Here is a 119,123-nt window from a genome sequence, read left to right on the forward strand (position 1 = left end):
GTGCGTGTGCAAGACACAAACCATCATTGGATTAGAAACAGCAGATGGTGGACAGGCTGGCAGAAACACATCAGCTGTCATGATCCTTGCCTTAGCTTGTACAGAACAGTACACTTGAGGCATGTTGTTCACAGACCAACTGTCTCTCACAGGTATTTCCTGATTGGATTGTATGAATGATGGCTCAAAACCACATCTCTCTCTCACACACACACACTTTATAAATAGCATTATAAACTGGGTGGTTCGAGCCCTGAATGCTGATTGGCTGAAAGTCATGGTCTATCAGACCGTTTACTACAGGTATGAGGTATGACAAAACATTTATTTGTACTGCTCTAATTACTTTGGTAACCAGTTTCTAAAAGCAATAAGGCACTTCAGGTGTTTGTGGTGTATCCTCCTGAAAAGTGTGTATTTTTATTTTATTTTTTACAGACATAAGTGTTTGGGTTGAAAGAAAACATGTTACCAAGATGTTTTATTATTGTTATTGACCTGTTATTGTAAGTACAAAATTGCCCTCTGTAGTGGTCATTAGGAAGTAAATATGAAAAAAATGTACATTACAGTAGGTGAAAAACATAGTTGTGGCATCCGGGTGTCCACTACAGAGGACATTCCTTGATAAACTCTACTTTTGCCTATTTATTAATCTGAACAAATTATTACACAGTTCTGATAACTCACTTAACTATTCCTGAGCTATTCACTTTCTACAAACAATTTGAATATCAAACTTACAAAAATTATAATGAATATTTACACACACACATTTTAAAGAATGTGATATCATTGAAAAGCCCAGAATGTCCTCTCAGAAGGACAACGGGATTTAATACAGTGGCTTGTATGACCAAGAACTTTAATGGACCACGAACTGATGTCCACTAGGCACTCTGCGTTGAGTCATGCAAAGAACAGCCCTTGGTCGTGGTATATTAGCCATATATCACACCTCCGCGGGCCTTATTGTTTAAATACAACATTATAATAACACAAAACTATATAACCTCTTGATTGGGTATTATTGCTTAAATACAACATTAGAATAACACAATTATAAAAATAAAAAACTTGGGATCTTGGGCCTGTTTCTAGAGCTCCGACTTCCCGACCTGAAATTCATCGACGTCATGATTTTACCTCGCATTTTCCCGAGTTCCCAGTTGTTTTGAACGCGGCATAAGATACAATCCCTTTATTTGACAGGAGCTGGGGAACCAATCCAAACGAGGAACGGTGTCAGTAAGGAAGTGACGACGGCGCACGAGGGCAGTGGAAGTTCTTGCCATTACACCTCGAGCCCTTGCGCGCGTTCAGCGACTTGTAAAAGCATCCGTGTATTCGAAAAGTGTCTCATAATCTATCCACATACTTTAAAGTGTGCGCAATCTGCGTAGTTGCAACTTGGAATACGGCGATTTATTGAATAACCGTTCGGTTCTTCCGACCGACATAAACAGAAAACAAATGGGTATTTACGTTTAGGCTACTTTAGTTTTGTGGACCTCGTTTTAGCTTACTATGGCTCAGCCGGCAGAGAAAGGTATGGGGCCCAGGGTATTCTGTTAATTTTTTTCATGTGGATAAAGAGAGATCATTAAATTCAGAGATCCATTGCCAAGAAACCCCTCTTGAATTGTGCAAGATCACAAATTCTTCTCGTAATTGCTTAGTTGGCAAACTTGGCTCACTTCACAAACGTCTTCTGTTTATATGTATTATGGTTATTTATAACATTTAGTTAGTTATTGAATATTCATTATGTTGGTCAAATCTATAAAGTGCAGTGGTCGTGTTGTTGGTCCTGTATAGCTCACACTTTGTGCAAGCTCTTGTTTCCCAGCATTAACTCAAATGATTCAACAAATGAACTGCTCATCAAAACCCTCATTTAACTGACTGAAGTGTGTGTGATATAGTGCAGGGCTGAAACAAGAAGCCTGCCTACACATCCTGTAGGTTTCCAGGACCAGGGTTGCTGACGACCACTGGCATTTAGCAGCAACGTTTTGTGACATGGCTGTTCGTCACGTGTCATGCATCACACTGTCTTCTCACAGCATACTACCGCTTTCTGGTACTGTTCTTCAACTGTCTGCTCACGTTTGGCTCCTACTTCTGCTTCGACATCCCTAGTGTCCTCCAGGACCAGTTCCAAGGGGTGAGTCGCAGGAGTAGCCTATATAGGCCTTTGCACAATGATAGTAAAGTAGCCTCGTCACTCCCACTGAATGCACTCATTTCACCACAGAGCTTAACTAATAGTTCCACACATTGACCCTCATTAATGACACACTTTGTGATGGAATCGTGAATTACACCACGTCTTAACGCACCAGGCAGAATCGGGTTGATAACAAAACACTGTTCATTTCCCTCCCCCCGGCACACAGAATTTGACGTGTGCCAATACAACCGTGATCAATGGGACAGTGGACTGTGTGGAGGGACTGGGGATGACCCCTCAGGAGTATAATCTGCTCTATGCCATCTATGCCTGGACGTAAGTGTAAACAACCCCTATATATATTCATGAAATGATTAACTATAGGCCCGATGTCTCACTCTTTTCTCTCTGTCAACAGTAATGCAGTGGTGGTTATAATGGCTGGGTTCCTTATTGACAAACTAGGCAACCGATGTAAGTTGATATTTTCTACTCCACTGCACTAAACTGAGATTCAAAACTCTTTACATTTTTAATCATTGAACTCACATTGATTGATATGCTGGAACAACCCATGTTTCTATTCTCTGGTGTATGGCGCTGAATGTTCTGTTGGTTCTCCTAATGTTCTCTCTCTCTGTCTCTCTCTGTGTGTGTAGTTGGTGTGTTCCTCTTCTCCTTCCTGTGTGTGCTGGGGTCAGCCATCTTTGCTCTGGGTTCTCACTTCAAAGGAACAGCCTACCTGCTCCCTCTCATGCTCACCGGCCGTTTGCTGTTTGGCTCTGGCAATGGATCCCTCACCAGTAAGGCCACCTTATTATCTGATTCACACGATAGGCTGTCCTGGTTTCCGCATCCACCATAGTTTCTGGAACCGTGCTGGAAAGAATAATGTGAAAAGAAAATGCACGACCCAGGTCAAGCACAGTACAGAGTGAGGCAATATACTGCCACGGGCCGAGTTCCAATACTTTCAAAGTCATCCTTCCTGCATTTGAGAACTAAGCACCCTATCCCTCCCCCTTAGTTGTCCAGAACCGGATTACAGCGTTCTGGTTCCGGGGGAAGGAGCTGGCCCTGGCGTTTGGCCTGACCCTGGCCTTCTCCCGCCTGGGCTCCGTCCTCAACTTCTTCCTCACCCAGCGGTTCCAGGCCCAGTACGGCATGCAATGGACCCTATGGGGAGGTAGGACATACAACGGCTGCACTTTTTTTTACGGCACATAAAGGACCTGCTGTTTATGTCGAAGTGACATGGCAAAACAGTAGTGGCACAATAATAACCTATGAGACCATTCAATAACCTAAGGATCCATTCAAACAGGCAACGCAAGGCACTTTTTGGTATAAATTTTGGAAATTGTGTTGAAATGGGTGCAAGAGAGGACCCATTGATACCACAATTTCTTAGTAAATACTAGTGGAAACAATAGTACTACTGGAATACCAGGTAAATATACTGGTGGAAAAGTACAGTAAATGAAAAGTGCTCAAATATAACTGTATAATAAAGCAGTAAAGCCAGAAGAGGCTGTGATCAATCCTGCATTGTTCACGTCTAAGGTGTGTGTGTGTGTGTGCAGGTGCCTTCCTGTGTGTGCTGGGCTTCATGTCTGCCATCACGGTCAGTGCCCTGGACAAGGTGGGCATGAAGCAGCTGGGACTGGATGGGGCCATTCAGGAAGAGTCACGCAAAGTGGTGAGTTGAATGGGCTTGGGTGGTATTCACAAGACGCCAAACGGGAAGAAACCCGACTGAAACAGGGAGGGACTACCTGAACTTGTCCAATAAGAAATGCTAAAGATATCCTTCGGGGTTGCAAAACATTTAAAAGCATTTTCCATTGTAATACAATCCTGTTGACTTGCCTTTGTACCTATTGACAGGATAGATATGTCTATGTGTCTGTGTAGAGGTTTCAGGACGTGAAGCTGCTCTCTCTCAGATACTGGTTGTTGGTTCTCACCATCATGTTCTTCTACAACGGCATCTTTCCCTTCATAGCTGACGCCAGGTATTGATTTACATATGCACGCACAGTCGCACACACACACAGCCTACATTTTCACACTTTACCCTCGGAGACTAAGGTTGCAAAATTCCAGTAACTTTCCTAAAATTCCCCGGTTTTTCCAGAAATCCTGGTTGGACGATTCTGGATCTTCTTTCTTCCTGACTCCAGGAATCTTTCAACCGGGGATATCTGGACAACCTGAGATTTTTGGGGAAAGTTAGCAGCATTTTGCAACCCTATAACTAGCACAGTTGAATATTTAAACAGTATGTGAGTCCTCTTGTCTCCCTTTCCAGTAAGTTCATACAAGACAAGTACAGCGACTACAGCCAGAAAGAGGCAGCCTACATCGCTGGTGCTGTATATGACAGCTCCCTTATCCTCTCTGCCACTGTTGGAATTCTCATCGTAAGCCACCGTTACTGTACCTTATGCTGCGTACAACAGCTGTGTTATGGCAACCTTACCTGAACCAGTGAGAACCTCATTCATAAATCCTGCTTTCTGGTATCTGAGGTAGTCACAACAACCGTCAAATTCTAAACTGTGACAAAGTGCTTTTCAGTAATTGGCTTAGACCCCAAACAGAGAGCAGAAGTTAGAAGCAGCACAGTGGCCAGGAAAAACAGGCCTTTGACCACCAGATCTGATGTACTGTATATATCTGACTCTCTCTCATTGGTGTGCCTGTGTCTCTGTTGTTGCAATTGTTGACACTTGTGTGTTTTGTGTTGCAGGACAACGTGGGTTTGCGTGGGGTCTTTGCCGTGTCCTGTGCTGTCCTCACGCTGCCTGTCTTTGGCCTCCTGGCCTTCACTTTCGTCCCCCCTCTGGTATCCACCATCTGGCTGGGGGTCACCTACTCCTTCGCTGCTGTGAGTAGCCCTATCAAAGAGTTACATTGAATATTGTATTGTACTGTGCGGCGTGGCTGTTGGTTGAGGATAGCGCTTGCGACAGCAGGATTGTGAGTTTGATTCCCACAGGGGGACCGGCATGAAAATGTTTAAACTCACTACTGTAAGTCTCTCTGGATAAGAGTGTCTGCTAAATGACTAAGATGTAAATGTATACATTGTGTGAGCCCTATACTTTGACTATACTAAGCCTGCTCTCAAGTAGCTCTGTAATCCATTGCACATTCCACCTATTTTTGTACACTTCGGCTAGTATCCTTCTGATTTAGGATAAACACCCTGGGAAGATCTCAGTTGCATACTCCTCGCGTCCTCTCTCCTCGTCTCCGTCTCAAAACCCATTGGAGGAGAAGGTCAGAGGGGAGGGACCTCTGGCTTTCTCATTCAATGGGATTTGGGAAGGGGACGAGGAGAGGGGGCGGGAGGAGTATGCAATTGATCTTCCCCCTGTTGTGTTTGGTAGTGTATAAAACTGCTCTTTCGGGTGCACATTTGCTGTTAAGTTGCATATTGTATCCGGGTTGGAGAGGAGTCACATACAGTAGGTGACTCAATTGGTCTATCGGCAGTCGGAAAGGGATGGTCTTGTACTTCACTGTGCATTTTCATTGAAGCACACTACAAATACACTTGCAATGACACACGTGCTCTTTCTTAGATGTATTCGTGTTGTTTTTCAGGCAAGCATGTGGCCCTCTATTCCCCTGGTGGTCCCTCAGGCAACTCTGGGGACAGCTATGGGCCTTGCCACCTCAGTACAGATGGTAGGAATTGGCATATCCAACCTCGTCGTCGGCCAGATCTTGGGAACCAAGTCAAGGTAGAGCTCACTGCAGCACAATGATGATGTGGTGTTAACAAATTGACGTATTATTTTTTTCTCTCGGCGTAGTGTTATGGCATGTCTGTATGTAAACTGTGCGCGTCTCCTGTGCGGGTAGTGACTCTAAGATCCCACTGTGGCGCTGGCAGCAGATGATGATCTTCATGTTGGCCAACACCGTCGCCTGCATCGTCACCTCTGTGGTGCTCAACATCGTGGACCACCGCCAGGTCAGACCAGGCTCACTTTCTTTCTGTCTCCCTCCTCCATTTCCTGTTTCACTGCCACGACACGTGTCCGCTCTATAATGAAACTCGCCCGTCTAAAATAATGTGTTCCGATTGTCCGAAGTAATTCTAGCACTTGAAATCAGCCCATTGAGCTGAAATGGTTTGCTTTCATGTCAAATGGCTTGTTTTATTAGATGCCTAGAGCAACATGTTTGTGTGTCTGTGTCACCTCCTGAGGAGATCCTTTAGTCAATGTAATAATGAAGTTGTATCATTTTCTACATTTGTTACATCAGTAAATCTTCTATTGTCTTGTATCCTCAAGGGTGGGATTCTGAATAAGACGACCAAGAGATCTGGCTCCCCGCCCCCCAGCGGACCTGCAGACAGAGAACCTCTCGTGGAGGGAGAGGGGCAGAATGACGAAGGGGCTGTTCGCTCTCCCTCCAACAGTTCCTAATCACCTCACTCTTCTCTTAGAAGAGTCTGCCTCAGATAGTTGAACTGAAATTTGTACATAATCGGATTGAATTGTTTTCTTTCTCAATCTATAGCTCTTGAGCCTTTTGGGGGAGGGGGGGTTTGTACAGGATTTGTCAAGGGAAAACACTTCAGGACTCTGCCTATAATCTGAAAATGGAGGTGGTCGGATCCCCCCTCCCCTCATGGTTCACTAATCTTGTAGATTATACTACACTTATCAGACAGACACTAAATATTGCCTTTTTTAATCATGGTTTGTGTCAATGGAGCCTTTGCCCAAGTACAAGGCTCATGTTATTGAGTGCTACGGCAACAAACGGTGAACAGTATTGAAGTCGGCAAAATCACGTCTTCACACTAAAACAATCGGAAGCTAACTAATGCATGTTTTTGGTTTTGGTCCTTATTTCAGTGATCCAAAAGTTCTCCTTCTTTTATAAGGTTAAACATGTAGGTTGGTTACTAATTGAACCACTATTAATAAGGAGTCAACAGTAACCTGTTGCGTAACTGTTTTATATCATTCTTTCAGTGATATTTCTGCACACGTTTCTGTGACGCCAATAATGACATCTTTAATTTCAGAAAGCAACAACAATCGCTTCGGATTACATGAGCTCTCTTTTAAATGTATTTGTATTTTTACATGTGGTTGTGACGTTTGGTGTTAGCAGTGGTCCAAAATGCTCAAGTTGATGTAACATGCAGCAATTTGTTCTGGGAATTACTGCCTTTCCAATCAAACACACTATTGCTTTTACTACAGGTTTCAGTCAATAGTGACTATGCATGCAGCGGTTCAAGGTCCGCCAGTGTGAACCTTCTATAAGGGAATGGGACCGATTTGCTTTATACTGACAAGCTAGCACAAATAAAAAGGTGTTGCTACAGTAACGACTGGTGTTGTTGTCATAGCTGTATTTTCACCCATTTCAAGGGCTTTTTGTACAACTGGCTGACGAAAAGAAACAATCAACTGTTGCATGGTGGTTTCCCTCATTTACTGTACACCAAATTAGCACATCCCGCATAATGATTAGTGGAAGAACAATAAAACCATTCTAGTAGGCCTTCAGCAGATTAAACGGGGGGTTATATGATGTCATTAAAGATGTTGACTCCGGGCATATTTAAATCATATACGCGACCGTTCAAAAGTTTGGGGTCACTTAAATGTCCTTGTTTTTGAAAGAAAATCGTTTTTTTTTGTCCATTTTAAAATAACATCAAATTGATCAGAATTACAGTGTAGACATTGTTAATGTTGTAAATGACTATCGTAGCTGGAAACTGCAGATTTTTATGGAATGTCTACATAGGTGTACAGAGGCCTATTATCAGCAACCAACACTCCTGTGTTCCAATGGCACATTGTGTTAGCTAATCCAAGTTTATCATTAAGAGGCTAATTGATCATTAGAAAACCCTTTTGCAATTAAAGTTAGCACAGCTGAAAACTGTTGTCCTGATTAAAGAAGCAATAAAACTGGGCTTCTTTAGACTAGTTGAGTATCTGGAGCATCAGCATTTGTGGACTTGATTACAGGCTCAAAATGGCAAACAAAGACTTTCTTCTGAAACTCGTCAGTCTATTCTTGTTCTGAGACATGAAGGCTATGCCATGTGAGAAAATGACAAACTGAATATGGTTGCTGATAATGGGCCTCTGTATGCCTATGTAGATATTCCATTCAAAATCAGCCATTTCCAGCTATAAGTCATTAACAACATTAACAATGTCTACACTGTATTTCTGATCAATTTGATGTTATTTTAATGGACAAAATTATTTTCTTTTCTTTAAAAAAACAAGTACATTTCTAAGTGATCCCAAACTTTTGAACGGTAGTGTACATTTAAAATGAATTAAGAAAATAAATGATAAATTTACGGTGTACAGTAGTTATTCTCTGTATAGCCTACCATGCTTGAGCAGTCTCAGCCATTGGCCAGGGAGCCAGAGAAAAATCCCTGGGCGGACCTCTACTCTGTGGGACTGGCTGAAGACCACAGCGCCCTCTGTTGGCAGATAACAGATGCTGCACCTGCAGACACAGCGATGTCCTGCAGCAGCGAGATTCAGACACCAGTGTGTATTATTGTTAATTATGTCATTTAACCTAGATCTATACTGGTTTGTCTCATTGAAATAAACATCTATTTTATGACAGGGATCTTATGTTTGGCTGGGAATGGTTCTCTATGTTGTGTGAACACAAACTCAATGGTTCACTGTCACTATCAGGTTAGAGTCACAGTTGTTCTGTGGAGTTTAAAGTGCGTTTATATTATAGATCCAGGCAGACGAGTTCCTCATGACGCTGTCATTAACCATCATAACTGTCATCGACCATCAGCAGAAGAAGCTGGATGGAGCGCTTGCTGAAGATCTCGTTGAAGGTCTCTCCACCAACCAGGGATGCTCAGAAGTCACACAGCAGTCAAAAGGAGGTCAGGTGCAAAGATAGTTGACAGACAAATTACATTTGACCAATCACAATCAATGATTTCATGTTCCATGACCAATAACTTGACACTATTGTATTTTCTCAATTGTTATTTTGTAGTTGGGTAATTTTAGCGACCCGATAGACTGTACTGACCAAACACGTGGAGGCGCTGTCTGGGAAAGTGGAGCGTCTCCGCAAAGCCAAACAGGGAGAACCTCAAAATGGGGTAGTTTTTTAAATTTTAAACTAGGCAGGTCAGTTAAGAGCAAATTCTTATTTACAATGACGACCTATCAAGGAACAGTGGGTTTACTGCCTTGTTCAGGGGCAGAATTATCGATTTTTACCTTGTCAGCTTGGGGATTCTATCCAGCAACCTTTCGGTTACTGGCTCAACACGCTCTAACCACTAGCCTACCTTCCTTCAGTGCTGGTAAAGTCACTCAACATGTTTTTCTAAACTATTGTCACTTGAAAATCTAACCATGTTAAAGAGAACTTGTTTAAGCAGGTGTAGGCAGGAGGTCTCAGGTATACAGTGATTTCCAGAGGTCATACCTAGAGCTGTCAACGATGAAAATGTAGTCAAACAATGCACTATATATTTCTCAATAAAGATGAATTCCATATAATTAGGAATTAGAATACAATTACATCCTATATGATGAATAATACTATGTATTCTCAAGCTCCTTTTGATTGTGATACACTTTCATTTAACTATTTTAATACCACAGGAGGGCGTTACATAGCTACATATGATTGCACATGCCAGGTAAATTCAGTCTTAATTGATTCAAAGTGGAATACAGAGCCTGCTTTCATTTAATTCCCAAATCAGAAAATGTAATGTGTAATATCCAATTGACAATTCCCTGCTACAGAACACTGTTAAAAACACTTACAATAATACAAACATGGAATACTCCAACTGAAGCCAAAGACCTTGAGAGCCCACCTAACTTGATCCGTGTTGTTCCATAAAATTGGCAAGTGTTTCTAATATTTTCTATTGGACACACATCAATTGAAGTCTTAGTAGTGGGCGTGTTTCTTTTTCTCATTGGTACGTTTTGCTGACAGTCAACAGCTCATTCGTTTTCAGCACCTCCTCTTCTCTCCGCTGACTGGCTCCCCGTGACTTTGCTAGAGAGTGCGTTTACAGTTTTCAGCGCAAGCTACGTTCCTATGTTGCTACCACGACCACAGACCAAAATGCGTTGGACATGGCTACAAACTACAATTCCTGACGAAAGTTGGATCATTTTGATAATGGAGAATCAATTTGAGGGGAACAACAAGCGTTAGTCACCTGGATATAGCTGCAATGCATTCCGTTGGCTACTTATTTGAGAGATAGGGGAAAACTGCAACTCCTGTTGTGGTGTTCATGGAGGCTCACAGGACCATTTCAGTGAGCGAGAGGACCGGTGAAATGTCACCTGTGTAGTGTTGTTGTACACCTTGTAGTAAAGTATTTACAAAGACGAGAGTGCGGAGTACAAAAGCCTGGATCCCCATATTCTGCGTCAATTTATAAATTGGCCTGTTCAAATGTGAGCAAAAAAAGTTATCACGACAGCAGCTGCGCTGTGGGAGGTACCTCGCGAGCAACAAGATGATAAGATCATTGATATGACCTACTCCTTTATCCCGTTTAGTAAGCATTAGTCGATTATAATGAGCTTGTAGGTATCAAAGTAAAAGGTGGACGTCGCTGTGGTTTCAAAGCACCTTCAATTATGTGCCGGACTAGCTTCTTGATCTATCTAGGCTACTAAGACATTCAGACAGTTTTTCCATTAAGTAGTTTTCAGAATTTTGAATGAACTCTCATATCGTGTTGTGGAATTTGGAATGACTTTATGTCATTGCCGCACACACCTTGGACCAGCGTCTAGAGCTCCAACGCTATTGACTGCAACCCACCCGGGATAGTAGGCTACACAGGAAGAATTGCGCAGTTTTCAGGTTTTTGTTTGTGTAGTCTTTTTACGGGTTCAATTGGCACCCATTTAAGCTCAGCTGGGTATTTCAACCATGTCCTCGAAAGACAATCCATGTCGGAAATTCCAAGCCAACATTTTCAACAAAAGTAAATGCCAGAATTGCTTTAAACCAAGAGAATCTCATTTATTGAGCGACGAAGATTTAAATCAGGTAAGCAAGTGTTGCCATATGTTTCACAGTCATGGGGTCATGCTCATTGGCGTAGCGCAGCTCCCGCTAGGCGTGGGGGGCCACAAGCTTTGGGGGTACACACGGAGGTCGGGCCCCAGCCCCCCAGATAGCATATGAACACGTCATAAGCCATGAACAAACAATTTAGACAGACAGGAAATTGGCTTTAAAGCTGCAACATTTTCTCTCTCATGGCAAAATCTGTAGAATCACAGGAAGTTGGCTCAGGGATTCTTTAAAGTCGGGACGATCCTTGTCCAGCAGGAAAACTATTTTAATACTAGCAACAAAATAGTTTTATTCAGCCTTAAATTTACCTTTAGTATAATTTTATAAGGGAATATATTTGACTTAGGAATTTTGAAAGTACTTGAAATATTATTGAATATTACAGCCTGGTCTCAGACTAGACTAACCACAGTAAATGTAAATCCGGGACACATTTGTATGATATGTTACATTTGGTATGGTTACTTAAGGAATAAACAAAAGTAGGGTTGCGAGTTCGAACCTCATCACTGACAACATTTTAGCAACTTTAACTACTCAACTTTTTTGTTACTTTGCAAATACTTAGCATGTTAGGTTAAAGGGTTGAGGTTATGGTTAGCTAACTCCTAAACCTAACCCTATCCCCTAAACTCTAGCCTAGTTAATGTTCACTACCTAGCTTGAATTCGTAACATACGGTTGTCTTCGGAAAGAATTGACTGCTTGACCTTTTCCACATTGTTACATCCTTATTCTAAAATTGATTGAAATTGTTTCCCCCCTCAATCTAAACACAATACCCCATAATGATGAGGTTTAGAAAGTTTTGCAAATGTAATAAACTGAAATCACATTTACATAAGTATTCAGACCTATTACTCAGTACTTTGTTGAAGCACCTTTGGCAGCGATTACAGCCTCGAGTCTTCTTTGGTATGACGCTATAAGCTTGGCGCACCTGTTTTTAGGGAGTTTCTCACATTCTTCTCAAGCTCTGTCAGGTTGCATGGGGAGCGTTGCTGCACAGATATTTTCAGGTCTCCAGAGATGTTTGATTGGGTTCAAGTCCGGGCTCTGGCTGGGCCACATTCAGAAACTTGTCCTGAAGCCACTCCTGCGTTGTCTTGGCTGTGTTCTTAGGGTTGTTGTCCTGTTGGAAGGTGAACACATGCCCCAGTCTGAGGGCCTGAGCGCTCTGGGGCAGGTTTTCATCAAGGATATCTCTGTACTTTGCTCCATTCATCTTTGCCTCGATCCAGACTAATCTCACAGTCCCTCCCTGCCACTGAAAAACATCCCCACAGCATGTTGCTGCCACCATGCTTCACCGTTGAGATGGTGCCAGTTTTCCTCCATGTGACGCTTGGCATTCGGGCCAAAGAGTTACATTTTGGTTTCATCAGACCAGAGAATCTTGTTTCTCATGGTATGAGAATCTTTAGGTGCCTTTTGGCAACTCCAAGCAGGCTGTCATGTGCCTTTAACTGAGGAATGGCTTCCAACTGGCCACTACTATAAAGGCCTGATTGGTGGAGTGCTGCAGATATGGTGGTCCTTCTGGAATGTTCTCCCATCTGTACAGTGGAATTCTAGAGCTCTGTCAGAGTGACCATCAGGTTCTTGGTCACCTCCCTGACCAAGGCCCTTCTCCGATTGCTCAGTTTGGCTGGGCGGCCAACTCTAGGAAGAGTCTTGGTGCTTTCAAACATCTTCCATTTCAAAATGATGGAGGCCGCTGTGTTCTTGTGGACCTTCAATGCTGCAGAATTTTTTTGGGTACCCATCCACAGATCTGTGCCTCACCTCAATCCTATCTCGAAGAGTTCTATGGACAATTCCTTCGACCTCATTGCTTGGTTTTTGCTCTGACATGTACTGTGGGACCCTATATATTGACAGGTGTGTGCCTTTCCAAATCATGTCCAATTAATTGAATTTACCTCAGGTGGACTCCAATCAAGTTGTAGAAAAATCTCAAGGATGATCAATGGAAACCAGATGCACCTGAGCTCAATTTCGAGCCTCAGACCAAAGGGTCTGAATACTTACGTAAATAAGGTGTTCATGATTTTGATTGGCAATTGGAAATTTCAGCAAAGTTCCAGTTTCCCAATACAGAAAGTGTACATTGTGCAGTAGAGTTTCCTGTGAGTTCGCCATCTGTCAAATAGGCATAGTACAAAGGTTTAGTTTAATTGGATGTAATTAGTTGTTAGCCCCAGGGTATAGGCTATCATCCTTAAACTAATCTGTGCACGAATTAACTCCCTGACATGAAAGAGCATAATGCATGAAATGGCACTGACAGTTTTAAAAGAAGTCAACGAGGAGATGCATGCAGGATACATTTTGTTAGGCTTGTCAAACACATCGTGGTTGAATGAAAAGCGTTTTGAATCAAATCAAATGCATTTATAATGCCCACAAAGTGCTATACAGAAACCCAGCCTAAAACCCCAAACAGCAAGCAATGCAGATGTTGAAACCCCAACTTAGTACTTTTCCTATGGTGAGAATAGAATCATTGCTTACCTTGCACATTTTACATTGTTGCCATCACCTTGACATAAGAGAGCTGGCTAAGAATGGCCTTGGTATAGAATTAAGTTGTTATATTGGTGAGAAGTGCCTGCTCTTTAACAGGGGAGACACCCAAAAAGCCATGTCATTTTGATCAGAAGACTACAGGAATAGCTACGCAGTGACAGTGCTGATTTTCTCAACGCTGTACACCATTGGTTCTAGACATATGAGAGGTTGTTAGGTCAAATCTAGATATTAGCCTTACAGCGTGTACAGCCATGGCATTTGGAAAGCTCTTAGAAGCAGGTGGTCCTGACTCAACACTGAAACACGTCATATTATGACTAAATATGTGATTGACTCACACACGTTGCATCCACGGACACACACACACACACACACACACACACACACACACACTCATTCACTCTGTCTGGGTCTGCTTGACTTTAGGAGTAGTTTGTCTCTTGACTGGACATACATCTTCAACTGTACACAGCGCCACATCTATTCCATGACATTGACACTAGAGACTGACACCTTTAGCTAGACACAACATTACATCTATTCCATGATATTCACAACCGACTGTCGTCCTTGCACAGATGAAAATAGCTCTGTGGCAGACTTACCTAGTGGAATTCCTGACCCAAAAGGCTATCAAAAGACCTCATTGTGCTACTAACTTGCAAACTCTAGTCTCGTTAGCCAGGCGTCTCATTATCATCAACACCAAAGGCCCAGCACACATTACATACGAGAGTTTTTCTTCGTGAATCTCAGAGAGCTTTGGTCATTCCTTTAGTATTTGACCCCCCTCCCACTCATCCCATCTAGCCCACATTCTCTCAGTGCGGTATTACATAGTCATTATGATGGGGGGTTGTGTGATGAACGCACCACACAAATGACTGCGTTTAACCATTGAATGGTAAAAGCTGACCTAAATCCGTCTTGCTCGTCCCTTCTCAGGGGAATTCAGCATAGGCCCCCTGTCTGGTCATGTGAAGAGAGATTGCTCTTTTTCTCTCTCTAAAGCGCTGCTCTCTTTTTCTCTTGTTTTTTTTTTACCTCTTCTCATTTTCTAGGGGCAGGGGGGTAACATTCTGTAACATTTCTACATTGTCTTTTTCCATCTGTAATATAGTCAGATATCGGCTTAATCGGAATGAACAGCCATTATCCCAGAAATGCCACAATGGATTCCCTGCTCAGCCCTAAGATGGTGACTTATCAATATTTTAAGCATATAGACCACACACTTAAGTGGCTATCTGAACTCAGATGTTGTTAGTGTAAAGAGACTCATAAGTTCCTTTTTGTATGCTTGACCTGTACTATACAGGTAACTGCCAAAATAATGGAAACACTTGAGTAAGTGAGGGATGCGAAGTATATTGAAAGCTGGCACTTCCACACCAATGACTGTGTATATAAATGGACCAAGCCATTGATCACGTGACACCATTCATTCATTTATTTTAACCACTTTTTTGTGACATCCAATTGGTAGTTACAGTCTTGTCCCATCGCTGCAACTCCTGTATGGACTCGGGAGAGGCGAAGGTCGAGAGCCATGCGTCCTCCGGAACACAACCCTGCCACGTTGCACTGCTTCTTGACACACTATTATTTGTACCCCTTTTTTGTGATAATGTAGAAAGTACGGGTGACCATTTGATTATTTGTTCAGCTGTCTTTTATAGTTTGGGGGTAGAAGCTGTTAAGGAGCCATTTGGACCTAGACTTGGCGCTCCGGTTGCACCTGCTGTGCGGTAGCAGAGAGAACAGTCTGTGACTTGAGTGACTGGAGTCTTTGGCAATTTTTTGGGCCTTCCTCTGACACTGCCTAGCATAAAGGTCCTGGATAGCAGGAAACTTGGCCTCCGTGATGTTTTAGCGCCTTACGGTCGGATGCCGAGAAGTTGCCATACCAGGCGGTGATGCAACCGTTCAGGATGCTCTCGATATGCAAGCTGTAAAACATTTTGAGGATCTGGGGACCAATGCCAAAACTTTTCAGTCTCCTGAGGGGGAAAAGGTGTTTTGCCCTCTTCACGACTGTCTTTGTGTGCTTGGACCATGATAGTTTGTTGGTGATGTGGACACCAAGGAACTTAACTCTCAAACTGCACCACTACAGCCACGTCGATGTTAATGGGGGCCTGTTTGGCCCTCCTTTTCCTGTATTCCACGATCATCTCCTTTGTCTTGTTCACATTGAGGGAGAGGTTGTTGTCCTGGCACCACACTGCCAGGTCTCTGACCTCCTCCCTATAGGTTGTCTTGTCAATGATCAGGCCTACCACTGCTGTGTCGTCAGCAAACTTAATGATGGTGTTGGAGTCGTGCTTGGCCACGCAGTCGTGGGTGAACAGGGAGTACAGAAGGGGACTGAGGACGCACCTCTGAAGAGCCCCGGTGAAGAGGATCAGCGTGGCGGTTGTAGTTGCCTGGGGGGGGGGCAACAGGAAGTGCAGGATCCAGTTGCAGAGGGAGGTGTTTAGTTTAGCTGTTCTGGCTCATGGCGGTCCAACCCCATGTTAAGAGAGTTTATGTTGCTGTTTCCTTTAAGTTGGCAGTGACCTGTAGCTATCACTGTTTTGGCATTATCTTGCCTTTCATCGTGCCAAGCAGAGAAACATCCAACATTGTAATCAAAGATAAAGGAGCTTTACATTGGATTAGAAATAACATTTAGCGGGGGGGAACTTTTGACCTTGATCAGAGTATATTAAAGTGGGACATTTAGCTCTCTCATTGTCACACTCAACATTGTCCCCTTTTTATACTTTCCCATAGCGACATGATGGATTTATGGAGTTATAACTGAGCACTTTCCATAAGCCAATTTGATTGTTTAGGTTTAATGGGAGTAGGTAAGCATAAATCCTTTTTAAACATGCTCAACAAAACTCCAGCAATGGCTATATACACAGCGAGACCAATCCAATCCCTTCAGATCAAGTTGGAGCTCAACAGGCTTTAGTAGTGTTGTTGCGTACATAGCCAAAATCTGATTTCACTAGGCTAACTGCTGCCTGTGTACGAGTTAACTGCATTTAAAAAAATTAACGCAGTGAATGAGAGTCCTGAGTCTTTTTGTGTTTTTTTTTGTGTTGAAGAGAACAGATTTTTGTCTCAATGCTTCTCCCTTCCTTTTCTGCTTCGCTCCTCACTTTCTTGCCCGCCCACTTAGGGGGATCACAGGGAAAATCACGTGTTAGAGGCTATTTCCCCCTTTAAAAAAAGAAGAAAAAAGGCAGTACTGGTGCTCTGGAATGCAGCCAGTTAGTGTGTGCAGCCTGAACACCGCTCACACAGCTGGTCCAAACAGCCAGCCAAAGCGTGCAATTTGTACACAATCTATTGAAACAGACAGCCGGTGTGTCGTCAGATTATTCTGGGACATACTTGAGTAATCATCCAGGGCTCGTAATCATGGCCGAATACCAACCAGGCCCCTGACCTCCAGGGGGCCCACATTTGATTTTGTTAGTCATTCTCACTTGTATCATATTATGATGGCACAGGTCATTACAAAATGTGTAGAATTTTTGTAAAAAAATTTAAAATATTTTTTTTACAAAGGTGAGGGAGTGCCAAGATGGAGGTGCTTCAAAACCCCCTGTCAGTCATTTAGTGTGTGTGTGATAGATATAGATATCATATATATCTCATTGGCTGTGATGGTCATGGAATTTTGGATGATGGTTATTGGTCAGCCAAGTGATTCCGGTCACCATAATAACCTTTCGAATAGCAAAAAAAAAACTTTTCATTTTTTTAGATACACATTTTCTTCCCTCCTCTGCTCCTTACTGCATGTGCTGCTGCAGGGAATGGGTGTGTTGGCTAAGCAACCGAAGACTCTCATTTGCTACGTCTTGCTTGTTTCAGCAAGGAGCAGCAGTTTCGTGACATAGAGTCCATGTTGCAGCAGAAACGGACTCAACCGCACGAATGCCCGGCCGTCCCGTCTTCAGTCAGCTGTTTTGTTCCACAAAAAAATTAATTTATTTATTTTACGGTTATTGTTTTATGGTGGTGTTCATCCACAACCATCGGTTATACAGTAATTACGCCAGCCCTAATGTGTTGTGTGTATGTATATACACAAAAGTATGTAGACACCCCTTCAAACTAGTGTGTTCGGCTAGTTTAGCCACATGCGTTGCTGACAGGCGTATAAAATCGAGCATCTGGCCATGTAATCTCCATAGACAAACATTGTCAGTAGAATGGCCTTACTTGAAGAGCTCAGTGACTTTCAACGTGGCACCGTCATGGGATGCCACCTTTCCAACAAGTCAGTTTTTAAAAATGTCTGCTCTGCCAGAGCTGCCCCGGTCAACTGTAAGTGGTGTTATTGTGAAGTGAAAATATCTAGGAGCAAACATGGCTCAGCCGCGAAGTGGTAACGGGACCGCTGAGTGCTGAAGCGCGTAGCACTTAAAAATAGTCTGCCCTCGGGTTGCGGCACTCCCCACCGAGTTCCAAACTGCCTCTGGTAGCAACGTCAGCACAAGAACTGTTCATCGGGAGCTTCATGAAATGGGCTTCCATGGCCGAGCATTGAATGGAGTGGTGTAAAGCTCGCCGCCTTTGGACTCTGGAGCAGTGGAAACGCGTTCTCTGGAGTGATGAATCACGCTTCACCGTCTGGCAGTCCGATGAACAAATCTGGGTTTAACGGATGCCAGGGGAACACTACCTGCCCCAATAGTGCCAACTGTAAAGTTTGGTGGATGAGGAATAATGGTCTGTTGCTGTTTTTCATGGTTCATGCTAGGCCCCTTAGTTCCAGTGAATGGAAAAACACTACAGCATACAATGACATTCTAGATAATTCTGTGCTTCCAATTTTTTGGCAACTGTTTGGGGAAGCCCCTTTCCTATTTCAGCATAACAATGACCCTGTGCACAAAGCGAGGTCCATACAGAAATGTTTTGTTGATCAGTGTGGGAGATCTTGACTGGCCTGCACAGAGCCCTGACCTCAACCCAAGCGAACACTTTTGGGAGGATTTGGAACGCTGACTATGAGCAAGGCCTAAAGGACCAACATCAGTGCCCGACCTCACTAATGCTCTTGCGGCTGAATGGGAAGCAAATCCCCGCAGCAATGTTCCAACATCTAGTGGAAAGCCTTCGCAGAAGAGTGGAGCCTGTAATGGCAGCAAAGAGGGCACCAACTCCATATTAATGCCTATGATTTTGGAATGAGATGTTTGACGATCAGGTGTCCACATACTCTTGGTCATGTAGTGTACATTGGTAATAAACGGCTATAACGCAAGGCTATTTCAATGTTATGTGGTCTGACATTACTCTTACTGGAGGTTACGCAAGAGTCCCTAGATAAGAGCATCTGCTTGGTGAGTCTTATTAAATCATTATTTCGCCAATTTAATTATTTTGTTAACACTTTCTTTAATCCATACATTTTTTTTCTTCCCCATTAGGCAAAACCTATATATGGAGGATGGTTGCTCCTGGCTCCAGAAGGAACCAATTTTGGCAATCCCTTGCACAGATCTCGGGTAAGTTAGTTAACCTCTGGTTGGTTTTGACAAATATATTCTTACCCAGTTGTAAACTTGTTGTCAAGTGCATTCAATTGAGATGTCAAAATGTATTGTAGAAGTCCTTCTAGATTCACTCATTTGGTACGGTTATGCAGAAGAAGAAAGGGGACACTTTATCAAAGCACAGGCCTACAGCAATTGATTTTTATGTCACCTCTAAAGTTCTGAGTTCACAGCAAGCTATTCTTGCGACGTCGGTCTCTGTAGTCTTGTCTCTGTTCTGCCACAAACAAACAGAAATGAATAAAACTGGAGTTGCGGTTTGCAGAAAGTTAACAATTGTTAGCTTAGCAGATGGAAAAGTAACTGCAATAGTCTTGAATCAGGATGTTTTGACTCGCCTGCGAGTCTTGTATGAGCTTGATCAAGTTACCTCTTTAAGGCTGCGCTCGACTGAGGTTTGGAGCCAGAGTGTGACCGTTTAGTCACAATTTGCAACCCTTTTGACTTGGCTGTGCGAGTAAGAACACAGTGAGTGGGCGGCTCCCTGTGGGTGGCATGGTGCGCCTTCTAAAAAAAGGGGCTAATGAGCATAATATTGACTCCATCTCTCTGCTGCCGGTGCCCTGGGGTAGTTTGTAACACTTACTTTCCGTGTTCGCTCCGATATGATGTTGGAGCGTCCTAAAAGAGGAAGATTGAGGGGGAGTGGGAAAAGTCCCGGTTCTCACAGCCCCTGATGGCTTCCATATGGAGGGGGAGCATCTCTGGAGCCATCGGCCTCAGCCCTGTCAACAGTTCCCACCTCGTGATATCATTCACAGGCACTTTTTTTTCTTTTCTTCAGGAGTGTAAACAAACACACATGCTGAATTGGGGGTTGAAATGGTTGGCCCATATGAAAGGTTGACGATGGATGTATGGATCCCTGTTAGATTTGAAGTTGGCAGAGGACTCAACTGTAGGTATGGTCGGTCCCGTATTGGGTAGGGATGGGGGGGGGGATCGCTATTACAGTGCCGTTTTCTCTATTTTTGCATATTATGGACACTGAATGTTGTCAGCTCTCCAACCAAAACATAATATTGCAACTTTTTAAAAAATGTATTTAAGTATTTAATAAACAAAGTTATGTACCTGTGTGGAAAAATTAATTGCCACCACACACTCAACTGGTTGTGCCACCTTTTTAACTGCAATGACTGCATCCAAACACTTCCTGTAGTTGTTGATCAGTCTCGCATCCCCGTGGAGGAATTTTGGCCCGCTCATCCATGCAGAACTGGTTTAACTCGGTGACATTTGTGGGTTTTCGACTATGAACTGATCGTTTCAGGACCTGCCACAACATCTCAATCGGGTTTAGGTCTGCACTTTGACTAGGCCATTCCAGAACTTTTAAATGTGTTGTTTTTGAGCCATTCTGATGTAGCGTTGTTTGTGATTTTTGGATCGCTGTCTTGTTTGCATGACCCAGCTGCACTTCCGCTCACGGATGGATGTGCCTGACATTCTCTGATACAGAGCAGAATTCATGGTTCCTTCAATGATGGCAAAGCATCCCCAAACCATCACACTACCGCCACCGTGCGGTTCTTACTGTGGAATGCGGTGTTTGGTTTTCACCAGTCCCGTTGTCCAAAAAGTTCCACTTTTGACTAGTCTGTTCATAGAACATTCTTCCAAGAGGCTTCACAATCTTCCAGGTGTTTTTTTGGGGGGAGGGGGAGGGCTTGAGTCGACCTTTTGGGGCGACATGGGTCCCGTTATGTCCGGCGAAAGCCAAACACTGCATTCAGTGGTCCCCCTCTGAGCCTTCTATAATGGCCTCTGAATTAGTATGATGTTCCTGTAAGTCAGGCTTCGCTGAGGCCGCCTATCGGCAGCCCTATTCGGGGGGCCCCCGACGCCCCGTAGCTCACAAAGCACTTCCCCGTCTTTTATTGATGGATCTCGGCAGAAAACCAAGGCCAGAAACTTAAACACCCGGACAAAACTGGGCATTAAGAAAGGAGGGGTTGGTGATAGAGGGCTAGTGTAGAGGGTATAAAAGTGTGGAAAACACAGCCTACCACTTATCATATTCACTAAAAAGAGAGTCACTGAGCGCTGGTTTCGCCCTCAGGTTTCTTTGCATACGTTCTAATACCTGGAACTCCACTAGTGCCTTCAAGGGGAAAACGAGGGAATGAGATGGAACAGATTGGGTTTAAGGAATGATTTAGTTTTTTTTGTCTTGTGATGATCCAATCTTCTCCTCAAACAAACATGGACTAACCTGTTTGTAGAATTTACACTTGGAGGACACTTTGGTGTTGGAGGGTTTAGCTACAGTACATAGAGTGTATGCTGGATGTTTCTGTTTTGGCTGTGGTATGTTTTCATCAGATGCTAGCGGAGGTTCCTGTTAGCGCCAGGAATGTATCCTGGTGAACAGTGATCGCTCAGCGATCATATCTAGGTGGTTTGCTTAAGTCAACCTCTCCTCTGTTACAGAGTTGGAGGCATTCTCTCTCTCTCTCTCTCTCTCTCTCTCTCTCTCTCTCTCTCTGTCTCTCTTGGTCTCGGTCTCTCTCTCCCTCTCTCTCTGTATTTAAGTGACACACATGTCCAGTATGTAGTACAACAGTCTGTAATTTTCAAATGTTGCCAAGCCAACACAGTAGATACCGAATGGTTAACTTTACCCGTGTGTGTGTGTGTGCGTGTGCGTGCGCGCGGCGCGTGTCTGTGTGTTGGGGTAATAGTGTTGGCTCAGTCCTGGCTTTGGGATCAAGGACACACTGACTCACTAAATCATCTGCAGCCATGTCCCTGAAAAAAAGAGCTATGAAACCGCAAGGCATGCTGAGGACTTTTCGGTGTTGTTGGGCTTGGGGATTCTTCACAGTGATCCCTGCTTTATAATGTAGCCACTATAGGTTCATAGATTCATAGGCTAACTCCCTACACATACAGTAAGTGTTCTGTGGTCATTAAAAATCCAACCGTGCCTGTATACCACCACTTTCAGAAGCTGCGTTGCGCTTAGCATTTGAGCTACATTGCTTTTACCCAAATCAACAGTTTAAGTCTTATAATAGCATACATATTATGTAGCGTAAGTTGCCCTATCAGATGTCACTATAACTAGCATCTCTAACTCTCTCTCTCTCTCTCTCCAGAAATGGCAGAGGAGGTTCTTCATCCTATACGAACATGGATTACTCCGCTACGCCCTGGACGAGATGGTGAGTCAACTTCCCCGTTAAGCACTAAATTATGTTTTATGATGTCCGTAGTTTATTAGCGAGTTCCTTCTCCACGAAGGCCGTTTTTAAATTTTTTTTTTTTACACAACCGGAGACGTTTACGCCCAGTTTAGACATGAAAACAGTCTAAATGTTGTGCATGTGTTGTCAGTCAAGTTGGACACATGCCTTTTTTGATGTTTTCCGGCATGTGTCAGCCGGAGTGTTGGGATTCTGACACTCTCCTGAGGCGTACCTGTGTGCCTGAGGTGGGCCCGGTGCCACAGGGCTGGGTTGTCAACACTCCAAGCACACCGTCCCTCTGGGGCTAGCATAGCATCACGCTAACATGCTAATTCGTAGAGAACTAGCTCAGTGAGCATGAAAGGAATGCGGGGACACCAGGTGTCACAGATAAGTCTGGTACACAGGTGTGCTTTGTTTTAAGGTGCAAACAAACCTGTGCAACTGACCATGGCAACTTCCCACCTGAGGCATAAAAACGGCCATTTTTAATCAACTTTGACGCCTTTCTGTTTATCAGTGTCACTGTTGGATACTCTGTATCCTACTACCTTCCCTACCAACACATGATGTTCTGACAACTTGTGACAACGTTACATGTTGTTAAGGTTGGTCGTGATGACATTACAACGTGATCATCTGTGCTTCTACACCTGCATTGCTTGCTGTTTGGGGTTTTAGGCTGGGTTTCTGTACAGCACTTTGAGATATCAGCTGATGTACGAAGGGCTATATAAATACATTTGATTTGATTTTGATTTGATTTGACAGCGTTGACGAAGTTGCCACAAAGTTGTAATTGTTTCTCTAAAGTAAATAAAGTTGAGGTACACATATTCAACACTGCCCTCTTAGTGCCAGCAGTTTAGCAATTCATATGAGGAGTGGAGAGAGTGGGCAGGCAGTGTATTGATTGGCCCGTATTCCTCTTATCCAACTGCTTGGAAAGAGAGGCTCTCTAAAAAAATAAAAATAAAAACATTGAACGGGAGGTGAAAACTGCATCGGGAGGAAAGAGCACTTTGCTCATTGCTGTTGACTCATTCTCTCTGCGGTGTTCGTTGGTGAGCGATGCTGAGTGTCTTTATGTAAGCGAGGCAGTGGGAAGAGGCCTTTTCTGGTGTGTGTGTGTGCGTGCACATTGGCTGTGAAGCTATTGGTATGTGGGTGGAAAACGCTTCTCAACTCGACGGGGTCATCACAAAAGAACTGTTGATCTGTGGAGACCTGTTACGTACATACTAATGCACGCATGTATCAGTGTGTAGGAAAGGAACAGGACATGCATGTCACATTGATCATCCTCTCACCGGGTGAAGCATACCTGAGAGTCAGTGAAATGAAATATTTCTGAGGTGTGAGTCCAAAGGAGCGTACGTACGGTCTTAAAGACAGCGAGTCCAAAGGAGCGTAACGTACGATCTTAAAGACAGCGATTTGGATTTGAGCGAGGGGACAAATAAAGAATACGTACGGAGGAAAGGGGGAGGAGGAAAGTGAAAGAAAAAGAGTCTCCCACTCTCCCTCCCTTTCCCTTCCTCCTCGGTTAGTGTCACTTCATCTTTTCATCTGCCGTCTGAAAGGAGGATCAAAATGGGTCAGCAACGGAGGTGGAGAGCTGGAGTGCTCTAAATATAGATCTGTGAAGTGTAGAACAAGCGATGATGAATACATCCTGTTTGAATAATTGTTGGGCCATTTTTAATAAGCGGCTGCAAATTGAGCTAAATAGCTCCTGTATCTGGCACCAGAAGCTAGGCCTTTGGTGAAACAGAGCGCGAATTGCGCAAATATCCTATATTATACTCTCTTGTTGGATTGTAAGCTTTATTTAACTAGGCAAGTCAGTTAACTTCTTATGGCTGCCATCCCGTTAACGGGATAATTGTCATCAACAACCGCTGAATTGCATAGGGTCACATTCAAATAATATTACTAAAAATATTTATATTTATGAAATCACAAGTGCAATATAGCAAAACACAGCTTAGCCTTTTGTTAATCCACCTGTCATATCGATTTTGAAAATATGCTTTACAGCGAAAGCAATCCCAGCGTTTGTAAGTTTAATGATTGCTCAACAAAACAATAAGTACACCTAGCATCAAGTAGCTTGGTCACGAAAATCAGAAAAGGAATCAAATTAATCGTTTACCTTTGATCTTCGGATGTTTTCACTCACGAGACTCCCAGTTACACAATAAATGTTCCTTTTTGTTCCATAAAGATGATTTTTGTATCCAAAATACCTCCATTTGTTTGGCGCGTTATGTTCAGAAATCCACAGGAAAAAGCGGTCACGACAACGCAAACAAATTCCAAATAGTATCCGTAATGTCCACAGAAACATATCAAACTTTTTTTTATAATCAATCCTCAGGTTATTTTTAAAATATATAATCGATAAGATATCAACCGCAACAGTCTTTTTCAGTCGGAGAGGGAAAGGCAATGGCAGCCCAAACTCTGTTACGCATACAAAACGCTGCTGGCACCCGGCCATACAATGACGCGATGTTATCTTTCTCACTCATTTTTCAAAATAAAAGCCTGAAACTATGTCTAAAGACTGACACCTTGAGGAAGCGATAGGAAAAGGAATCTGCTTCATATCCCTTTAAATGGCGTATAGGCAGGCTATGGAACATGGAGTTTTCAAAATAGAAGCCACTTCCTGGTTTTATTTTCCTCAGGGTTTCGCCTGCAATATAAGTTCTGTTATACTCAGACAATATTTTGACAGTTTTGGAAACTTTAGTGTTCTCTATCCAATACTACTATGCATATATTAGCAACTGAGACTGAGGAGCAGGCAGTTTAGTTTGGGCAACTTATTCATCCAAGCTACTCAATACTGCCCCCCCAGCCATAAGAAGTTAAGAATATATTCTTATTTACAATGACGGCCTACCGGGGAACAGTGGGTTGTTCAGGGGCAGAACGACAGATTTTTTTTTTACCTTGTCTGCTCGGGGATTCGATCAGCAACCTTTCGGTTACGGGCCCAACGCTCTAACCACTAGGCTACCTAGCAGTGCTTCTGATCTTGGGGTGTGTGTACCTTCAGGGGTGCTTGGCTTATCCACAGGGTATTTTGGAAGACTCATAAGAACATAGGCCTACTGGTAAAATGCACGAGAGGGTACGTCCGTGGTACTCCAGGCAGAGCATAATGTGATTTTGAGGGTACAGGAACCAAAAAAGGTTGAGAACCACTGGCCTAAAGCACATTACGTATGTGGGAGAGGCGAGTTGTGTACCTTCCCTAAGAATTATTGCACTGTGTAGAATAAGGTGTGTGTGTGTGTGTGTGTGTGTTTCGCATGTGTGTTTCCCTCCCTGATGGAGAGTGCTGTATCCCCAGGACATAATGAGAGGGCAGGGATGGATGAAGGCCTCGGTGGGGCTGCTGAGACCACACTCCTCCTCTTCTCTTCCTCTCCATATCAAATATACCCTTCGTCACCCAGCCTCCTAACACTCAACAACATACATGCACTACGTTAGAAAAACAAGCAGCACTGCGCACGACTATACAACACTAGGCATACACGTCTAACCACAACACAAGGCTATGGGCAATAATATCATACAGCATAAACGCACTCCAAACATAGGACAATGACATGTACAGTAACGCACTTTAACACAAGGAAATACACACACACACACGCACACGCGCACACACACTCCTTTAGACTTTTGAGAAATGGGAACGACAAAAAGCATGACGTCTCCTCGAAACCATGAAACCCAGGGCCTGTAGCCACATCAGAGGCCCACCAGAGAGCACAGGGTTGGGTTTAGGAGATGAGAAGGTTGCCCCTGTGTGTGTGTATTTTTTCCGGGGCCTTTAGTTTTTATGGCTCTGGTGTCCTGCATGGCTCTAAACAGGCCCAGATGGGCTGTGGTCCCAACCCGCAGGATGTGGCATCGCCCTGGGGGGGGGGAGAGATCACACGTTCCCACTGGGCGTTTTTGGGGTCATCCTCCACTCCTCCAGGGGTGAACAGTGAACACCCAGTGAGACTCCACCACCATTTTAGACCAGGAGGGCAGGAGTGGCTTTGAAGAGAGGTTATCAGAGGGAGACTGTGTGTGTGTGGAAGGAGAGGAGGAAGATATACCAAAGAGAGAGAGTGTGTGTGTGTGTGGGAGGAGATAGCAGAGAGAGAGAAAGTGTGGGTGGGTGGATGGAGAATAGGAAGAGTTACTTTCCAGTAGCAGTAGATGGGAAAAAATAGATGGAGGGAGAGAGAATGAGCGGAACGTGTCTGCCTATATCAAACATGTGCATCCGTCCTAGTGTATGGTACAATGGGCTTTGAGCTTTAGTGCTGGGTTTGTCGTAGCATAGACCCCAAAACAAGTAACATTTTCTAAGTACATTTCCAAAAGGAATCTGTAAACTTGGAGCTTTATGTTAAAGATTTCATCCTTGTCACTGATTTTGAAAGATATGAATTCAATTGACATATGAATGAAAGCACCGATTGTGGAACATGCGATATTGACAAGTTTTGCAAGGGCTGTCTGAAGTTGTCGCGTTGCCTTGGCAACGCCTTTCTGTTTCTTTGTTCAACAGCGCGTTAAATGGATGTTTGACCATGGCATGGGTGAATTGTAGGCTACCAGAGGTGACTTTTTTTTTGTTATCTTTTGTTAAAAGAACTAGCTGTTTTTGCAATCCTAAAGCGGCTCAAGAATGTGGTGTGCGAGCCGTGTGTGTGTGTGTGAGCGCTTGTGTAGGACAAAGAGTGCTTGACTGCAGAGTGTGTGTCAGGAACAAGTGTTTCTGGGTCAGAAGTGTTTCAAGGCCTCAGACAGGAGTCACGGTCACCTGCAGGAGTCAAGAGTTGAGTAAGCAGTTCTAGAGGAACATAATGTCATTGCTGAACTTATTTCCACAAATATGGCTTTCACTTTTGCATGGAACATGTTGTGATGTGTATTATGCTTAGACTGCGTGAGAGAAGCGCGAATCACAGACGCACGCTCCACAATGCCTTATCACACCTCGGACAAAGCAGGCGTGGAGATTTTTTGTCTCAGCGGGAGACTCTTGACAACATCACCAGCACACCGCTCGACACCCACTCTCTAATGACCCTCCTGCGACGCTCGACACCCACTCTCTAATGACCCTCCTGCGACGCGGTCTAAAATGGGCCCGGCCACACCTCCTATTGACCACTTCGTTGGCTAGGTTCAAACGCACAGCTCAACACCTACACTCCAACAGCCACTGTGTGACGTGGCTTAAAATAGGTTTGGTGTTCATGTTAGTATTCATGCTAAAGAAAGTTGCACACTCCATCTATAAACTCCCAGCAATTTATTGGGTATACTACTAATTTACCAACGTTTCGGCCTCACTGTGCCTTCCTCAGGGTGCGGAGGAAGGCACAGGGTGCGGAGGAAGGCACAGGGTGCGGAGGAAGGCACAGGGTGCGGAGGAAGGCACAGGGTGCGGAGGAAGGCACAGGGTGCGGAGGAAGGCACAGGGTGCGGAGGAAGGCACAGGGTGCGGAGGAAGGCACAGTGATGCCGAAACATTGGTAAAAACACCCATTAAATTGCTGGGAGTTTATATATGGAGTGTGCGACATTCTTTATTTTTAGAGTTTATTCGCCGTTAGTCAGCACCTCCACACAAACACATTTGTCTGGTTGTGCGCCAGCTCATGTTTTTAATCTAGTATTCATGCTCAACACACCCACTAACTTGTTGGCATGAGGTGGAGAATCCGACTCGGGTGGGATATCGTTTTGTCTTGATGCTGCTGTTTTTTTATTTTCTCCAGACGCTGTAGAATTACATCTATGAATGTTATCATATTAGGTTACTTGTTTCCTGACTGTGTTTCAGCTTTTGTATCCTGTTAGGGTAGGCCAGATTCTGTTGCTGTATCGAAAACCATGAATTAGAGCTAGGATTGATTTTATGTTGATTTTCGCAATCGTTGTTTCTGCTTTGGCAGTGCCTTTTTAAGTTATTATTACATGCTGTCTATTGGGCATGTTGTTATATTGGCGTGTTAGCCTAAGTAACTTTGATCAGTGATTGGATCACCGTTCCCTTGTTCTCACTGGTTCTATCACGGCAGCTCTTTTAAAAGCGTTGCCTTTAGCATCCCGAGGCTAGTAGTCTTATCTAATTCTTCTAGTGTGAATTATGTAAAAGTGGTTGTCGAAGGATAAGGGATTGTGGGGTTGGTCAGAGCCGAAGCAGATCTGATTCTACACGAAGGCCATAGAGGCACCACTAAATGCTGTTCAGTCTTACTTGGACAAACCGAACTGTACTTACTTTTTAATTGCTGGCATTTGGCCTCTTCTTTCCCTCTTTTTACAGCTTGTTTGCTTGAACGCACCGCTACAGGTTTTGTGTAAGACCCCAGTCTGAGTTTGCCTTGGCCAAAGATTTGGCTAAAGATTTGTCTGCTTGCCACACGTGAGATGAGATTGTGACACACTGGAACGTGCAAGGCCCCCCCCCAACCACAACATTAAACTGCAAGCTATTTTTAACTGGCTCCAAAAAGCCTTTTGTCTTTTGCCTGGCCATGTGGATACAGGGGACAGGGAGTGCTGCAGTGTTGTTGCCTCCAGGCGATCTGTGGCGGGACATAACTGGAAGCCCACTCCCCCCCCCCCCCTCAATTAGAGCTGCTCGCTCCCAGAAGGCTTTCGAAACACTGCAGCCAGCCATGGGAAAAGAGGGGAGAGGCGGAGTAGGTAGGGAGGGGGACTGGGTTTATAGGAGAGAGCGCGGGATGGAGTGAAAGAGGTGGTGATGGTGTAGGAATGGGAGTAGATTTGAGAGGGATTTGGGTAGTTAGGGATGTTGGAAAGAGAATTCACAGGGATCGAAGGAGGGGTGTGTGGAAGAGAAAGGAGGGATTTAGAAATAGACTGGAGGGAAAGCGACCGATAAAGAGGAGTTGGGAAGTGGATTACAAGTCAGACCGTCTATAAGACTGTGTAAGTCTAAACCCAAGTGGTGTTCTCTGCTAGTTTGTTTACAGACCGCGTCAAGGCTCGTTTTGGACTGGGAAGATTGGGTGCGTGAGAGTGCTTTTTAACCCCTGCCCTTCCTGCCCTTCCTTCCCCTGGCTCCAGTAGGAACTGATCTTCTGGAATGTAAACAGCCGCGGCTTACAGTGGGGTCACTGTTCCCGACGTACAAAGCCGCAAAACCATGGGAATACCCATTCACTGGGCTTCTAATCGCCTAGGTCCATACAGTTTGCTCCCGAACAACCACACAGCCCTGCTACAGATCCCAAGGCAGAAAGCTATTGTCTCATACAATGGCAAATTATGTTTTGTAAACATGCCATATTTTTCGTTTGAATGCTCCCTTGCGTTTAAGCTCCGCCATTAGTGGAAAGCCAAATCAGTGACATAATATGCAAAAATAAAACCAGAACGAAGTTTGCCGTCTGTTTTCTTGTGATAAAGGTTGTGTGTTTTGAACATTATCCAGAAGTTATTTTGATAACTTAAAAAGTGAGTTATTCAAGGGCTACTCAGCAAACCAATGCGCTAAGGAGGCCTATTGTGCCCTGTCTGCCATGTTTGCAGATAGAAACTGGGAAATGGGTGGGTAAAGAGACCAAGGTTGAGCAGCCTTGAAGAGAGTCATAACGTATGCTGCTAGTTCTAGTGCCCGTTACAGTATAATCCTATATACTGACACACACACACACACACACGGACCTACTTCCTGTGGGTGCTTTCACACTATTTGTCACTCCACTACCCTCTTCCTGTCTCTCTCTTTTTCCATCTGTTTAAACCTCTGCTCTCCAGTCTTTCTGGCCTGGCTTTAGTCAACACACATCCCGGATATGACACAGATAAAGATCTAATCTGTCCCAGTGGTTCACTGTTTGGATACTTTCATCACTTTAGTCAAAGCAGCTCGGTCCAGCCGTGCTTTCTAGACTTACTGCACTGTAGGCCTACTGTCTGTCGGCTAGGCTAACACTGGCTGTCTGCTAAATAACAATGCTAAGGTTCTTGCCGCCAGTCTTTTAGCCCCTAATGGAGAAATTACTGTTCACCCTATATCTCAATGACCCCAGCAGAGGTTTAGAGTAGCTTGTAATGTGACATTGTTATGCTAACGCAATGCAAATATGCTGAAGGTTGCTATGCTAATGCTGTGGCTCATACAGAGACTATTTCTACCAGACGCTTTGAAGAGAGTAGTTACTAAAAGAAATTGACACCCTACCTCCTAAAAAAATAAGGACTTCCCCAATTACAATGTCTTAACATTCCCAGTGGCCAAACTCAAATCCACACACAGTCCTCACAGTTTACAGATTTGCCCAACATAGTTACATGGAACCCAAACTGGCTGCGTGCATAAATATATTTTGTTCCACTACACCAAACGCGATCACGACATGCAGGTTAAAATTTCAAAACAAACTCCGAACCAATTACATTAATTTGGGGACGGGTCGAAAAGCATTAAACATTTCTGGCAATTTAGCTAGTTAGCTTGCACTTGCTAGCTAATTTGTCCTATTTAGCTAGCTTGCTGTTGCTAGCTAATTTGTCCTGGGATATAAACATTGAGTTGTGCATTTCAGGTAAAATAACAAGGTCCTCTACTCCGACAATTAATCCACACATAAAACGGTCAACCGAATCGTTTCTAGTCATCTCTTCTCCTTCCAGGCTTTTTCATCTTTGAACTTATATGGTGATTGGCATCTAAACTTTCATAGTATTACCACGACGACCGGCAAAACAGTTTGTCTTTCAATCACCCACGTGGGTATAACCACTGAGGAGATGGCACGTGGGTACCTGCTTCTATAAACCAATGAGAAGATGGGAGAGGCAGGACTTGCAGCGTGATCTGCGTCAGAAATAGGAATGACTTCTATTTTAGCCATTGGTAACGCGTGAGCAGTGTGGGTGCAATAATTGAATAACATGGATTTCTACATTTATTTTGTGGTCAGCCTGTTACCCATCCTCAGCGTTAGTCACTCCCTCCTCCAAACAAACTGTGTGGTGCCTAAACTGTTGGGATGTGTGTGATCTCTTCCTTCTACTTCATGTGAGAGAACCTATGGAGGCAATGTTGTAGATGTCTTGTTAAGTGGTTCATTGTTTTCACATGATTGTATTCTCTTGCAACATTCCTCAGTCTTTACCTCCAAATAGGCAAGCTGTCAGGCACTGGACAGAATCGCTCAAGGTTGGGGCAGTACATCTCTCAGCACCTCTGGTGTTTTTGTATGAGTTGTAGTAAGATGGCGCTGCAGTGGATAGCAGCCGTTTTACATGCTCCTGACCAATTTGACTATTTTCTTTTTTTACGCTGATCTTTGTTCATAATTTCTCTGCCATAATTTCCTATGAATTAATACAGCTTCTGGACATCAGAAGAGCTACGTTTCCCCCCCTTCCCCACAGTGACAATACGTACATATCATAACGAGAAGCCATGGATTACATGCAACATCCGCACTGAGCTAAAGGCCTGCTTCTTTCAAGGAGCGGGACATTAATCCGGACGCTCATAAGAAATCCCGCTACGACATCCGACGAGCCATCAAACGGGCATAGCATTGTCGTGTCTTTACTATCATTAACTGAAGACTTGATAGTTTTTATCAAAGATTCTCTGTAATTAGTTACTACGCGATCAACTGATTAATCACATAACTAATTAACTAGGAAGTCAGGGCACCAAGGAAACATTCAGATTACAAAGTTATAATTTCCTAAAATAACTTTTCAGATATTTTATCTGATCAATTAGTCTTCGAATTAATGAATTATTTACTTTACCTCATGTTAGTCTCATTCCAAACATCGTAAATTGTTGGTTATCTGCACGAACCCAGTCTTCACTATGAGTCATCCATACATCAATTGTCTTAAATCATTTATTTATTATTAAGTAATTCACAGAAATGCATAAACAAACAAACCAGGTAAATGTAATGATAGGAGAATGTGCCCTAGTGGGCTAAACCGGCATGGCGGCTTGTTAGACAAAAGGGGAAGTGGGGGTCGACTAAGTCACTACAGAGTGATAATTTATAACAATTGAAATGCTAATCCTTTACACATTAACACTCACTCATTCGAGAACAATTGCAATCGATATATATATTTACGCTCAGTGTGTCGTCTTGATCGCTGGTGAAAAGTTTCTTTCGTAGAATTGTCCGTCTCTCTCCCTCTCTCTGTCTTTGTTAGAGGGGATAGTTCAAAGTGATATTCGTTATAGAATGGGTGTTTCGGCGGTTGTCGTTCTTCGCGTTCAATGATACCGAATTCCTAGCACCAGACTAGTAATTAGTATCAAAGACTTGTTCTCATTCTTTCGGTATCGATAGTCTAAGAGTTTAACCACGTGGTATGGTTAAAAGATTCAGCAATGGTCTACAACCTTGGTTCCCCTCCTAATTCAGCAATGGTCTGCAACCTTTAGCCATCTCGTAATTGAGGTAAGCTCGGTCTGCTGATCGAAAACCCGAAAGAGGTTTTATTGGGAATGGCAGAAAAGGCTGTCCCAGGATGTCTGACCCTAACTGGGCTCAGGGGCGGTCCTCTGATTTAGTTCAAATCAAAAGGGAATTGTATTTTTCTTCATTAAACAGTCAAAAATCATATTATACAAACAGTATCATACTCACTCATTCATCTTATACAACAATGAGATGTAAACCTCATATCTGAGGCTATTATATAAACAGCGTTATGGTAATGTGGCCACACCGTCTCCCATGACCTTTCCCAAGTTGTGACAAATGGACCAGTTCGTAGCTGGATTCTTAACCGATCTTTTATACTTTCTCCGGAACATGAAATTTGTTCGTACCTCAAGTTCTGTGAGGTGGAAGAATTTCCTTTGTCCTCTATGAAAGTTTACTCTCTCTCTACTATGTGTCCATGAGGAGATCCTCTGACCACAGCAGCCTAGTTGAAGGAGGCAATGGGGAGGCAGGGAGAGGGGAATGGGGTTGCTATACCCAAAGAGGCCAACGTCTTGACAGCGTCAATACAGAACTAAGATGGAATCCTACTAAACTGGCTCTGACAATCATTGAATGTGTTAGGTCTTGCAAACTATCACGGACTACAAAGGGAACACCAGCCACGGGCTGCCCACTTACATAAGCCTACCAGACGAGTTAAATGCTTGTTTTGAGGCAAGCAACTCTGAACCATGCATAAGAGCACCAGCTGTTCCGTACCTTTCACTCTGTAGCCAATGTAGGACCTTTTTAAACAGGTTAACAGACTGATTACCAGGACTAGGGCTGTTGCAGTGACCATATCACTGCCACACCAGCAGTCATGAGTCATGACCGCAGTAAAATTCTAAGTGACCGTTGAGTCACGGTAATCTCCTTTTATGCACTCTGGACAGGCATTAGTAGTACCCAACTCACCAATGATCATCAGGTCGCTAATAGCATGGTTCTCAGGGCCCTATTGTCCCTCTAACCACAGACATCAATGCAAATTAAATCGAAAATCACAAACACTTATCAAAATAGTATGTGCTTTTAAAATTCATCTCACTCTGATCAATTTGAATAAAATAAATTCAACAGGTTGAATGGAAAACATGATCATTGTGGATGCTTCAAAACCTGAACTAAAATAATGATTGTGCAGCTATACAATACATAACATACTGCATATTACACAAGGCAGAAAAACATGTAAAAAAAGACTGATTTTAAGATATCTTTGGCACATAATTGGTCTAGCCTAAATGAACAAATTCATATTTAGCCTAAAATTATGGTGGATTTGAATTTGAATAGCCTTGTAATGGGATATGTTTTATATTTTCATAATTAATAGGCGGACTCATTACCTTTTTTTTATAAAGAATATCTCACCAGTACAAGTTTCCATCCCATCCCCTCCCCTATCTCCTTCAGTCCTGTCTCCAGCGCGCATTGAGAGGGGCTGTCAACAGTTTAATGAAATTTGTTTTGTTGTGAAAACATGTTACTATCAACGTTCCTGAACAGATTTCACTTGCTTTCCCAAATGAAGCACTGGGTAGCTGCAGGAACAGGGTTGGAGAGCCTAGGGCTGTGGTGGTCACAAAATGTAGTCAGCCGATGATTGTCAAGCAAATAACTGTCAGGCTCATGGTAATTCACCGTTAATTAACATAAACACATTTAGCATCTCCTGGCTTCCACACACAGCCTTCAAGCCATTTTAAAAAGTTGAATAAATCCATGTAATATAGCCTACAACATCACAATAAATCCATTATTTTCGACAGGTCTAAAGAAGCATGATATGAAGAAAATGACTATGCCAAATGGCTGTACATTTACATGTAAAAGATTTGCTTATTCTGTGGCATTATTTTATAGAATGAAGAATACAATTGAACAAAAAGCTGAATAAAATATCATTATTTTCTCAACGATTTGAGGGAGTGCGCACATGCGACTATTCTGTGAGAGGTTAACAAAGAAATAGGTACTCCTATATGCTTAATTTAGAGTTATTAAGACTTTAGTTCTGTAAACTTTGGGCTATATGTTTTGATTTTTAATACATTGTAAGGCTGCATGAGACTAATGATTATTAACTGTGTGCTTCCTTATCCAATTCCGAGGTGCATATTGAAGATAATGGAAGAACTGCCCACATTTACTTTTCGTCAGCCAACAAGTTGAGTAGGCCTAACGAACAGCAAGCGCACTAGCCTATATCGATCTACTATTCCCCCATAGGACAAAAGTCGACCTATTCTGTGCAAGAAATAAATATTCCGAACAGTTGTGGGATGCGATGGATACCAAATTTAATACACGTGCTAGCATCAAAACCTTTTTATGCAATGTGGCTGATGCAACAGATCAGAATGTTTAACTTAAAATGTTGATAGCTTAATAGTTTATTTCTTCCCATTATAGGCGCAGTAATGCGCACACGGCAGTAGGCTATAAGCGCCAATGTTCCGTTAGCGGAAAACACCATTATCAATAGTGACCGGAAATGTGATTATGCATATAAGGCTTTTCTTATAAAGGTGCATTTTTATGGTTAAAATTATCTTCCCCAAACTTGAACTTAACGCACTGTGTATATATATGCCAGTTAGGCTCTACACCCCTTGTAAAGTGGATTGATGTGCTTTAATTTGAAGAAGTTATTTGGCCACTTTAGTTGTGATACAAACCGTATTAAAACATATAGGCCTATGGGCTAGGCTAAATGAGGTGTGCGACTATGATTAAAACATAAAAAAAAAAAAGGCATGGTTTCTTATGCTGGTCCTCATTCACGAGTGATAGGCTAATATTGTCACCCATCAGACTATTCTTGATTTAATCTTGTCTTTCCATATAATATATATGTGTGACATTTTGTTATGATTTAGAATCGACTATTGTCATGCACCTGTATCACCCGGGGCAGCAGGAACAAATACAGTACGTGTCATCTATGCACTTTAAATAGCGAATTGAGGACACTTTTTTCCCCCATGGTTTATTTTCATGCCAGCCAGGTAGGCTATACTTCTGTTGTAAATATAAGCAATGTGCTTAATATTAGGAACGTTGCGAAATAAATATAGTAGGCCTAGCCTATAGAAAGCTGATGGGATCCTCCTCTTTTTATTAGCAGCCATCACTCTATTTTTCTCCCGCAATTACATAGCCTATAGAAATGTTGCGCAACATGAGATCATGGGCCCTCATGAAGTGTTTGATTTAGATTTTCAATACGTTTGCATTGATGTCAGAGTGATTAGAGGGACAATAGAGTGCTGAATACCAGGCAGTTAGCAAGTTTGGTAGGCTACTAATGACCAGCAGCAGCATCAGAACTTGGAGAAGCCTAATTACCGTGACTAAAGCGGTCATGTGGAATTTGACTTCCTTCATGACTCGTGACCGCCGGTAATAGTCACCGCATCAGCCCTTGGAGAGCCCATGGTAGACTTTGGGCGGAATATCACCTGTCTGTCGCGCAGCGAAATTACCGGAGTGGCCACCTGACATGAGTGAAAAACTACCGGCGGGAAAGTGGCCTCCATTCGCTATTCTAGTGTATATGTCATTTAGTCTTACCCCTGTTCATGCCCATTTCATAACGGGCCATTCTAAATTGAAACTAATTTGACATATTAGTAAAGTCAAGATTAAATTGAGAATAGTCTGATGGTTGTTGTAACATTACAGCCTTATTCTAAAATGGATGAAATAAAATGTTTTCCTCATCAATATCCCATAACGACAAAGTGAAAACAGGTTTTTAGAAATGTTTGCAAATTTATTAAAACTAAAAAACGGATACCTTATTTACATACAGTGAGCACCATAATTCATTGGACAGTGACCATTTTTATTTTTATATTGGTTCTGTACTCTAGCACTTTGAGTTTGACAGTGAGGGTGAAGTGCAGACTGTGAGCTTTAATTTGAGGGTATTTTCATACATATCGGATGAACCGTTTAGAAATGACAGCACCTTTTGTACATGGTCCCCCCATTTTAAGGTACTACAAGTATTTGTTGAATTGGCTTCACAGATGTGTGTCGTTAGGCAGGTGTATTCATTCGTGTCGTTAGTGAATGCAGCAGAGCTGTTAATGAATAGTATTGATTCTAGACTTTGCTATTGCCTTTAGAGGTTGTTGTTGGGTGTGACAACATGAGGAAGACAGCAGTGTCAATGCAAATGAAGCTGGCTGTCATAAGGCTCAGAAATTAAAATCAATCAATCAGGAACATTGCAGAAACCATGGGCATGCCCAAGTCAACAGTTTGGTTCATCATTAACAAGAAAAAAAAACTAGTGAACTCAATGTCAAAAGACCCGGTAGACTGAGGAAGACCACTGTAGTGGATGGCTGGAGAATACTTTCTATGATGAAGAAAACCCCCCTGACAACAGCCCAACAGATCAAAAACACTCTCCTGGATGCAGGTGTAGATGTGTCAGTCTACTATACGTAGACAACTACACCAGCAGCACTACAGTGGGTACACTACAAGATGCAAACCACTGATAAGCCTGAAGAACAGAAAGGCCAGATTACAGTTTGCTAAAAAGCACCTAAAAGAGCCCCAAGAGTTCTGGAAAAAAAGTATTGTGGACAGGTGAGACAAAGATTAACATGTACCAGAGTGATGGAAAGTGTGGAGAGGGAAAAAAGACATGCCCATGATCCAAAGCATACCACCTCATCCGTGAAACATGGTGGAGGGGGTGTTATGGCTTGGGCCTGTATGGCTGCCAGTGGAACAGGCTCACTTGTCTTCATTGATGATGTGACTGCAGACAGAAGTAGAACAATACATTCTGAAGTGTACAGAAATATTTGATCTGCTCAGATTAAACCAAATGCCTCAACTCATTGGACGGCGCTTCATCATGCAACAAGACAATGACCCTTAACATACTTCTAGAGCAACGAAGGGGTTTTTGATGGCCAGAAAGTGGAAAATCCTTGACTGGCTGAGTCGATCACCAGATCTGAATCCAATTGAACATGGATTTTACATGCTGAAGAGGAGACTGAAGGCAATAAGTCCCTGAAACAAGCAGGAACTGAAGATGGCTGCAGTACAGGCCTGGCAGAGCATCACCAGGGAAGATACCCAGTGTCTGGTGATGTCGATGCATCGCAGACTTCAAGCAGTCATTGCATGCAAAGGATATGCAACCAAATATGAACAATTATTACTTTATTCTACATTATGTTAAACTGTCCAATGTTTTTTGATGCCTGAAAATGGGAGGGGGGGCGACTATGTACAAAAGCTTCTATAATTTGTAAACTGTTCATCTGATATGTATGAAAATGCCCTCAAATGAATGCTGATAGTCTGCACTTCACCCTCATTGTCATTGTATCCTTTCAAACTCTGTGCTAGAGTACAGAACCAAAATAACAAAAAAATGGTCACTATCCAATGAATTATGGTGCTCACTGTAAGTATTCAGCCCCTTTGCTATGAGACTCGAAATTGAGCTCAGGTACATCCTGTTTCCATTGATCATCCTTGAGATGTTTCTACAACTTGATTTGGAGTCCACCTGTGGTAAATTCAATTGATTGGACATGATTTGGAAAGGCACATACCTGTCTATATATAGGGTCCCACAGTTGACAGTGCATGTCATAGCAAAAACCATTCTTAAATGGAAGAAGTTTAGAACCACCAAGACTCTTCCTAGAGCTGGCAGCCCAGCCAGACTGTGCAATCTGGGGAGAAGGTCACCTCCCTGACCAAAGCCCAAGAACCCGATGGTCACCAATCAGCTCCACCAATCAGGCCTTTATGGTAGAGTGGCCAGACGGAAGCCACTTCTCAGTGAAAGGCACATGACAGCCTGCTTGGAGTTTGCCAAAAGTAAAAAGGACTCTGACCATGAGAAACAAGATACTCTGGTCTGATGAAACCAAGATTGAACTCTTTGGCCTGAATGCCAAGCGTCACGTTTGGAGGAAACCAGGCACCACTCATCCCCTGGCCAACACCATCCCTACGGTGAAGCATGGTGGTGGCAGCATCATGCTGTGGGGATGTTTTTCAGTGGCAGGGACTGGGAGACCAGTCAGGATCAAGGGAAAGATGAACAGAGTGAAGTACAGAGAGATCCTTGATGAAAATCGGCTCAGGACCTCGGATTAGGGCGAAGGTTCACCTTCCAACAGGAGAATGAACCTAAGCACACAGCCAAGACAATGCAGGAGTGGCTTCGGGACAAGTGTCTGAACGTCCTTGAGTGGCCCAGACTTGAACCCAATCGAACATCTCTTGAGAGACCTGAAAATAGCTGTGCAGTGACGCTCCCCATTCAATCTGACAGAGCTTGAGAGGGTCTGCAGAGAAGAATGTGAGAAACTCTCCAAATACAGGTGTGCCAACCTTGTAGCATCATACCCCAGCAGAATCTAGGCTGTTATCACTGCCAAAAGTGCTTCAACAAAGTACTAAGTAAAGGGTCTGCATACTTTTTAATAAAACAATTTTTTTGCACATATCTGAACCTGTTTTTGCTTTGCCATTTTGGGGTGTTGTGTGTAGATTGATGAGAACAAAAAAATTGAATCAATTTTAGAATAATGCTGTAACCTAACAAAATGTGGAAAAAGGGAAGGGATCTGAATACTTTCCGAATGCACTGCATGTACATATCTACCCCAATTTCCTCATACTGCTGCATCGACTCTGTACTGATACCCCGTGTATATAGCCAAGTTAAAGTTACTCATTGTGTATTTATTCCTCGTGTTATTTTCAATTTGTCTCTGCATTGTTGGGAAGGGACCCTTAAGTAAGCATTTCCCTGTTAGTCTACAGATGTTGTTTACGAAGCATGTGACAAATGACATTTCATTTGATGAGTGCCATCCTGGTCATAACACCACAACAGAGGAACAAATCCTTTATACAGCACTTTTTTTCTCCACCCTCTTCCTTTCTCTCACTCTTTCTTTTAACGATTTCCAACCATTCATGGTGCAGAGAAAGCCTGTCTCTGGGAGGCTTTGGCTAGATGAGTGGATACTCTCTCTCACGTATACTCTCTCACTTAATTTTTTACTTTCCCATTACATGCTCTCTCTCTCTCTCTCTCTCTCTCTCTCTCTCTCTGTCCCTTACCCTCCTCGCTCACTGACTTTCACTCTTTGTCTGTCTGTGTCGGTCTGTCTGTTATTCACTCCCTCTCCTCTGTGCCAATAAATCATTTGAGTTTGAGATGGGAGCCAACAGCATTGTTTAACTTCTTTCTCCCCTGAACCCCCTCGTCCGACCCCTATAAAGACAAAAATGGTCTGACTGACTGCTCGCTCAGTTTGCTCCAAACACTAGACCAGGACACCGACAAAAGGTTTCATTTGAAGCCTCAGGGCGAAGAGTTTAGCCAACTCTGAGACAAGCGTCTAATAAAGCGAAAGACTGAGGGAGGGGCTAGCTGGAATGAGAGGGGACGGGACATTTTCCCCTCAGGACTTGTGTGGCGGCGTTCATGAGTGACACACACACACACACGATACTGTATCTCAGTCCCGAGTCTGTTTGTCTAGAGGTCATAGCCCAGCGCTGCCAGTGGCCTGCTGTGAATGACTGCTTCTAGCGCTGCCTCTATTTGGCCACAAACTGCTTCAAAACTTAAGTCGCCATACGAGGAAGCTACTTTCCAACATGTGTGTTGATTTAGCTACAAGGCAGTAGCACGTTCATGCATACAGAAATGGCATACATGGCAACCTGGTGATTGAGGGTTCTACCATCTTTTTTGACGTTATTTGTCTGTATTTTATGCTTCTGAATATAATAGTGATGGGGAAAAATCTATACACTTCCATATTCTAATCTTATTTTGGACAATTTTATATTGTTACTTTGACTCAAACTGTTGATTTGTTAAAAAATCTAAAAAAAACATTTTGTTGTTGCTAGATAGCCTTACCAAATGCTAGTCAGCTCAGCCGTACCTGCGCCAGAACACTGGCATGATTCATCCTTCAGCTTGTTCTCAATCTTCTTTTTAAATAGTAAGCCAATATGTTTTTCACACTTTTTTTTATAACCATGACTGATCAATACTCATGATCTCTCTCAGCTTTCTGTGCGCAATATGTTTTGACGCTCGCAGTATCGAATCTTGGTACCTATAGAATCGCAATAAATATTGTATCAGCGCGTAAGTATCGTGATATGGTTCCTGGCAATTCCCAGCCCTACTGAATAATACAAATTCAAAATAGGTTTTATGAGTAGTGCATGACCCTCGATGGCAACAAATTAATTCTAAGTGGTTTTAAGGGGATGATTTATTTTATATTCAACCGAACATAACTGGGAGGGAAGTATTCCAATTTGTAGAACTTTTCATTTTCTTTAGCACTGTATCGGCATGTCTCTATAGACAATATTGTAGACTGGTATTGACGATATATAAGCCCAGCCGTACTACCCATGGTATTTTATGGGTTGCGTCTCCGAGAGTGACGGGTGCAGGTGTGTTGTCTGACCTCTTGACCTCTCACTTTGGCTTTAACGGGCTGCTAACCCGGTCAGCTGTTAAGGTCACTGCAGAGCCCAGGGTGGAATCTGAAGGCTTTGAAATGAGTTTGGTTTGACCAGGACAGGTCATATAGATATTAATAAGACTGCTGGAGTACAGTAGTTTGAATTGGCTGATAACCTTTAGTAGGCATAGGCCTATATTTTATCCTACGTTAGAATTGATAGCCTAGATAACGATGTTACTTTTGACATCGATTGAGTCATTTTTTTAAGACCAAGTTCCCCGACCACAGCTTTCAAACATTCAACTTATTTTTATAGTTGTTGTTTATATTCTTTCACCCCATTTTTATGCATAGTGCCAAGTAGTAAAAAGCCACACGACCCCATACGCCAGTTCCTTGGCCAACCCGACAGTCTCATTGTTGTTGGGTGAGCCACTCACTCTTTAATAACCCACTCCAGCTTCCTTAGGACCTAGCCCAGCATTCCCACTGCCGACGGCCATGGCTTGGCACCTCTCCAGGGCACAACCTAATCAGCTTACCGCTACCTCCCTCCCTCCCTCTGCTCCGCTCCCTCTCCACTCCCTCCTCTGTTATTTTGTTTTTCAAACTCCTTCATTACCCCCCCCCCCACCCTGCTCCAAACAGCTCACTCTATCCCAAGGGTAGTGCACTGGGAACAACAGGCTGATGGCTAGGCACTGCAGAACACTGTTACAACAGGCTAACAGCTAGGCACAGACCTGAAAAAAAGAACTGTTACAGCAGGCTAATGGCTAACTGCAACGTACAGGGCTGCGTAAAATGAAGGCTAACAGAGCACTGTTGAGGAATGTTTCACCCTAGTACCAGGGTGTCAAACAGAGACCATAGAGTTCCTAGAAGAGCACATGTGGGTGAATGAGTTCACTAGCCTGACTTGTCTTAATTACTTTATCAGCTCGGGTGGTTATTTGAGTCAATAGTTGGACATGTGCCCTGAGATTTCCACTAAAGACTCATTATTTGAGGCCTGACTGCACTTGTTATGTTCTGTTATTGCTTGACTGGGTGTAAAATGGTAGACGTGAGCTAGCAGGGGAAGTATGACGATTGGGATGTTGTACAAACATGAAACTCGTGTAGTAGCAGTGTGTCCTCTGTTTTAAGCAGTGGAAATGAAAGCATGGAAATCAACGTATGGCCCTCTTTACATAATAATAATAATAATAATGTTAAACTTTTAAGGTGCTATTCATTACCTAAAGACTCTCAAAGCGCATTAATAAAGCAACACAAAAAGACCAACCAATTTTGAAAAACATCATCCATGCGATGGAAGGTAATCAAATTGTATTTGTCACATGCGCCGAATACAACAGGTGTAGTAGACCTTACCGTGAAATAGTTACTTACAAGCCCCTGACCAACAATGCAGTTCAAGAAAGAGTAAAAAAAAAAAGATGAACTAAAAAGAGTAAATGTAATTAAAAAGGAGCACAACAAAATGACATAACAATAACGAGGCTATATACAGGGGGTACCGGTACCGAGTCAATGTGCGGGGGTACAGGTTAGTCAAGGTAATTTGTACATGTAGGTAGGGGTAAAGTGACAATGCATAGATAATAAACAGTGATTAGCAGCAGTGTAAAAACAAGGAGGGGTGTGTGTGTGGGTGTCAATGTGAATAGTCCGGGTGGCCATTTGATTTAATTGTACAGCAGTCTTATAGCTTGGGGGTAGACGCTGTTAAGGAGCCTTTGGACCTAGTACCGCTTGCTGTGTGGTGGCAGAGAGAACAGTCTGACTTTTGGGACTGGAGTCTTTGTCAATTTTTTGGCCTTCCTCTCACACTGCCTAGTATATAGGGCGGCAGGGTAGCCTAGTGGTTAGAGCGTTGGACTAGTAACCGGAAGGTTGCAAGTTCAAATCTCCGAGCTGACAAGGTACAAATCTGTCGTTCTGCCCCTGAACAGGCGGTTAACCCACTGGTCCTAGGCCGTCATTGAAAATAAGAATTTGTTCTTAACTGACTTGCCTAGTTAAATAAAGGTAAAATAAATAAATACAATTTTATTGGTCCTGGATGGAAGGAAGCTTGGCCCCAGTAATGTATTGGGCCGTATGCATTACCCTCTATTAGAGGTCAAGCAATTAGGATTTTTTTTTCAAACGCCGATACTGATTATTGGAGGATCAAAAAAAGCCAATACCAATTAATCGGCTGAAAATCACAGAAAATCACATTGTAGGATTTTTAATGAATTTATTAGCAAAATATGGTGGAAAATAAGTTTTTGGTCAATAACAAAGTTTATCTCAATACTTTGTTATATACCCTTTGTTGGCAATGAGAGGTCAAACGTTTTCTGTAAGTCTTCACAAGGTTTTCACACACTGTTGCTGGTATTTTGGCCAATTCCTCCATGCAGATCTCCTCTAGAGCAGTGATGTTTTGGGGCTGTTGCTGGGCAACATGGACTTTCAACTCCCTCCAAAGATTATCTATGGGATTGAGATCTGGAGACTGGCTAGGCCACTCCAGGACCTTGAAATGCTTCTTACGAAGCCACTCCTTCGTTGCCCGGGCGGTGTGTTTGGGATCATTGTCATGCTGAAAGACCCAGCCACGTTTAATCTTCAATGCCCTTGCTGACGGAATGAGGTTTTCACTCAAAATCTCACGATACATGGCCCCATTCATTCTTTCCTTTACATGGATCAGTCGTCCTGGTCCCTTTGCAGAAAAACAGCCCCAAAGCATGATGTTTCCACCCCCATGCTTCACAGTAGGTATGGTGTTCTTTGGATGCAACTCAGCATTCTTTGTCCTCTAAACACGACGAGTTGAGTTTTTACCAAAATTTATATTTTGGTTTCATCTGACTATGACATTCTCCCAATCTTCTTCTGGATCATCCAAATGCTCTCTAGCAAACTTCAGACGGGCCTGGACATGTACTGGCTTAAGCAGGTGGACACGTCTGGCACAGCAGGATTTGAGTCCCTGGCGGCGTAGTGTGTTACTGATGGTAGGCTTTGTTACTTTGGTCCCAGCTCTCTGCAGGTCATACACTAGGTCCCCCTGTGTGGTTCTGGGGTTTTTGCTCACCGTTCTTGTGATCATTTTGACCCCACGGGGTGAGATCTTGCGTGGAGCCCCAGATCTAAGGAGATTATCAGTGGTCTTGTATGTCTTCCATTTCCTAATAATTGCTCCCACAGTTGATTTCTTCAAACCAAGCTGCTTACCTATTGCAGATTCAGTCTTCCCAGCCTGGTGCAGGTCTACAATTTTGTTTCTGGTGTCCTTTGACAGCTCTTTGGTCTTGGCCATAGTGGAGTTTGGAGTGTGACTGTTTGAGGTTGTGGACAGGTCTTTTATACTGATAACAAGTTCAAACAGGTGCCATTAATACAGGTAATGAGTAGAGTACAGAGGAGCCTCTTAAAGAAGAAGTTACAGGTCTGTGAGAGCCAGAAATCGTGCTTGTTTGTAGGTGACCAAATACTTATTTTCCACCATGATTTGCAAATAAATTCATTAAAAATGCTACAATGTGATTTTCTGGATTTTTTTTCTCTCATTTTGTCTATCATAGTTGAAGTGTACATATGATGAAAATTACAGGCCTCTCATCTTTTAAGTGGGAGAACTTGCACAATTGGTGGCTGACTAAATACTTTTTTGCCCCACTGTATTTGTAATAATGACAATTACAACAATACTTAATGAACACTTTATTTTAACTCAATATATTACATAAAATCAATTTAGTCTCAAATAAATAACGAAACATGATCAATTTGAACTAAATTATGCAAAAATGTGTTGGAGAAGAATGTAAAGTGCAATATGTGCCATGTAAAAAAAGCTAATGTTTGAGTTCCTTGCTCAGAACATGACAACATATGAAAGCTAGTGGTTCCTTTTAACATGAGTCTTCAATATTCCCAGTTAAGAAGTTTCAGGTTGTAGTTATTATAGGACTTTTTCTCTCTATACCATTTGTACTTCATATAACTTTTGACTATTGGATGTTCTAATAGGTACTTTAGCATTGCCAGCCTAATCTCGGGAGTTGATAGGCTTGAAGTCATAAACGGCGCTGTGCTTCAAGCATTGCGAAGAGCTGCTGGCAAACGTAGGAAAGTGCTGTTTTGAATTAATGCTTACGAGCCTGCTGCTGCCTACTACCGCTCAGTCAGACTGCTCTATCAAATCATAAACTTAATTATAACATAATAAACACACACATACTAGCCTTAGTTTCCGGATTTTACCATATTTATGACCTATCATTTCGAAAACAAAACGTTTATTCTTTCAGTGAAATATGGAACCGTTACGTATCGAACGGGTGGCAACCCTAAGTCTAAATATTGCTGTTACATTGCACAACCTTCAATGTTATGTCATCATTATGTAAAATTCTGGCAAATGAATTACGGTCTTTGTTAGGAAGAAATGGTCTTCACACAGTTCGCAACGAGCCAGGTGTCCCAAACTGTTGCATACACCCGGACTCTGCTTGCACTGAACACGAGAAGTTGCACCATTTCCCTAGTTAATATTGCCTGCGAACATGAATTTCTTAACTAAATATGCAGGTTTAAAAAAATGTGTTTTTTAAGAAAGGCATTGATGTTTATGGTTAGGTTCATTGGTGCAACGATTGTGCTTTTTTTCACGAATGAGCTCTTGTTAAATCATCACCCGTTTGGTGAAGTAGGCTGTGATTCAATGACAAATTAACAGGCAGCGCATTGATTATATGCAATGCAGGACAAGCTAGTTAAACTAGTAATATCCTCAACCATGTGTAGTTAAATAATGATTTTGTTAAGATTGATTTTGTTTTTCATAAGATAAGTTTAATGCTAGCTAGCAATTTACCTTGGCTCCTTGCTGCACTCGCGAAACAGGTGGTCAGCCTGCCACAGTCTCCTCGTGGATTGCAAAGTAATTGGCCATAATCAGCGTTCAAAAATGATGATTACCGATTTGTTATGAAAACTTGAAATCGGCCCTAATTCATCGACCATACCCTCTAAAATGCCTTACAGTCAGATGCCGAGCAGTTGCCATACCAGGCGGTGATGCAACCAGTCAGCAGGATGCTCTTGATGGTGCAGCTGCAGAACTTTTTGAGGATCTGGGGACCCATGCCAAAGCTTTTCAGTCTCCTGAGGGGGGAAAAGGTGTTGTTGTGCCTTCTTCGTGACTGTCTTGGTGTGTTTGGACCATGATAGTTTGTTGGGGATGTGGACACCAAGGAACATGAAATTCTCAACCCGATCAACTACAGCCACTTCGATGTTTAACGGGGGGCCTAATGAGAAGGTCGGGAACATTCATTGCTTGAGTGGTCATCAGAGGAAGGCGGTCAAAGGGGGATAGCAAGCAAAGATGGTCTTTTGAAGCAAGTCTAGGGGCAGGTAGGCAGCACGGTTTTATCAAGGTGGCTCGCCGTCCCTGCCGTCTGTGTGGCTTCTCCAAAATAGGACTCGGATAAGGTTTGAGCTCAGCTACTGCGGTTCATGGACTCTGTAGTAGGCGGTGTCCATGAAATTAAGCACCCACTTGGCATTCATGTGGCGTCAGAAAGCAGACAATGTTTATCATTCAAGATATAGGGTCTTTGTCTTTTCAGTCGACTTGGTTATTTGTATGATGATTACTATGGTGGTGGTGAAGTGCCCAGTTGTTGCCAGCGAGGCAGTACATTCCCAATAAAGCCGGTCAACCCAAGTGCTGTGTCAGAGGACACTGCAGAGACCCAGACACTGCTGCTTGGCTCCTACCATCTGATCCTGGATCTGTTGCTCAATGTACTGAGGAATCCACTCTTTACAGAATTGTTTTTGATTAGAAATTAAACTGATTAAATGGAATGTGGACATTTTTGTTGGGGAACTTTTCAAAAAAAGAGTTGTCCATCAAACTGGCACTACCATTGTTATTGGATCGTAGTTTTTCTTGGATAGGTTGCCCTGGTGACACAGCAGGTAGCGTCATACATTTTGATTGGCCCGTGTTGTGGAGAGTGGTCAAGTGTCAAAGGCTTCACGCTGGTTATGTGTTTACTCACTGAATATTCCATAAACTAAAGCCAAGCCACCTAGGGGGTTTAGATAAGCCATCCCTTCCTGTTACCATGGGAACAGGATCAACGGCCCTGACCTAGGCAGTCAATAAAATCAAAACGGTCTCTCTCGCCTGTTGCAGATCTCTCTACTCCCTTTTCATCCATCTGCCATATTACATAATACAAAAAAAGGAACATGGACCATTGGACACCAAATGTACACATCTTGTAATATGAATGAATTGCTCAGACTATAAAATCAGCAGCAAAGTGTGAAAAGTGGGGGCTGAATGATGAGAGCAGACGGACACAGCAGATGCGTCGAAGCAGGTGGGCGTCAGAACAGTAGGATGGTGAGAGGCAGAGGGAAACCATACAGACAGAGATGCAGTGTCTTCAAAGTATTCATACCCCTCGACTTATTCCACATTTTGTTGTGTAACAGCCGGAATTCAAAATGTATAACGTTTTTTGGAACTCACCCAGCTGCACAACAAAACCCCACCCATACTGACAAAAGTAAAAATATGTTTTTAGGAATCTTTGCAGCTGTGAGTCTTTCTTGGGTAAGTCTCAAAGCTTTGCACACCTGGATTGTACAACATTTGCACATCTTATTTTTAAAAAGTATTCAAGCTCTGTCAAGTTGGTTGTTGATCATTGCTAGACAGCCATTTTCAATTATTGCCATAGATTTTCAAGCAGATTTAAGTCGAAGCTTGTAACTAGGCCACTCAGGAACATTCAATGCTGTCTTTGTTTTAGGTTCTAGTCCTGCTGAAAGGTGAATTACTCTGTCACTTGGAAAGCAGACTGAACCAGGTTCTCTAGGACTTTACCTGAGCCTAGCTCCAATCCTGTTTCTTTTTAGCCTGACGAGCATACCCATAACATGATGCAGCCATCACCATGCTTGAAAATATGAAGAGTGGTATTCAAGGTTGTTGGCTTTGCCCCAAACATAACGCTTTGTGTTCAGGACATAACATTTATTATTTTCCACAATTTTTTGCAGATGTACTTTAGTGCATTATTACAAACAGGATGCATGTAATGGAATATTTTGTACATGCTTCCTCCTTTTCACTCGGTCATTTAGGTTAGTATTGTGGAGTAACTTCAATGTTGATCCCACTTGGTTTTCTCCTATCAGAGCCATTACACATGAACTGTTTTAAATCCACCATTGGCCTCATGGTGAAATCCCAGAGCGGTTTCCCTCCTCTCTGGCAACTAAGTTAGGAAGGACGCCTGTATCTTTGCAGTGATTGGGTGTGTTGATACACCATCCAAAGTGTAATTAGTAACTTCTCGATGGTCAAAGGGAAATTTAGTGTCAGCTTTTTTTAACCCTCTACCTTTCTGAGGCATTGGAAAACCTCCCTGGTCTTTGTGGTTGAATCTGTGTTTGAAATTCACTGCACAACTGAGGGACCTCTGTGGGGTACAGAGTTGAGGTAGGCATTCAAATCATGTTATTGCACACAGTCTATGCAAATTGTGACTTGTTAAGCACATTTTGACTCCTGAACTTATTTAGGCTTGTCATAACAGATGGGTTGAGTACTTACTGACTCAATGGAAAGATTTCTATATGCACTGATTTATCCCAGACATGCTGAGGAAGTAAAATAAGAGGTTAAGAGATGAGCAAGTGAAATGGGGAAAGTGAGGCACCTCTGTCTCGGGCAGGTCTGAACAAAAGTCAAGAACCCCCCACACACACACACACAGTTCATGCCCAGTAGTCTAGCAAAAAAATACGCTATCCACCCTATAGCCAGGAAGCAGAAACAGGTGCTATCTCTTACCGTGACACAGCACCAGACTGACTCTTCAGCTCCACTATACACAATGCGTTGTCATTAGCGTTGCGTCAATGTGATGTTCTACCTGCTACACAGGGTGTTTTGAGTGGAGAGTAGTAGAGGGAAGTGTCTTTTCTATTTTGCCTGCTGTACTGTACCATATTCATCGACTTGTGCATAAGTACAATAGCTTTGGCAAAAACCTGGACAAGTACCCATTCAATTGTTGCTAGTGGTTGTACTAAATGATCCTCTATGTTCACAGGTTGCTTTTGTTTAAATTGTGAACCTAGCTAGTAGGACTGGGCTATATGGCCAAAATATATCACTATATTTTTGACGATATTTGATGTTTTTGAATAATACAAGTTCTAAATATGCTTTCTGAGTAGTTCATGACCCTAGGGTGGCAACACATCAATTATACGTGATTTCAATGGGGCTTTCTCCATTTATACTGTTCAGTCCAAATCCAAACAAATTATTTTCAGGATTTTCAATTTCTGCATTTCCTGCACTTTTATTATAACACTGTGCCACGCAGCGTGATATATAGGCAAAAAATCTAGGCCTAGTTAATTGAACTGCCGAAATCATGGAAATATAACAATTATTCTAAGTCTATAGTTGGAATATAGTGGGCGGCATCTTGAATACATTGTTTGACATGACGACAAATGAATAATCCAGTGAGGAATTATTGACAGGATAGGAACTTTTCGTCCGTTTCAAGATGACCCTAATTAGATATTTCATGAAGAATGAAAACGTGAAATGTATCCAGCCAGCCAACATATTCATGCTTCGCCTATTCCTCTCTGAATGCGATACCGGTTCACAGACATGCTGATCTTGGCTTACACCAGCACTGGTACCAGGCAGTATTAGCTAGCTAGCTAACGTTGCGACACTTAGCCGCTAATGCTAATCGCTAGTTAGTACTAACATAACTTATTTCAGCATCACCTTGCTAAGAAAAGACAAACTAGCAAACAGTCGTTTGCAAGACAGTAAGATATGCAAACGAATAGTGTAATTATAGAACGCTTGTGGAAAGCAGCATGTCACCAACATTGTTGCATCCACCTGACCATGCGGGTCGAAGAAAGTGCTCGTGAATCCGCGGTCAAGCAACTGCTCTCTCCTTGAGTGACAGGGGGGCAGGACTTTGTGTGGCTCGCGGCATACAGCAGCAGGAGGGGGAGAGCGATGACTTGAGACGCAAACTAGAGTAAACTATAAAAATGGACATTCCACGCGCTGGATTTGCATATCACAACTAACAAACCAAACATTTAAATACCGTTAAAGGTCAAGTAAAAACTCAAAACGGGTCTGTGTCAATACCGTTATATAGTAAACTACGGTATACCGCGTGGTGTGTAGTCGAGGCCATATGCAACCCAAATTCACTTTTATTTTTCATTATTTCAATTCACAAGATGGCATGAACGCACGTCAGCCATCGAGAATTGAACCTCTGTGATTCTTGAGCTTGGACACTGACCATTGGATGTGAAGCAACGCGAGCACAACACAGGCAGTGAAGCAGCTTTCACTGATTTCAAAGGAAGCATTTCCTCAACTGCTGATGGCAATCCAGGACGCCCGATGGCTACAATGTAGCAGGGCCGTGAGACTGACTAAAACACAGATTATATATCTATACACACACACAGAGAATTCTGAGAGATATACACACACACACTGACAGGCATGACTATTTATGCTCAGCAACACAGAATCAGATGAATGGGTACAATTTGACAGTTCTAAAGATTCACCCATACGCTCTTACTCTGTCAATCTCTTTTCTCTCTTGCTCTGTCACGCACGCACACGTACACACCAGAGCTGTAGCAGTTATGTGAACGTATGGCAAAAGATGGCATGACAACACAGGTATTTCATATCTAGCTTTTCTACTAGCTCAAATAATCTTCATCCTCCAACTCACTCTCGTCCTCTTCCTCCTCCTCTGCATTCTGAGCTCTGGCACTCTCCAGTCCTGCAAATGTAACATTAAACCGCCCACACCACTTTCAATGGAGAGGAATGGCGCTGCAATAGAAAGCAGACGTTTTATATGCTCCTCACCAATTCTGCTATTTTGTATGTTTTTTTTCCCTGTTCTTGAAAAAATTTTGGGACACTTTTTCCGCCATTGTTTCCTATGACTAGAGTTGTTGCTGTGACCGTGTTACCGCCACACTGGCCGTTATGACCGCAGTAAAATTCCATGTGACCGTTGAGTCACGGTAATCTCCTTTCATACACTCTGGACATGCGTTGGTAGTACCCAACTTGCTAACGACCATCAGGTCCTAATGGCCTGGTACTCCGGGCTGTATTGTCCCTCTAACCACAGACATCAATGGAAATGCAATTGGAAATCGCGTCAAACACTTCTCATGAAAAACAGTAGGCCTATTGTACTTTTTAAAACTCACCTCACTGTGATGGTCAATTTGAAGAAAGAAATTCAACAGCAGGTTGAAGCAGTGTTCAAATGTGGATATTTCGAAAGCTTAACACAACAAAATGGACAGCGTTTTCAAAGGTGAATTCAAAACGCCCATACGCACATTAGCGCATATGCATAGGCTTATGAGCCCTAGCCCGAATAAAAATAAATAATAAACCTGAATTAAAATGGACAATTTAGGACATCCCGTGGTGGTGCAGCGGTCTAAGGCGCTGCATCGCAGTGCTTGAGGCGTCACCACAGACCCGGGTTCAATCTCAGGCTGTGTCACATCCGGCTGTGACCTGGAGACCCATTGAGGCGTCGCACAATTGGCCCAGCGTCGTCCGGGTTAGGGGAGGGTTTGGTCGGCGGGGATTTCCTTGTCCCATCGCGCTCTAGCGACTCCTTGTGGTGGGCCGGGTGCCTGAATGCTGACTTCGGTCGCCAGCTGGACGGTGTTTCCTCCGACACATTGGTACGGCTGGCTTCCGGGTTAAGCGAGCAGTGGGCCAAGAATTAGTGAGGCTTGGCAGGGTTGTATTTTGAAGGACGCATGACTCTCTCAACCTTTGCCTCTCCCGAGTCCCATCGCTGCAACTCCTGTATGGACTAGACTGTCTACCAATAGGCTATCATGAAATTGGGGAGAAAAGGTGTAAAAAGTACAAAATATAAATATGACAAATTTGAGGAAAAGTCTGAGTGTGGACTGTATTATTATACATACTGGATGAAATTGTTACCTTTATAACTATGTTTTCTCGGTAATAAAGCCCTTTAGTGGGGAAAAACTCATTCTGATTGGCTGTTGTCTCGTAGCCATGGTTGGGCCTGGGAGGGCATAGGCCCACCCACTTGAGAGCCAGGCCTTGGCTACGCTCTTACCCAGTCATGTGAAATCCATATACTGGGTCTAATGAATATATTTCAATTGACTGATGTCCTTATATGAACTGTAACTCAGTCAAATCTTTGAAATTGTTACATGTTGCATTTATATGTTTGTTCAGTATACTTTTACATATGAGTAAAGACTAGATTAAATTGAGAATAGTCTGATGGGTGAAAATATGATCACTTGTTGAGACAACAGCTGTGTAGCCTGAGGCAAGGAACAGAGCACAAGATTGTTTTGCTACTCAAATCATCAATCGCCTGTAGCCGTACCATGCAGCCCATTATATATTTTGGATTTCTAAGACATTCTAAGGTTTATATCATTCACAACTAAAGCTGCCAAATAACTACATCTAGCATAAAGGACCTGTTTCAAATGATCATTGTTACCTCAACATAGCTACTTCATATGCACACTTGTTCCATAATGGGGAAAAAATATCCTTTCTCTTTTATTCAGTTCAATTATATTCTTACTGTAAAAGAATGGTGCGAGACTTATACGTGTATCTTGTGAGCTTGAACAAGCCTATGGCATGGAGCATAGCCAGATAACTAACATGCAGTAGGCCAACTTAATACTCTGTTCTTCTGAAATACATTTTCTTCATATCATAATGTTTTAGTTTAGACCTGACTCAAATAAATAATGGATTTATTGTGACGGTGTCTATTTAAATCGATTTATTAGACTTTTAGTAGTTGTTCCAAAAGTGAGCATCAGCAGCTTGTATGCGTGACGAAACAGCTGGTGCACAATTTCTAATATTAGCAAAGTCTCGAGGTTCTGCTCGCCTGAGTTAAAATACCTCATGATGAGCCTGTAGACCATACTATTTACCATCTATTTATAACCACAAACTGATGCTGGTACGAAGACCTCACTCAACGAGCTGTATAGGTCCATAGGCAAACAAGAAAACGCTCATCCAGAAGCGGTGGTCCTAGTGGCTGGTGATTTTAATTCAGGAAACCTGAAATCTGTTTTACCTAATTTCTACCAGAATGTCACCTGTGCAACTAAAGGCGAACTTTTTACTCACCTTTACTCAACACACCGAAAATCATAGAAAGCTCTCTCTCGCCCTCCGTTTGGTAAATCTGACCATAACTCTCTCCTCCTGATTCCTGCGTACAAGCAAAAACTCAAACCGGAAGTACCAGTGACTCGCTCAATACAGAAGTGGTTCAATGAAGCAGATGCTAAGCTACAGGACTGTTTTGCTAGCGCAGACTGGAATATGTTCTGGGATTCCTCCTATAGCATTGAGGAGTTTTAACACATCAGTCACCGGCTTAGCCTAGTGGTTAGAGCGTTGGACTAGTAACCGGAAGGTTGCGAGTTCAAACCCCCGAGCTGACAAGGTACAAATCTGTCGTTCTGCCCCTGAACAGGCAGTTAACCCACTGTTCCCAGGCCGTCATTGAAAATAAGAATGTGTTCTTAACTGACTTGCCTGGTTAAATAAAGGTAAAATTTAAAAATTTAAAATTAATAAGTGCATTGACGATATTGTCCCCACAGTGACCATATGTACAGTGCATTCGGAAATATTCAGACCCCTAGACTTTTCCCACATTTTGTTACGTTACAGCCTTATTCTAAAATGGATTAAATAAAAATACATTTAAAAATCCTTATCAATCTACACACGATAACTCATAATGATAAAGCAAAAACAGAAATACCTTATTTACATAAGTATTCAGACCCTTTACTATGAGACTCGAAATGAGCTCAGGTGCATCCTGTTTCCATTGATCGTCCTTGATGTTTCTACAACTTGATTGAAGTCCACCTGCGTTAAATTCAATTGATTAGACATGATTTGGAAAGGCACACACCTGTCTATATAATGTCCCACAGTTGACAGTGCATGTCATAGCAAAAACCACGCTATGAGGTCGAAGGAATTGTCGGTAGAGCCCCCGAGACAGGATTGTGTCGAGGCACCGATCTGGGGTAGGGCATTAAAAATGTTCTGTAGCATTGAAGGTCCCCAAGAACAATGGAAGAAGTTTGGAACCACCAAGACTGTTCCTAGAGCTGGCCGCCAGGCCAAACTGAGCAATCAGGGGAGAAGGGCCTTGGTCTACAAGGTGAGCAAGAACCTGATGGTCACTCCGAAACACAACACAACCAAGCCACACTGCTTCTTAACACAGCACGCATCCAATCCGGAAGCCAGCTGCACCAATGTTTCGGAGGAAACACCGTACACCTAGCGACCTGGTCAGCGTGCACTGCGCACGGCCCGCCACAGGACTTGCAAGGATATCCCTGCCGGCCAAACCCTCCCTAACCCGGACGCCGCTAGGCCAATTGTGCGCAGCCTGCCGGGGCTCCCGGTCGCGGCCGGCTGAGTCTCTGGTGGCACAGCTAGCACTGAATTTTTAAAACCTGTTTTCTACCCAATTTCGCGGTATCCAATTGGCAGTTAGTCTTGTCTCATTGCTGCAACTCACGTACGGACAATGTGTCGTAGGAAATACCATGCACCTGGTGACCGTGTCAGCGTGCACTGCACCCGGCCCACCGCAGGAGACAAGGACAGCCCTGCCGGCCAAACCCTCCCCTAACCCGGACGACGCTGGGCCAATTGTGCGCCGCCCCATGGGTTTCCCGCAGCCTCTGGCTGCTACAGAACCCAGAATCTCTAGTGGCATAGCTAGCACTGCGATGCAGTGCCTTTAGACCACAGCGCCACTCGGGAGGCCATCTGAGGAAACCAAGATTGAACTCTTTGGTCTGAATGCCAAGTGTCATGTCTGGAAGAAACCTGGCACCATCCCTACTGTGAAGTGTGGTGGCAGCATCCATGCTGTCGGGATGTTTTTCAACGACAGTGACTGGGAGACTAGTCAGGATCAAGGCAAAGATGAACAGAGAAAAGTACAGAGATCCTTGATGAAAACCTGCTCAGGACCTGGGACTGGCACGAAGACTCACCTTCCAACAGGACAACAACCCTAAGCACACAGCCAAGACGACGCAGGAGTGGCTTCGGGACAAGTTTCTGAATGTCCTTGAGTGGCCCAGCCAGAGCCCGGACTTGAACCCGATCAAACATGTCCTGGAGAGACCTGAAAATAGCTGTGTAGCGACGCTCCCCATCCAACCTGACCGAGCTTGTGAGGATCTGCAGAGTAGAATTGGAGAAACTCCCCAAATATACAGGTGTGCCAAGCTTTTTGCGTCATACCCAAGAAGACTCTAGGCTGTAATCGATGCCAAAGGTGGTTCAACAAAATACTGAGTTAAGGGCCTGAACAGTTATATAGATGTAATATTTCAGTATTTTATTTTTTATACATTTGCAACAATTTCAAAACAGCTTTGTCATTATGGGGTGTTGTGTGTAGATCAATCAATTTGATCCATTTTAGATTAAGGCTGTAACGTAACAAAGTGGAAAAAGTAAAGTGAAAAAAGTAAAGTGAAAAAAGGTGAATACTTTCTGAATGCACTGTACATATCCCAACCAGAAGCCATGGGTTAAAGGCAACATCCGCACTGCGCTAAAAGCTAGAGCTACAACTTTCAAGGAGCGGGACACTATTCCGGACGCTTATAAGAAATTCCGCTACGTCCTCTGACGAACCATCAAACAGGCAAAGCATCAATACAGGACTATGATCGACTCCTACTACACCGGCTCTGATGCATACGGATGTTTTTTTATTTGATTTATTTCACCTTTATTTAACCAGGAAGGCAAGTTGAGAACAAGTTCTCATTTACAATTGCGACCTGGCCAAGATAAAGCAAAGCAGTTCGACACATACAACAACACAGAGTTACACATGGAGTAAAACAAACATTGTCAATAATACAGTAGAAAAATAAGTCTATATACAATGTGAGCAAGTGAGGTGAGAAGGGAGGTAAAGGCAAAAAAAGGCCACGGTGGTAAGTCGCTCTGGATAAGAGCGTCTGCTAAATGACTTAAATGTAAATGTAAATGAAGTAAATACAATATAGCAAGTAAAACACTGGAATGGTAGATTTGCAGTGGAAGAATGTGCAAAGTAGAGAGAAATAATGGGGTGCAAAGGAGCAAAATAAATAAATACAGAAGGGAAAGAGGTAGTTGTTTGGGCTAAATTATAGATGGGCTATGTACAGGTGCAGTAATCTGTGAGCTGCTCTGACAGCTGGTGCTTAAAGCTAGTGAGGGAGATAAGTGTTTCCAGTTTCAGAGATTTTTGTAGTTCGTTCCAGTCATTGGCAGCAGAGAAAGGAGAGGAAGGAGAGGCGGCCAAAGGAAGAATTGGATTTGGGGGTGACCAGAGAGATATACCTGCTGGAGCGCGTGCTACAGCTGGGTGCTGCTATGCTGACCAGCGAGCTGAGATAACGGGGGACTTTACCTGGCAGGGTCTTGTAGATGACCTGGAGCCAGTGGGTTTGGCGACAATTATGACGCGAGGGCCAGCCATCGAGAGCGTACAGGTCGCAGTGGTGGATAGTGTATGGGGTTTTGGTGACAAAATGGATGGCACTCTGATAGACTGCATCCAATTTATTGAGAAGGGTATTGGAGGCTATTTTGTAAATGACATCGCCGAAATTGAGGATTGGTTGGGTCAGTTTTACAAGGGCATGTTTGGCAGCATGAGTGAAGGATGCTTTGTTTTGCGAAATAGGAAGCCGATTTTCTATTTAATTTTGGATTGGAGATGTTTGTGAGTCTGGAAGGAGAGTTTACAGTCTAACCCGACACCTAGGTATTTGTAGTTGTCCACATATTCTAAGTCAGAGCCGTCCAGAGTAGTGATGTTGGACAGGCGGGCAGGTGCAGGCAGCGATCGGTTGAAGATGCATTTAGTTTTACTTGTATTTAAGAGCAATTGGAGGCCACGGAAGGAGAGTTGTATGGCATTGAAGCTCAGAGACTCACCAGCAGCAAGAGCTACATCATTGATGTATACAGCGACATCATTGATGTATACAGAGAAGAGAGTCGGTCCAAGAATTGAACCCTGTGGCACCCCCATAGAGACTGCCAGAGGCCCGGACAACAGACCCTCCGATTTGACACACTGAACTCTATCAGAGAAGTAGTTGGTGAACCAGGCGAGGCAATCATTTGAGAAACCAAGGCTGTCGAGTCCTTAGAAAGACAGGGTAGGATAGATATAGGTGCGTAGCAGTTTGGGTCAAGAGTGTCCCCCCCCTTTTAAGAGGGGGATGACCGCAGCTGCTTTCCAATCTTTGGGAATCTCAGACGACACGAAAGAGAGGTTGAAAAGGCTAGTAATAGGGGTGGCAACAATTTCAGCAGATCATTTTAGAAAGAAAGGGTCCAGATTGTCTAGCCCGGCTGATTTGTAGGGGTCCTGATTTTGCAGCTCTTTCAGAACATCAGCTGACTGGATTTGGGAGAAGGAGAAATGGGGAAGGCTTGGGCGAGTTGCTGTGGGGGGTGCAGTGCTGTTGACCGGGGTAGGAGTAACCAGGTGGAAAGCATGGCCAGCTGTAGAAAAATGCTTATTGAAATTCTCAATTATAGTGGATTTGTCGGGGGTGACAGTGTTTCCTATCTTCAGTGCAGTGGGCAGCTGGGAGGAGGTGTTCTTATTCTCCATGGACTTTACAGTGTCTCGGAACTTTTTTGAGTTTGTGTTGCAGGAAGCAAATTTCTGCTTGAAAAAGCTAGCCTTGGCTTTTCTAACTCCCTGTGTATATTGGTTTTTAGCTTCCCTGAAAAGTGTGGCTTGCAAACTTTCACAGATTACAAAGTGAAATACAGCCACAAGCTGCCCAGTGACGCAAGCCTACCAGACGAGCTAAATGCCTTCTGTGCTCGCTTCGAGGCAAGCAACATTGAACCATGCCGTAGCTGTTTCGGACAACTGTGTGATCATGCTCTCCGTAGCCGATGTGAGCAAGACCTTTTCAACAGGTTAACATTCACAAGGCCGCAGGTCCAGATGGATTACCAGGACGCGTACTCTGAGCATGCGCTAATTAGTTGTAAAGTATCTTTACTGACATTTTCAGCCTCTCCCTGACCAAGTCTGTAATACCTACGTTTCAAGCAGACCACCATGGTCCATGTGCCCAAGAACGCCAAGGTAACATGTCTAAATGAGTATCACTCATTAGCACTCACAGCTGTAGCCATGAAATGCGTTGAAAGGCTGGTCATGGCTCACATCAACAACATCTTCCCAGACACCCTGGACCCAATCCAATTTGCATTCCGCCCCAGCAGATCCACAGATGATGCAATCTCTATTTCACTCCACACTGCCCTTTCCCACCTGGACAAGAGGAACACCTATGTGAGAATGCTGTTCTAATCAAATAAAATTTTATTGGTCACGTACACATGGTTAGCAGATGTTTTTGTGTGTATGTGCGAAATGCTTGCTTCTAGTTCCGACAGTGCATCAATATCTAACAATTCCACAACTACCCAATTAACACGTCTAAGTAAAGGAATGGACTAAGAATATATACACTACCGTTCAAAAGTTTGGGGTCACATAGAAATGTCCTTGTTCTGGAAAAAAAGCTGAATTTTTGTCCCTTAAAATAACATCAAATTGATCAGAAATACAGTGTAGACATTGTTAATGCTGTAAATGACTATTGTAGCTGGAAACGGCTGCATAAAAAAAATAAAAAATAATAATTGTATATCTACATAGGCATACAGAGGCCCATTATCAGCAACCATCACTCCTGTGTTAGCTAATCCAAGTTTATCATTTTGAAAGGCTAATTGACCATTAGAAAATCTTTTTGCAATTACGTTAGCACAGCTGGAAACTGTTATCCTGATTAAAGAGCAATAGAACTGGCCTTCTTTAGACTAGTTGAGTATCTGCAGCATCAGCATTTGTGGGTTCGATTACAGGCTCAAAATGGCCAGAAATAAAGACTTTCTTCTGAAACTCGTCAGTCTATTCTTGTTCTGAGAAATGAAGGCTATTCCATGCGAGAAATTGCCAAGAAACTGAAGATCTAGCTAACACAACGTGCCATTGGAACACAGGAGTGATGGCTGATGATAATGGGCCTCTATACCTATGTAGATATTCCATTCAAAATCAGCCGTTTCCAGCTACAATAGTCATTTACAACATTAACCATGTCTATACTGAATTTCTGATCAATTCTATGTTATTTTAATGACCAAAAAAGTTGCTTTTCTTTCAAAACAAGTACATTTCTAAGTGACCCCAAACTTTTGAACTGTAGTGTATAGTAGGCAATATGCAGTATGCAATATGCAGTAGATAAAAAAAATACAGTTTATACATAAGAAATAAGCAATACAAGATATGTAAACATTATTTTTTTGTTATTTAACCTTTATTTAACTAGGCAAGTCAGTTCAGAACAAATTCTTATTTACGATGATGGCCTAGGAACAGTGGGTTAACTGCCTTGTTCAGGGACAGATTTTTACCTCGTCAGCTCGGGGATTCGATCTGGGAACCTTTCGGTTACTGGCCCAACGCTCTAACCACTAGGTTACCTGCCGCCCGTTATTATTATTACATTATTAAAGTGACTAGCGAACCATTTATTCAAGTGGCCAATGATTTCAAGTCTGTATGTAGGCAGCAAACCTCTCTGTGTTAGAGATGGCTGTTTAACAGTCTGATGGCCTTGAGACAGAAGCTGTTTTTCAGTCTCGGTCCCAGCTTTGATGCACCTGTACTGACCTCGCCTTCTGTATGGTAGCGGGGTAAACAGGCACTGGCTTGGGTGGCTGTTGTCCTTGATGATCCTTTTGGCCTTCGTGACATCGGGTGCTGTAGGTGTCCTGGAGGGCAGGTAGTTTGCCCCCGGTGATGCGTTGTGCAGATCGCACTACCCTCTGAAGAGTCTTGTGGTTGTCGGCGGTGCAGTTGCAGTTGCCGTACCAGGCGGTGATGCAGCCCAACAGGATTCTCTCAGTTGCGCAGCTGTAAACGTTTGTGGTTTTAGGTGACAAGCCAAATTTGTTCAGCCTCCTGAGGTTGAAGATGCGTGTGGGCGGACCCATTTCAGTTTGTCCGTGATGTGTACGCTGAGGAACTTAACTTTCCACCTTCTCCACTACTGTCCCTCTGCTGTTTCCTGAAGTCCACGATCATCTCCTTTTGTTTTGTTGACGTTGAGTGAGAGTTTTCTTCAGCTCAGCGTTCAACACCAATCTCAGCTTGTGTTTTGCAATGTATCATGAGGACTTCAACTGTGACAAATACATACTCTGTTGGTCTTCACTTGACAAGGAAAGGGCTGCATATAGCCCAGGTTAATGTATGTAGCTTTCCTAATAAAATACATTAGGTTTTTAACAAATAATATTCACATTTTAGCTTTAACTGAAGCTCCACTTGGATGCATCTGTTAATGACAAATGAACATGCATTGATATAGCCTACTTAGAAGGGATAGGAATGGTGGTGTAGCATTGTACATTCCCGAATCATATACTTTCAGGAGGGATGAATGTTCTGCCTCGTACTTGAGCCCATAATGTATGTCAAGTAATCTGCCTTACCAGGCACCCATATTGGTAGGATGTGTGTACAGAGCTCCTAGCTCTGTGTTTTAATCTGGATGATTTATGCACTGGGTTTGACAAAGCCACACATTAGTAAACAATATTTTTTTTAAATTTGTGTGATTTTAATATAAATTGGAAGGATCAGGATAATTCAAATATAACTACATTTATTGAGATGCTGAGCACTGTGGTTTGAAACAAATGCTTAATGACACTACTAGATCATCAACCAAGTTGGGTCACCGTTCGGACACGTGCATTGATCTGATTTTCTGTAATGCACCATTTGCGATTCTCAAAGGCCAGATCAATGCCAGTGGGCTGGACAGACCATAATATTGTGACCATAACCATGAACACCAAAGTTCCAAAGAACCACTGATTTAACTAGACAATGATTTAAATCACACTACAGAATGTTTTATTGAGTTGCTGATGGGTAATGGACCATCATGCCCCAGTAAGAAACAGTTGGGGCACGTCCTTCTCCAGGGATTGATGCTGAACTGGGTGAGGCGTTTTCTTGAAGAAGTAGGGAAAAAGTCTTCACAGCCAAATCTAAACTAGAAATTGATGAACACAATTATAGAACACTAAGGAAATATGCAGTTAAATTAAATCGGAAGAAAATGACTATTTTACAAAAAAGCTTTTATTGATTGTAAAAAGGATTCTGAAAAGGTATGGAATATAGTTAAGGGCTTACTTGGTACATCTATCTCATCATGCCCATCTAGTGTGAAGGTTGACGAGGGAACAATAACAAAACCAGCTGACATTGACACTCATTTTGCAGATTTGTGTTTACAAAGAACTAATTTACTGAGAGATAATGTAAACACCCATTGCTCCAAGCAAGCTATTGTCCATTGGATTGATTATCATATTATGAGCAAAAAAAACATGCTCTTTTAGTCTACCACTGGTGTCAGTAGAGAGGTTGTTAAACCTATTGAAGTCATTCCCCAATGGTACATCTATGGGTTAGGATCTTATGGCCAATTTTTTACTTTGCCATGCTGCTCCACTAAAATAGAGTTGAAGTCGGAAGTTTACATACACTTAGGTTGGAGTCATTAAAACTCGTTTTTCAACCATGCCACAAATTTCTTGTTAACAAACTATAGTTTTGACAAGTCGGTTAGGACATCTACTTTGTGCATGACACAAGTAATTTTTCCAACAATTGTTTACAGACAGATTATTTCACTTATAAATCACTGTCACACAATTCCAGTGGGTCAGACGTTTAAATACACCAAATTGACTGAGTCAATTGGAGGTTTACCTGTGGATATATTTCAAGGCCTACCTTCAAACTCAGTGCCTCTTTGCTTGACATCATGGGAAAATCAAAAGAAATCAGCCATGACCTCAGATTTTTTTTTTGTAGACCTCTACAAATCTGGTTCATCCATGGGAGCAATTTCCAAAAGCCTGAAGGGACCACGTTCATCTGTACAAACAATAGTACGCAAGTATAAACACCATGAGATCATGCAGCCATCATACCGCTCAGGAAGGAGACGCGTTCTGTTTCCTAGAGATGAACGTACTTTGGTGCAAAAAGTGCAAATCAATCCCAGAATGACAGTGAAGGACCTTGTGAAGATGCTGGAGGAAAATGGTACAAAAGTATCTATATCCACAGTAAAACAAGCCCTATATCGACATAACCTGAAAGGCCGCTCAGCAAAGAAGAGGCCACTGCTCCAAAACCACCATAAAGAAGCCAGACTACGGTTTGCAACTGCACATGGGGACAAAGATCGTACTTTTTGAAGAAATGTCCTCTGGTCTGATGAAACACAAATAGAACTGTTTGGCCATAATGACCATCGTTATGTTCGGAGGCAGAAGAAGAACACCATCCCAACCGTGAAGCATGGGAGTGGCAGCATCATGTTGAGGGGGTGCTTTGCTGCAGGAGGGACTGGTGCACTTTAATTTTTTAGTTTTTTTAACCTTTTTATTTAACTAGGCAAGTCAGTTAAGAACAAATTCTTGTTTTCAATGACGGCCTAGGAACAGTGGGTTAACTGCCTGTTCAGAGGCAGAACGACAGGTTTGTACCATGTCAACTAGATGGCATCATGAAGGAAAATGATGTGGATATATTGTAGCAACATCTCAGGAAGTTAAACTTGGTCGCAAATGGGTCTTCCAAATGGACAATGACCCCAAGCATCCTTCCAAAGTTGTGTCAAAATGGCTTAAGGACAACAAAGTCAAGGTATTGGAGAGGCCATCAAAAAGGCCTGACCTCAATCCTATAGAAAATGTGTGGGCAGAACTGAAAAAGCGTGTGTGAGCAAGGAGGCCTACAAACCTGACTCAGTTACACCAGCTCTGTCAGGAGGAATAACTGACCTAAGACGGGGAATATTTACTAGGATTAAATGTCAGGAATTGTGAAAAACTGAGTTGAAATGTACTTGGCTAAGGTGTATGTAAATGTCCTACTTAAACAAATCAACATATACATACAGTTGAACACTTTTTTTGGTTACTACATGATTCCATATGTGTTAATTCATAGTTTTGATGTCTTCACTATTCTTCTACATTGTAGAAAAGAGTCAAAATAAAGAAACACCTTTGAATGAGTAGGTGTGTCCAAACTTTTGACTGGTGTTGGTGGAATGTTTCCTGTTAGTTAGATACAACTGTACCAAATTCAATGCTGCCTCCTTAAACCCATAATGCAGTAAATTAGTTAAAATGAGTTCATGATCCACTAAATCAAATGCTGCACTGAAATCTAAAAATAGTACACCCACAAACTTGCCATTATCCATAGCACTGAGCCACTGGTCAGTCATGTCAACCAATGCAGTGGTAGTGGAATGGTTTTTGCAATAAGCATGCTGCTGATTGGCTGCGATCAGATCATTTTTTTCCCATGTATTCCCATGTATTTCCTCACAATACCCTCCAATATCTTAGAGTGAAGGGAGTAGACTGATTGGTCGACTATTGGCAGGAGTAACGGGTTCTTTGCTATCTTTTGGGATTTGGACACTGTTTAGCCTACGTTCATACATTTGGAAATTGCCCCTTTTCCAGTGACCAATTAAATATGTACAGTTGAAGTGGTAAGTTTACATGCACCTTGGGTCATGACCCATTTGCGACCAAGTTTTAACTTCCTGACTGATGTCTTGAGATGTTGCTTCAATATATCCACATATGTTTCCTTCATGATGCCATTTATTTTGTGAAGTGCACCAGTCCCTCCTGCAGCAAAACACCCCCACACCATGATGCTGCCACCCCTGTACGTTCATCTCTAGGAGACCGAACGCGTCTCCTTCTCGAGCGGCATGACTGCTGCTTCGTCCCACGGTGTTTATATACCGACTCCAACATAAGTGTATGTAAACCTCTGACTTCAACTGTATTTGAGATTCTTCAAAGTAACCACCCTTTGCCTTGATGACAGCTTTGCACACTCTTGGCATTCCCTCACCCAGCTTCATAAGGAAGTCACCTGGAATGTATTTCAATTAACAGGTGTGCCTTGTTAAGTTAATTTGTGAGATTTCTTAATGCATTTGAGCCAATCAGGACAAGGTAGGGATGGTATACAGAAGAAAGCCCTATTTGGTAAAAGACCAAGTCCATATTATGGCAAGAACAGCTCAAATAAGCAAAGAGAAACGACAGCCTATCATTACTGTAAGACATGAAGGTCAGTCAATCCGGAAAATGTCAAGAACTTTGAAAGTTTCTTCAAGCGCTATGATGAAACTGGCTCTCATGAGGATCCAGAGTTACCTCTGCCGCAGAGGACAAGTTCATTAGAGTTAACTACACCTCAGATTGCAGCCCAAATAAATGCTTCACAGAGTTCAAGTAACCGACACATCTCAACATCAACTGTTCAGAGGAGACTGCGTAAAACCACTACTTAAGGACACTAATAATGTGAATAGACTTGCTTGGGCCAAGAAACACGAGTAATGAACATTAGACCAGTGGAAATCTGTCCTTTGGTCTGATGAGTCCAAATTTGAGATTTGTGGTTTCAACATCTTGTGTCTTTGTGAGACGCAGAGTGAACGGATGATCTCTGCATGTGTGATTCCCACCATGATGCATGGAGGAGGTGGTGTGATGGTGTGTGGGTGCTTTGCTGGTGACGCTATTGTGATTTATTTAGAATTCAAGGCACACTTAACCAGCATGGCTACCACAGCATTCTGCAGCGATACGCCATCTCATCTGGTTTGCGCTTAGTGGGACTATAATTTGTTTTTCAATAGGAAAACTGCCCAACACACCTCCAGGCTGTGTCAGGGCTATTTGAACAAGGAGAGTGGAGGAGTGCTGCATCAGATGACCTGTCCTGCACAATCACCTGACCTCAAGCCAATGGAGATGGTTTGGGATGAGATAGACCGCAGAGTGAAGGAAAAGCAGCCAACAAGTGCTCAGCATATGTGGGAACTCCTTCAAGACTGTTGGAAAAGCATTCCAGGTGAAGCTGGTTGAGAGAATGCCAAGAGTGTGCAAAGCTGTCATCAGGGCAAAGGGTGGCTACTTTGAAGAATCTCAAATATATTTTTATTTGTTGAACACTTCTGGTTACTACATGATTCCATATGTTATTTCATAGTTGTGATATCTTGACTATAATTCTACATTGTGGAATAGTACAATAGTAAAATAAAAACTTGAAATAGTAAGTGTCCAACCTTTGACTGGTACTGTATGTCAATGGGTCGTTTTCTTCCCCTCATTTAGACTGTGGAATTACCGCAGGGCAGCTACCTTGGGCGACATCTTTTTTTCCTTTATATATACTGACAACCTTCCTTATGCTTTATCTGAAACTCACGCTACTATATTTGTAGACGATACAACAATATATATAGCAAGATGAATTTGCTCAACAGGTACAGCAAGCTCCACAAGTAATTCTGGGAAAAATCAGGGAGTGAGTTTGGCCCGAACAAAATTGTTTTGAACGCTATAAAAAATATTTTAAAAAACAAGTTGGTTGGTTTGTTCTGCCAGGAAAGGTCAACACAACATGAGATGCGATTTAAGCATGGGGAGAGTACGAATTGAGAAAGTGTCAGAAACCAAACGACTAGGAGTGCAGCTAGGCAACTGCTTATCCTGGTCGTCTCAAATAACTAATCTACAGTATGTCAGTGTCTTATGTCTGTTTTTGTATTTGTGTTTATATGTGAAAATGTGATTGTATTATAAATTGTATTTTAATGTTCAAGGAATCCCGGAAGGTTAGTCCAAATGAGGAGTAATAGAGATCCTAGTAAAATCAACCATAGTGCCCTCCACGCTCATCAATAAGCTTAGGACCCTGGGACTGAACACCTCCCTCTGCAACTGGACTTCCTGACATGATGCCCCCAGGTGGTAAGGGTAGGCAACGCTGACCCTCAACACGGGGTCCCCTCTGGAGTGAGTCCCCGTACTCTCTGTTCACCCACGACTGCGTGGCCGGGCACAACTCCAACACAATCATTAAGTTTGCCGGCGACACGACGGTGGTAGGCCTGATCACTGAGAGCTTAAAGTTCCTCCGTGTCCACATCACTAAGGATCTATCATGGTCCGCACACACCGACACAGTTGTGAAGAGGACACGACAACGCCTTTGGATGTGGAAAAGTTTTAGCATGGGCCCTCAGAGCCTCAAAAAGGTCTACAGCTGCACCATCGAGATCCTATTGACTGGCTGCATCACTGCTTGGTATGGCAACTCTTTGGCATCCGACCGCAAGGCGCTGCAGAGTGTAGTGGGTACGGCCCAGTACATCACTGGGGCCAAGCTCCATGCCATCCAGGACCTCTATACCAGGAGGTGTCAGAGGAACGCCCTAAAAATGGTCAGACTCCAGCCACCTTAGCCATAAGACTGCCAAGTAGTTATTCCGGGTAGCTATTTGGTTATCTGCATTGACCCTTTTTACACAAACTTTTTTTTGACTCGTCACATACGCTGCTGCTACTGTTTTATCTGTCACTTATTCCTAGTTATATGTATATAACTACCTCAATTACACCGTACCCCTGCACATCGACCCGTTACTGGTATCTATCTTTTATTTCAACATGGAACACAGACTGAGACCAAGGTCTCTTTTACAGCTGGGCCCTGCGTATACATGTTTACACATACAGTTTAGGTACAATGATTAAGAAACTACACAAGACACAAATAAAATGATCACAGATGACACAAAAAAACACAACAACAAACAATACAGCAGCAGATGATTACATTTACACACATTTATTCCCCTAACGACACAAGAACTTGCATTACCCGAAACCGTTTACAAGCAATACAAAAATAAAAATCAAGAGTCTGAAGTTTAAATTTAGTCTCCCAGGCTATTCCATAGGCAAGGAGCGTAACAGGAAAAGGCAGCCATACCCATCTCTGTGGAAATCACATGGGCCTCAAGTGTAATCCATGCACGCTGGTTTTAGGAATTATATAGGTAAGTATATAGGCAAGTTGTCGTTACGCTTTGTGTATTTATGTTTTACTTTTCTATTATTTCTCTAGCTCCAACTGGGACACATCGTTTTGAAGAGGCATCCAACTCTGAACTCCAAGTCGGAAACTCCTGGCATTTCTAGAGTTTCCGACCTGAAGATCACTGATGTCATGATTTGACCCCCCCCCCCCCCCCCCCCCGAGTTCCCAGGTGTCTTGCAAGCACAGTTAGTCCTATACTGTAATCATAAAGTTCAGTTGAACCTCCTGAACACATTCCAGTAGGGCGAGGCGAGCAAACGTCTGGATGGGTATACTTGCCCTGACAGCACCGCCTGATATCCACCATATGGCATAGCATGATTTACAGAGGCTTCTGTCTGGCTGGGCTTAATATTAAGGGTGGGTTTAGGGTCAGCATCAAGGTTCAGGGAATGAAGTTGATTTATATATAGAAAGAAAGTATGTTGGCGTATTGGTTCGCTGTTTTTGGAGGAGTGAAATTATAGGACATGGAAACTACAGGACAGGGAGATATTGTGATGGTAATCTCTGGGGTTGATGATATATCAATCTGTCAACTCTGCGTCACCTGGTCTGTTTCCTTCATGTTTGGGTGTTCATATTCTTCTGGAATGAAGAAGTATATGACTCCATCTCTTTGGCACCCAGGAGCTGCTGGTGTTGGCTTGCTTAACCATGTCTACAGAGTGTGTTTACCCTTGTTGTTGTAAGTCTCCAAGGAACAATTGATTGCGTAATTGGCATTATCAGTTACAACCCGAAAAGAGTACAACCCCAAATGGACCCGTTACAACTCCGTGTTCGTGAGTCAGTCAGGACTTCTCTAGTAGTGCCAGGTTGTCAGCACACCCATTGCTTTTAACTCACCTCTTGAAAAATGAGTTTGAATGGAGGGGGAAGTATATATATATTTTTTTTGGGGGGGGGGGGGGATTATTCGATATGAAAGTTAGCACAAAGAAAGAATGGGATATGTTGGAAGGAGAAGGCTAAATCTGAAATCCGTGCAGGAGTTGAATGTGGTAGCTGTTCAACAAAATACTTGCTGAATAATCAAACGATATACATCGTAGTAATCTGGAAATCCATTCAAATACTGTAATCCAATTGGAAATCGGGGGGAAATGACACGCCGTGTTATTGTGGCCAATTCAGCTACTGAAAATGAAACCCTTTTACCATACGTGTGAACAACAGCATCAATGCAAGTGCTCTTGTAACGGACCATAGCGATCAATAACACTATGACATGCAACATACTGTGTCAACCCCTCCCATGTTCTTCTAATTGAGTGAGTTTCCCCCGACCTCTCGTTTCTGTTTTCAGAAGTAGACCATCTCCTGCCATTTCAACGTTGTTTGACTTGACCGCAACTTTCAGTCTGGTTAAACCAGGCTAAACAGACTCTAGCATTGACAGAAGAACACAATTAGCCTCCAACCCAACAAAAAATGTAAAGCACACAGCGAGCTGCCAAAGGAAACGCATCCTCTCTTCTAAAATGCCAATAAGGGAAGAACAAGGCTGTTTAGAGCTTTACTCTCCCGGGTCTTAGGGTATAGACTACAGGCTATGGCCTCCAATTTGTATTGGGTGTCCCATAATCTGAGAATGATCCCTCCACTAATTGACCACTGTTCAGTTCCTACTCAGGACAACATCTTGAGATTGATTACAAAGCGGGCGAGACAGAATGCGAGAACGGGGGAATAGACTGACGATGAGACAGAGGGGGAGGCTACAGAGGAGAGGCAGACTGTGTGTGAGAGAGAGAGGAGGTGGCAGGTCACTGTTCTCAGACCAGAGAAGAGACTGACACCCTGGATTAACCTGTTGTCTAACTTCCCGGGAGAGTTCGCATGGCAGCACTGTTGGGATAATCCAAGTCGACATTAGCCGTGCAGAGAGATGGGCAACAAACAGACGCTGCTGGCACAGAGTATAACAAGACCACACCGGCACCCACTCTTAATGTAGCGTAGCTTCTGTGCAAAGTAATTGTGCCGAGGGCCTAAATGAAATCACACACAAAACAACTCTTTGTGCACTTGAGTCACGCCTGAAGTGGAGCCACTGATCACACCATTGTCTGAACATCTTGAGAGGCAGGAAACTGTTTACCCGGTTTATCAAATCAAATGTTATTTGCCACATACACATGTTTAGCAGATGTTATTGTGGGTGTAGTGAAATGCTTGTGTTTCTAGCTCCAGCACTGCAAGTAGTATCTAACAATTCACAACAATACAACCTTAAAGGAATGGAATTTTTTGTTTTCTTATTTAACCTTTATTTAACTTATGAAAGCAGGGTTGTTTTCTGGTCTCTCTGTGTCTTTGGTCAAATCTTGGTCACTTCCTCGTTAGGAGGTAAGTGGGGCGGCTGTGGTGGGGCTTGTTGACAATCCCACATTGTGTTTATGCTAGTGCTACTCCACAAAGGGCTCATTGTGGAGAGTGACGGCCCAGGAGAGGGGTCCAGGACTCGGCTAAGGGACCGGGGGCGTTTTTGGGCTGGAGGCTGGGAGGGGTTTTGTCCGGTGGAAAGGCCAGACCGTACTGTACTCAGCTGACGGGGCTGGGAGACTGCACATGTGAGAGGAGTCCCGTGCTCGACTGCTCGGTGTCAACGCCGTGCCTCCAATAGTCCTCCACATCTCCCGCTGTGCTGTAATAGTATTATGAAAGGGATTTTTCATCACAAACTCAATGTTGTGGATTCTTGTTACATGGAGAAAAAAAATTGTACTCTGAGTTTAAAGCTGAAATCTTAAGCGGCTTGGAAAACTGTCCACAGAATTTGTAATATTGTTGTTTTGGCCTATACTCTCCTGACCTCTCCCAAGGACACACACACACACACACACACACACGTTTGTTTACATGGACAGATGGACCTTACCTCCTCTCGCTTCCTCTCCTTCTCTTACTATGTTGCTGGAGCTGAAACTGTACACAGAGGCACCTTGTAAAAAATTTATTTGACAATGTATCCTATGACATACTGTAAACAGCCCATGTTTCTCTTCTCCTCTTTCAACCCCCCTCCCCCCTTTTTTCTCTAATGTCTGAGAGTGACAGGACTCTCAGGTCAAGCTGACGCCGTCTCTCTCTGAAGCAGGAACAGGCCCTCTCTCCCAGCTGTCTGTCCGCCTGCCTGTCAGATTCGGCTGTTGCGCTGGCCCCTCACCCTAGACTTAAGAGCCCTTCCACACACTACAGGCGTTTTTATAGGGCCAGAGGCCCAGGCGAGACGCGCAGAGAAAGTTATAGGATTATCATAATGGCTCATTCTAGGTCTCTGCAAGTTTAGGCTTAACTCTTCTGTGGCGAAAAGTCAGGAGTCAGTCAGTCAGTCAGTCAGCTGGAACACACATGCCCTTCTAGCACAGTTCTCTATGAATTGAGAGGGACTGTAGGGGTAGGGCAAACTGGGCCTCTCGACCGCTTTTTGGGCGGGATAACCATAAACTGTCAGTCATCAACTTTCTTCACCACATCAAAGAGCCTCTAGGGCTAAATTGCTCAATGATTGACAGGGCATGGTTATCCCGCCCATCTGGGCTTCTGTCACTTATTCCATCACTAGCTTGACTTGACCTTTTTTAAATTTGGCCTCCCGCTTTTTCTCTGGGCGTAATTCAGGATCGATGGTGGTTGTAAAATCGTCATCTGTGGCTCTTCTGCACTGATGCTTAGGACCTCTGGCATTTTGGGTGCCTGTAATTCTGCCTGTTTGTTTTGAGTAGAGAAGGGTTTGGGGCTGTCCACGTTGACGCCTGTGTTCGTCTTGGTGGTACACACGTAGCACTCGTCAGTCACGTCCTTTTAAATCCCGCTGCGTACTTGAGTTCATCCTGGGCTCTCCACCGGCTCGGTCAGGAGTAGGTCAGACTTCCCCAAAGAAATGCCAAATTCTCCAAAAATGCTCGGAAGTGTTTTTTTGTTTTGACGTGTGCATGATTGGGAAGAGTTGGCATGACGACGATGCATCTCTCTCTGTAACCCGCGTGTTTATACACAGTGACTTTGTGAAAGATATTTACAGACGGAGCTCCTTCTCCGTTCAGGGTCGTGTCGGCGCTCCACTATTCCCTGTCAACGAGCCGTAACCACACACACACACACACAAACCCATAGTGTATTTGTGTTTAACTGCATAGAAGGTGGACTGCTTGGGTGAGCATACACTTAACCCAGTTTTGTTGCTCGGCTAGTTCGGCGGTCCCGTTGTTTGTGCAGATTAAAGGATGGAGGAGCCATGTACTCCATGCATAACTGTTTATACAGCCCAGCTAGCCATCGTTGGATGATTGGATTAAATTAAACGCTCTCACTCCCTGTGTGATCCTGTGGCCCTGCAATGTTTACAAGCGGGCAGAACAGAGATCAGTACTGTGCGGGGAAATTCTGGAGATCAGTGGCATCAAGCACAACATGTTTTGAGTTTATATGCGAGTTTGGTTCCCCAGGTGTGTGTCGGGTTATGTCTGTATGTCTGTGTTTACATCTGCATTGGTGTGTGTGTTCATCTTTGTAATACTTACTATACTCACTCAGTGATACTCAAATGGTGGGTTGAAGGCCTATGGTTTTAAATTGGGCTGTGACTAGGAACTGTTTATTTGGTGCGTCCCAAAGTTCAAAAGAATTTGGGGGGTTGTTAACAGAGCAGTAGTGGGTCACTAGCACTATCTGACCCTGCCCTATCTCCATCTCTGTGTTCTCTAGCCCAGCACGCTACCCCAGGGCACCATCAACATGAACCAGTGCTCTGACGTCATCGACGGGGAGTCCAGGACGGGCCAGAAGAACTCCTTGTGCGTTCTCACCCCCGACAGAGAGCACTTCATCCGGGCCGAGTGCCGCGAGATTATCAACGGGTAAGACATGCATCTGGCTAGGGCACAATGTAAGAAAGCTATATTCTTCTTATTGGAAAAGTTCAGGTAGTAGGGAGATCACAACAACAACAACCCCTCTACCTACTTAATTTGTTGTGGCGGCCTCTCCGTCTCCCATTTACATTCGTACTGTTCTCAGTGGATGTCTTTTGACAAGTGGATGCACAGGATAGCGTTTTTCATCATGAATCTTGTTCTGGAGGCAGCTCTGCAGAGTATTATGTAGTTGCCACAGTCGGATTTTAAACACAACCTTAACCCAAACCTCAACCACACTGCTAACCGTAATGCCTAATCCCAACCTTAAATGAAGATGAAAAAGTTTATGAATTTTTACAATAAGCAGTTTTCACTTTGCAGCTGGCCTATCTAAGAGGAAATTGCTTCGTTCTGCCTCCAGGACAAGACTCATGACAATAAACATCAACCTGAGCCACAAGCAGGCATCCATCATATTGCTTTCACCTATAAAGGGAAGAATAAGAGAGGAAGCCCTGGTGTCCAATGATTTCAAATACTGGAGTTCTGTCCTAGAGGTCATTGGACCTGTGGCGAGAAAGCCAGTCAGAGGGAAAAGATGGCTAGAGAAAGTGTTGTTGCACAGCCTTGTGGGTGCTGTTCCATTGCTGTGTGAACAGCTCTGCCCCCTGCTGTCTCTATCAGGCAGTGCAGTCGGTGCTCTCTCCCTAATTCGCACTGCAATGACAGTGCACATTCTTTCACTGCCCCCTGCCTCTTTCACTGCCTCCCATCTCCCTCGTTCACTCACCACCGCATTCACTCACAACCTCCTCTTTTATTAAGCCCTCTCACCAACCCCAACCCTTAATACTTGCCTAGTTAAATAAAACCCCAAATAATAATACACTGCCCAACCTTGTACCTCCTGTCCATCCACAGACGTGATAGCACTGCTCTGCTAGCATCTCCCTTCCTCCTGAACACACTCCTGTTCTAGCTACCATTTTATGTCCCCGTACCAACTAACACACTGTCCTCGCATGTTAACAAACCACTCTAGTCCCCATGCCTCTTTCTCCGCCCCCCCCCCCCATTTTATAATACAGTAACCTTACTGCCCTCCCCTGCAAAGTCCTTCACGACCCACCTCTTGACACACTTCGCAGTGACCCCTCCCTCCCGCTGTACCTGGCTCTCTGCCATCCTGGAAACATATTGGCCCGGGCAGTGTTATTGCCATCTGATTTGGGGGGGGGGGGGGCTGGGCCAATGACAAACACCCAGATTAAGAGGATCTCTGTTTTTCTCATGGTCTGAATAAGCCTCTGGCTTTCCCCCCATCCCGCTACCCAGTCTTCCATAGAGGGGGATTAGGCCTGACACATACAGAATGGGGGGGGACAGCATGAAAACTCACTTTCAATCTCAAACTACCAGATTATATGCTGTACTGTACAACAGCTGTAAAAAAATTTTTTTTAAATAATAAAATTAATCAAATCGTAAACATTTTACAATTTCAATCTTGGCACAAGACTTCCTCCACAATTTTCTCAATCTTAATCTGTACGCTAACTTGCAGTAACATGCTAAAAACATTCACTTGTCCCACAAACTAAGATCTATGCTGCTGACATTTACTATGCTTGTAGGCGCCATGATAGTGGACTTTTAGGAGGTGCTTTACTAGTGGGCAAAGACGAATGCCAGTAGTACACTGAAATGAGATCTCTGCTATTCAATTTGTTGTTGGATTGGTGTTGAAATGCCACCTCGCCAAGGTTGCCTTGACAAAAGCCAGCCACGTTCCTGTAGTACTTTCATTAGGCCACAGTGTTTTAATATCACAGAGCCGAACTGTTGAATAGGCTTTCACACTCACAAGAGGGCCGGACAATGGGGGGAATTGATATGGCTTTGTGTACTGTGCCATGGTGATGCACTTAGCTCTTCAATTAGTCACAACACAACCCTGGCATTGTTTAGGCCATCGCAACCACTACTGTTTTTATCAGCGTTATTCATTCATTCATTCAGGGAATAGTTCATGTGATTTTGAACGGTTAACTAGTTATCACATTTCTACAAAATAGGTTTGCCAGCTCACAAGTTGAACCTGAACTCCTATGAAGATATTAATGAATTCATTGATACTTCCCCACTGACGTATTGTGGACTCCCACTCCTACAGACTGGACGGGTCATGACTTGAAGCACATTAGCTGGATTGGTGTGTGATTTATGGGGAACAAATGTTGACATACACCTCCTTTCGGGGGGGGGGGGGGTCTCAATGTTGTAAATGAGACTTGTTTGAGTAGTCCACTGCAGGGATTCTCACCGCCATTTAGTGGATGTGTAATTCAGTATATCTGAGGATATCAGAGAATGCCATGACAGAAGAAGTACAGTAGGTGTGGCAGGTGGCCTAGTGGTTAGACCGTCGGGCCAGTAACCGAAAGGTTGCTAGATCGAACCCATGAGCTGACGAGGTGAAAGTCTGTCGTTAATATCTTCTGCCCCGAACAAGGCAGTTAACCCACTGTTTCCTAGGCCGTCATTGTAAAGAATTTGTTCTTAACCGACTTGCCTAGTTAAATACAAATTAAATAAAAGGTGTAGGACTGACTAGGCGTTAAGAGTCTCCAAAGTACAGTACTTACATGGGCATGGTTTCCCGATTGGCGACGGAACTTAAATTCACAGGCGTTTAACCATACATTGTTCCTATAACTGACGAAGATGTCACACACGTGTTTCCCAAAATACCACCCAGCGAGAACGTTCACCAAGTGCAGATGGGACCGAAGGAAAGGCAGCTCTACTTTCGGATTCGCTTTCTCCCTTCAAATCTGAGCTAACATGATAATTGTTCCACAATACTGACGACGGATCAGCTCCTAGAGACTTATATGGCTGTAAATATTGAGGTGGCTTATTCTAAGGCTTACCCTATCATATTACAATGATTTGGCACATCACTGTGCACATATTGTCACACATTATGAAATATATTGAGGCAAAAATGAGATGGCCTACAATTAGCAAAATGTAACTTATTAAATAGAACATGAAATGTATTTCAATATGATTGAAATAAACTCGGCAAACAAAGAAACGTCCTCAATGTCAGCTACGTTTATTTTCGGCAAACTTAACATGTGTAAATATTTGTATGAACATAACAAGATTCAACAACTGAGACATAAACTGAACAAGTTCCACAAACATGTGACTAACAGAAATGGAATAATGTGTCCCTGAACAAAGGGGGGGGTCAACATCAAAAAGTAACAGTCAGTATCTGGTGTGGCCACCAGCTGCATTAAGTACTGCAGTACATCTCCTCGTGGACTGCACCAGATTTGCAGGTTCTTGCTGTGAGATGTTACCCCACTCTTCCCCCAAGGCACCTGCAAGTTCCCGGACATTTCTGGGGGGAATGGCCCTAGCCTTCACTCTCCAATCCAACAGGTCCCAGATGTGCTCAGTGGGATTGAGATCCGGGCTCTTCACTTGCCATGGCAGAACACTGACATTCCTGTCTTGCAGGAACTCACCTACAGAACGAGCAGTATTGGTGGTGGCATTGTCATGCTGGAGGGTCATGTCAGGATGAGCCTGCAGGAAGGGTACCACATGAAGGAGGAGGATGTCTTCCCTATAACACACAGCGTTGAGATTGCCTGCAATGACAACAAGCTCAGTCCAATGATGCTATGATGCACCACCCCAGACCATGACGGACCCTCCACCTCCAAATCGATCCCGATCCAGAGTACAGGCCTTGGTGTAAAGCTCATTCCTTTGAAGATTAACACGAATCCGACCATCACCCCTGGTGAGACAAAACCGTGACTCGTCAGTGAAGAGCACTTTTTTGCCAGTCCTGTCTGGTCCAGTGATGGTGGGTTTGTGCCCATAGGTGACGTTGCTGCCGGTGATGTCTGGTGAGGACCTGCCTTACAACAGGCCTGCAAGCCCTCAGTCCAGCCTCTCTCAGCCTATTGCAGACAGTCTGAGCACTGATGGAGGGATTGTGTGTTCCTGGTGTAACTCGGGTAGTTGTTGCCATCCTGTACCTGTCCCGCAGGTGTGATGCTCAGATGTACCGATCCTGTGCAGGTGTTTGTTACACGTGGTCTGCCACTGCGAGGACGATCAGCTGTCCGTCTTGTCTCCCTGTAGTGCCGTCTTAGGTGTCTCACAGTACGGACATAGCAATTTATTGCCCTGGCCACATCTGCAGTCCTCATAACTCCTTGCAGCATGCCTACGGCACGTTCACGCAGATGAGCAGGAACCCTGGGCATCTTTCTTTTGGTATTTTTCAGAGTCAGTAGAAAGGCCTCTTTAGTGTCCTAAGTTTTCATAACTGTGACCTTAATTGCCTACCGTCTGTAAGCTGTTAGTGTCCACAGGTGCATGTTCATGAACTGTTTATGGTTCATTGAACAAGCATGGGAAACAGTGTTTTAAACCCTCTACAATGAAGATCTGTGAAGTTATTTGGATTTTTAAGAATGGTCTTTGAGAGACCGGGTCCTGAAAAGGGGACTTTACTGTATTTGTATTTTAAAGCGGTCATCTCGGTTTTCATTTGAAGCATCTTTTTTATTCTTAACCTTTTCCTTTGTTTTTGCATAGACATTGACAATTTTTGTTTGTAGCGGTGGTCACAGAGGTGACAGATAAACATATAAAGATTTGTTTATTTTTATCAGAGATCTTCTGTGTATAAAGTGACACAGGGGGCAATTGGTAAATGAGGGCTTTCAGCCGCATGGGGACTTAACAATGCTTTTACGAAGGTTCTAACGATGAACTTAACCTTCAAATGCTTTTGGGAAACCGGGCCCTGGTCACAAAGAGTAGTCTACCTTGGCTTGAACTTGTTCTCAACTGGCCTACCTGGTTAAATTTAAAGGTGAAATCAAAAATACAATTGGTGATGAGTGTCTCTGACACACATGTCCTTTATTTCACAGACCAGAACCAGTGTTTTCCAAGTGGTAGGACCAGCTGGCAGGTCAGAGCCGGTTTGTTTTCGGGTTGTGACTGGGTCACGTCTAGGAACAGTGCTTTTGTTTATTCAGTGGCTCATGGGAAATCTCCAAAAACCTATTGATGGGTCTTAATTCACACAAAAAAAATGTTTGGGAACCATCAGTCTGGCGTTTTGTCTTGTTTTTATGTTTGTCACTAATGACAGATTTTTGCCCCTTTGATCGTCTCTGCAGATGGCAGGAGGCCCTGACGGTCTATCCCCGGACCAACAAGCAGAACCAGAAGAAGAAGCGCAAAGTGGAGCCACCCACTCCTCAGGTACCATGCCATCCACTCTGAGATTCTAAGTACTGAATATACTGTGCAATGTATTGGATATGTGGTCTCCCTAGGGACCCCAGAGGGTACTAATTTGCTTTTTTGCCCGAGCGCTACACAGCTGATTCAAATGATCAACTAATCATCGAGCTTTTATCGTTTGAATCAGGACCGAGTTTGGGAACCGCTGCCCTATTGTATAATGTACTCCAACAAACTGAATGGTCTTATTGTAACAGGGTGTATGGTGGATATCGGACCAGTACCCTAGCTTAAGATGAATCATAACGATTAGGTATAATGGACTGGTTTGGTATGAAGTCGTGTTACTGTATTGAATTGAAGAGGCTTGTATGATAACATGACAGACACTTTTGCCCTGAGGGGAATTTAAACGAAATGTCCATGTCAGTACATGCTTACACTACAGAGGTTCTCTCTGTTAGAGAGTTAGATACATGAAAAAAAAGAGGGTAACGTAAAGGTAAGAGGTTTTAATGACTAGATGAAGTAATGGTATTGAATATCCTCCTCTACAGACCACACACTTTGCGGTGCGGTTTGTTATTTTCCTTTCTTCCTTTCATTTTGATGTGATGCCAGATTTGTGGCGGGCGCAGAGACTGGCTCCGAAGCTCATTGTCTGGGTCTTCTAATGGCAGTGGACCGAAACAGACCCCCCCCCCCACACACACACTGAGTCTAGTAGACACTAACAGCGTCATTTGCTTAAGAGAAAACACAGACAGAGGAGTGACCCTCACTTTTATGCCATGTTGGCCTCCTAAGTCCTGTGTTCCTGAAGTCTGCTCTGCACAGCAGTGAGCGTAGCTGCTTTCTGTCTGTCTGTCTGTCTGTCTTGCTTTGTCTAATTGGCTTGTCTGTCTGCCCCCTCTCCCTGTGCCCTCCCTTTACCCACTCGGTAGCAGTAATTACTGGTGCCTGCTGGCAGCATTCTGCACAGAAACCACAGAACAAATGCAGGGGACAAAACTGGGTTAACAGTGCTCTGGATCAGGAAAACCGACCAGTGGGGGGGGGGGGCAGAGTTATTGCTTGTTCCTACAAAACACTGTCTGCCTGACTTTCTGTACTTCTCTTTTATATCTATGTACAAGTATGGTATGTGTTGAGTCAATGACATTCTGGCGGCATCCACTTGCAGATATACGGTACAATGAGTCAACGCCAAGCCATGTAATTAAGGTTGTTTACTTGAGCGAGTGATGACGCTTTCATTGCAGGTTCCAGATCGCTTTCCGTCATCGTTGCATCCAGGTCTGACCAGTGCCGTTTGACTGATCTCTGTACCAGAGCGTATAGGAAAGAGCTTGTCACATAGGTGCATATATTCAATGTAAGACTGAATGTTTCTCCACTTCCCCATTGCTAAAAACGGTGCTAAGAAGCCATTTCCACCTGAAACCTCTCCACCCCACTTACACGTTTCTCACCAGAGATTCCTGTCTGCTCTGTAAATACGTAGGCACAGAGAAACATCTGTTTGCTTTCTGGGAAGTGGTTCCAAGGCAAACAGCACCTGACAAGGAGAGGTTAAGTCCATTGTATCTTGACAGGCCATTCTGGTGTTGCTGGCTTTTCGTAAGAGTGGTCATAAACTGTCTTTCTATGATCCTCTCTAGTTGGAAAAAAAACAACCTTGGGACAGAAATGCAATGTTTGCTCCTCCAAATCCTTGCTCCTGGCTATATGGTGTTGAGTAGCAGGGACTTTGAGGCTAGAGGGAAGAAAATCTGCTCCGCCATGGCAAGGGGCCACCGGCAGGGCATTAGTGACTCCATGTCCTGTTCCAGGCTTCAAGAATCTTCAACCCTGTTGAGAAGACCAACCTTTGGAATGGACCCCCATAAGGTTCCGTTGTCAGGCCCACCTGACTGTGAAGACTCTGTTACTGCTAAGAAAAAAAAGTGTTATTGTCACATACACACCCTCTAACCACTGCAGTGAAATGTGTTGTTTTACAGGGTCCTGGAACAAAGTAGGGTTAAGGGCCTTGCTCAAGGTTACACCAACACATTGTTCACTTTGTCGGCTCGGGTATTAGAACCAGCGACCTTTCGGTTACTGACTCCAACCCTCTAACCACTAGGCTACCTGCCGCCCAATAGACCCACCCCCTAACTGCAAAGGCTCTGTGTGATTTGCAGGGTGTACGAAGTCCGAGCTGTCATTTTTCCACCAGAGACATGAACGGACATGCTTTGAGTTGAGCCAAACTGGATGAACTTCAACCCTGAATGGCTACACAATCTCAATCTCAATCCCAATCTCAAACCTTAATCCCAATTCCAATCAATCCAGGTGGAGGGGGATCGAAGTGGATACCCTTATACACCTTTCTTGTTTCAAAGGCAGTATATCAGGGTTCAGTGGCATGCCTCCATATGTGCTGTTTGAGAGGGGATTGGCCGGAGATAGCAAGGGTCTATTCAGATTTCATTATCTCCGGGCCCACACGTAAACATATCCCAGGGCCTACCGAGTGTTGCAGCGGTCTAAGGCACTGTATCGCAGTGCTAGAGGCCTCACTACAGACCCTGGTTCGACCCCAGGCTGAGTCGCAGCCGGCCGCGACCGGGAGACCCATGAGGCGGCGCACAATTGGCCCAGCGTTGTCCGGGTTACGGGAGGTTTTGGCTGGCCAGGATGTCCTTGTCCCATCACGCTCTAGTGGCGGGCCGGGCGCTCTAGTGGCGGGCCGGGTGCATGCACGCTGCCTGTACGGCGTTTCCTCCGACACATTGTTGCGGCTGGCTTCCGGGTTAAGCAAGCAGTGTGTCAAGAAGCAGTGCGGCTTGGCGGTGTCACGTTTCGGAGGACGCATGGCTCTCGACCTTCGCCTCTCCCGAGCCCCATCGCTGCAACTCCTGTACGGACAAGACTGTAACTACCGATTTGGAAATCATGAAAAGGGGTCAAAAGTACCCCCCCCCAAAAAAGAACATATCCCAAAAATATAGTCGCAGGGAAAGGAGGGAAGAGCGCTGCTGACGGAAGTAAGAATTATCAGTATCGCAAAATACTAAGAGTCAAGAGTCTACCTTTTTATTATCCCTGATTACATGCCAAAACGGATTTGTTTTGTGTGTATGTGTACTATATGTACTGAATGCAGGTATTGGTAAAAACCATAAATGAGCAGGGACTTTACAGTAAATATACTGCCTTGTTATTAACAAGCATTTGAAGACATTAAGTATGAAGTCAGGCATAAGTCGTCACATCTCTATCCCACAGAATGTTTCCCTTGTCTGTTCTGTCCTCTACAACAACAACAGGTGTGACTGCCATGAAGGAGCTCTTTGTTCTTTGTTGAGCTGTCTGTCTGCCTCTCTTTCACTTTGCCCCTCCCTCCATCCCTCTTAAATCTGTCAATCTGTGCTGTTCTGTAATGAAACGATACTCTTTGTACATACGGTTTCTTCGATAAACTTTTATTGAAAATGCTAAAGGAACTCTTAGTCATCGGAATACATAAAAAAGCTCCCCCAAAGAAAGAGATGGACACATGGACTCAATCGATGGTCACGATTCATCTTCATTGTTGACATGTGTAACGATTACATTTGTCTCTCTCCTCCTCCACTGAACCCTCTTGCACTCTTGTCTTTCCCTCTCTTCCTTTCGTCCCCACCCCCCAGGAGCCCGGACCAGCCAAGGTGACAGTGACCAGTAGCGGGGGCAGTATCCCCTGCCTGCCCAGCAGTATAGCCAGTGCAGAGCGGGTGCCGGCCAGCCGCTCCACACTGTGGCAGGAGGAGAGATGGAGCAGGGCATCCACCATCCCCTGCAGCCGCAGCGCCTCCTGTCTCAGCCAGCTGACCCAGAGCCACCCGGGGTCAAGCGTCACCAGAGAGGGTGAGGAAAGACTGGAGACACTCTTTCACCAAAGCACCTGAGCCAATACATTTTTGGGTGTCAGCATAGCAGTCATTTTAGTTTGTAATCGATAGCGAAGGCAGTTATTGGATGCCAATGTTGATATCCTCGCTCTGTGTTCATGTACATACACTACCTGGCCAAAAGTATGTGGACAACCATTCAAATTAGTGGATTCGGCTATTTCACATTCGTTGCTGACAAGTGTATAAAATCAAACACAAGACTATGCAATCTCCATTGACAAACATTGGAAGTAGAATTGCCCGTACTGAAGAGCTCAGTTACTTTCAATGTGGCACTGTCATAGGATGCCACCTTTCCAACAAGTCAGTTCGACATATTTCTATCCCGCTAGAGCTGCCCTGGTCAACTGTAAGTGCTGTTATTGTGAAATGGAAACGTCTAGGAGCAACAATGGTTCAGCCACGAAGTGGTAGGCCACACATGATCATAGAACGGGAACGGCGAGTGCTGAAGCGCTTAGCGCGTAAAAATAAATGTCTGTCCTCAGATGCTAAACTCTGTATCGAGTTCCAAACTGCCTCTGGAAGCAAAGTCAGCACAAGAACTGTTTGTCGGGAGCTTCATGAAATGGGTTTCCATGGCCGAGCAGCCGCACACAAGCCTAAGATCACCATGTGCAATGCCAAGCGTCGGCTGGAGTGGTGTAAAGCTCGCCACCATTGGAGTAATGGAAACGCGTTTTCTGGAGTGATGAACCACGCTTCACCATCTGGCAGTCCGATGGTCGAATCTGGGTTTGGCAGATGCCAGGAGAATGCATAGAGAGAACTGTAAAGTTTGGTGGAAGAGGAATAATGGTCTGGGACTGTTTTTCATGGTTCGGGCTAGGCCCATTGGTTCCAATGAAGGGAAATCTTACTGCTACATCATACAATGACATTCTAGACGATTCTGTGCTTCCGACTTTGTGGTAACAGTTTGGGGAAGGCCCTTTCCTGTTTCAGCATGCAAATGCCCCTGTGCACAAAGTGAGGTCCATACAGAAATGGTTTGTCTCGATCGGTGTGGAATATCTTGACTGACCTGCACAGAGCCCTGACCTCAACCCAATCAAACACCTTTGAGATGAATTGGAACGCCAGGCCTAATGGACCAACATCACTAATGCTCTTGGGGCTGAATGGAAGCAAGTCCCCACAGCAATCTTTCAACATCTAGTGGAAAGCCTTCCTAGAAGAGTGGAGGCTGTTATAGCAGCAAAGAGGGACCAACTCCATATTAATACCCATGATTTTGAAATGAGATGTTCGACGAGAAGGTGTCCACATCCTTTTGACCACGTAGTGTACGTACTTGTGTATTATTTTCTGCCAAACATTTTTTGTAATCTTTCCCTTGCTCTGCTTTGTTTGTGTGGTGCAAGACGGTAGCTCCCTGAGCGGCGGACGCAAGGTGCGAGTGGAGAGTGGCTACTTCTCCCTGGAGAAGACCAAGTCGCCGGAGCCCCCCCAGCCTCCCCAGCACCAGCCCCTGACCACCTCTACCTCCCTCGGCGTCCTCCACCACAGGTACAGCCCCTGTGACTCCCCCTCGTACCCAAACACCTCCCTGAACTACCCCTCCTCAGACCCCCTCCCCTCCCCAGGCGCCCTTCTCTCCCCTAGCTACTCCACCGTCAGCTCCTCCCAGAGCTCCCTTGACTCGGAGCCCAGCAGCAATGCCCTGAGCTGGGACAGCCGAGGCGGGGCAGGTGGGAATGTTGGCGGCGGTGGTGGTGGTGGGGGAAGAGTGGGACGACCAGGCAAGGACTACGTGGTGCTGTCGAACGTGCCGCGGGCTCGCCGGCTGAGCCACCGCGAGGCCTTCCGCTCGGACAAGAAGAGGGTGGAGCTGAGGGCGCGCACACGCAGCCCCGGACGGGAGGAGGTGGCCAGGCTGTTTGGGCTGGAGCGCAGGTGAGGATATTGAGATGACCCACCACACACACACGCACATTTATTTAACTTATGCACAAAGGCACTTAGAAACAGTTAAACCCACACTACACACAGCATTGCTTTGTAAGCCCACCGACTATATTGAATGTTATCACGCATGCAATCTTCAGTGTTTTGGTTTTGTCAACCCTCCACTAAATTCAATTACTATGATCTTCATGAGCCGTATTGGTCTTCTGGCACCACCTAGTGGCAGCAGTCCTCGAGATCCTCTACTGCCTCTTTCATAATTGAATTGCTCTCTTGGAGCCAAATGTAAAAACCAACGTATGTTTATTGCTTGCATATTTCCCCCTCTGTCCAGCTCTGTCTACTTTGCTATTTTTTTTTGTTTTTTTTGTTTTGTCTCTTCCAGGAGCTTCTGAAAATTTGCCCTCCCAAACCTCCCGCCTCCGTCCTGCTGCGCCCTGCTGGTTACCGCTGACTCCTGCTTTTTCTCATTCCACCACACACACACACACTCATTCACTCACAATCTCTCACACACACACACACACACACTCATTCACTCACAATCTCACACACACACTCATTCACTCACAATCTCATACACACACACACACACACACGCACACACACACACTCATTCACTCACAATCTCACACACTCTGTCAGTCACTCACAACTGGTCCAGTCTCCTTGGCTAACGCTGCTGATGCTGCCATTGCTGCTGCTCCTGGGAATATGGTCCTTAATCCTACAATGATCCTCCTTCCTCTCCATCTGAAGTTTGATCTCTTCACATAACACTCTATACTCATCATACTCTATCAATCTCTTGTGGACCATTTTCCTTTTCTAGTTGCACTTACACATTCTCTCTATGGAATATGTGTTGTGCCAAAATGATGAACCAATGTCGTCATTGATCAAAAAGTTCTTACGTTCAAACCAGACTGATACTATAGATTTATAGATTTTTGGCACAAAGCAGCCTCCATAGTTCTGCTCTGCTCTTTTAGTCAACGCACATTGACGCTAGGACCTTGAGAGGATTTGCTCTTTTTTTTTGTTTAGGTTTTTTGCAGCTCATTTGATTGTGTGTTATATCCTGACGCATGGCCGACGGAAGAGTAACACGACTTCATCAGAAGAAAGGCTGCAGACGGTTTTAGTAGTAGTAGCAGCAGCTTGAGTGTGTTAGAGCCTCGTGTTTTACTGGAAAACCGTCGGCAGCCGCCTTATAAAAGGCATGTTACTCTTCAGTTATTGGAAACAAAATGCTGTCACTTAAGTACAGCAAGAGATGATGATGATGATGCACAGCTGAGGTTTCAAAGACCCTATGTCATGCTGTTTATGTGATACTGTTCATGATTTTGTGTGTGTGTGTGTGTGTGTGTGTGTGTGTGTGTGTGATGCTGACGGCGTATGTGTATGTTTTCCACAGGCGTTCTCAGGTGATAGGGAAGTTTGAGTCGGGGGATGGGGAGGGCGTGGAACACATGGACACCACCTCTCCTTCGGAGCCCCCCTCCAATACCGTGTCTGTCCAGAGGCAGGGGCGTAGCGAGAGACGCTCCCTCGCTTGCAAACAGGTAATGTCCCCCCTCTCTCCCCCCTAACACAAGGCTGTCGTTAGGGGTCATAAACCATACATGGCACCTAACATTAGCTCCAATTTACGGAGAACTCTCATTCATCATAAACCTTTCATAAATGTTTCAGTTGACGTCAATATGAAGATAACCGTGTTAAAATGTATGTGAATACATACACTACAGTAGTTTATGGCGCATTCGGGAAGTATTCAGACCCCTTGACTTTTTCCACATTTTGTTACTTTACATCCTTAATTCTAGAATGGATTCAATTCTTTTTCCCCCCTCATCAATCTACACACAATACCCCTTAATGACAAAGCAAAAACAGGTTTTTAGAAATGTTTGCAAATGTATTCAAATTTTTAAAAACTATCACATTTACACAAGTATTCAGACCCTTTACTCAGTACTTTGTTGAAGCACCTTTGGCAGCTATTACAGCCTCAAGTCTTCTTGGGTATGATGCTACCAGCTTGGCACACCTGTATTTGGGGAGTTTCTCCAATTCTTCTCTGCAGATCCTCTCAAGCTCCGGCAGGTTGGATGGAGAGTGTCGCTGCACAGCTATTTTCAGGTCTCTCCAGAGATGTTAGTTCTGGTTCAAGTCTGGGCTCTGGCTGGGCCACTCAAGAACGTTCAGAGACTTGTCCTGAAACCACTCCTGCGTTGTCTTGGCTGTGTGCTTAGGGTCGTTGTCCTGTTGGAAGGTGAACCTTTGTCCTAGTCGGAGGTCCTTAGCGGTCTGGAGCAGATTTTCATCAAGGACCCCTTTGTACTTTTCTCCGTTCATCTGTGCCTGGATCCTGACTAGTCTCCCAGTCCCTGCCACAAAAACATCCCCACAGCATGATGCTGCCACCACCATGATTCACCGTAGGGATGGTGCAAGGTTTCCTCCAGACGTGATGCTTGGCATTCAGGCCAAAGAGTTCAATCTTTGTTTCGTCAGACTAGTGAATCTTGTTTTTCATGGTCTGACAGTCCTTTAGGCGCCTTTTGGCAAACTCCAAGCAGGCTGTCATGTACCTTTTAATGATGAGTGGTAGAGTGCTGCAGAGATGGTTGTCCTTCTGGAAGGTTCTCCCTTCTCCACAGAGGAACTCTGGAGCTCTGTTAGAGTGACCATTGGGTTCTTGGTCAACTCCCTGATTAAGGCCCTTCTCCCCTGATTGCTCAGTTTGTCCGGGAAGCCAGCCTTACAAAGAGTCTTGGTGGTTCCAAACTTCTTCCATTTAAGAATGATGGAGGCCACTGTGTTCTTCAGTGGTGCAGACATTTTTTGGTACCCTTCCCCAGATCTGTGCCTCGACACAATCCTGTCTCGGAGCTCTACGGACAATCCCTTTGACCTCATGGGTTGGTTCTTGCTCTGACATGCACTGTCAACTGTGGGACCTTATATTGAGAGGTGTGTGCCTTTCCAAATCATGTCCAATCAATTGAATTTACCACAGGTGGACTCCAATCAAGTTGTAGAAACCTCTCAAGGATGATTAATGGAAGCAGGATCCACCGGAGCTCAATTTTGAGTCGCATAGCAAAGGGTTTGAATACTTGCAAAGGTTTCTAAAATCCTGTTATGGGGTATCGTGTGTAGATTGAGGGGAATGAGGTTATAAAGCAAAAAATGTAGATAAAGCGAATGCTTTATATGAGCTGTAGTGAGTGTTTTTAGTAATATTTCATAGCCAATGGATTCATGTCATGTCGACCCTATATGTTGGGCATTTTCAGGAGCTATATGTTGGGCATTTTCAGGAGCTATATGTTGGGCATTTTCAGGAGATGTCATTGGATGCTGAGAAGGAGCATCGCGTTCCTGATGTGTCCTGCTCATTCAACTTCCGGAGGGCAAAGTCCCTGGACCGCCGAGTGACCGAGTCCTCTATGACTGTGAGTGCTGGGCAGTACTTTACCTTACGCAAGGTCACTCCACTGTACTTTATACTAGGTTACTTTACATTAGGTCACTTTAGTTTGTGATAGGTTGTTACTTTGCGCTAGGTCACTCCACTGTACTTTATGCTAGGTTACTTTACATTAGGTCACTTTAGTTTGTGATAGGCTGTTACTTTACGCAAGGTCACTCCACTGTACTTTATACTAGGTTACTTTGTGATAGGTTGTTACTTTGCGCTAGGTCACTCCACTTTACTTTATGCTAGGTTACTTTACATTAGGTCACTTTAGTTTGTGATAGTTGGTACTTTACCAAGGTCACTCCACTGTACTTTATGCTAGGTTACTTTACATTAGGTCACTTTAGTTTGTGATAGGTTGTTACTTTGCGCTAGGTCACTCCACTTTCCTTTATGCTGGGTTACTTCACTTTACTTAACACTAGGTTACTTCACTTTACTTAACACTAGGTTACTTTACTTTAGGTCACTTTAGTTTATACTAGGTCAGGCCTGGGCAATTATTTTCCATGGAAGGCCACATTAGAATACATTTTTGCCATCGTTCGATAAGCTCAAGTTGCAGATCAGTGGGAGCGTTATCCACATTGAAGGTGAAAGGAGAGGAAACAGTATGTGATTTTCCAACACTTTGAAATCCTCAAAACGATGAGAAAACTCAGTTCAAAGCACGCAGCAGCGATGTATACTTCTCCCGCTGGTCATCTGATAGGGAACAGACTAATAGTGTCGGAAGGTGGGTGAGATTGTTGTCATCTGATAGGGAACAGACTAATAGTGTCGGAAGGTGGGTGAGATTGTTGTCATCTGATAGGGAACAGACTAATAGTGTCGGAAGGTGGGTGAGATTGTTGTCATCTGATAGGGAACAGACTAATAGTGTCGGAAGGTGGGTGAGATTGTTGTCATCTGATAGGGAACAGACTAATAGTGTCGGAAGGTGGGTGAGATTGTTGTCATCTGATAGGGAACAGACTAGTAGTGTCGGAAGGTGGGTGAGATTGTTGTCATCTGATAGGGAACAGACTAGTAGTGTCGGAAGGTGGGTGAGATTGTTGTCATCTGATAGGGAACAGACTAGTAGTGTCGGAAGGTGGGTGAGATTGTTGTCATCTGATAGGGAACAGACTAGTAATGTCGGAAGGTGGGTGAGATTGTTGTCATCTGATAGGGAACAGACTAGTAGTGTCGGAAGGTGGGTGAGATTGTCTGCTTCTACTTGCCGGATCAGGAGGAGTAATTTTCCCTTGCAGGCTTAGACAAAGCTGTACATCTGATGTGCAAAAAGGCCCTTCTCTTGTAGTTTGGAATTCAGTTCATTCATGAGGGCCATGATGTCCACGTTGAAGGCAAAATCAGCCAACCATTCTTTATCTTGCTTTTTGCAGTTGAGGGAAATCCACATAATTTCCTTGCAGAGTTTTTGCAAATGAAATCTCCGACTTCTGGTCCCACACCCTTTTTAAGCACCTTCCCTCAAACTCAGACATCTCACGTTTGTGTAGTAGGGGAGGTCTGGATGACCTGACTCTGTCTCTTCCTACTGTGAGAAACTGCATGTGGTTTAAAGATTTTCCTCTTATGAAGTGTACCACTTTAGTGACTGAATCCACAACATGGCTCATTTTCAGAACACATTTACAGAGCACCTCCTGATGAATAATGCAATTCAGGAAAATGATTTTCTCATCTGGGTTCAGCTCAGCTACTTGATCTTGTATCCTTTTCAAAAGGCCAATGTTTTTTCCTGTCATAATTGGGCACCCATCAGTGGTCACAGTGGAAAAAATGTCAAAACTCAGTTCCTAGCTTTGCCACACACTTATTAACCTCCTCCAATACATGTTTCCTGTGGTTGTGCTCTTCATTGACTGCACTGAAGCAAGCTCTTCTATACGTTCAAAGTCTGAGGTTATGCCTCAGAAGAATATCAACAACTGCATCACTGGATCTCGTCCAGGGCCAAGGAGAAATAGTTGAAATCCTTTACCTTGACTTTCAACTGTTGTTCCATATTCTCTGCGTTGTCCTCAACACACCGTGTCACTGTTCGTCTTGACAGGGAAACATTTTCAAACAGCTATTTCTTGTCGGGGCAAAATTGCTGCATAGTCAATTAAACATTCTCTAATGAATTTGCCCTCAGCGAATGGCTTGCTATGTTTGGCAATTTTGTGGGACAGTACATAGCTAGCTCTCGCAATTCCGTCGTTTTCTGAATGCCGTTTTGTGAAAAGTCCTTGCTGCTTTTGCAACTGAGAAAGCAACTCTTTCGATGCACTTGCCCTCTGCTCAGAAAACGTGTTCCTATATTTCTCTGCGTGCTTCGTCTGGAAGTGTCAGGACAAGTTGTAGTCTTTCAAGGCAGCAATGCTCTTTGCACACTAAGCACACAGCTTTCCCTGATACCTCAATAAAGACATATTTCGATGGCCACTCTTGCTGGAACACCCTACACTCATTGTCTACTTTCCATTTCTTTGAAAAACTATTTTTTTTGCACAACTTCTAGTTTGCTACTATTTGTAACTGTGACGTGTGTGTCAGCCTGTCAGTCACTGTCTGTCCTTGTTATTTATACGTGCCTTCAAAATAAATGTCCCACAAGTGGTGGGAGTTACATCATTACACAAAGGACAGTATTCATTGGGCTTTTAATCTGAATAACAAATACGTTTCTCCAAACTTTACTATCGCAAATTCTTTGTGATCTAAGCATGATTCCGCGGGCCGTATTGAATCAGGTCGCGTGCCACATATGGCCCCCGGGCCGGCCTTTGCCCAGGCCTGTACTAGGTTATGTTACTTTACCCTATGCTACTTAACCTTACCCTAGGTTACTTTACTAACATATTACATGCATGGATCTCAGTGTTACTTAGATATGATCTGGGAACTGTCCCGGGGTGGTGTTAGTGGTCCTCCTGTCAACGTGTGGATGGTATGGCCGAGCTGCAGCTGCCAAAATACCCCCCCCACAAACCCCCCCCTGTTATAAATAGCTTGAGTGAAGGGTGTTAAAGCGCCAGCTCTTTGTGCAAAGACGCACAGAGAGCGAGGGAGAGAGGGAGTCAAGTGGAAGAGAGAGTGTGTGTTAATGAGTCTCCACCAGACCGTGGCCGTGCCACACCTGATGAGGATCAACAGAAACAAGGTAGGGGTTGAACGTAGCGCAGTTCCTGTTTGTTGACTAAATGGACGGTTTAGTTCTCGTGGTCTAACAGCAGACGTTCTTGGTTGCTGCTCAACGAAGCAAGCAGTGAGAGTTTGGCGAAGAAGGGCTCACTTGTTGTGGATCGAGTGGTCATTCATTGAGTCTTTCTGTGGATGAAAGCATAGAAGGGGTTCTCTTTCTGCACTGTGATTGCTATATTAGTTGAACGAATCCAAGTCTAATATAAATATAGCACTAATATAGATATTTTGGACATCTGAAGACTGTGGCAGTTCTGTCGTAATGGCAACATAAATATTTTTTTTAATGCATTTGCAAGTTTACTGTATTTCAGGGTTCAACGAAAGGTCGCTATTGGGTTGGGTGGGCCACTCTTCCCATTAGTCGAATCTGGGTGGCAACGTGGACTGAAAAGCTGTTAGCTGTTAGCTGCTGGCTGTTTATTGGGAGCATTGCAGTGAGCTGTCTGGCTCTGGACAAAAATCTGTTAGCTACTTTGTTAGCCGAGAGCTATTACATATTATGCGTAAATGACTACCGATAAAGCAGCGAACACTGGTAATGATAGCCATGAGCATAAGCTAGTTGTAAATCGCGTGTCATGAATTGAAGCTGTTGTTGTTTTTTGTTTTCAATGTAGCCAGATCTGTTGAATTTCAAGAAAGGATGGATGACCAAGCTATACGAGGATGGAATGGTAATATACTTTATGAGCAGGAATCATGGTTGTGTTTCTAAATGATTAGCAGTGCCTTATGACTTCTCTCATGGATTTACGTAGGAGAGTATGCTCTAACAAAACTAGTAAATGTGATTTATTTTTGACCTCCTAGTGGAAGAAACACTGGTTTGTTCTCACAGACCAGAGTCTACGATACTACAGGGACTCAATAGCTGAGGAGGTAAGACACCCCCCCCCCCAAAAAAAAGAACAAACAAACAATGTGTGCAGTGTAATGTTAATACTTCCCTTGACATTTTTCTTTCTCTTTTTGTTGTTTTCTTCCAGGCTGCTGATATGGACGGCGAGATTGACCTGTCCACCTGTTATGATGTCACAGAGTTCCCAGTACAGAGGAACTATGGCTTCCAAATCCTTGTGAGTGTTTTGTGCTTGTACTTTGCTCATCTATACCATCGATCAAACCTAAAATGGTCCGTACCTTTCCCATCTCTAACAAATTGTTGCTCAGCTGTGACCCTGCACTCTAAAAGCAGCATTGACAACATGTGGTATTGCCGGCGGCATTGGGTTTGGTCATTTCTCTTCCGAAACATTTATTTGTCCCATCGTGAGGGATGTCACTTGACCTGTCATCCCCCTGTGAGAGAGTGACATCATTGGATCTAAGTCTGCCACAGACGTTGCCCCCCCACCACCAACACCCGGAGGCCCTGAATAACATGTTTGTCTAACCTCGCTCATTCAAAAGACCAACCTGGTCTTACGTCGGCGCTTACTCAATGTTGGTGCCTGCGTGTTTTGGAAAACCTATTTTTCTAAAAATAGTTTTGAAGGCTTTCGCTATAAGCTTTAATGGCACACAGGATGGAATGTGTGACGACCTTCCATAGGAGGAGCAAGGTGAGGATGATGACCTCGCGATGCAACATTTCCCTTGACTATAGGCCAAACACTTGATCTCTTGGCGATGGGCCACATCCGAAACGTTCTCTCTAAGCACCGATGTCAATGCGGGAGACATGCCCAGATCTGAAGTTAGTACGAGGCCCCATGGACACATGACATCCATGTCGCTTCTGCTGTGGGATGGTTGTTGTGTTTACATTGGCTTAGAGCTGGAGCCCGCTCTCCTGGCGCTTCTCTGGTTATTTTCTGTTTCGGGGGTTCAGAAATAGAGCAGTGGGAGGAGATCATTCTCTCTTTGGCTGAGAACAACACCGGTTAAGTGACAAGAAATGAATAACTCCAGTATTTATAACACCTTTTAGCGCTCTGCATCATGGGCAGACCGGATGGAGGCCAGGAATGGGGCTTGACCCAGTGGGGGAACCACCAAAACAGAATGATGTAAATGAATGTAACATCCAGTAGAAGCACTTTGTTTTTCATTCATCGTAGGGCTGGGTGATATGGCCAAAATCTCATATCCCGATATAGGTCATTTCATAGCACCTATTAATTATGCATATCACGATATAGCACATTTTCTGTCAATTCAGTGAATAAAGTTTATATAAAATGACCAGATGTAAAGGCCTATTTCTTATTACATTTTGAATTATACTCAACAAATAAAAGGTACTTACTCATATTTGATTATTTCTCCTTTTATTTAGAACCTTTGCACATTTTCAACTAAGCATGTAACAATATATGTATGTTTGTATGTATGTATATTAATGTATAAAATATAAAAAGGTAAATCTAAAACACTTAAATATAGGCCTAAAATATATATATATATATATACACACATTTATTTATTTTTGGTGGCTTGCCTGTTTTACATGTTATATTGGCATTAATTCCTTTCACATAACAATTTGGTACCTTGGTGTTAGCACCAACTCACGAAACCCTCATTTCTCAACCGTGTAAATTGGGGCCATGTCTTTGCAGATGTAAGTTGTAACGGCAGCTGTTATCTCCTATCTTCGTCATTCTTTGCCATATGGTGGTGCGCGGTCAAAAGTCTAACGCAACGTCTGAGTCGGGGGTTTGTTTTGAGCACTCGACTGTACTTTTTTGGGTCTCATCCGTAGATGGACATTTTGTGGAAGAACGTAAAGCGTCGTCCAATTGACTAAAAATATTGCCGTAAAGAGTGATTTGCGACACAACGTAATAAACGATAGAGCATAATATGAAACGATAGAAAAACATCTATCGTCACACGATATGTATCGTCATATCGCCCAGCCCTAAATTCATCAAGGTACACTCGTTATAGTAATTCATTGTATTCACTGTGCGGTCATTGGGATAAGTTTCCTGTTGTGGTGTGAACACATTAGAGATGGGGAATGAGCACAAGATTTGGGACAGGATTCAGTGGGGGTGCATTTTGGTTGCTCCCTAACATTTTGGTTACTGACATTTATTTATTAGTTAGCTACTACTGGTCGATAGGAGTGCATCTTAAATAGTACTGTTCGTCACCGTCAGCTAGCCATTCTAACACTGTGCCCCTCCTGCCCTGCCGTCCCTTTGTCCAGAGTAAGGAGGGGGCGTGCACCCTGTCGGCCATGACCTCGGGAATCCGCCGCAACTGGATTCAGGCCATCATGAAGAACGCGCGGCCCACCATCGCTCCTCCCGATGTCACCCGGTAAGACTAACACACAGAGCGTGAGAGGGGAGTGTGTCGACACAACCCGCCACTGACGGACATAATTTCCTCACTTTTATTTACTCTCACTAATCTCTCTCCTCATCCTCCTCTTCCTCCTCCTCCTCCTCCTCTGGTATTTCCACCCTCTCTGCTTCCAGGAAAAACGTCTCTCTGAAACTGTCGGTTCTGAAGCCCAGGTTGGAGCGCTTGTGTGTTGATCCACGTCCCCCCTCTCCCCGTGATGTAATGGTTCAGTAATGCCTGCCTGCGTGTTTGTCGTCCCGCCCTGTGTCCTGAACATTGAGTAATGTCTCCAAGTAATACTGCTCAGGAATCCCGCTGCAGTACGCGCACCATCAGTCAATTGAAATAGTCATCTATCTTACCTGGCTCGATCAGCGTAGAAAACTATTGTCGGTTGATAAAAAGTGATGTATAGAGATAATGAAGAAGGGACCAAATGAGACGTATATGGTAACACTTACAGTATGTGTGTTCTGCTTTGATGAACCATGAAAAGGCAGCTGGAGCACGAGGGGAGACTCGTGTCAGTGCCACCTTGGTGCAAACACTGTCCTAAGTGTATCGCGGCAACAGAAGCATTACCGATTTTGTTGTCGGATCATTTTAACCCCCTGCGCTAGTGTTTCTGCCCAGAGGTCTTGTCTTTCACTGGGGCTCTTCATATGCCTATGGACTCTGTATTGGGTTCAGTGTTTTTTTCCCTAGGATTTTCTTCAGCAGGGGTGGCAACGGTAGGGGGGTTGGCGCATTGACATTCTAGCTGTTCCCATAGACCTTCCAGCTGATGAATATAGGGGGTTTAGTGTATAGGGTTTTACCCCTGTTTTACTGAACTCACGTATGGCTGTGCTGCTGTCCGACTCGAAGGCGGCTCCCTCGAAACAGGAATGTGGGATATTTTTGGCGTTCCTGCGTAGACAACTCGCGGACTTCTCTTCTCTTGGATTGTACCCCTCTCCCATTCCTCTGACCCCCCCGGAAATAGACTTTCCCGTCAGCCCACTTTTTTAGGTGCACACTCCCCATCGTGGTTTCAGTGAATGCCAAGCAGTGTGCAGATGACTGTGACCACATTCCCCCGCTCGTCTACTGTACAAACGGCTAAAGTTGAGAAACTGCAGTGCGCTCGGCTCAAGTCTCGGATTACAGACATGTCTTACGAAAGAGAAAGGCCAAATCTGATCTGAGGCCCATCGTGCACTCACTGCAGTTTGGCCCAATTCTCCCAGACTGCTTTAGTGCTAAAATGTCCCAATGTATTCCTCTCATTTGCTGTTGTGGTTTAAGCTTACTTTGTGAGCACAGAGATGTTTTGTTGTAAGTGAATAGTTGATGTTCTGTAGCAGTGTCTGTGTAGCTGAGTTTGCATGGGCTTCTTCAGCGCATTTTGAGGGCATCGGCATTGGTCACATCATTAGTCGTTATCTGGGGGGCGCAAGATGATTGTAGGTCAGGGATTCTGCACGGTCATCCTTGCTCAGGCCGATCCTCTCGAACGTGCTGATTTGTCTTAACACCCGTACTGAGCGTCTTAAGCCATCACTGACCAGTCTCTTTCTCTCTCTTCCTCTCCATTCATTTCCTTCTCTCTCACTCCTCCCATGTCCTCAGCTCCCTCCTTGAGGAGAAGGCCAGAGGGCGGGTGGTGCTGCATCCGTCTCCCCAGCCAGGCCCTGACCCCAGCCCCGAGAGCCCCCGGGTGGAGGTCCGGGTGGTCAAAACACAGAGGTCCGTAGACCACGCTCTTGCCACAGTCGCCACCCCCGCCTCGGAGCCACGCAAGAGCCGGGTCCGAGAGCGTAGGCGAGAAGGCCGCTCCAAAACTTACGACTGGTCCGAATTCCAGCCCGGACAGACGGAGGACCCCAAGAGGGACAAAGCACCAGATACTGTTGACCCCAGCTCTGCTTCTTCCTCTTCCACCACCTCTTCGTCCTCCTCCACTTCTTCCCTGGCGTCCTCCCCCGTCTCCACCACCTCTTCCCCGCCAACTTCCTCCTCTATTTCGGCCCCTCCACCCGGCCGGGGCTCCGCCGTGGCAACCAGGGAGGAGTCAGAGCAGGAGCGGGGGCGGCGGCGGGAAGAAAGACCACAGCGCTTTAAGCAGGACACCCACGCACCCAGCACGGTCACCACCACAATGACGGCCACTGTAAATGCAGTGGGGGCCGAACCGAGGAAGCCCGGGGAGTCCCAGGACCAGGGGAGGATGGAGGTCGACCACCCTGAGCCTGGTGCGGAGGGGAGCGGGGAGAGCGACGGCAGAGCCCCCGACGTGCAGGTGGAGATCGAGCAGCGGTGGCATCAGGTGGAGACCACGCCGCTCCGAGAGGAGAAGCAGGTGCCCATCAGCACCACTGACGCCTGCCTCACTGAGAGACTGCCCCCACAGGAGCTAGCTGCCCTGCTGGACAAAGAGGTAGGCTTTTATGTACACCGGCCAAAGCTTCAATTATTCTACTGTGTGTCATTCTAATGAGGAACCGTACTATATTCTAATGCATGTGAATGATGCAGCTGGGGCAGACCCAGAAGGAGCTGGCCAGGCTGCAGGAGCAGAACAACATGCTGCAGGAGCAGCTCGAAGATGCCAGAGGCAGAGAGCACAGTGCCAGGGAGGGCTACGTGCTACAGGTACCACACGCCAACAGTAGCTGATCACGTCTGATTAGTTGGATATTAGATTCAGTTAGTTGGCTATTATTACAACTTGAGAGATTACCAATCATGTCGCTTTAAATCATTTTAAATGACGTACCCTTTTACTGTGAGTTCATGTTTGGAGGGCTTTTATCGTTTGATATTCTGGCTCGTTTTCGCAGCAGGGTTTCGTATTCAGTTTGTGTATTACATTACTGAACATCTTAGGGTGAGACACAGTATTTAGAATCGAAGGCAATGTTCGCACTGATGGGAATACAAACTGATAGCGTGAGGTTGAGGATGTCGCGTGTGTGGCGTTTCTGACTTTGTGGTGTGTGTGTGTGTGTGTGTGATTCTACTAACAGGTGTGGGGTCTTAGTCCTTAAAAACCGATGTGCATGGTTGTGGTGGTCTCGGCATGGTTTTTCCCTAACTGTTTTTACGGAGTCTCACATCTACTGGGGGGGGGGATGATTGGTTTGGATTGATGCCGAAGGTAAGAAACTAGAGGAGCTTTGCCGCTGTGCTTTTTCTTTCTTGTCGTTCTCGCCATCCTGTCCTCTCAGCCTGGTTTTGTGCATGACTTTTTGGTGTTTGGGAGTATGCATGGTTGCATTCAGTTCTTCATTCATTTACAGTTCACGTTGCCACGTTCGCACATGTTGTGATGTAGTGACGCTGGATATTTGATCGTTTCCTCGTCACATTCGCCCTTTCTTTCCTTCAACGTGTATTATAAGTATGTGCGAGTTGAAATATCAGGGGCAATAAGAGACCATTTGACTCGTTTTAGTTTCACCATCTATTCACCGTTGAATATGTATCTTGTTCAGTCACTTTATATTCACCATTTTGGATTTTTGTTCCACCCTTCATTATATTTAGTTATTTTCCATTTTCACCCTTGAGGTCACCCTGAAAAAGCACAGTGGGAAGCTTGGGACAAAGCTTTTCAAAAGATATCGAAATATATCAAATCTATATTGAGATGGGAATGAAATTCCCGGGTATTTCCTCATAGCCCCAGAGATGTGGTTCACCGTAACTGTGGGGGTAAATAAAAGATGATGTCACTAATCAAACTGTCTCATCAATCTTTTAAAGAGCGGCACCTCGCCCCCCTCCTCCTCACCACACAGAGCGCCATGGCAACGTCTGCATAAGCTCAACCAAGACCTGCAGAATGATCTGGAGGCCCAGCGACGCAAACAGGACCTGGCCCAGCACCAGGTGCAGACTCTGAGGAGGAGCTACACCGATGCCCAGGACGCCATTGGACGCCACGAGGCTGACATCCAGGCCCTGCAGGCCAAGCTCAGCTCTGCCATGGCTGAGATCCTGGCCAGCGAGCAGGCCGTGGCCCGCATGAGAAACGAACTCAAGCTGGAGCAGGAGCGCTCCCGGGAGCAGGAGGAGGAGTGGGTGCGCAGCGACGCCACTTTGCGGGTCCAGCTAAGGGACAGCGAGGACAGGCTCCGGGAGGTGGAGGCCAGCCTTCTGGAAAGGAGCCAGGCCCTGAGGCATCTGGAGCGCCAGCAGGCCCTGCAGAGGGACCACCTGAGGGAGGTGCACAGGCTTCAGGAGAGGCTGGCGGAGGTGGCAGGCCGGCTGAGCGCCACCGAGCAGGGCCAGGCCCTGAAGGAGGAGCGCCTGAGGACGGAGCAGCGCTCCCTGCAGGAGAGCCATGAGCGGGAGAGGCAGAGCCTAGCCCGGAGGCTGGCTGAGGCAGAGTCTGGGCGGGCAGAGCTGGAGGAGAGGCTGCTGGAGGCAGAGCAGCAGGTGGAGGCTCTTCTGAGGGGGATGCGCGCCTCTGATGGAGACGAGGTCAGGGAGGAAGTGATGCGGCTGCAGGAGGATTTGGCCCAGACAACGGATGTGGCGGAGACGCTGAGGGAGAGCGTCCGCAGGCTGGAGGAGGAGAAGGGCCGCCTGACCTGCCGCTGCCAGGAGCTCCTCAACCAGATCTCTGAGGCAGACCGGGAGGTGACCAAACTCCGTAGCCGGCTGGAAACCGAGGAGGCCGACTACTATACACTGGAGCACTCCTATGAGAGGGCGTCGGAGGAGTTCCAGAAGATCAGCCGTGTGCTCCAGGAGAAGGAGGAGGAGATACGGCAGACCAAGGAGATGTACGAGAGACTAGTGGAGCGCAAGGAGGAGGACCTGAACGAGGCCCTCATCAAGATGGCCGCCCTGGGTAGCAGCCTGGAGGAGACTGAGCAGAGGCTTCAGGCCAGGGAAGCGCTGCTCTGCCAGATGGACAAGGGCCAGAGCGAAGCCTGCAGTGCGGAGACGGACCTGCAGGCCAAGCTGGTGGTGGCAGAGGACCGCATTGCAGAGCTGGAGCAGCACCTCAATGCCCTGCAGCTGGGCTATGCCGACCTTCGGATGGAACGCCAACGAGCCCAAGAGGGGGCTCTCCATGCTCGGGAAACAACCAAGGAAAGGGGCCAGTCGTCCTCCAACTCCTTGCCAACGAACACAGACTCCTCGCTGACCTTTGACTTGGGTTCCAAGGTGAAGAGCTCCTCAGACAGTGATGAGTCTCAAGCGAAAAGGCAGAGGATACGGTTCTCCAGCATTCAGTGCCAAAAATACATCCAATCAGAGGACCTGGAGACGAGTAATGCAGACAACACTTCCTCAGACATAAGCGAAGAGATTAGCCAAGAGATCAGCCAAGACTTCCAACTGTCCATGGAGACCAACTCTTCTGATATTACATTCCAGTTCTGCAGCGACCCAGAGAAGTTTATTTCCATCATAACTGCCCTGGAGATCAAGCTTCTGGCCACAGAGGAGAAGCTTAGAGACCTCACCCAGAAGCTTGAGGAGCAGCGGGTGGACCAGCCAGAGGGTCTGATGGAGGGACAAGGCTCCTGGGCAGGGACTGATTCAGAGCTCCAGGAGCTCAATGCTAGACTCGAACAGGAAGAGGCACCCAGCAGTGCCCTCCCTGGGCCAGTTAGTCAGATTACAGCTGCTAAGCACCAATACGCCAAGGCCCTAGTCTGTGTAGAGTCCAGTAGGGAGAAAGTCAGGGGTATTCTAAGTAGTCATTGCCCGGGCAGTACAGGGCTGCAGCTCCACACTTTGTCTGAGATCGAGAATGAGTTAGTTAGTGCAACATTGTACATTAGAGAGGGCGGGATGACATGGAATGAGCACCCGTCAGAGGTCACACAAAGTCCAGCCCAAGAGATTCACAAGAGCAAAGCATCGAATGAGGAAACGATACGACTCTTTGCCAAAACACTGTCTTTTGAGGCAATGGTTTTGAATAAGATGGCTTTTTTGATACAGAACCCAGACTCGGACCTTTTGCAACGTCTTATCGAGATATGTAGAGAGACTGAGACCATCAAAAGAAGTGATGGCGATTGTGTGGCAATTGTTTATGCAGATGTCTTGACCAGGAAGCTAATGTTAGAGAGTGCCTTCTGGGCCGAGGTGGAGAAAATGGAATCCCGTTGTGAATTGATGCAGGGAGAAAGCTCAGATGTTAAATCAACAGTGGCTAGTATGTCCCTTGAGGCTAATGTTACTGTTATCTATAACACCTGTGTCAAAGCTGAATTATCGCACTCTCTTCAGAGTCTTAAGAGCTTTTATGAGGAGAAGTTCAAAATGCTCAAAAGGGAATTGGCCCAAGCCCATGGGAGCTTACAACAAAGGGAATCTGCTTTGAAAGAGATTATCCAAGCTCCCAAAAGACTTGATTTGACAGAAGTCCTTCAAGACGTCAGTAGTGAGTTTGGCTTTAGTGAGGAGCAGAGTTTAGCTGACGTAAGTGAACTGACTCCCTATATGGAGCAGATTGAAATGGAGGAGGCACAGGATTTGGCTGAGGAAGTAGTGGATAGACACTTAGTGGGAGGCGTGCCATCTTGTAGCGTTGACTCTGTTGAGTCTCTGCAAGTTGGGCGAGACAACTTGGCCGCTGAGCTAGAGAGACAGGCAGCTATCCTCCACAGATTTTCCCAAGCGATTGAGAGCGGCAGCCATCCTGGCTTAGCCAATATTATCCAAGCAAACTCAAGTTACCAATCCACCCTCAACCTCACGGGTGGCTCCCTTTGCATGCGTGAGGCGCTTATCCAGGCCCAGGTGGCCTACGTAGCCTGTAGGCTAAGAGCCGACCACGAGCGGGACCTGGTCCGATATCGGCAAGCTGGCCATAGCATGGACGTACTTGTCCAGGAGCACGCCTGCACTGTTGGTGCCATTCGGGAGCGCTACGAGGCCTCCCTACAGGAGGAGCGCCAGGGCTTCACGTGTACAATGGCCTCCCTTCAGGATGAGAACCAGGCCCTGAGAGGGGAAATGGGCCAGCGAGTGGAACAGCTCTCCCAGCAGCAGGAGCGGCTGGCTCTCCTGGAGGAGCGCTTCCACAGGGAGACCGAGGAGCTGAGGCAGAGGCACCAACTGGAGCTGAGTCAGGCGGAGCAGGGCCGGGCCTCCACCGAGCTGGCCCTGATGGAGACCACGGCCGACAGCCAGCGGAAGCTGGAAGTCCTGCTGGTGGACATGGACACCATAGAGGAGCGCCACGAAGGCCACCTAAGGAGACTGGAGGAGCAGTTCCAGGGGCAGATCCGAGAGCTGCAGCAGGTCCACCAGGAGGAGATCCAGAGGCTGCATGCCCACTACACAGAGACCATCCGCTCCATCCAAGACCAAGAGGATAGCGGAAGCAAGGGCGATAGTAGCCCTGAGTCGGGCCACTCTCAGTCTCCACTACCCGAGGAGGTCACCCCATCCACTGAGCAGGCTTGGCCCATGGAGGAAGAGGAGCAGGGTAAGGGGGAGGAGGGTCAGGCTAGGGTGGCGACGGACCCCATGGTAGTCCTGAAGGACAGGATCCAGGAGTTGGAGACCCAGATGGACACCATGAGGGACGAACTGGAGACCAAGCATCTGGAGGGAGATGTGGCCAGCCTGAGAGAGAAATACCAGAGAGACTTTGAAAGTCTAAAGGTTTTTGTTCTTCCTTTCTTAATGTCGTAAATTGTAGTCTTCATGTGGTAAGCCCAGTAGTAGAGCATGACTGAATAGTTGGTTGCGATGGTTGTTAAAATCAGTCAAACTATGGGAATTGCAAACATTATTATTAGAATAATTTGTCATATTCTTGGGTCATTACATATGAAATCAACTGAAAAATCTCCTGAGTGGGGGAGGGGGCACTCTGATCCAGAAATGGCACTACATCCATTTCTCCCATGGCCAAACATTCATGGATACATTTGTAGAATGTGGTAAGGATGATTTGATGATTTCATATGGAACTATCCTATTAAATATTAGTTTGATGTACAACATAATTGTTATCCACAAAGTAGCATACAATACAAATGACTTCTATTGAAATGCAGCATTGTAGTCACTCATGCTTCAGAACCATACTTTTCTCCCGGTTACTCTATAACCATAATATATTACCCCCACACAGACGACAATGCCCAGTCTCTGTAACACGCAACATTATGTTTAGAAATATACTAAACGCTGAACTATGAACATATGCTGTTTTAGTATCTGAAACCAATTGCAGAAATGTTGATACACATGTTTCTAGAAAGACGGATTCAAATCTTATTCGATGTCCTCTTCTTTGCCCTGATAAAATTGGCTGCCTTAAACACACTCCCTCATACTAACATTGCTTGGCTTCTGATCCCCAAAAAATGCTTGCATGGCTTTCTCAGATGTAATTCTGCTTGCACTGGTAAATAATTCACCATGAAGACTCGTCAGAGCACATAACACAAATGGGACTGACGTCTCACAGACCGTCCCAAGTTAGATTACTCCGATCGCTTGAGCATACTAAATTTCATCATAAATCTGGTAAGGATAAGGAAGCGTTCTTCACTCAAATGATTTAAGGCCTTAATAGCATACTACTACGCCGTGGGGAGCTTTAAACAATGCCAACAGTATTAACCCCTTCTCCCCCAGGCTACGTGTGAGCGAGGCTTCACAGCCATGGAGGAGACCCACCACAAGGTCGTCGAGGACCTCCAGAGGCAGCACCAGAGGGAGGTCTCCAAACTACTGGAGGAGAAGGAGAGGCTACTGGCTGAAGAGACGGCCGCCACCATCGCTGGTAAAGATTAGCCCCTGCATTGACCAATCCCTAGTGTTTGCCAGATTTGGTTGGCTTTTTTTGTTTGTTACAATTGTAATGACTCTGACCGCTAGCTTTCTGTGTTCCAGCTATTGAGGCTATGAAGAACGCACACCGAGAGGAAATGGAGAAGAACCAGCGCTCCCAAATCAGCGGACTGAGCACCGATATCGACGAGCTGCACGAGCAGTATCAGTAAGTCCCTATTTTGGTTGGGAACACAACTGGTACGTAGCAGACAATGGCAGAGATTTGAATGACTGTAGTGAGCTCTATATAGAGAGACACTCGACACCATATGTATCTGAACAAATGTGTCATATGAGGCGACAGTACAGAATGTTGCCTTTTATTTGAGGGTATTTTCATACAAAACTGTATCTTTTTAGCCTTTTAGAAATGAAAGTACTTTATATATCTAGTCCCTACATTACGCGAGTTGTAGCGATGAGACAAGATAGTAACTACGAAAAACAATTGGATACTATGAAATTGGGGTGTTAAAAGTGGGTAAAATTCAATTTAAAAAATCTCTTATTGTATATTAAAGTAGTAAACTGTTTTAGTATTTGGTCCCTACAGACACTACAGATATCCTTACAGACATTGACTACATCGTTGCACACAATGACTGACTTTACAAACGTGTTGGATGCATTTGCATTTTTGGTTGTTTCTGATTATGTTTTGCCTAATAGGAACTGAAGGGTGAATAATGTTCTGTGATTTGAGTCACTTTTATTGTAATTAAGAATAGAATATGTTTCTGAACACTTCTACATTATTGTGGATGCTACCATGATTAATAATGGATAATAATGAATGAATCGTGAATAATGATGAGTGAGAAAGTTACACACACAGATCAGACCACCCTGCCCCTGTTGTTGGTAATGGTGAGCGGTTAGCATGTTTTGTTGTAACCTCTGTTGTTGGTAATGGTGAGCGGTTAGCATGTTTTGTTGTAACCTCTGTTGTTGGTAATGGTGAGCGGTTAGCATGTTTTGTTGTAACCTCTGTTGTTGGTAATGGTGAGCGGTTAGCATGTTTTGTTGTAACCTCTGTTGTTGGTAATGGTGAGCGGTTAGCATGTTTTGCTGTTTTGCCTTTGAGACCCCTCTTTCAAAGTCACTAAGATCTCTTCTAGGCATTGTAGCCAAAATGCTGGGCAACTAGGCATTTTTTTTATACATGACCCTAAGCATGATGGGATGATTTAATTGCTTAATTAATTCAGGGAACCGCACCTGTGTGGAACCACCTGCTGTCAATATACTTTGTGTCCCTCATTTACATCCTTTATTTTGGCAGTTACCTTTTTACCTTGCTCTAAATATGGCTTTTAGAATTGAATTGTTTGTTATAATATACTCCAGTCGTCTTTCTCCATTCAGTTCCTGTTGGGCAAAACATAACCCAAAACAAACAGCAAATGCATTCCATGAGTTTGTAGAGTCACAAGCTTGATGTAGTCATTGCGTGCTAGGAATATGGGACCAAATACTACACTTTTAACCACTTTAATACACTATAAGTGGATTTGTCCAAATACTTATGACTTCTTCAAATGGAAGGAATAGATACATTGTGCTTTCTTTTATAAACGGTAAAACAGATGATCGAAAATGCCCTCAAATAAAAGGTGACATTCTGTACTGTCGAGTCATGAAACATTTGATCTCAAATCAAAAATGCTGGAGTATAGAGAGAAGTAAAAAAATGTTAGCTTCACTTTCCAAATACATAGGGTGTTTGTCTACTTATGGGCCCATATACACTAATCAATCAAAGCTGACTTGTATAGCTAGACCTTTTTACTGATGCATTTGCTGCAAAGGTGACAGTGGCAACTGGTAAAAGGTCTCCTCGGGGAAGGGGGTTGTGTATGCCTTCAAAGTATTCACACCCCTTGACCTTTACCACATTTTGTTGTGTTACAGCCTGAATTTAAAATGTATTAAATATAAATTGTTTGTCACCGGGTCTACACACAATAATGTCAAAGTGGATTTCTGTTTTTTTAATATATATATATTTTTACAAATGTGTTAAAAATGAAAATCTGAAATGTCTTGAGTCAATATGTATCAATCCCATTGTTATGGCAAGCCTAAATAAGTTCAGGAGTAAAACATTTGCTAAACAAGTCACATACGTTGCTTGGACTCACTTTTTGTGCAATAATAGTGTTTTAACATGATTTTTGAATGGCCACCTCATCTCTGTACCCCACATACAATTAATTATCTGTAAGGTCCCTCAGTCGAGCAGTGAATTTCAAACACAGATTCAACCACGAAGACCAGGGAGTACGGCCTCAGAAAGTAGCCTCAGAAAGTAGGACACCTATTGGTAGATAGATTTTTTTTTTAAAGCAGACATTGAATATCCCTTTGAGCATGGGGAAGTTATTAACATTTTGTATGGTGTATCAATACACCCAGTCATTCCTAACTCAGTTGACAGAGAGGAAGGAAACTGCTCAGGGATTTCACCATGAGGCCAATGGTGACTTTTAAAACAGTTTGAGTTTAATGGCTGCGCTGGGAGAAAACTGAGGATGGATCAACAGAGTGAAAAGAAAGAAGCCTGTACAGAATAAAAATACAAAGTGTTATGTTTGGGGCAAATCCAAAACAACACATCAGAGTACTCTTCATATTTTCAAGCATGGTGGTTGCTGCATCAGGATGGCTCAACAACATTGTAGTTACTCCAGAATACTAACCCAGTTGACAATGTGAGAAGAAAGAAGCCTGTACAACAAGTAATACTGGAAAAAATGTGGCAAAGCAATTAACACTTTGTATTCAGAACAAAAAGATGATGCCGAAAGACATGGCAGCTCTGCTTCTAGCTCCGAAGCAACTTTACAGTATTTTTTTGTGTGTGTTATTACTTACATTACTAGCCCAGAATGTTTTTTGTGTTACTACATACAGCCGGAAAGAACTTTCGGTTATCAGAGCGGCGGTAACTCACCAGCATTAAGACCAGGAATACAACTTTCCCGAATTGGATGCTTTGTTCATACCCCCCTAGTATGTTATTCGCTTCAGTATCCGGACAATAAAGTAGATGAGCTTAGGGCGAGGATCTCCTTCCTGAGAGACATCAGGGACTGTAACATACTCTGTTTCACGGAATCATGGCCCTCTCCGGATATACTGTCCCTGTCCATACAGCCAGCTGGGTTCTCAGTACATCGCACAGACAGGAATAAAGAACTCTCTGGGAAGAAGAAAGGCGGTGATGTGATGGTGATAACGTACAGAAACCCGACCTAGAATACCTCCCAATCAAATGCTGACGGCATTACCTCCCAAGAGAATTCTCTTTGGTTATAGTCACAGCCGTGTATAATCCACCTCAAGCCGATACCACGACGGCCCTCAAGGAACTACACTGGACTTTGTGCAAACTGTAAACCTCATATCCTGGGGACGCATTTATTGTAGCTGGAGATTTTAACAAAGCAAATTTGAGGAAAACGCTACGGAAGTTCATTGACTGTAGTACTCGTTGTTGGCCCCTAAGTGTGTGCAAAGCTGTTATCAAGGCATAGGGTGGCTACTTTGAAGAATCTCAAATATAAAATGTATGATTCCATGTGTGTTATTTCATAGTGTTGATGTCTTTAATATTGTTCTACAATGTAGAAAATAGTTTTTAAAAATTAAGAAAAACCATTGAATGAGTAGGTGTCAACTTTTGACTGGTACTGTACATAGACATGGAGTCACTGGTCACATCAATAATGGCACACTAGTCTGTTAAATGTTTGCATACTACTTTACCCATTTCATATGTATATACTGTATTCTATTCTACTGTATTTTAGTCATTGCCACTCCGACATAGCTCATCATAATATTTATATGTTTCTTAATTCCATTCTTTTACTTTTGTGTCTGTTGTGAATTGTTAGATACTACTGTACTGTTGGAGCTAGGAACACAAGCAATTCGCTACATCCGCAATAACATCTGCTAAATATGTGTTTGTCACCAATAACATTTGATTTGAATAGTTTGTTTGGGGAAAATCCAATACAAAATATTACGGAGTACCACTTTCCATATTCCACTTTCCATATAAGCATAGTGGTGGCTGCATCATGTTATGGGAATGCTTGTAATTGTTAGGGACTGTGGAGTTTTTCAGGATATTAAAAAAAAACTGAATTGAGCTATGCACAGGCAAAATCCTAGAGGAAAACCTGGTTCAGTCTGCTTTCCACCAGACACTGGGAGATTAAATCACCTTTCAGCAGCACAATATCCTGAAATACAAGGCCAAATCTACACCGGAGTTGCTTACCAAGAAGACAATTAATGTTCCTGAGTTGCCTAGTTACAGTTTTGACTTAAATCTGCTTGAAAATTGATGACAAGACTTGAACATGGTTGCCTAGCAACAATCTTGACGGAGCGAAAAGAATAATGGGCAAATATTGCACAATACAGGTGTGCAAAGCTCTCCGAGACTTACCTAGAAGGACTCACAGCTGTAATCACTGCCTTCAGTTTTTATTTTTTTATTTAACTTTAACATGTATTGACTCAGTGGTGTGAATACTTATGTCCATTCGATTTCTGTATTTCATTTTCAATATTTCATTTTGAAAAAGATGTTGCTAAAAAATATCTAAACATGTTTTCACTTTGTCATTATGGGGTATTGTTTGTAGATGGGTGAGAAATATATTTTCTTAATACATTTTTAATTCTGGTTGTAACACAGCAAAATGTGGAATAAGTAAAGGGGTATGAATACTTTCTGAAGGCACTGTATGTACACGTGACTGTGTCTCAGGGAGGAGCTGCAGTCGATCCAGAGGGAGCTGGAGGTGTTGTCGGAGCAGTACTCTCAGAAGTGTCTGGAGAATGCCCACCTGGCCCAGGCCCTGGAGGCTGAGAGACAGGCCCTCAGACAGTGTCAGAGGGAAAACCAGGAGCTCAACGCACACAACCAGGTACACACAGAACACGGTTTCCGTTAGCCGGCAATTGTTTACCGGCCAACAATGACTGGGAGAAGAGAGAGAAAAAAACATTGCCAAATTACGCGTTTTGTTCATTGATGGAAATATGAGTCATGTAAAGATTTTACTGAGTTATAGTTCATATAAGGAAATCGGTCAATTTAAATAAATTCATTAGGCCCTAATCTATGGATTTCACATGACTGGGAATACAGATATGCATCAGTTGGTCCACAGATACATATTTTTTTTAAGTAGGGATGTGGATCAGAAAACCAGTCCGTATCTGGTGTGACCACCATTTGCTTCATGCAGCGCGACATCTCCTTCACATAGAGTTGATCAGGCTGTTGATTGTGACCATTGGAATGTTGTCCCACTCCTCTTCAATGGCTGTGTGCGAAGTTGCTGAATAATTGTGGGAATTTGAACACGCTGTCGTACACGTCAATCCAGAGCATTCCAAACATGCTCAATGGGTGACATGTCTGGTGAGTATGTTGGCCATGGAAGAACTGGGACATTTTCAGCTTCCAGGAATTGTGTACAGATCCTTACGACATGGGTCCTTGCATTATCATGCTGAAACAGGTGATGGTGGTAGATGAATGACACGACAATGGGATCTCCGTGCTTTCAAATTGCCATTGATAAAATGAAGTTGTGTTAATTGTCCGTAGCTTATACCTGCCCATACCATAACCCCACCACCACCATTGGGCACTCTGTTCACAACATTGACATCAGCAAACCGCTCACCTACACAACTCCATACACGCTGTCTGCCATCTGCCCGGTAGGGTTGAAACCGGGATCCATATGTGAAGAGCACACTTCTACCGGGTTCCAGTGGCTATCGAAGGTGAGCATTTGCCCACTGGAGTCGGTTGCAGTGAGGCCGAACTGCAGTCAGGTCAAGACCCTGGTGAGGATGACGAGCATGCAGATGAGCTTCCCTGAGACTGTTTATGACAATTTGTGTAGAAATTATTCGGTTGTGCCAACCTATAGTTTCATCAGCTGTCTGGTGGTGACTGGTCTCAGACGATCCCGCAGGAGATGAAGTCAGATGTGGAGGCCCTGGGCTGGCATCGTTACACATGGTCTGCAGTTGTGAGGCCAGTTGGATGTACTGCCAACTTTGGAGGTTTATGGTAGAGAAATTAACATTAAATTCTCTGGCATCAGCTCTGGTGGACATTCCTGCACATTCCTGCATTGCCTTGTGTGGCAAAACTGCACATTTTAGAGTGGCCTTTTAATATCCCCAGCACAAGGTGCACCTGTGTAATGATCCTGCTGTTTAATCAGCTTCTTGATATGGGCCACCTGTAAAGTGGCTGGATTATCTTGGCAGAGAAATGGTCACTAACAGGAATGCAAACAAATTTGTGCCAAAGATTTGAGAGAAATAAGCATTTTGTGTGTATGGAACATTTTCTGGGCTCTTATTTCAACTCATGACACGCTTTACGTGTTGCGTTTATATTTTGTTTAGTATAACTGTAAAAAATATAATTTAGCTGTTTGATTAAACATTTTAGGACCCTTGTTGGTATCGTTTTGTTGGGGGGTTTGGGACCCCTGTAGGTATCACTTTTAATTTAATTTTTTTATTGTTGCTTGATAAAATAATGAATTTGGCCTTTACTACTATACTGTAGCCCATGGAATACATTGAATAAAATGTTAATAAGTGGCAAAACAGAGTCAAAAACTAAATCATAAGGAATAAGGTTTTGAAGTATCTTTCCTGTATCTAGAAGAAATCTTATTTTGCCACAAAAACTACATCCATACTTCCATTAATAAAAAATAAAAACAGTACCATTTACATTCAGATGAGTCCCGTGACACTTGTGGGGGTTGTAGAGCAAAACGGAGAACACCATGGTCTTAGATTTTTAGCCTAAACAGTTAGGACGCTACAGACAGAAATTGGCACATCGGCAGTACCGACTTCAGACGAGTCCCGTGGGGGTTGTAGAGCAAAACGGAGAACACATTCGTGTTTGTGAGTCATCTTTTCATTGGTATGTAGACGACATTCCCTTCGGACTGCTGCTCGGAGAAGTACGAGATTGAACTTCACTCAGCTTTCTAGAGTTTACCTTTCAGTTTACAACGTCATCCACGTTTCGTGTACTGTGGGAATTGTGCTCGAATCAATGCAATATAAGCCACTTTCAATGTAACATACCGAAAGAAAATGAACTATGCAAGACTTAGTTTTGCATACTAACTGTGCAAGAGATTTTCTTTGAAGGCAGAGCGCATTGGAGTAGGATTCTGTTGCATTGATATGCACAACTCAGGCCCGTACTCTACACAGACAGGTGAGCCATAACCAATCCGAGCTGCAGTAGGCCTAAATGCAAATAGCCATTGCCATATATGGATTTGTGCCATTCACCTTGAACTGGACTGTGTTTACAGTATGAGCGGTCACGAGTAAATGTGCTTGTTTTGAGGTCAAAGCGAGAGCTGCATGTAGCCACCTGTGCACATTTGTTCATATTCAGTGCTAGTTAGTGAGTTCTTTTGATTTCTTAAAGAGGTGGTGTGGATATTTTGAGACTCTTGATTACGCTAAGTAGCCAATAGAGGGTAGTATGATTTGACTGATTCACTGTAATAATGACATAATAATGCATTGTATTTTGCAATGCGATTTCTTGCATCAAACAATGCAACATGTTCAGTCACCACCTTATCTGAAGGACAAGTGGATAAACAGGTTTAATGGAATGTAGGCCTACATTAAACACCACACATTTGCTGCTTCAGTAGGCTGAATGATAGAACAGCTTTTTCCATGCTAAAATGTTATGGGATGCATTTTCTCCATTTGTTTTTGATGGTAGGCCACTCTGGATGGCCTACATTATGATCAAATAGCCACAGTAACCTACTTGTTCGCTGTAACTGTAACTTAAAGCGAGTACAGCCTCAGTGTTCACAGACGAGTTGCGCAGAATTTTCACAATGTTCAAGTTTGCGCTTAGCAGACCTGAAATTTGCTCAGTGACAAAAAAAATTTTTTTTTGAGGGGACATTGTTTTTGTAGGCCAAAATCGTTAGGACGCTGCAGACGTTTTCGTGAGAAGCCGGAATTTTTTGGGACGTCTCATGGTCTTCCAAACACTGCTGTGGCTCGGTCACCTTCCCCCACAGATGTGTGGATGCAAATATCAGATCTCTAGTTTAAACTGACGGGTTTTGATGGGGATTGTGTGCTTGTTACTTGTTATGCATGGGTTCGTCAATAGATTTAAGGATTAACAGAAATTAATGTAACCAAATGATGGGGATTAATGGTACCTTTACTACTGGTGACATATGTAATGGAGAATGCAAAAAAAAAGTTTCATCGAAAGGCTAAACAATTCACACAATGAATGTGCAAGAATTGGCGGGAGACAGCTGAGCCATGCTGGAGAGAAACTCACCTATATCTTTGCCACACACCCCTCCCCTTCTTGTCTCAACATTTTAAATTATACTCGCGCATATTTTAGATGCTTTTCACTGACAGCCGCAACTCAAATATCAGCTAGGTCTATTGCCACGCGCACTGCCCAAATTGCGGGCTTCCAAAAGGCATAGGCCTACGAGCTTGTGATTTGAAACAATCCACACCTATTTTTCTTAAAGAAGCCAATGATCCTCGATTCCTCTGTGGCTAAGTCGTGCTTTCTAGTGAAGTATTTAAAATTATTTTATTTATTTCTACACTGTGTGATCCTGTTGGCCTTAACAGTCTGGATGCCCCAGTTGAATAATGTGAACTCTGACCTCTGTGTGACCGACCCATAGGAGCTGAATAACCGTCTGACCGTGGAGATCACACGCATGCGCTCCTGCTACAGCGGAGAAACGGCCCTGTCACCCTTCACCCAGGGCAAGGACCTCTATGAACTGGAGGTACTGTACTCTCTGTCTCACACACACATTGGCCACACTGGTGTTCTATATTTGATGTCGAACTTTATTTACCGTACATCTCAATTTTAGGTCTTATTGCGTATCAAGGAGTCCGAAATCCAGTATCTCAAACAGGAAATCCATTCGCTGAAGGATGAACTTCAGTCTGCGTTAAGGGTATGGAAAAACACACTCTTATCCTCAATCTTTTCTATCAAGATCATGTTAGTTATTCAAAACACTGTTCTTTGAGGACTAACCTTTCGATGTCCACCAACAATATAACCTGGAATCCAAAATATTTTGCTCCGCTTCCTCAGTGTTTCACTGAGCCGTAGAAAATCAGTTTGGATCCCAGGCTACCAAAAAAAAACACCAAGTTTGAAGTCAATGGCTAAATCAATGTTTTTTTCCCACTCTTTTTTTGTGAACAGGATAAGAAATATGCCACAGACAAGTACAAAGACATCTACACAGAGCTCAGCATCGTGAAGGCCAAGGCTGACTGTGACATCACCAAGCTGACGGAGAAGCTACTGGTTGCCACGGAAGCACTGGGGGAGAGGAACGTTGATGGGTCGGCTACCCCTGGATATGGTTAGTGGGAAACCATAACCCTCTTGGATCCCTATGCATTTAGAGTTACTTGCAATGTTTAAAAATGGATCAGGTTGATGTGGGGGGGACGGACGGACGCTATGACGATGATTAATTCATGTCCACGCCTTTTTTTCACCTAATTTTGTTTTTGCAGATATCATGAAATCGAAAAGTAATCCAGATTTTTTGAAAAAGGAACGATCGACTCTCTCCAAGCAAATAAGAGGTGTTAGATCAAAGGTACGCTAATGTGGACATTCCTGATGCAGAAATCCCCCCCAGGTTTAGTTGTAAATTCAACATATTTGTTCACCATTTTAGATTCGTGCGAGTGTGTGCACGTGTGAACGAGTGTAGGTGTGCACATATAGATTACTGCTGTTAGTGTGTGTTTGCTTACGGGTCAGTCCGTCAATCAATCGTGTTTTATATGTGGTAAGCTTGTCCTCCTGTCTTCCCACATCAGTCCGTCACTGAACAGGTCATCTGGGATAGCTGACACCCCCCTTGAGGGGTGATTCTCCCCCTTACCCCAAGATGTAGGTATAGCATGTCCTTGAGTGAGCATGTCCCACTCCAACCACACAGCATGTTGCGCTCTATTACCCTTGCCTCTCCTCTATGCCCCCCCCCCAATAAAACTGGTGCAATGAACTTTCACTTGATGTAGTACAGCAAAAGGTAAGACCTGCAGTCTTTCAGAGTGGTAAGGTCTGCCTTGCAGGAGCATGGGTTCTTCAGTGCCTAGAATGAGTTCAAACAGAAAACACAGCAACTACCCCATCACTGTTTTGGTAAAAAGCTGAGGAATGGGGCAGGAGAAATGTAACCACTTTCAAATTCATAGATAGGGCTATGGATACAAGGACCGACCATCCATGACATCAACATTATAGTTTTAACCTTGAGGCTTTAAAAAAATAAAAATATTGTACCTTTATTTAACTAGACAAGTCGGCTTATTTTACAATGAGTCGGCTTATTTACAATGACGGCATACTGGGGTTAACTGCCTTGTTCGGGGGGAGAACGACAGATTTTTACCTTGTCAGCTCGGGGATTCTATCCAGCAACCTTTCGGTTACTGGCCCAATGCTCTAACCACTAGGCTACCTGCTGCCCCATGTTTACTATACAGTGTTTGTTTACAATAACGGTATTTACAAACATTGGATTAATAAAATAGTATAATTTGGGTTCTGACGTGGTACGGTAAGACAGTTGAATGAAGCAGTTGTAAATTATATTATTCAAGAGTAATTAAATGGCGTTATGTCATTATTTTAATAGTACAAAAATGGATGTAGCAATCACAGATTGGAGCATATCTGTGGACAATGGCTCTAGCGGTTAAATCTGGCTAATATCCGAAAGATCGCTAGTACTATTCCCAAGGTGAAAAATCTGTCTGTACCCTTGAGCCAGGCACTTAACCCTTATTGCTCCAGGGTCGCTGTTGATAATGGCTGACCCTGGCCGTGACCCCACTCTCCGAGGGTGTCTCGGGAGGACATGGGATATGCCGAACACACATTTGCAATTCACACATGCGTATGATAGACACGTGTACATGTGAAATAGGAGAAATAAGCACCCGCCAAATGATTAGTATTACACTTTGCTCCCAGTCCTCTCAAATGTCTTTCTGACTGCATCTTCTCTCCCTCATCATCACCACTGGTTTATAAGGAGGAAGGAAAGGGAACGAGGAAAGGAAGCTTACTACAGTAAGCCTATTGGGGCACAGCAGATGTACGTTTGTGCGTTGCGTGGACTAGGAATTACTAGTCACCTGCAGTAGCTGTGGAGAATACTACGAGTAGGCCAGTATATGTAACGATCCCAGTATAAGCTGGAATGCCATTTGTCTTTTAACTCCTTGAACGTTATCAACTCGGTGATCCCCCCCTTGGTCAAACCACTGCTTGGGTGTGCAGTTTGGGCTGGAGATGGGGGCAGTGGTGTGGATGTCTTTGTAGTACAGTACAAAGGTATCCATGAAATAACTCATGTTTGTACCACAATGAGCCCAGGAAACTTCTCTCCCTTACCTGGTCAGTCAAGGAACTTACATTAACTGTGTTGTTCTGTTGAATGACTTTTGTCTGTGAACATTTCTGTTTTTATTTTGTCTGTACGGCACATAAACATGTCACAGTGGTTGTTTTTGTGTTGTATGGTTTTGTGTTGTCTTGTGTGTATGTTTGTGTTGTGTTTTGTCTGGTATGTGTGTTTTGTCTGACTTGCATGACTGTGTGTCATTTACCATCCCAAACTTCACCAACACACCTTGGGTGGTCGTAGTCGAGTCCCCATTTTTAAAATGTCTGTCAGAATGTCAACATTTAGATGACATGTCAGCCAAGTTGATGTTAACTTTAAACCCTACTACCGGTTTCTTTACTGTGATTCACCAACATAACACCCCTAAATAACATATTCTCTAACGGTGAATCCTGGGCTCCTGCCAGGCTGAAAAGTTACACTTGTGGTTATTTATATGAATAATGTTTAACATGAATAGTGTTCTGGCCTTGAAGCCAGGCAATATATTGGTTTAAATTTAATTGACAAATTTTCTTTCTCTCAGAGCCTCAAAGAGGGACTGACCGTGCAGGAGCGCATGAAGCTGTTCGAAGCGAAAGATTCCAGAAAGATCTGAATATTGTGGACTCTGTTTCTTTTCCACACTTCACTCAAATGAAAATGGCGATCAGACTGCAGAGAGCACGCCCCCCCCCCCCCTCCCCCCCGCCAGGAAGATAAACATACACATTACAACTCTACCGTGATCCTGGACTAACTGCACCCCGTTCGGAATAGAAAGTGCTCTGACTTAATTCAAGTTTTTTTTTGTTATTGCCCGTTTTTTGATTCATTGAAAGCTTTTTAATATGCTACGGTTTCTCATTTACACTGTTTAATTCTGTGAATATGCTTCTTGCAGCTGTCAATCATGGCCTTGACGTGTTTAGAAATGTAATATGGTGATAAGTATATCCACTCTCCTGGGAATTTAAATATGTTTTGGGCTGCATTGCAGTTACGAGAGGGCTTATTAAGGATAGCATTTATCTTCCATTATGTTTTCGGCTTCTCAGTTTCTTAATCCGCTGAAATGCCAAAACAGAGGGGTTTGGTTCAGTATAATAATCTGTCCCAATAGGAATCCGTTGGAAAATCTGCTGTAGTGTTTTGTTACCACAAACAACAATTGCTATTTCTAATTATGATGTTGTACGTGTTTTAAATAAGTGGCTGTTCCACTTGTTGTAAATAACTACTGGAAGAGATATGTAAGAGTAGGGTTGACCAGGGATTGTGGTGGCATCTGGTGACTACTTGATTTACTTGAGGAAACATATTTTTTTTTCCTTCTATAATGTTGGTGTAGTGGCTTCAAGCCAACTATATACCGTGCAACCAAACTTCACGGCTAGGCTACTGTCAAATATTATGGCAAACAACCTAACTCGCTACTGATAACATATGCCTTTTTGTCGTGTGAGGTTTTCAGCCCAGAAAGTTGACCTAATGTAGAGCTTTTGCATGACTGTTAATTTGAATTAGTGAATTGATCAATTCCTATAATTGTTCCTTTTGTGTTTTAGTGATTGTTCAGTTTGAGCAGACCTCTCCCCGTAAGCTTTGCTTTGCTTCACCGCTCTTGTCTTTTTTATTTTTGATGCTGGGAGGGGAGATGTTTAACTGAACATGCCTTTCACTTGGTCCAATGCCCTGACCTCTCTTTAAAACCCCAACCTCTCTTTAAAACCCTGACCTCTCTTTAAAACCCCTTTTATCTTTCTGGCTCGTTTGAGTTCAAAGATAAACACATTCACAAAACCTGTGCAGCTATGGAAACACTGTATAGTATTCAAAGCACGCCTTGTAAATATACTGTATGCCACACAGAAGTTGTTTGTGTTACGTTTTAAATCTGTACCTTGCTTACTAGCAACATATACTTACATATGAAAATATATATATGAATATTTTTTATTTTCGTTTGAATGTAAAACGTCAAATAAATTAACCGTTTCTGAACCTTGTGTGATTTGTTCTTGAATTACATTTAGACTCTATTGACACCAAATGTCTGCCATTTTTTTTGGATGCTTTTTACTGTTGCAGGGTAAAGGTTCTCCACAGATGTCTTTGAAGTATAACTGCATAACCAAGGGGTTCCTCATCTGGTGAGGTACATCCATTTTTTACATTTTTTTATGTACTTTTATTTAACTAGGCATGTCGGTTAAGAACAAATTCTTATTTACAATGATGGCCTACCGAAACGCAAAAGGCCTCCTGCAGGGACGGGGGCTGGGATTAAAAATAGGGGACAAAACGCATCACAACAAGAGACCCCACAACACTACATAGAGACCTAAGACAACACAGCATGGCAGCAAAACCACATGACGACAACAACATAGTAGCAGCACAAAACATGGCACAAACATTATTGGGCACAGAGGACAGCACAAAGGCAAGAAGGTAGAGACCACAATACATCACGCAAAGCAGCCACAACTGTCAGTAAGAGTGTCCATGATTGAGTCTTTGAATGAAGAGATTGAGACAAAACTGTCCAGTTTTGAGTGTTTTTGAAGATCGTTCCAGTAACTAGCTGCAGAGAACTGAAGAGGAGCGACCCAGGGATGTGTTTGCTTTGGGGACCTTTAACAGAATGTGACTGGCAGAACGGTTGTTGTATGTGGAGCATGAGGGCTGCAGTATGTATCAGTGATGTGTCCTATAAGGAGCATTTGGTGGCAAATCTGATGGCCAAATGGTAAAGAACATCATTTATTTGATTTAACCTTTAACTAGGTAAGTCAGTTAAGAACACATTCTTATTTACAATGACAGCCTACCAAAAGGCAAAAGGCCTGTGGGGACGGGGGCTGGAATTGAAAAAATAATAGGGAAGATAAACCTAAGGAAATCCTTTCTCTAATCTCTATGGAGGACCTTGATGAAGAAGGAAAGGGTCCGTTTTTCTCTTTACAACTAGAAATGGACCGAATGTATGAAGAGAGAGCAAAAGGGGCATTTGTAAGATCAAGAAGGAGATGGTTGGAGGAAGGTGAAAAAAATACTTTTACAATTTAGAAAGAAAAAATGATGAATTTACATCTATTCATAAGCTTAATATAGATGGCAAAGAAAATGAAAGCCCCAAAGATATTTCAAAATATGTTTCAGAATTCTATGGTAACCTTTATACCAGTAATGCCTGTCCTACTAGTGACATATCTGCCTTTCTAGACTCTGTCAAAGACTATGCAAAATTCATAGATGAAGACTTCCAAAAGTCTTGTGATGAAATTATTTATATCAATGAAATAAAAAAATGTATCAGCAAGTTAAAAGAGAACAAATCTCCAGGGAATGATGGCATTATTAGTGAATTCTATAAATATTCTCAGGATGATATTATTGAATTTATATTTCATGTTTTTAAGGAAGCAATTGATTTAGGGGTCCTGCCTGTTTCTATGACACAAGGCCTCATTTCTGTAATACCCAAACCAAACAAAGATTCTATGATGTTAGAAAATTGGAGACCAGTCACATTAGTAAACAATGATAGAAAGCTACTTGCATCCGTCTTTGCAGAAAGACTTTAAAAAAAGGTCTTGACCAAATCATTGATGATACCCAGTCTGGTTTTATGAAGGGCAGACACATATGTAATAATATTTGACTAGTATTGGACTTGTTAGACTACAATGAGCACATTATGGAAGATAGCTTTATTTTATTTGTAGACTTTTACAAGGCATTTGATACAGTTGAACACTATTTTCTTTTTTAGACTTCAAAGTGTAATTAAGAAACTTTACAATAATAGTAACATCTCTGTTAAATTATCCCATGGAACTTCACAGAGATTCGACATTAGACATGGAATTAAACAAGGATGCCCAATTTCTCCTTTCTTATTTGTATTGGTCCCACAAGTTATGTCACTTCATATAAATAAGGATAGTTTAGGGGGTATTCCGATACAAGACAAAGAGATAAAATGTTTACAATTGGCTGACGACACCACCATTTTTTTTTAAAGATCATAATGAAGGGCTTATTAAGGATAGCATTTATCTTCCATTATGTTTTCGGCTTCTCAGTTTCTTAATCCACTGAAATGCCAAAACAGAGGGGTTTGGTTCAGTATAATAATCTGTCCCAATAGGAATCCGTTGGATTCTATTGAGTGTGTTAATGCCTTCTTACATGTATCAGGTTTGTCTCTGAATATTAGGAAATGTGAATTATTTGCGTTGAAAAGATGTGACTTAAACTCAGGATGTAATATCCCTGTAAAAGACATGATCACATATCTTGGTTTTAAAGTTAGCAAAGATCAGAAAGAAAGGGCCAACTTAAAATCCTCTCCTATTGTAGAGAAAATTGGAAAGAGATTTAACTCCTGGTTAGTTAATGTTAATATGAGAGATTCTGATGATATGTTTTATTTTGATCCAACTAATATGGACCCTGACTTAAACTTTCATTGTTCATTTGTTTATCTTTTTCATGGAAGATTCTTTGTCCATAAAATGAAGTGGGCAGAGAACAAACCACCTTTCACATGATTTAAGAGAGGATTTAAATATTATTTTGAAATGATCAGTAAATGTAAAAACAAAAAAGCAATACACACCATAAACGTATTTAACAAATTGAAAATGAATCTTGATATGTAATACCCCTGTCTGTTAGGTTTATGTACTCTGGTTTGTATATTTCTTTTTTTGTATTTGTTATGCTCATAATAAAAAAAACTTTTTTTTTTAAATGAGTCCTTGTAGTATCTATCTGGGGTGTATTCATTGCATCTTGCAACGGAAACCGTTTACCTTTTAAGAACCAAACGGAAGTAAACTTCAAACTGAACGAAACGGGAATGGACATACCTTAATTTGTCCAATAGGAACTTGTTTTCGTTGCAAAATGGTTTCTGTTGCAAACGTTTTGCAACACACTCG

At 43.8% G+C, this 119,123-nt stretch overlaps 2 protein-coding genes and 1 pseudogene across 7 annotated transcripts; 2 read left to right on the forward strand and 1 right to left on the reverse strand.

Annotated features, from left to right (window-relative positions):
- The first annotated feature begins 1,323 nt into the window (after positions 1-1,323).
- mfsd1l (major facilitator superfamily domain containing 1-like) lies at positions 1,324-7,535 on the forward strand. Of its 2 annotated transcripts, none has more exons than XM_029629479.2 (13): positions 1,324-1,549; positions 2,067-2,167; positions 2,400-2,509; positions 2,592-2,647; positions 2,833-2,976; positions 3,201-3,359; positions 3,757-3,872; positions 4,088-4,188; positions 4,485-4,596; positions 4,926-5,063; positions 5,786-5,925; positions 6,047-6,158; positions 6,484-7,535. In XM_029629479.2, the coding sequence occupies exons 1-13, from the start codon at positions 1,528-1,530 to the stop codon at positions 6,616-6,618; spliced, it is 1,446 nt and encodes a 481-aa protein (XP_029485339.1). In that variant the 5' UTR covers positions 1,324-1,527; the 3' UTR covers positions 6,619-7,535. The 2 variants fall into 2 exon arrangements, with proteins under 2 accessions (XP_029485339.1, XP_029485341.1); XM_029629481.2 differs by having other exon boundaries at positions 1,325-1,549; positions 2,143-2,167.
- A 2,699-nt stretch (positions 7,536-10,234) lies between these two features.
- On the forward strand, positions 10,235-116,175 carry si:ch73-103b11.2 (putative leucine-rich repeat-containing protein DDB_G0290503). Of its 5 annotated transcripts, XM_029629483.2 has the most exons (26): positions 10,235-11,251; positions 19,252-19,329; positions 22,479-22,544; positions 72,567-72,718; positions 77,941-78,025; positions 81,688-81,904; positions 83,316-83,847; positions 85,280-85,427; positions 87,216-87,326; positions 91,168-91,224; positions 91,361-91,429; positions 91,537-91,626; positions 93,708-93,820; positions 93,982-94,020; positions 95,459-96,266; positions 96,365-96,481; positions 97,595-101,467; positions 102,452-102,599; positions 102,710-102,815; positions 107,436-107,595; positions 111,421-111,528; positions 111,619-111,705; positions 111,963-112,125; positions 112,283-112,368; positions 112,595-112,667; positions 114,719-116,175. In XM_029629483.2, the coding sequence occupies exons 1-25, from the start codon at positions 11,132-11,134 to the stop codon at positions 112,625-112,627; spliced, it is 7,566 nt and encodes a 2,521-aa protein (XP_029485343.2). In that variant the 5' UTR covers positions 10,235-11,131; the 3' UTR covers positions 112,628-112,667; positions 114,719-116,175. The 5 variants fall into 5 exon arrangements, with proteins under 5 accessions (XP_029485343.2, XP_029485342.2, XP_029485345.2 ...); XM_029629482.2 differs by lacking the exon at positions 112,595-112,667; XM_029629485.2 differs by lacking the exon at positions 112,595-112,667 and having other exon boundaries at positions 83,316-83,460.
- LOC135564030 (general transcription factor II-I repeat domain-containing protein 2B-like) lies at positions 88,054-89,366 on the reverse strand (annotated as a pseudogene).
- Positions 116,176-119,123: the final 2,948 nt, after the last annotated feature.

This window comes from Oncorhynchus nerka, linkage group LG23 (genome assembly GCF_034236695.1).
Source record: "Oncorhynchus nerka isolate Pitt River linkage group LG23, Oner_Uvic_2.0, whole genome shotgun sequence".
Classification (NCBI taxonomy): Eukaryota; Metazoa; Chordata; class Actinopteri; order Salmoniformes; family Salmonidae; genus Oncorhynchus; species Oncorhynchus nerka.

Bases quoted from the DNA above. Each gene is read 5' to 3' on its own strand.
- mfsd1l (XM_029629479.2), top strand. From the start codon at position 1,528: ATGGCTCAGCCGGCAGAGAAAG. The intron at 2,510-2,591 runs GTAAGTGTAAAC...CTCTGTCAACAG, and splicing joins TATGCCATCTATGCCTGGAC to TAATGCAGTGGTGGTTATAA. The intron at 4,189-4,484 runs GTATTGATTTAC...CTCCCTTTCCAG, and splicing joins CCCTTCATAGCTGACGCCAG to TAAGTTCATACAAGACAAGT.
- si:ch73-103b11.2 (XM_029629482.2), top strand. From the start codon at position 11,132: ATGTCCTCGAAAGACAATCCATGTCGGAAATTCCAAGCCAACATTTTC. The intron at 81,905-83,315 runs GTGAGGAAAGAC...GTGTGGTGCAAG, and splicing joins GTCAAGCGTCACCAGAGAGG to ACGGTAGCTCCCTGAGCGGC. The intron at 102,816-107,435 runs GTAAGTCCCTAT...ACTGTGTCTCAG, and splicing joins GAGCTGCACGAGCAGTATCA to GGAGGAGCTGCAGTCGATCC.